General features: G+C 48.8%; 1 protein-coding gene across 1 annotated transcript; it reads left to right on the top strand.

Annotated features, from left to right (window-relative positions):
- The first annotated feature begins 2586 nt into the window (after window positions 1-2586).
- NUAK1 (NUAK family kinase 1) lies at window positions 2587-75169 on the top strand. The gene is made up of 7 exons (XM_036253155.1): window positions 2587-3038; window positions 35321-35441; window positions 52843-52994; window positions 56056-56121; window positions 65960-66079; window positions 68064-68196; window positions 71105-75169. The coding sequence occupies exons 1-7, from the start codon at window positions 2784-2786 to the stop codon at window positions 72256-72258; spliced, it is 2001 nt and encodes a 666-aa protein (XP_036109048.1). The 5' UTR covers window positions 2587-2783; the 3' UTR covers window positions 72259-75169.
- Window positions 75170-143733: the final 68564 nt, after the last annotated feature.

Below are 143733 nucleotides of genomic sequence, written 5' to 3' on the forward strand. Positions count from 1 at the left end.
TTACAACCTGTGTAACCTCAGGCAAACCACTTAACTTTTCTGGTATGGATTCCTCAACTGAAAAGAGGGATTACAACAACCACCATAAAAGGTTTACTGTCATGAACTGGTACTAGCCTACGATAGGTGCTATTCACTCAACAAATACTGATGAAATCCCAGGCACTTGTGAGCAATACTATCAGCCAGCACAAGCTGGGTTATGCTGCTGTAACAAACAACCACCAAAATCTCACTCACTCTACTTTTTCAATGCAGGTTAGCTGGGACTGCTCTGACATCTTTACAGAGACCCAGGCTGGCTGGGGGAGACCCTATCTCTGTACTTCCATGGTTGTCAAGATAGGAGTGCCAAGGCTGTAGTACTTTCAGAATTGTCAAGACATGGGGATTTGCCCAATGGATCTTAAAAGTCTCTACTTGAAAGCAATGCTCTCAAGGCATATGGCCACATCTAATGTCAAGAGGGTGGGATAATAGAGTCCTATCACATCCCCAGAAAGAGAAAAAACCAGAGAATATCTGGTGAGCAGTTTTAGTTACCACTATAGACATAACCTGTTTACCTGTAAAACAGATTGGTAATCCATATTTTAAGAAGAGGAAACTGAAGCTCTGGGAGGTTAAGTCATTTGACCAAGGTCACACAGCCTATTCTCTGGGGAGCCAGGCTTGACCCTTATGTTACCCACTCAGACTCTTTATTCTACACGTACAATGTCTACAGACTTTGTATCAAAGCAGAATACAGTTTCAGGGTGGGGGCAGGGAGGCACTGCAAGTGTGGAGGACAGAATAGGACTTGAATAAACATGGCCTTTGTGTTTGAATTATGCAATAACTAGTGTGCTCATGAGGGAGGCAGGAGGGGGCAAAGGGGTTCATGTGAAGCCTCAGTAGAAAAGTGTGGACAGATAATACCAAGCACTGACCGGTGGCAGAGGGGCAGGCATGGAGGATGGGAAGACTGCCTTGTTTTAGGCCATTGCTCTGGAAGTCGGGAGGGGGCCTATGGAGAGGACATGCCGTCGCAGGAGTCCGGGGTAAGGTGATAGGGACAGACAGGAGTGAAGACAGCAGGAATGCAGAAGGGATGAACCTGAGCGCTGCAGAGGAAGGTCGAGCTGCGCTCACTGGGGAAAAAAGTCAAGAACCACCAGGCGATCTGCAGAGCGCACCAGACAGTCTTCATACCTCACTCTCCTATCCCCGTCTGGTATACTGCACAATGTATAAAAAAAGTTCCCTAAGGTCTCATTTTCTCTTGCCTTCTTCCTTATTTTTCCATGCCTATTCAAGAAGGGGGGGGGGGGGGTCAGCTTTGCAGCGGTCAGAGGCCGTGCCTGCCTGACCTTCAGCTTGGGGGTACGGTCGCTGTTGTCATCCATCTCCAGGATCTGGCCCTTCCAGTTAAAGGAAAAGTCCCAGGGCACTAGGGGCCAAGAGGCCTGCAAGTGGCCTCCTGCTCAGCAGGCTCCGGGCCCTGCTCCATCCGAGGTCCTGGCGTGCCCACCTCTGAAGGCAGCCTTGGCCGGCAGGGTGGGCGTCCAGCTCGGTCCTGGCGTCCCTAGCGCCCCATCTCTTCCACATCCCCAACTCTCCTCCTCTCCCAGGCGGCTGCCCGTGCAGGAGCCCTGGATGGTGGAGGACCGGCAGTCCGGCGGCGGGAGCCAGGTTCAGCCTCCGAGTCTCCCTTCCTCCTTTCTTCGGGGAGGGCGCCGGCCCGGGTCAAAGCGCTCCTTTCGGGGGTTCTCGGGTCGCACAGCTGCCCCAGGCGGCCAGCCATCCCCCAGGCCTGTGCGGCGGGAGGGGTGCGCATGCGGCGGGAGGGGGGCCGTGACTCACCGCCTGTAACCCAACACCCGCCCTGCCTCCCCTCCTCCAGCCTCTCCCCCAGCTCCGGCTTGGCGGCCGCGGCGACACCTAAAAGAATGAAGGGGCGCCCGGGCCCGTGGCGCCCCCGGCCGGATCGCGAGCGGGCCCCAGGGGCCCCCGGCTCGGAGCTCTCTCGGTTGCACGGGCCCCGGGCTCGGCGAGCAGCCGCCGCCGCCCGGGCGCGAGCCAGAAGGGAGGCCGAGCGGCCGGAGCAGGAGGCGGCGGCGGCGGCGGCGGCGGCGGAGGTGGTGGAGGGCCCGCGGTAGCTGCGGCGGGCGAGCCCGGGGAGGGGGCGCCCGGGCTTGGAACCCCCCAGTCCCCGTCCCGGCCGAGCGAGGACAAAGCCCTCTGGCCACTGCCTGCGGCCTACACCGCGCGGCACAAAGGGCGAGTCGCGACACGCACCCATCCCCCTCCCAGCTCGGGGTGGCCCCGGGCCGGGGGTGGCGGCAGGGAGGTGGGGGAAGCCCCGGCCGCCCCGCCCCTCGCTCCCCCTCCCCCGGGACCGGCGAGCGCGCCGCCCAGCCCCCGCCCCGTCTGCCCGGCCTCCGGGGGAGGGGTCGGGGGGCGCGGCGCCCACATAACACTCCCCCTCCTGCTCTCGGAGCCACCCCTCTCCCCTCCCTCCTGCAAACACCACCGCCTCTCCTGCCACCGCCGCCACCTCGCCGACGCTCCTCAGTTCGCCGCGGCCGGTGGGCGGTGCGCGGGCTGTGCGCGCCGGGGGCGCCAGATGTGCAGTCCCGGCCCCAGCCAGTGACCCAGCGCAGCCCTAGCGGATCCGGCCGCCTCCCCAATGCTGCGGGGGCGACCTTGAGCGCCCCGCGACGTACCTCGGCGGGGACCCCGACACCCCGAGCACTGTGCCGGGTCCCGTCCTTTCCATCCCACTCGCCCTGACTTTGGACATGGAGGGGGCCGCTGCGCCCGCGGTCCGGGACGGCCCTGACTCGGGGCCGGGGGCGCCGGGCTCTCCCCTGGAGGCGGGGGCGGGGGCGACCGCAGCCCCCGCAGCGGCGGCCCCGGAGCCCAGGAAGCCGCACGGCGTGAAGCGGCATCACCACAAACACAACTTGAAGCACCGCTACGAGTTGCAGGAGACCCTAGGCAAAGGCACCTACGGCAAAGTCAAGAGGGCCACCGAGAGGTTTTCGGGCCGAGTGGTGAGTGGGGGAAGTCCCGGGGGGCGCGGGCTGGACGCGGCTGGAGACCGAGGGCGTCACGGGCGGGGGTAGGGGGCTTCTTGGGTGCTCAGTCTCTCTTGTCCTTGATGGGGCTCTCCGGGACCCCTAGACAGCTCCACTCGCTCAGTTCCCCGTGACTCAGGCGTGTTTCTCTCCTGAAACACTTGTTACATCCTGTCTACGCATATTTTGGGTTTTTTTTTTTTTTATCCCAGCAGCAAAGTAGTGTTTATGATTTGCAAACACTTTGCAATGTTGGGACCGTCGGGGTCTCCCTCTCGGGCACGCATTCAGACCATGCCCTGGAATGCCTTATTGCTCTAACTCCAAACCAGACCCACGGCCTCAGCTCAGAGCTGGTCCCCCTACTCCTGTGTCCAGATGAATGGGACCCCTCCATCCTCCCACTCCTACTTCCTATCACCTTGGTGCTGTCGCTGCTAGGGAGGGTGGACTCCTGCCTCTTTTTCAGAGAGAAGCTTAGGGAGCAGAAGTAAAGGCTGCAGCAGGCAGGAGGCTTGTGACAGTTTGGCCTGGCTTCTGGGAGGACTGAAATGCCCTGGGCATGAGTAGCCACACACATGCTGAGGTGCAGCAGACTCAATTACATTTCAGGTCCTGGCTGCAGGGCTACTAAATTGCTTCAGGGGTCTGGCCAGCCGCCCCACTCTTTGTGACAGCTGAACCGTTCCCAGGGTCCCAGCCCCATTTGCACAGCCCCAAAGAGCACCTTGAGTGACTTGGGGTCTCTAGATTGTCACCAACTTGGTTTGTTGTTATTTTCCTTTCTGCAGAACAGGCCCCAGAAATCCACACTGCTTGTGGCTAGAGGATTGGGTTCAAAGTGACTGACTGTTGCAGAAAGATTTTGTGTGGTATGTGGCAGAAAATTAACAGGGTTCTTTGATTTGAAGCATATCGGATGTATTTTAATTGATTTAGCGCCAAAGTCAGGAACTAATTTTGGGACTCCTTGTGTGCACTTTTGGGGGTGTTTTGTGGCCCAGGTTTGGTTACAGATTTAACAAATGACCAGAGGGGAAAAGGCAAAATGCACCATTGAATGAATCGGTAGGTTGATGTTGGTATTTTTCTTTTGCACATGTGCAGAAACAGTTCTGTGAAAAAACAAAAAACAAAACAAAAAACGGGGCACCAATCCAAAAGTTCAGCCCCCCAATTCTCAAATATTTGGATACCTGGATAACTCCCTCATTCTAAGCTTTACTGTTTGGGTGGATATAACTTGATCCTATGCTTTTCTTTTTGTAAAGTCTGTTGTAGGTTAATTGGAAATTTGAGACATTGTACATTATATGTATTTTAAGCTGTCTCCAACTGAAAATTTCTATAGCAGCAAGTAGTTGAGAATTCACTCTGGGCAGGTGCCATTTTTTAAGGTTGAAAAAATTAAAGAGGAGGTAAAGCTGTCATTCGAGGGACACACTTCCAGGTTTGTGGAAGAAGAGGCAGAGAAACGTGCACTTCATTCATGCTTTTCTTCTGAGGTGATATTCCCCAGGCTGGATGTTGAATAAGCAAAAACTAAGCTTAGCTCCTTGCTCGTGTTGTCTTAATAGCTGTTGAAGAATCGCGCTGGGAAGTTGGAAAGTGGAATAATGAAAAACAGACGCGGTTGGAGCTGCAGGTTGAGGATGTGAGCTTGTGAGGGGTTGAGTGGTAAGGGTGTGTCTGGGGAATCTGTGCGGGGACACAGAAGCCTGAATGCTGGGAGCTGCTGCAAATTGAAAGAATGAAACCTCGTATTATGCCAGACACCTTTCTGAGCTTTACTGGAGCTTCCTGTCAGGCATTCGTCTGGCAGTCTGATCCACAGAGTAAGTTAGAGTGAAAGGATTGCATCAGTAGAGGGGAGTCTGCCCTTCTCCTTCAGTGGGTGTCTGCCTTTATTTGTAGAAACGTTGAACATTCCGCCCGGGTTTAGTCGAATGCCCACTAGGGGGCGCCCTGAGAACGGAAGAGGCTCATTTCTCAGCAGCAAGACTTCAGTCCTGCTGTTATTGTCCAGCCCTAGTTCAGTTTCCCATTGTGCTATTTATTTCAGCTCAATCTCCTGGTTTACTAAAAAATTAATGTATCGATATTGAATCTGGTAGTAGATCCAGACCCAGAATCTCCAAACTGCTTTCAACCGGATAGGCAAGCTTACAATGTTAGCCAAATCACCTGGTGAGAACTTTGCATTAAATAGGTGGGAAAACTGTCGGGTGAGGTTGGGTGAATGGAAGGCCTCCTTGGCCTTGAGTCCTCCCCCTGCTGAGCACACTGCTCACAGATGGTGTAGGAACTTAAGTGAGAAGCAGGAATTGTCAGGTGGAAAATTCCCTGTGTCTGGCTGAACAGAAAATAAAACAAACATAAAAAAAAATTGGTCAGCAAGTTGTTCTTGCCATACAGTGCTTGGTGACTCAGAATCTGTCAGGAGCAGCAAGAAATTTTCATTTAAACTGGCAGTTTTCTTCTGGTTCCAAGGATGCACTAAACAGCCACAACTTGCTTTTAAGGTACAACTGAGGAAAATGGACGCGCGCTATGTCAATTCTGCCTTTTCGATCTTCAGGGGGAATTCTGCAGTGATTTATTTTCATCCGTAGCTTCGCCGCTTAGAGCACTTCTCAGGTACAGTGGCTTTATTAAGCCACTTTGCCAGTGCCAGTGGCTGAAGTCAGGTGCTGGCTGCCAGGCTGCATGAGAGGCTGTGAAATCAGTGCTCTTGACACGGAGCAGTGTTTGAAAACAAGAATGCTGTGGCTTTTAACTGCATGTTTGGAGCGCCTTCTGAATCAAAACACCACGCAGCATTATCTCCTATGTTCTGTGAAAGGCAGTTCCAAAAACAGTTGCAGAATCAGAAACTTGGATCAGCTGGCAGCCCTCCGCAGGGTACAGGCATCCTCCCCTCTTCAATCCCAAATTGAAGTGCCCGAGCCTGTCCACAACGTAGGGACTCAAAGTGGCTTCTTCCAGAGAGACTAGCAAGCCCACCAATGAGGCAGTCTTGCAGGAGGGCTAAGGGCCCTGGCTGACATTCAAATCCTGACCCACCCCTTGCTAGCATTGTGACCTGTGCAAGCTATGTAGCTCTTTGAAACCTCAGCTTTCTCGTCTGTAAAATGGGCAACTAATGGTACCAAGTTCATGGGCTTGTTGTGAGAATTGAGTAAAATGATCTATAGAAAGCTTCAAAAGGGGAAATAAGCCAATTTTAGTTTCCTTTTCTAGCAGATATTTTTTTTTCCCCTCATCTCACTTGGACTTTTAAGACCATCAGGAAAACATGGTGCTTTTGACAGTTAGCCTTGTATCATTCAGAGAGAGGTAGAAGAAATGATCAACTTACCATCTAGGGAATGCTAGAAAAGCGTGCCCATAGGAAGCTAAGGCAGCCAGATCCCAGTAGGCTCTGAACGCATTTCTAAAGCCTTGAATTTAGCCTTTATTTATTGCAGAACTCTTGCTTTGTTACAATCTTGGGCAGGATTCTTAAGCAGGCCCCCGTGTCCTAACATGGCATGCATTTTCTTTGAGCCAAACTCCCTGGACCTTCAGGCTGCACAAAATATTGACAAAAATACCAAAACCAAAAACAACATTTTGGGGAGAGGTGTCATGTGATTGCTTCCCTGCCAAGGGCCAAATTCATCTTCCCTGCGCACCTGGTTATCACTTGTTTGTGGTGTTGTCTAAGCAGAAGGGAAGGTCTCTGGGAAGGGTCTGGCAAGGGAGTGACAGGACTGGGGGGCAGAGGGCACCCCAGGTCCCAGAGCTCTAGCTTGAGTGACGGGCCATCCTCACATGGCAAAGCTACTGATTTGACCCAAGATGGGTGTTTTAAACATTGGCCCTGTTGTTCATAACCTGGCCCTTGACTATTGCAGATCATGGGAGCGAATTAGCAGGCTGACCTGCTGAGCCAGAGTTGTGTGTGGCTGTCATGTGCACGGTGGCGGAGGTGCCACGTTACAGCTAAGACCCAACCCCAGCTTCAGGGAGCGAGGGACCTTGGCAAACATGTCCAGTCTTCTTATCCTGGAGGTGGGAAAAGTAAGGCACAGAAGTGTTAGGTGACTTTTCTGAGGTGGCACAGCTCGTAAGTGACTGAGCTGGGTCTAAGAAACCTGACTCTTGATTTGGTATTTTTCCATCACCCATCTTATAAATCTTTCCCAGAGCAAGACATGATCCTCACTCTTAAAGAATATACTCTAGTAGCAAAGATGAAATGTACTTACAAATATTGAACTAATTCTGCTCAGTTCAACAAAGATTTATTACCATCTGCCATATGCTTCTCCCCATGTTAAATGCTGAGACCTAGACAAAGAACTTACCGTCTGGTGGAAGAGACAGAATTAAGCAACTGCTAGGCCATAGTTCCCTCTTCTATTCGGGACTTAATTATTTCAGGTGATTTTCAAGTCGAACTGTAGTTCATTGAAGCTTAGCTCATTACATTGAGTTCAACCCTGGATAGGAACACCCCTTCCCCTTATTAGCTCTGCTGCTATTATTACTACCAGCTGATATTTGGGAGAGGCTGGGATGTGTCTACTTTACAGACATTTTCTCTGCTCCTCTCAGCAATGCTAAGAGGTATGCACTGTAGTTAGACCCGTTTAACAGACAGGGAAAGTGACGCTTTAGGGAGGTGGAGTAGCTTGCCCAGGGTCATCCAGCTAAACAGTGTCAAACTCGTCTACCTGTATGAAACACGTTGCTGCTAGAGAAATGGAGAACCTTCCTTGTGTTGTCCAACTGGTCAGCTCTGGATTTGGGCATGGAGCTCTCTGCTCATGGAGCCAGAGGACCAGCCCTGGGGTGACTCTTTTCCTGGGGGGTTTCTTGTTATTCAGCTGGGGATCTAGAGAAGGGGCCATGGAATACTGTAGGTTTAGGGACGACAAATACTGTTGAAGATGACCTTTGATTTGGGTTTCAGAAGACTGAAATATGGGCCATTTCAGCCAGAGGGCAAATTCTAGGGTGAGCTGACCAGGCTGCCTGTAATGCGGGGTTTGTGCTGGGACCCAGTGGGAGGCAAGATGGGTAAAATAGGATGGGGGGTAAAAATAATATATAACAACAACAGCTAATACTTCTTGAGTGATTATGACATGCCAGGTACATATAAACGGATTTAATTCTCCTAACAATTCTGGAATGATCTCATTTTCCAGATGAAGAAACTGAGTCACAGAGAGGTTCACTAGCCTGCCCAAGGTTACATGCAGCAGCAGAGCTAGGGTTCGGATCCAGGTATCGTGAATGCAGAGACCTTGACCATCTCGCCTCCTCCAGGCGGTGGGCTGGGTCCTGATCACAGTGGGGCCCTGAGCCCATCAGACTGGTGGGCTGGCTGGGAGCAGGGCGGCCAGCCTGGAGGTTTTCGCAAGAGTTGAGGTATGAGAAGATAAGAATCGGACTGTGTTGGGGGAGATAGTTTCTGGCAAACTATCTGCTTGTTGAGCCACAAGTATGTTTTAATGAATCAGGTCAGGGAGCTTTCCACCTGGACACACACTGAGTTTTTTGTTGCTTGAGTATCCTCAGGTTCTAGAAGCCCTAGGGGGCCTCCGGAGGTCAGCCAGTTCTCTTTGCTTGTAGACGGAAAGACGGAAGTGCACGCACACCATGGTATCATTTCCGCCAGGGACACAGCAGGAGATGAGGGTTGAGTGAGAAATCTCGTGTGTTCTGTTGGTAAGCCCCATCTAATTGTCTTAAACCTACTGTCAATGCCTCGCATAGTGCTAAGCACATAGTAGGTCCTCAAAAAAGGCTTGCAGGATGGAACTGAAATGAATACATTGAGCCGGGAATATTTTAGGAGGTGTAGAGGTTGTAGGTCCCCACCTCTGACCTCAAGGAGCTTTTTGATTTGTTGGGAAGAAAAGACAATGGCTGGAAATGAATGGCGGATTGCGGAGCAAAGTTTGCAAAGCCAGGCAGACCCTCCCCTGCACAAATCTCTTTCTGTTACATGTGCTTATGCACGAGAGAGAGAGAGACAGAGAGAGAGAGAGAGAGAGAGAGACGTCTATCCAGGGCTTGTCAGCTTCCTGGCCATGGCTTCCTGTCCTCAGTGGCTTCGGAGTCAGACAGTGTAAGTCTCATTTGTCTTTCCCACATGAAAGTCCTGGAGCATCTGTAAGTTATGATTTGTGAAGTATCTGCTTTAAAGCACAATGCATTTATCATCGTGCTGGCCCAGACGACACTGTGCAGTGCAGGAATGAGAAGATCCCAGGCCCCAGCAGAGGAGGGGCTGGGCCAGATGACCCACCCGTGAGTGGCGTCTGGCTGTATTGATAACATTCTCTGGAAACGGCCCAGGAGCAGCCAGATGTTGACTTCACAGCGAGGCTCTTCGGTGAATTTTCATGTTAAACCGGGGCTGGGCAGTTCCACTCCTCGGTCTGCCCAGGAGAAACGCAAACCCATGTCCATGTACAAACTTGCACACAGATGTTACAGCAGCATTATTCATAAAAGCCCCAAAGTAGAAGCAACCCAAATACCCATCAGCTGATGAATGGATAAAATGTGGTGTGTTCACTTTATTTATGACTGTTATTGATGATCAGTTGCATACGTTTACTGATAGAATATTTCTGGACTCTTATTCAGGAATAAAACGAAGTATTGATGATGAACCTTGAAAACATTATGCTAAGTGAAAGAAGCCAGTCACAAAGGATCATGTATAATGTATGATTCTGTTTCTTTGAAATATCTGAAATAGGCGAATCCGTAGGGACAGAAAGGGGATTAGTGGCTGCCTAGGCCTCGGGAAGTAAATGGGAGCGGCTGCTAATGGGTATGGGGTTTCTTTTTGGGAATTGAAGTGTTGGAAAGTTGGCCGAGACGATGATCGCACCACTTTGAATACACTAGAAGCTCGGACTTATACATTTTACGTATTTATTTTTTAAACTGAAATGTCTAGACAGGTATCTGACTTTAATCTCACTAGATCCAGGCATTCAAATTATGCCTCTGGTTTTTTCTCATTTATTTAGCTATCCTGGTTGCTAATTGGGTTTATTTATTTATTTATTTTGCAATTTTTATGAATTTTTGTTACAGATGTTTCTCCTTTTTCCCTCATTGACACCCTCCTCCTGACCCCCCCCCCCCCCACCGCATTGTCATCTCTGTCCATTGGTTACGCATCCATGCATGTAAGTTCTGTGATTTAATGGGCGAATTGATGATATGTGAATTAGATCTCAATAAACTTATCATCAGAAACAACGGCAGCTCAGGGAGGTGTTTGGGAAGTGTGGATGGGGGTAGAAGCCCAGGCCCCCAAGATTCCAACCCGCGGGCCCAGGGAAGGTGCGTGTGCACTTTGTGTGAGGAGCCGAAAGCGTCGCTCTGTGTGCCGTGGTCAGGGAAGCGTGCCCCAGAGCAGACTGCCTGGGTCTGCTGCATCCCGCCCCTGACAGTGTGACCTTGGGGTGGTCACCAGTCTCCTTGAAACCTGCTTTTCACCTGGGGCTCATAATAGTTCTTATTTTATGGAGTGTTGAGAGGACTCAAGCGCTGTAGCTAACAGCCGTCATGCCTGGCACATAGTAGGTGGACAATAAATGCAGCCAGGGCCGCTGCTAGTGTAAAAGGCACATTTGTACAAATTACAAAAAGGCCTTTCTCTGGGTGGATGGATTTGAAAAAGGTCCTCTCCTGGCCTGAAGGAGCCTCCCACACTGGTGGCCGGGTGAGGACACTGTGGGCTGGATGCCGGTCACTTGCTCCTCCAAGTGGTGGCTTTCATCATTGTTCTTATGAGCTCCTATGTGTCACTGCTCTGTGGCTGAAGGTTCCCCATCATGAAGACACTGCATAATTTGGGGGTTGGCACACCTTCTTTTTCTGTCACTCTGGTAATAAACCCTATGCATTATAATGAGCACTTACTGAAGTTCAGGACTGTGGGAAATTTCAGAGAATGTGACGAGCCCCGCCGTCAAGATACCGCGGAGGTAGTTGAGGTGTGTAATGAACACATCTGGAGTAATCGGAGACAATGGTGGGTCGAGTATACATGCAGGGCTGAGAAGAAATCACAGCTGTGGAATCAGACTTGAGTTCAGATTGTTTCCTGCTACTTGGCAGCGAGATGATCGGGCACGTGGCACGTTTCCTCGGAGCTTCTGCATTCTCATCGAGAAAAGTGCAGCTGCCACGTGGGATTGCCCCGAGAAACGGGGTTAGGAAGCTTCCACACGGGTTTGGAGCTTGGTGCACAGGAGGCTCTCGAAAACTAGGGCCAGCACGATTACTTTGGTGACAAGTGCTAGCATCCAGTACCTGGTGACCTTCTCATCTTAGATCATGGCTCTCCCCGCTTAAAATCCTCTCATGGGTTGCAAGGGGTCTAAACTCTGAATTTTCCATGTCCTTTGAGGCTTTTCCCTGGGTGTCTGAAATCGCACCTCCTGGATCCTCTGTCTTGGACCTGTGTCTGTTCTCTTCAGAGCATGTAAACCGTGTGGGTTTGATGACTTGTACATATATACACAAGGGCATATATACACTCTGCCCTTGTTGCCCATGAGAAGGGAAATGGGCACTGTCTTACCACTGCATCCTGGCGCCAGGCATATAGTAGGTGCTCAGTAAGTATGAATGAATGAATGAACAAATGAACAACTGCATGAAGAATATACTGGCAATCCTGAGATGGGGGCAGGGGGAGGGTTCTGTGAAGGTGTGAGGCAGAACCCTTTCCTGGGTCACCCCTTTTCTCACCACCATGAGGTCATCTGTGGAGAGCCCAGAATTGCCAGGTGCCTCTTGATTGTGCCGTGGTCACTTGCCCCTCCAAGTGGTGGCTTCCTCCCAGGGAGAGGAAGAGGGAACCTGTTCCTCACTCTTGGGGGCTGCTCCGCAAGGCTCTGCATTCTTGGGTTGCTTTCATACTTCTCCAAGACTCCAGCCTCCCATCTGAGAAGCCCTGGTGATCAGCTCTGCAGAGTAGGCAAGCTTTAGATGCAAAATGCATTTGCAAGATTTTCAAAACATTTTATTCCGGGGTTGTAAATCAAGTACTTAAAGAAGTATAAACTGGATGGAGTGCAGAGGTAATGTATGTCTGCAAGAAACACCATCATGATCTGCCCTTGAAACTTGAGAGAAGAATTCCACTTGTTTACTTTCATTAGAGATATTGAGAGGCAGCATGAGGTTTCCCCGGGGGGGGGGGGGGGTTGCTAAGAGGCCTCTGCAGTAGGTTCCCCTCCTTCCCTGGAAGGGGAGGGGACTGATGGTGGTCAGGTGGCTTGGGGTGTGCAGTTTGAATCTATTTGGCCCAAGAACAATTTCCCAGTAAAAAATGGGGGCTGTGTCCTGGCCGGTTTGGCTCAGCGGTTAGAGCGTCGGCCCGTGGACCAGAGAGTCCCGAGTTCGGTTCCTGCTAAGGGCATGTACTTTGGTTGCAGTTTGTTCCTGGCCCTGGTTGGGGTCGTGTGGGTGGCAACCCGTCGATGTTTCTCTCTCTCTCTTCCCCCCTCTCTCCCTCCCACTCTGTCTGAAGATAAATGCAGGAAGTGTCCTTGGGTGAGGATTAAAAAAAAAAGGGGGCTGCTTCTCTCCCAGAGTAGTTCCCAATGGCCAGTCCCTCCTCATTCCTTCCAGCTGACTCAGAAGCCACCAAGGCATCCGATTGCAGCGGGTTAGAAGGCCTCCTTGCCTGCTGTGGCCATTCCAAGTGCCTGAGGACACTCAGATCCCCTCTTGTACAGGGCGGGGAGGGAAGTGGACCATCCGGTCTAGCAATCTGAAAGGGTGCCTGGGGTGGCCTGGAGCCAGGCTGCCTGGGGTCGAGAGTCCCTCTCAAACCTCCTGTGTAACCTTGAGATGGTCAGCCTGACTCAGTTTCCTCATCTGTGCAATGGGAGTGGCTGTGAGGATAAATGTGTCGTGGGTCCAGTTCTCAGAAAAGTGTGTGGCCCACAGTGAATGTTTTCTACGTGTTCTTCTTGGAAGGCGCTGTGTTGGGAAGCAGGTCGGGGTCTCAGCCGTCTGCACCTCGGCAGCCTGGGCACAGTGCATCGCACACAGTAGGTGCCCTGGTGTTGAACCCCTTCTCTTCACCTGTAAGTTGAGGGGCTGGGACAGAGTGTTCTCCAGTCCCTGCCAGGTCCTAGGAGGAGAGTCCTGGGTGCACCGAAAGGAATAGGTGAGGTGTAGACTCCTTTTCTGCAGCCTGCTCTATGGCAGAAGGACTCCTTGCGGCGGCGGAGAAGTACGCTCAGCTCCCAGAACCTGAGATTGTTCGGTGCAGGCTCTGTCCCGTGTAAGGAAAGTCTCCCACGTGGAGTGTCAGCCTGCACTGGAGAGGACTTCTCATCTTACCTGCTCTCTGGTCCTGTAGGGTCCCGTTCAGCTCTAGGCAGGCACTACTTTTAAAAAAAACATTTTTTATTGATTTTTCGAGAGAGAAGAAGGGAGAGGGAGAAAGAGGTAGAAACATCAATGTGAGAGAGAACCATCCATCAGCTGCCTCCTGCACACCACCCACTGGGGATTGAGCCTACAACCTGGGCATGTGCCCTGACTGGGAATCGAACCAGCTACCTCTTGGTGCGTGGGTCAACTCTCAGCCACTGAGCCACACTGGCTAGTCAGTCACTACTTTTTTTTTTTTATTCTCACCCGAGGACATTTTTCCACTTTTTGTTCAGATAGAGTGGGAGGGAGAGAGGGAGAGAGAGAGTAACATCGACGTGAAAGGGACACATCGAGTGGCTGCCACCCACACGACCCAACCAGGGCCGGGGACAAACTGCAACTGAGGTACGTGCCCTTAGCGGGAACCGAACCCGGGTCTCTCTGGACCACAGGCTGATGCTCTAACCGCTGAGCCAAACCGGCCAGGGCAGTCACTACTTTTTTAAGCACACCTGTGAGGTAGGTTCTGAATGAGGCTCTTTGAGAGTTAGAACTTCTCGCTTTCAGAGAACCTGTCCATCCTCGCATTTGCACAGTGGGGTGATAATAGCGGAACCTGCCCCCTAGGTGGTTGCAAGAATTCAGGGAGGGCGCTGGGAACAGTGCCTGACAGGTAGCCAGGTCTCAGTCCACGTTAACTGTTGTTATTTGGGGTGGAGAGGAGGGCGAGCTCACGTTGGCCTGGTGGCCTGGAAAGATCTTTGCTCATTCCTTAGAAACCTAGAATTTCTAACCCAGTTGCCGCCTCTGCTCTCAATCGTGCCTGGGGGTCTTCCCGGGACACCGTTTTCTCCCAGTGACTTTAGCAGTGAGGGGCACATTCAGCAGCCACTCAGCCTGGGTCCTTCAACCTGGTGACAGGTGGGTTGGAGGCAAGACTCAGAGGATGAGGAGAAGACTAAGGAGGGGTCCTGTCCCCAAGGCAAGAGATGTTTTTATAGCAGCCTCAGTTAAAAGGAAGAATTGACTTATTAATATATTTAAGTCTGTTGCATCCTTAATGATGAAATCAATCAATTGATCAATTTATTGCTTAATCGATTAATTAAACAATCAAGTTCACCTTTCGGGAGCACATGGGGGTGATCGCATCGCCTGCATCATCTCACTGACTTTCTTGTTGGCCTTAGACCCAGCCTGTGAGAGAGATGCTATTGCCATCCCGCCTTTGCCACAGGGGCCACCTGTGGCACTGTTTGTCACCTGGGGCTGTTGGCAGGGACAAGCTCGTATCTACCCAAGCTCTCTGCTGTGCCCCTAGACAGCTTCCCAAGAAAAAGTACAAATATCCGTCATGTTTTTCTTGTGGCAGGTGTTTCTTCTGTTTCTCCCAGGTAGCGCACGTGAAAATATGAATCCAGGTATTTGTTGAGCTCCTCCTCAGTGCCAGGCACTGTGTAGGCTCTCGGGAGAACAACAAGGAACAAGATAGGACCTGTCCCAAGCGACCTCAACCACATCTTGGTTCTAGAACATCTTCCTACTCCTGTCATTTCTAGATCCCCATCTTTGTGGTCCACACTTACCCCTCCTTGCTGGTCCATTTAAGGAGAATGATTCCCCGGTGTGTGTGTGTGTGTGTGTGCGTGCGTGCGTGCATGTGTGTTTAATCTCCCAGAATTCATCGCTTTGCATCAAGTACAGCCATTATGCAGCCTTGACTTTCAATGTATCAATTTAAAAAGATGCCAACAGACTTTGAGAAACTCTCAGCAGTCCTTGATGCAACATAATTACTTTGTATGGGTCTTCATAGATTTGAAAGTGAACCCTTTTTGTAAGCAGCAGACGCAGTGGGAGGGGAGAAGCTGACGGTCTGTCCATCTGCTGAGCTCAGAGCCCAGCAGGAGAATGCGGATGGAAAGGCAGGGCAGCGATGCGCTCACTCCAGGGAGAATTCCCCTTTGCATCTTCGTCAAGGTTAATTGATATCTTTTCCCGGGCAGAATCAAATGGAATGCTCGGGGAGGGACCCAGTCTGTGCTTGGGAAGGCAGCTGGTAGCAGAAATCCTGGAGAGGGGAGGAAGTAAGTGGAAATCTCCACTAACCGTACGCACCGTCTTGGATGTGTAGGAAGCTTCAGAGGGGAGGAGCCTTTCCCTAACAGTCCTAATAGCAGGAAAGATTCGGTGAGTGACGAGTGTGTGCCAGGCACGGTTCTACAATTTTACATGCCGTCCCTCCTTTGAGCCTGTGTTACTAGTGCATTGATTTTGTAGACCAGGAAGGAGAGACAGAGAGATCAAGTGACTTACCTAAGTCACAGAGCCGGATTTAGGGCTGGACTGTCTAATGTCAGGGTCATGGTTGTCACTGCTGGGCACCAGGGCCTCTCCTGGGTAAGGAGCCCTGTAAACCTCTGCAGCTTCCTGCTTTGGTTCATTGAACCCAGGCGTCAAGCTCAGAGAAAGTTGTCTCCAGGCTTGTGAAATAGCAGTGTGAGGAACTTTGTTCCATAATCTTGGTTTTTCTGTGTCTTACTCATTTTTGTCCTCCCAGTGTAAGCCCGGTGCCTGGCACACAGTGGCAACGCAGTAACATTTTGTTGAATGGCCCTGGAGTGTTATGAGTCTGGGGCTGTTGTCAGGAGACTTGGGAGCTGGTCCGAGCATTGCTAGGACTTCAGCTGTGTGACCTTGGGCACGATATGTCCTGTGGCTCCAGTTAACTTATCTGTGAGATGAGCGCTCCGGGCCTCATTTTTGTTTTAGGGTTCATTATTCACTCAACAAATATTTGTTGAATGCCTGCTATGTGTCAGATGCCAGTCTGCTCTGGGACACAGGTCAAGAGTGATGATGACAATGAGACAGATGAGGTTCCTGCTCTCTCTGAGCTTACGTGCCAGCCCTGTCCAGATTCTGCATGTGATGAGTTCCCACAAACTGCTTCAAAGCGGCAGACGCTGAATCCTTCCTGTTTGCCTCCCCCCCAGGCAGGACGTCCATCGTTTCTGCGTACCGATACATCCCTAGTGCCGAGCACAGAGCCTGGCGAGTAAATACTGGTGCATTCCGGAATGAATGATTGCAATGTATGTTTCTCTTGCTAACAAAATCTCAGATTTAAAAAATTCTGGGGTTAAAGCGCAAGAAGAAAACTGAGGCTCCAAAGTACCATTTTCCAGGAGAAGCAGTGTGTTGTTAAAGGCAAGATGCAGCCGAGATGGGGAAGGTTTGTTATCTCTGCTAGTTGAGGAATTAGCAAGTCAGGCAGGGTTCCTCGATTTTTTCATCTGGTGGTGCTTTTTGCAAACCAGAGGAAAAACAAAAACTCTCTCGTTCCCCCCACCTTCTCTGCTTCAAGCAGAAAAGGCACTTAACTTCTTAAAACAGCTCATGAAGGGAAAAATTATAACAAATATTTTGCATTTCTCTGGTGGCGGCACAGTCTGAATTCCTTTCAGCCCCACAATGAGTTCTAATTTTATGAAATGTTTGGATTAGCCCCCAATTTTCCGGTGGAATTTGGGAGGCTTGTATTTGTACTTATGCTTGAAGTGAAGAAATCTCATAAAATCCGTGCAGTGTCTCGGGCCCAGTGGGACGTTCTAGCCAAGGACAAAATGACCATCAGCGGAATGACGGGGAAGAGAGATCTCTCTGGAAGCTGTGGGCAGGCTTTTCGGATGGCGGTGTGTTCTTGAACCAGTCTCCGGCTGCATACCACTTCCAACTGATCATGGGCTATAAACATTCCAGCCCAAGTACAATGCCTTGTACCTGACCTTGTTTCTTCAATTCCTGGAGCCTGAGAACATTAGGGCATCTGGTAATTGAGTGAGAGGCATTTGATAGCACATGGTGCTCTATTCCTGCCCCTCCCCCACTTCGCCCACAGCACACACTGCCTTGTGTTATAATTTCCAGTTGACGTATCTGTTTCTGCCTCTAGACCTGCACTGTCTTATATGGACACGTGTGGCTGTTAATATGGCCCTGGCTGGTTGCTCAGTGGTTAGAATGTCAGCCCGTGGACCAAAGAGTTGTGGGTTCGATTCCAGCCAGGGGCATGTACCTCGCTTGCAGTTCTTCCCCAGCCCTGGTTGGGGTCGTGTGGGAGGCAACCAAGTGATGTGTCTCTCTCACATCAATGTTTCTCTCTCTCTCTCTCCCTCACACTCAATCTGAAGATAAATAGAAAAATATTCTCAGGTGAGGATTGAGAAAAACTATATGAAAACTCAGTCCTTTGGTCATACTAGCCACTTTTTAAGTACTTAACCCTTTGCGGCTAGTGGTTACCATGGGACAGTGCAGAAAACGTCATTTCTGTCATCATAGACAGTTCTGAAGGGCAGCACTGCTCTGGGTGCTGAGTTTAAACACTGCAGTGACACAGTCCACCCCTTGCTTTGCTGTATTAGCTCCGCACGTAACCCTTGCCATCTGTAATTATCTCTAAGCAACCCTCTCATCCTCTTTTCTGAATCTTCAGTGTCTAGGACAGTGCCTGGTATGTAGTAAGTTCCCAGCAAAGACTTTGGATGAATGAGTGAAGTTGTCTGATTCAGCATTGCTTTGTGTGTGCCTGACACAGTGGGCCTTCAAAAACAATGAGCGAATTCTTCCGGAGTTGTAAGCACTGAGTGGGTTCATCTGCTGTTGGTTGAGCACATACTATGTGGCAGGCATTGTACCAGGCTCTGTACCAGGCATTGTACCAGGTGATGAGCAAACAGACATGCTCCTCCAGTTAAGGAGCTTATCTAATCCAGTGGTTTTTATATTTGCAGCGACATGCGAATCTCCTGGGTGTGCCTGTTAATACGCACCATCCTTGGCACCCACCCCAGAGAATCTGATCCAGCAGGTCCAGGGTGGGACTCAGGGTGACTTGAGAGTTTTAAGTGTTTTAACCAGGCAACTCAAGTGTGAGGGGTTGGCCCATGATCTGTGCTTGGAGAAACACAGCCCTGGGAAGCTGGTTGTATTTATCTGGGGATGTACCACCCCACCTTCTTCAGTCCACACCTTCTCTTGTGATAACCAGAGGGCCCTAAGACCCTGGGTCATTATTTTGGACCTGAAGCTTGATGTTACCCTTCGGTGGAGTAATAATAATAGTAGCAAACAGTTGCATAGCAGTAATGGTGCCAGGCGAGAGTCCAAGCATGTTAAATCACTGACCTAAAGGCATCCTCATGGTAATCTTAAAAGATGCACACCATCATTATCCCCATTTTACAGTGGATAAACTGAGGCACAGAAAATTAAGTCACTTGCCCACGTTGGCACAACTCAAACCCCGAAGCGCTGCTCACCGTCACTGGGCCTTGAGCAGCTGCCTCCCAAATGCCAATGGGCCTTTGTCTCCTTCTCTGCCAGTTGCTCAGAATCAAGTTCAAGTACATTTATGAAATGCCTGCTTAGGGGATTAACACATTTGGGCATTATGAACTCTGTTGACCTACCAATGCCCATCCCTGGCCTCAAGGAGAATAATTCCTTCAACTCAGCAGACATCCCCTTGGTCCTACTACTCACCAGGCCTGGGTGGCGCTCCCAGGTGTGAGAGCCTGGCACCTGGGCTGATGGGGGGACAGAGACATAGGCAGGGACTTCCCAAGAACGTATCACACCCAAGATGGGTCTATCATCTAGAAAAGCAAAGCAAATCTTAAAAACTAGGCGTTCCCTCATTTTACTGCTTGTGACTCAGTTTGTACATAGTTTTGCCGTAGAATACACCTGTTCCACCCAGTAGGAGTTCAGTGTGTGTGTGTTTTGTATGTTTGGTGGGGAGACCAACGTAAGGAAGGATGTGTCTGCCTTCCGCCCTTTTTTAACCACGTAGCGGGGCAGGGCCCCGTGTCGAGTTGGGAGTGCCCAGACGTCTGCCCCATGGAGGGGGTGGGGGAGAACCTCGACTGGAGGAGGTGAGAGGGAGAGGGGTGAACATTTACGGAGCACGTGGTGTGCCCTCTGCAAGGCTCCGAAGGGGGCCGCTTGCGTGGTCCTCTCATTTCCGCAGCCCGTGTCTCTGAGCGACTCTGAAGCTGATGTTCAGAAAGAGGACTCCACCTGCTTCAGTAATCACCAAAGCACCTGAGTTAAAAACCCAGGTCCGTCGGCCCCACTGTGGCTCTTCCTGGTAGCCCGCTGGTTCTCAGTCCCCACGGAGCAGAAGAACCTGGGGACCTTTGAAAAGCTCTCTGGGGATGAGGCCCGGCATCAGTATGTTTCAACTGTCCCTGAGGTGGCGGTAATGCACTGTCGGGGTTGAGAGCCACCGGCTGAATGCAGCACGCTGACTGCGGAGGTCCAGGGGTCTGTGCTCCCAAAGGTGTCCCCATCCCCGATTGGTCATGCTGGGCCTTGCCCGCAGGAAAGTGAACCCCCTTCCCCACTCTTGGCCCCAGCATGCATTGTTCAGGGAGGACTGGTGTCCAGAGCCATCCCCCTGGACCTGGGCCGGGACCTTTGGCTCTGTTACATCAGAGGCTGCCTATAAATCGGCAGCGGCTCATTTTCTTTTTAGGTCCCAGTTGTACCGACCTTTGTGTGTCTGTTTATTTCAGGGAAATAATTTCATCCTGCAAACTTGATTCCCTGGGGGCTACAGAAGTACATTCGGAGGGACTGCTTTTAGTGGGGTGACCTGAAATGTCCTCTTAAAAGAGGCTACAGCTGTTCCCTTTCTCCAAACCCCTGGTCACTTTGCCGGGGACACCGTCCTCTCGACCTCGTATTTTGAGGATCTCACTGTAGTGTTCCTTACACACATCTCTGCATAAGGTCTATTTGTTGATAATGCTAATTTAAAACGACGTTTTGGAGCATATACTGTGAGTTGGGCACACTACTGGGCGTTTTCTGTGTGGGATCTCATTGCTTTTTGCCTCTTCTTGGCAGTGATGAGAGTAAGCACGAGTCTGAACCCCGGGGACTTTTATCCTTAGAAGGGGGAGGTCACGGTCGTGCCATGATTTGCTGGCCTTGTTGGAGAATGAGATGTCCATGGACTGTAGAGACTGCCATATCGGAGCAGTTGGCTTGGCTGGGATGGTGGTGGGTATTTGGCTGATTGAACAGAAGGGTCTGGGAGAAGCAGAGCGGAGCCCAAGAACCACTACTGTCCAACTTGGCAGGAGCCTCAGTCAGGGAAATGGAGACCACTGGTTAGTCTGATGCCTGGGTTAAGTGGAAATAATAAGTTATAATATAGAGCTCTAAATATATTTTTCAAGGTACCTGAAGCTCACTCATTTAAGAGCCAGTCTTTAAAAAAAAAAATGGTATCCATTTATTATGGAAATCTTTCTAAGTAGGTGCACCCTTTCATGCCTTCTCAAAACACAGTACCTTAAAGGCGGTTAAACCGTGTCTAGACGTCTTTGGGGAACTTCTCAATAGTCTTCCGAACTGTGTTTTGGAGTTCTCATGTCTGCTGTTTATAGTTTGTCTATCTTCTCCCTCATCAACTTTCATTCCTTTTTGTGACCATTTTGAACAGTAAAATTCTTCTTTTCCCTGCAGCAAAGATAATGCATGCTCCAGACTGCACTCACAGGGTACGGGTGAAGGTGAAGTGGGTTGTCCTGCCTCGCGTCGGTCCGTGGGGCTGTCCCTAGTGGCTTTCTGGCTCCCTCCACTTCCCCACAGAGCGGCCGTGACCGCGCTCGTTAGAATTGTGAGCAGGACAACTGTGGGTGACTGTCTGGGGCTCAGTGGATGGATCTGATGACAGGTCTTAGCTTTTCTAAGGGCTAATCGCCCTTATTCGTCCAGTCTTCACAGCTGAACTGTCCCTGACAGTGAATCTTGTAAAGTGTTTTTATTATTATTATTTCTTCATTGATTTTTTTAGAGAGAGAAGAAACATCGATGAGAGAGAACATCGACTGGCCGCCTCCTGCATGCCCCCCTCTGGGGATCAGACCCACAACCTGGGCATGTGCCCTGACCGGGAATCGAACTCTTGGCGCATGGGTCGATGCTCAGCCACTGAGCCACACCGGCCGGGCTAAAGTTTTGTTTTCTCGTGTGACAGGATGAGCCACTTTGGGGGAGTAGGACGGCCAGGGCACCCAGTTAGTATATGGCCAAACTTGGGCTCTTGCTCCAGGTACAATGCATTTCCCATTTTGCCACCTCTTTTTTTTATTATTATATTTATCGGGGTTACATTGGTTAATACAATTATGTAGGTGTCAAGGGTAGAATTCTGTAACACATCATCTGTATGTTCACCATCCAAAATCTAGTCTCCTTTCCTCACCGTTCACCCCTGTTCTCCCTCCTCTACTTCCCCCACTCCCCTTTTCCTCTGGCAGTCACCACACTGTCGACTGTGTCTATGAGATTTTTTTTTTAATTTATTTTTTTATCCTCACCTGAGGACACTTTTTCCATTTTTTTGTTCAAATAGAGTGGGAGGGAGGGCGAGGAAGAGAGAGAGAGAGAAACGTTGATGTGAAAGGGACACATTGAAGGTTGCCTCCCACATGACCCAACCAGGGCCGGGGACAAACTGCAACCGAGGTACGTGCCCTTAGCGGGAACCGAACCCGGGTCTCTCCAGACCGCAGGCCGATGCTCTAACCGCTGAGCCAGACCGGCCGGGGCTCTATGAGATTTTTTTTCTTAATCCCTTCACCTTTCTCACCCAGCCCTCCAGCCTCCCTCCCCTGACAGCTGTCAGTCTGGTCTCTGTGTCTGTGAGCCTGTTTCTATTTTGTTTGTTTATTTTGTTCATTAGATTCCACAGATAAGTGAAATCATATGATAGTTGTCCTTGTCTGACTGGCTTACTTCACTTAGCATAATCCCCTCTAGATCGGTCCATGCTGTTGTAAGATTTCCTTCTTTCTCAGCTGAGTAGTATTCCATTGTGTAAATGGACCCCCGTTGTTTTTTTTTATCCACTTTACTGATGGACACTTGGGTCGCTCCCAAATCTTTCGCCACCTCTCACGTGTGTTCGCGGTTGTGGGTGAAGAGATGAGGGGCTTTAGCAGAAAGGAACTATTGCTCTATTTGGATAACCAAATCCAGGAAACACCGACCTGCCTCTCCATCATCTACATTGCTTGAGCGACAGATTTCTTAACTCCTTTCTGAGGGAGCAGAAAGAGAATCTGGCCTCCCCTTCGGCATGCCAGACCCACTCGCTGTTTGCACGTCAGCCTTAGATTAACAAGGAGATGGGCTCAGAAACACACTGGAAAGCAACATGCGTTGCTCTCCACACATAGCTTACATTTTATGACCTGCTTAAAAGATGCAGGGAGCATAAATCTTCGGGAGGGTTGTCTTATTTACTTGTTTGTCTTTTCTGCAGATGGGATGCTTGCATCAGAGCCGGGCTGGCTTCAGATGTCTGCTCCAGGATATTTTAGCCGAACTGTATGAGTCCATTAAACAAATGTAAGAGTTTTTGGGAAAGAGGGGCTGTGTCTCAAACCAAATGTTTTACATGGAGAACATCTGGGGAATATTGGTATTTGTGTGTACAGTACATCAGAAAGCAGCTTGGCGGGGTTCAGCTGGGATGTTTCTGGCCTGTGGTTGCTGGATTTGACAGTTTTGTTGTAAGAGAATGGTTCTTATGAAGTGTTGCCATAAAGACAGTGCTTGATCCAGGAAGGGTGTCCTTGTTTCTCCGCACTCCCAAATTGTTCTGATTAGCTCCCTGGCCAGGTCGCCCACGACATCTGAACAGTCTGCTCTCTGAGCTGGTTCCCCCAAGGCTTAAGCTCTAGGGAGAGGAAGTATGACAAAGCCAGGGCTCAGGGTTTCTTCTTCACCCCATGTTTCCACAGACTGGATGAAATGTGTTGGTCACAGAATCCAAGTACCTGGGTTGAAACTTGGGTGTTGACTTTATGACCTATGGGGACTTGGGGAGTTTTTTTCCTCCATCCCAGTTTCCCTCTCCTGCCCGTCTCACGGGGCGGTGGGGGGAGTAAAATAAAGTGGGGTGGCATTGTATACACAGGAGTCGGCCATTCACACCGTGGTGTTGCGCCCATGGGTCTGTGGTCTCACCCACAAGTACAGGAGCAGCGTGGGCCAGTGTGGAATTCGGGATACCATCGGCGTAGGGTGTCTGACTTCAGCAACTTGTAGACACGGGGTCAGGTTGGTGGCAGTGGGCGGAGGGGTGAGAAGGGAATCATTCTTATAAAAATTGAGACTTTTGATATTTATCATGTTTGATTCAATTCAACTCAGCAGATATTTATGGAATGGCTGCGATGGCCCCAGACTCTTTCCCAGGTCCTGGGACACGGGTGCACCGCGCAGCCGGGGCTCCAGTTCCGCGTGCTCTGCTCACCGCGCCTGGTGTCGACCGCGAGTGGCTGGCGCATTTGGTCTGCTCAGGCTGCCGTAACATAGACTGAGTGGCTTAAACAACAGAAATGTGTTTTTTATGTTTCCGGAGGCTGGAAGTCCAGTATCAGGGTGCCAGCAGGACTGGTTTGTGGTGAGGCCTCTCTCCACGGCTTGTAGACCGCTGCCCGCTCCGTGTCCTCGCGTGGCCTTTGCTTGGTGTGCATGTGCTCCTGGTATCTCTTCCCCTTCTTTTAAGGACACCAGCCCTACTGGATCAGGACCCCATCCTTATGACCTCACTTAACCCTAATGACCTTCTTAGAGGTCCTGTCTCCAAATACAGTCGGGTTAGGGCTTCAATACATGAACTTGTGGTGGTGGTGGTGGTTTGGGGGCACACAATTCGGTCAGTAACAACTGGTAAATTTTTTATTGGTGTGAACATGTTCGGCAGGAAATATGGCTAGACTTCCTACACCTTTCTGCAAGATGGGTCAAAATGATCCTGACGGAATCCCCAGTGAACATATCCCCTGGGTCCCAACTTGGGAAAAGAAAGAGAAGAACTAGCGGGGAAGCCCTGAGGAACTAGGTGGGAGAAAGTACTAACAGATGATCTCTTCTGAGGTGGTTGTTGGGACGAATGCCCAGCCCCTTTTCTGGCCACTGAACATTCAGTTCTGGGGAAAGAGCATCTCCTTGGTCAGACTCTAAGATCATGGATCTACCCACGGCCATGAATGATCTTGACCGACAGTCTCTTTAAAACTGCGTCCAGTGGGGTAGGGCTGGTCCCAAGAGTGAAGTCAGGGGCTTTCTCCTAGTAGAAGGGAGAGTGGGGACAGCAGGACAGGGAGGACCCATGTCCACTGACCTTTCCAATTGGATTGTGAACAACTTAAAAGTAGGTCTGAGTCACATTTTACGGCACCTGGATCAATGCCTTATTCAGAGTAGATTTCCCAAAATTGTTTCTGGGAGAATCGACTCATTATTGCATCATTTTAGGGACACGCCTCCCAGATCCTGTGGTCCGATTCTGCCAAGTGCACTGGCTGGACTCACAGAGGGCAGCAAGGAACACCAGCGAGTGTGCTCTGGAAGATGGAAGTGGTTTACATGTTAGCCTAAAAAAAGACTTAGGCCCTGGCCGGTTTGGCTCAGCGGTTAGAGCGTCGGCCTGCGGTCCGGAGAGACCCGGGTTCGGTTCCCGCTAAGGGCGCGTACCTCGGTTGCAGTTTGTCCCCGGCCCTGGTTGGTCGTGCGGGTGGCAGCCACTCGATGTGTCCCTTCACATTGATGTTTCTCTCTCTCTCTCGTCCTCTCTCTCCCTCCCACTCTATCTGAACAAAAAATGGAAAAATGTCCTCGGGTGAGGATAAAAAAAAAAAAAAAAGACTTAGGGTGCGGACAAAGCAGTGTGGCTTTGGTGGGGCCTCATCCAGAGACTGCTGGAGCTCCTATTCATCAGGCGCGGACTGTGTGCCAGGCGCGGTGTGCTGCGCTTTAAGAGTCGGGTCTTTGGGTTTTTTTGTCTTTTTGTTTTCAGTGAGACCCAGCTCTCCTACTTACGAGTTGTGTGCCCCAGGGAAAGTTACTTAACCTCCCTCAGACTCAGTTTACATCCGTTGAGCAAGCAGAAACAATAATGTTTCTGCAAGAATTTAATGAGAGGTTGAGGTGTTTAACGGGATGGTGCCCAGTGCCTGGCACACACTAAGGGCTTGATGACTGGGGCTTATTATGGTTGCTGCTGTTATTGTTGTGAATTATCTCCCAGTCCGGCTCCATTTTGAAGAGGAGCAAGTTCAGGCTAAGCAATTTCGGGACGAGGACGGATTGGATTCAGTACTAGAGAGATTAGTAAGTAAAAGAACACTCAGTGACAGGTGCCTGTGGAATGATAAGATATCCTGCTGTGGTTTGATGGATTTTAAGGGTCCTTTTCCCCCAGCTTTGTTGACATGTAACTTATATAAGTTTAAGGTGTACAGAGTGATGATTTGATACACTTGTGGCAAAATGATTATCAACAATACGCTTAGTGAATACCTCCATCCCATCACATAACTATCATTTTTGTAATTTGTGTGTGTGTGATAACATTGAAGAACTACTATCTTAAAACTTTCCAGTATATAATACAATATTGTTAACTATACTCACCATACTGTACATGAGATCCCCAGAACTTATTCATCTTATAGCTGAAAGTTTGTTCCCTTTGACCAGCACCTCCCATTTCCCCCAAACCCCAAGCCCCTGGCAACCACCCACCCATCTACTCTTTATTTCTAAGAGTTTGGCTCTTTTGTATTCCACATGTAAGTGAAATCGGACAGTATTTGTCTTTCTCTGTCTGACTTACTTCACTTAGCATAATGCTGAGGGTCCTGTTTAAGATTTGGGGTCCGTTTCAGCGACAGCTTTTTGGCATTTACTACACACCAGGCACCTGCTAGGCACTGGAGTTATACTGAAGAGAACAGAAGTGGTCTCTGTGAGAATGAAACCTACAAGTCACTGGTGAGCGAGGTTATGAAAGGCGACCTTTATGAGCTTCATGGAGTTCATTGCAGGGGATGGATGTGGAGGAGGTGGTCAGCTGAAGAAGTTAGTTGCAGATGATAGGGATCCTGGCAGAGATCCTGAAATGCCTGCCTGGAACTGAGCATGCTCCTTGGGGGTCGGGCTGTCATCGCTGGGGGGCTGTGCTTTGTTGCCGGAGGTGCTGCTGCCGTGACAAGCATCCTGGGCAGGTTTGTGAGGCAGTAATTAGCGGGCTGATAAGCATCCAGATGGATTTGGCAGTGGGGCTGTGGAGCAGGACCCAGCCTGTTAACCCTCTGGGTAATGGACACCGAGAGCTGCCTTTGGAAGGAAAAGAAGCTTCTGCTCGTGGGGGTATGATGAATGAGGCCTGCATGGGACAGACCGCGGTCCGGGCTATTGTTCCTTGCTCGTCTGATAAGTCTGTGCACACTCTAATTGCCATAAATCAGTGTTCCGAGTAAGAGGGAGTCTGTCAGGATAAAAATAACGTCTAAGGAATCTTCTCTTTCACTTAGCTAGAAAATCACCCACGGTTAAAATATAAAATAAAACATAAAACGCTGCCATTTGTTTTGCTTTTTGTTCTGCAAATTATACGTATTTTACCATCTTGAGAAATGACAAACTTTTTCTTCTTTGTTTCTGCTCACCTGGATCAGCTAAATTCAACTGACTAATTTTTCCCCCCTCTTTGGAAAACGAATTCAGTTTCTTAGGTCTTTTGTGTTTCTTGTCCATTGCTCCCAAGGTTAGTGATTCCGTAGCAGCTTGAAGTTAATATTTAAAAGCAGTGTTTTTGGTGAATTAAGAAACAATGGGATGAAAACCTCCCAAGTATGCCTATTCATGTGTGATATCAAATCAGCCTTAAGAAGCTGGAACAAGGTTTGGACTGAAAACAGTGTCCCCGGTCTATCTGTGTGGGGACAGCCCCCTCGCATTAGATGGAGCTGAAATAATGCATCGTGCCGTGAAACGGGTCACGCTCGGAATGTCTGTCACTCCTCACCTCGGGGCATTCACGATGTAGCACTTCTGGGGACATGGCCGTGCAGGAGCCTCTTGGCCGGTCAACGCCGAACCTCTGTGGTAGTTTCTGTCCTGCTGCTGGCTGTGCCTCGGAGGTTAGGCCTCCTTGCCCGGGGTGATCATCCAGGGCTGGAGTGAGACTCAGGACTCTGGCTGCAGTTCCAGGGCTGCTGTTAACTTGGGGCCTGTGCTCCAGCTGCGCTGGGACTCAGTCTCCTCATCTGTAAAACGAGGGGCGCGGAGGCGGCATGGAACCCTTGGAGGTCCTTGCTGCGCTAGCGTGCTGACGAGAGTGGTGCTCACGCTGCCTCAGCCGTGGAGACTCTTGGCCTTCTCTGCCCTCCATCGTGTGCACGGAAGCCACGCGAATCCCACGGGGATGGACTTGTGGGGCTGTGCGCTTGTCGTCCTCGCTGCAGATGAGGAAACCGAGCCTGTGATGTGCTTTCCTGAGACCCTCTCTGTGCAGGGGGCACCTGGGCCAAGTCGCTGTGACGGATGACGAGGTTGAGGTGCTGATGCTGTGTTTCTTAGCATTTCTGGCTGGGGCTGGGCTTGGCAGCTGATAGGTAAAGTTGTACAATCTTAAGCTTCTCCAAGCCGTGTTGTAAACAGAAGCAGAGTGATCGGACACTGCCAGTTGAGGCTGTCCAACTCGTGAGTAACCCTAGCCCTCTGGTCCGGCCTGGCCCCCCCTCCCCTGGGCAGTCGTAACCTGGAAGAAGAGCAGTGGCACTTGAGAATTTGAGGTTGGTGTTGCATTTGGCTTTTCGTGACGTGAAAATCCACAAACAGCTGCTTGGCCACTCGAGTCCCAGCTAAACAGTCTTGCATTTGCAGTCCTTCTGCGACTCCAGTTGCCTGTGTAGCATCTCTTTTCATGCAGGTGGCTTGGGGTGTTCATCAGAGCGGAGCCTGGAGAGACTTCCAGAGGATGCTGGGAGGAGAAGGCCCCTCCGGCTGCAGCCGGAGCGCACAGGACCTGAGGCTCCGGGCTCACTTTCTCCTCCTTCAGACACATTCACTTTTACCAGGCGTGGAAGCCCCAGGTTGTGTGCTGAGCATGAAACCATCCATCAGCAGCCAGCTTCCTGCCGTGACAGCGGCCACAGGCCCGCCTTGGGCTAGGACCAGAGGAAGAAGCCTTCCGTTTGCCTTGGGGTAAATTAATTCAGGCCACCGAGTCCCCTCCAGGAAGCAACTTGTTTATAATCGCCCTCTATATAATGGGCAGCTCATCAGTTTTCACTAATCACCTAATGCTGGCTATTTAAGGTACAGAATAATAAGGGCCCTCTAGGCCACATTTACTCTGGCTTAGGATGCATTTCTTAAACTGGAAACTTCAGAGTGCAGTAGAACTACCAGGGGAGCTTATAAAAAATGCTAACACAGGCTGGCCCCCACCCTCATAATGCAGTAGATCCAGGGTGGGTCCTGGAATCTGCCTTTTGACAGTGTCTCCTGCCCCCAACCAGGGGATTCGAGGCAGGGGGTGTGCTCACCACCCTTTTGCAAGTTGCTCCCTCTGAGAATCCAACTGTGCGTCCGAGCTGGTTTGCTGCTTGCTTTTGGCTTTGCTACCAGTGTTAACTTTCCCTTGGCCTTCTTTTTGCTGCTCGGTCAGCCATGGCCACTATCTCGTGTTTACAAACCCCAGCGCCCGCCGTACAGGGAGTGTAAATCTGCCCGAGATTTCTTAGTCATTAATTCAGCTTCCCTGCAGCATCACCATGTGCAATAAAGACAGTCTTAGCTCAGTCTTTGGAGGGGTGGGTGATGGAGATCAAGGACTGACTGTGCATGTAGGAAAAAAGCCCCAGGACTCTCTGAGGTCCACTTAAGCAGGCCCTGGCACCGTCAAATAAAAATCTGACTGGCTGCTTACATTCTGGAAATAGAGCACATTTTTCATAGCAGAGAAAAATCAGTATCATCTGAGGAAACAGCACCTCTGATGGAGTTTTAGGAAGTAGAGGATTGAGAACTGAGTTACGGAGGATTATACTTTTAGAACCTCTTACAAGATTAAAGGGTTGTTGGTGGTGAACGGTGGGGTGTCAGACTTTGAAGAAGCTCTTTTTTATACACGCCACGCTCCCTGGCATCAGGGTGCCTCTTCTCAGAGGCCTCTTGATACAGCTCTTGGCTTCTAACCTGCTTCTGTCTGAAAAAACATCCATGTAACGACATGAATCAACAGGCCGGAGAGGAGGAAGCCTGTGAGCCCCACGGCAGAGCTGGCTTGGGTCCCTGTGGGGCCAGTTGCATCATTGCAATTTGCTGGAGTGTTTGCCTGAGTCGGCCAGGCTGCTCACGAAGAGCTGGGGGTCATTTCGTTAATTAGGGGCTTTGGCAGCAAGATGGTCTTCTGGGTGGTATCACTGGGGTGATGGCTGGGCACAGGATTTCTGAGTGAAAGCCACTGGGTGATCCTGTGGCGCTTGGGACCTGTGTGACCAATGCGGGGCTCTGCCTTGCCCGAACCCTGACCATCAACCAGACCAGAACATGAACCTGTGCATGGCTTCCAGCCTGGCTGCCTGGAGGCCGCTGCATTGGGCCCCTTGGTAAGAAAAGGCCCTGAGCTGCCTCTGACACAGTGCCCTGCAGCTCCCGTGGAACGTGGAACGTGGCTGGGTGTGAGATCACACCTTGTGAATGGTGGGGAAGCTGCCAGCTCCTGTTGCCAGATAACTGCAAACTTGTTTTCACTAAGTGATGCTAATGCGGTGTTTATGGCATGTGTCTTCCGTGCTGCTCAGTCCCCATTCCTGCCTCCCAGCACCTGACACAGGACCCCGTGAGACTCGTCTGCTTGGAGGGGCCCCGTCATGCTGGGCTCGGGAGACTGTTGGGGACCTTAGGAGAGAGTCTGTCACCTGCCACATTTGCTGTCCATCCCAACTTTATCCACAGCCTCAAGAATCAGCAGCCTATGGGCTCAGCCTGCCGGGGTTCGAGCCTTAGCTCCATTGTTTGCAAGCTGTACGACTCTGGGTAATACTTTTATCTTCTGTGCCTCAGTTTCTTCCCCTCTGACATGAGGTTGTAATTAGGATTAAATGAGAAGGCTCACTGGCATGTGGTTCACACATAATGACTGCTAGTCACTGCTGATGTTGGGAATATTGTCACGGAGTTACGTGATGTGTTAGGGCCAAAGGCAGAGTGCCGAGGTCTACTCAGAGTGGGTCCTTGCACCGGCATTGCTGGCATCGCCTGGGAACTTGCTAAAAATGCAGAATCCCAGGCCCCTCCTTAGACCTTTGGCTTCAGAATCTGCATTTTAACAAGATGCCCCTGATCCCTGTAAGAGCGCACTGCTCTGGAACCCCCTGCCGGCCGACAGGGCACTGAATGAGCGTCCGCGGGAGGCGACTGTGGAGAGACGAAGGCAGTGGTTCTCTTGGCTCGAGCCCCGGATACACAGCCTGCCCAGAGCACCCCCGCGCCCCAAAGCAGGCTGGGAAGACAGCTGGCTGCCTGGATACGAATCTCCACCTGCTCCTCCATCAGTATAAATGTGGGGAGAAGCGGTGTGGGGGAAATGGAGCAGGGAGAGGTCTGTGAGATGATTTGCTGCTGGCTCCTTACCCCAGAAACATGGACCAAAAACCGGTATCTGATGGGCCTCATTTACAGTCACCACCATTCCGTGAGCACCTACTGTGTGCCAGGCACTGTACTCACGTTATTTTCACTCCCTGCCGCAGCCCCAGGAGATACGCCTTGCTAACCCCATTTTACAGATAAGGAAACTGAGGCCCGTGAGGTTCAGGCTTGCCCGAGGTCGGCCAGCCAGGAAAAGCTTTTCCCGTCTGCTCTGCTTCCCCATCACCCTGCCGAGATCCCAAGCTCTCTGCGCTCACGGAGGCCGCGGCGGCAGGCTGCAGAGCAGGTGGTTCGGGTGATTATCCACAGGAAGGCAAACCCACCGCCGCACAAGTGGGCCCGTTGCGTTTAACAAGGGATGGGAATTGGCTGGGCTGAGCTTGCTTCTCCAACAGGCAGGCACCGCAGGGCAGCGCCGGCAGGTCCTCGGCCAGACCTGCGGCTGTGAACGGTTTAAACATTAAACTGTGGGGTGGCCTGATTTAAAAGCAGACCGTTTTATAAGGCACACGGTGCCGTCTAGACGTGGGGACATTTATGAAAGTTCTGTGCCGCGTGTTCAGCTCAGACACCTGACTTCCCGGCTCCAGTCATTTCGAAGGCGGAGTGAAATCTGACTCGTGCAAGAACAAATTGGATTTTTTTTTTTTTTGGAGGGTGTATGGTTTCAGACATTTGGTAATCTCTTCCTTTACTTATCTCGGTCTTTCTTTGTAGATGTGGTGAGGGCAAGGAAAACTGGAGGGAGTTTTTTTCCGTAATGCTGGCCTCTCCGTGCATCTTTGGTAGCCTTTGATCGTGAGGGGAATTATGTAATTATTTGTGCAGTGTTTCCGTCTTGTCCTTGTTCTCCCCTCCCCCTGAGGGCTGGGGCAGAGGCCTGCTGGCTGCCTCCTGTGCTTGGTACCTGGTCGGCGCTCAGAGGAGTCATGGATGAACACATCCAGAGAAGCTGAGCTGGGTCGCCTGAGTCAGACTTCGGATTCTAAGGAGGAAGAGTTTATTCCCTTGTTCACCTGCATGGGCAACCACAAGAAGGAGATGGGGAAGACGGTCCCAGGTTCGGGCGGTTCATCTGCCTGGTCTCAGATTCAGGAGCCACGGTGATCATGGTGGGCCCCAGCCGCTCTGAGCTACTGCCGCTTCAGATGAGGGTACAGTGAGAGACCCAGAGAGATGCTCCAGTCCTTTGTCTTTGGAGTGAATGTGTTTTCCATTCCCAAGGCCTTCCCTCCCTGCACCATGAGGAACCAGGAGGAATTCAAGTTCTGAGGATGAAGGGAAGAGGCCCTATTTCTCGGGCACTCTCTTCGGGTTAAGCATGATTGACATTTATTGAACCCCTACCCTGGGCCAGGCACATTCTAAGCACCTGACACGTTTGAAGCTGGTACTGTAATCTCTGTACTTACAGATGAGGAAACTGGAGCACAGAGAGGTTATGTAACCTGCCCAAGGTCACACAGCTATTGTGGGATTTTAGCTAGGACTCAAACCATGTCGCTAACCATTGTGATATTGCTTTACTGTGCCCTGGCTCGGTTTATCCTTCAACTTCGTGAAGCAGGCACTACACTCCCTTACGGAAGCTACATTTATAGATATCCTTCTTCTTTTTAAACAACTGTTTAAAAATGTGACAGCCATTCTTCACTCCCTGGGTCCCACAGAAACAGTCCTACAGAAACAAGCCTCGAGCTGGACTCGGCCCACAGGCTGAATGGCTATGCAACAAAGAAACAAGACAATTTTAGACTGTGCAAATTGCCCCCAAAGAGAGAAAACGGAGAAAGGTGTAGAGGAGGTGGCCGGGGGGGCCTTATCCACCAGGGAGGTCAGAGAGGGCCTCCCGCAGGGGGTGGCGCGAAGCTGAAGCTTGAGCGATGAGAAGGATGGGAAGCTCTGAGGGGTAAAGCTCTCAGCATGGTGTCTGGACCGGACAGTAAGTGTTCCACGGACACCTGCATGGTTACTATCGTCGTTTCGGTGGTTTGCTTCACTGCCCCCGTGACCTCGGGTCATCTCCGTGCTCCGGGCGCTGCGCGGAAGGCCTTCCCTGTGGCCTTGGAGGTTGCACGGTTCTGATTGATTTCTAGCATCTGGCTTCCCCTGGCTTCCCACCGCCCCTTTGATGTAGGGGACAGAAGAGCCCTCTTTCACATTTTCAATGGAAGATTCATCGTTGGAAGAGGGACGCTTTGTGGAGGGACCAGCGCCGTGCTTATTAACATTTTGGTGCCCTTTTGGTTTCCTCAGTGCTGAGTGGGGTTTATTAGAATGCGGGTACACCCCTTTTCACACTGGGCTGGCAGCACCCCCCTGGCAAATGCACCGTGGGACCCTCGGCCTCTGGCTCCCGTCTGGGGGGAATTGACAAGTGGACTTATTTTCTTACCCCCCAGAATGTCACCACCCTCCCCTGACCCTGGATGGTGAAAGAATATATTTCTATTGTCATTCGACAACAGGGCCTTCTCAAGGCCAAGTTCAGCTTGCTGCAAAATCAAAGGGGTGGTTTCTCCCCTCCTCCCATCTTTAGTTCATGGAGGAATGCAGGAGTCGGTCCAACAGCCACCCACATCCTCCAGGCCTGTGTGTGTTCACTGTCTGCTTCCCCTAAGAACCCGCTCTCAGGATCACCAGCCCTGCTCAGATAAAATAAAGCCTTCCAGTCATATCCTCACTTCTGACGTAAGCACACGGAGGCTTTTCTTGCCGTAGACTCAATGGGGCTGTCGTGAAGACCGGGGGTCGCTCTGAGCCTGGCACCGTGGTGAAAGGGGCCTTGTAGCTGGAAGCTCATTCATGTCTGTGCAGCCGCCTTTTATCCAGCAGGATGCCGCGTGTTTCCCATCTGCTTGCTTTATTCCTCGACTGCCGTGTAGGTAGGATGTCCAGGAACTCCCAGGTCATCCTCGCATCGTGCCTGTCTCGGCGGTGTCCCTTTTCTCTTGCTCCAATTCCACTCTCACGTCTGAGTCCGCGCCCCCATCACCTCGGAGCATCAACCCCTGTCTCCCCTTCTCCTCCTTCCTGCTCTCCTCCCCTTCCCGTTCTGTCTACCTGCCTGCCTGCTCACACCAAGTGTTTTCTCAGGCCTGCCGTGTGCCAGGCATGGTCTAAGCACTGAGATACAACAGTGAGTGAGTCTCCACTAGCGGAGAGTCAAGTGATGACACAAATACTGATCGAATCACAACTGGGGAAGTTTCTGCAAAGGGGATGTACAGGGAGCTGCTGACTTAACCTGTTTTGGGGAGGTCAGTAAATAGCAAAACAGTAATAAATGAAAATAGCTTCCCAGTTCTTGTTGCGTTAGCAAGAAAGTGCTGGACAGGTAAGTTGAGGCACAGACGCACCGGGATGGAGGTGTCTAAGCAGGCTTTCAGAGCCGGCAGTACATAGGCTGGCAGGCTTCCTTGTTACCCATGGATACCTCCCCCACCTAAGTAGCTTTTGTCCCCATTAGAGCCACGGAGAATTCAATCACCAACCAACTTGTTCTTGGGCCAAGAGAATCCATTGGCAAACATATTTTTCCTCTTTAGATTCCCACTGTCATGTCATGCCTTTTTATGTATGCATTTCCTTTGAGTAATTGCTCTGTGTCTTGGCCTTGGCACTGCTCAATGGTTTGGATTTGCAGGCAACATCGGTAGGGAGCTTTGGAAATCAACCGGGGCTGGGCAGGGAGTCTAGCTGTCACTCCCTTGGTTTTACCCCGATTTTCCTCCAGAAGAGCCTTGTCACGGGCATGCTGCTGACGGTGCCCTGGGCAAGAGGAAGGATGTAAGAAGGACTTGGCTCCTGAGCAAGTGCGTAAACAGGGCATAACCCGGAGTCTGCAAACCCGAGGTTTGAGCAGAAGTGGCCCCCGGACAGGACGTGCACCGTGTAGCTGTGCCGTGGCAGCTGCCGGAGGAGCTGAGTGATGCTAATTTCACCTCTCCACGTTTAATCATCGATACCCTGTAAACCGAGCTCTCCGATTTTCTTTCTCCAACGGGTCGGGATTCCTAGAGTAAATGAATCTGGCCACGTGAAGCGAGCCTCCGCTTTATGAAAACAAAACAAAACAAAAAAATCCACCATCCCAAACCCCAGGCTGTTAAAACCTGATGTTTTCTGTTGTCGGGAGAAGGGTGTTTCTGCTCTAAATGAAAGACATGACGGGGTCTTTCGAAGCTTTGTTTTGGTTATTGTGGATTCTGCCAACTAGTAACATCTGTATTTATTTTCCAAACTCCCCCAAATGGCTGATTTGCATCTGTTTAGTTCTCTGAGTAACATTTCATTTCCTGACTTTGCAGGTTGCTATAAAATCCATTCGTAAGGACAAAATTAAGGATGAACAAGACATGGTTCACATCAGACGAGAGATTGAGATTATGTCATCCCTCAACCATCCTCATATCATCAGTATTTATGAAGGTCAGTGATTTTTTTCCCCCCTTCATCCTCGTATCAGTTACCATTTCTCATTCCTTGGGGCCTGCCAAGATTTTTAGGTAATTGCCCTCCTGGGCGGGAGCCAAGTATTTTTCCTCATGATGCAAAAATAGCCGGGTGTTATCTCTTATTTGGTTACCTTGAATGCAACCAGACACATGTAGCGCAGCTCACTTTGGTCATAAAATATCTCTGGCCAGTGCCTTCTTCCGGCTTCCCAGTTCCTTGGTGGTTGCCAAGCAACCCACCTTGCTGAAAGCCAGTATGTGAGACAGCCTTGGTTTCTGAAAAATGACAGTTGGTTGGGTGACCAGGTAAAGATGGATCCCATTGTGAACATCATTCTCCAAAGCTGATGCTCAGGGAGTGGTGTCATGAGTCACTCAAAGTTAGGCTTCTTTGAGTTAGGAATCACCTTTGAACAGGTCCAGGAAACTTAGAAAAAGGAGAGGAATCTGTTGATACAGATGGAGTCCAAGTTGTAACTGGTGTTTATAGAAGGGAGGGGTGGAGCAAAGCTTATAAAAATGCTCATGCTTCAACCTCTGTGCTCCCTCAAGGGAAGAAATGGAGACTATAAATTTCCCAAATCTTATCATGTTTTTAATATCCTGGAAAAATATTACACAAGCAATATGTGTTTATTGCAGAAATGATTAAAATACTAATGTTAAAATTAAATAATAATTTGTTCTAACTCCCAGTTGGATAAAAAGCTCTCTATCCGTATTTATATTTTTATCTACTTCTCTATATCTAAAGTAGATAAAAATATAAACTGTAGATCACACAGTTTATACTGTTTTTTAGCTTGATTGTTTTTCAGTTTTAATATTATGTATCTCTTCCTATGTCAATAAATATTCCCCTACAAGGACATTTAAAAATGCTTAAATGCTTTATAGTATTCCATTTATGGAAATATCATAATTTATTGACTCTAATTCTTTTTGTCAAACATTTAAGTTGTTTCAAGTTTCTGGTTATTATAAATAGGGCTTTAGTGACTCTCCTTGGACATCATTTTTACATTCATTAAAAAAACAATTTTTTTTTCTTTATTGATTTTAGAGAGAGAGGAAGGGAGAGGGAGAGAGAGATAGAAACATTGATGAGAGAGAACATTGATTGGCCGCCTCCTGCATGCCACCTGGGGATTGGGCCCAGAACCTGGGCATGTGCCCTGACCGGGAATCTAACCGGTGACCTCTTGGTACATTTTACATTCCTTTTTGATTATTTTCTTATGAAAAATTTTTAGTCTTGGACTTTCTGAGTCAAAGTGTTTCTTGATAATGTGTGTGTGTGTGTGTGTGTGTGTGTGTGTGTATTACTTTCTACATTATTTATTACATAGCTTTATTTTTATAAAACTGATATATGATTACAGTAAAAATAAGTTCACATGTTCTACAAAGGTGCAAAATTGTAAAGCTTAGATGAAGTCTCAATATCCCCAAATAAGCATTATTAGTGAACATATTTTCTGCATCTACACTCATACAGAGAATGTGTTTTAGTATGTGGTTGAGTCAGAAAAATGAACCTATTTTGTTTATTTCTGGTCTGATCATGAGATGTTATACAGTAAGAGCTAAGAGAACACAAAATAGTAACCCTGAAGTTTTTCTGATACTTAAAATTCTTTTTTTTCTGGTTCCCTGCCGTTTTTTGCTCCTCACCTAGAAGTCAATGTTGGTAATATTGTTTATCTTGACTTTAAAGGAAATTTTCATTTATTCAGCCATTTATTCATTCCGTAGACATCTCTTGCAGTGATTCTCAAAGTGGGGTCTCTGAACCAGCAGCATCAGGATAAACGGGGATTGTTAGAAATGCAGGTTCCTGGGCCTCACCCGGGCCTTGCTGGGGGTGAAGCCCAGCTATCTGTATTTATTTTATTTATTTTTATTTAAAATTGTTTTCTTTTGCCCTGGCCAGTTTGGCTCAGCGGTCCAGAGAGACCCGGGTTCGGTTCCCACTAAGGGCACATACCTCGGTTGCAGTTTGTCCCTGGCCCTGGTTGGGTTGTGCAGGTGGCAGCCACTCGATGTGTCCTTTTCATGTTGATGTTTCTCTCTCTCCCTCTCCCTCCCTCCCTCTCACTCTATCTGAACAAAAAATGGGAAAATGTCCTCAGGTGAGGATTAAAAATAAATAAATAAATAAAATTGTCTTTATTGATTTTAGAAAGAGAGGAAGGGAGAAGGAGAGATAGAAACATCGATGAGAGAGAACATCAACTGGCCGCCTCCTGCATGCCCCCCACTGGGGATCAGGCCCACAGCCTGGGCATGTGCCCTGACCGGGAATCGGACTGTCAACCTCTTGGTGCGTGGGTCAGCGCTCAACCACTGAGCCACACCGGCCGGACTATCTGTATTTTAGCAGCTTGGGAACCATGGGTCTGCTGAGTGTCTACTTCCCATGACGCTGTGTGAAACGTGGTTAGAAATTTAAAGAGGAACATGGTATAGCTCTCATGTTCAAGGAGTGAGGCAAGGCATGATAGAAAAAGTGTTCTGGAGGTGTGTAAGTGGCATACTCTGGGACTGGGGGGCCTGTGGGTTAGAAGTTTTCATGGAGACGTGTGGCATCGGGCTGGGCCTCGGGGGAGATTTTTGAGGAAGAGTTGGCGAGAGTAGAATTTCAGGCTACTGAGTCTGCCTGGTGAATGAGGGGACTTTCTAGAAGTTAGAAGTGAGTAGTGAGTGGAGATACGAAACGCAGGACGAGAGTGAGTTTTATTGAATTTGGAGTGTTCTTGTTCCGTGTGGCTCATTTCCTATGGAAACCTGGAGGCAGAGTGAAGGATGACTGGGTGGTGGGACCGGGGCGGGTCACGTGCTCTGTGAGCACGCACTTGCCTGGGATTTCATGAGCTGGAGCAGGAGCCTGCTTTATCAGGAAGACAGACAGAGTGTTCTCCCAGCATGAAGTTGACGTTGGGGATCCTGCAGGCCGATTGGGGAACAGGCATCTCTGTCTGCCTCCTAAGGGCGAAGGCCAGAGATGAACCTCAATGGAAGAACATTCCATGATCAAGGCCAAGCTGGTTTCAATGCTGTTCTTGCTGGGGGCGTCAAGAAGAGAAGCCCTCGCTTAGAGGGGTACCAGTGTGAGTTCAGGTTCTTTGGATGACTCGAAAGAAGTTGCCTCAATTCATATCAGTTCATCTCAACTCATAACACCCTCTGAAGTGGTTTCAGGGAGTCAGTTCTCACGTCACAGTCCGTGGTGGCATGAATGCCGGGATGAGTGTCCCGCCTCTGTCACCCGGGTGCTGGCAGGACTAAACGAGATGACGCGTGTGCTGGTGAGCTCAAAAAGGATGCTTAGTTTGAAGACAGTGCGATCATCCCAAGTGGTTCTTAGCCTGGGGTCCACTGACAAGGGCATTTCGTGGGTGAGCTGCAGGGGTTCTGCAAAGTCTCCGGAATCATCTGTCAATCACTACATTGTCCAATACAAAAGTCACGAGCCACAGATGGACATTTAATTAAAAATAATTGGAATGAAAAGATTTAAAGTCTCGCTAGCCACCTGTGTCTAGCGGCTGCCCTATTGGACAGTGTCGGCATGGAACATTCTCACTGTTGCCGGATAGGACCACGCTGGTATGTACTGTTCTCTGTGGTAAGTGCGTTCATCAGATTCTCACAGGGATTCCTGACTTCAGATAGGTTAAAAACACCCCACGGCATGAAGTGTTTTGTGACCTGCAGAGTACAGTACAAATAAAGGTATAGTTTTTATCCAGAAAACTCCCAGGGACTTAACTGTGGTCCTTTTTTCTTTGTAATTTCTTGGAACTCTCCAGGTTCTGTTCTGTTCTCGTTCCCTCCTCCCATGCAAGTCCTGTTTCTCCCGCAGCCACTGAAGAGCTGGAGAGGCGGCTCCCCTCCCTTCCCTGGGGTTCGGGCCGGAGAGGACCAGGGCCCTGTCCCAGCTCTCACACCTCCAGCTGTGACCCGCAGTCTTCAGGTCTTATGTCTTCGTCGGCCGTGCGGCCCAGAACCCCAGGACCCGATCCTGAGACTGAAGTTAGACATCCTGTCAGCAGGCTAGGAGTTCCCATTTAGCAGTTGTGGAAACTGAGGCTCTGGATGGTCCATGACTTGCTAGTGTATGAGTTTGCCGGGGCTGCCACAACTAAGGACCACAGGCTGGGTGGCTGAACCCACAGAAATTTATTGTCGCACAATTCTGGAGGCTAGAATACAAGATCAAGGTGTCAGCAGGGTTGGTTCCTTCTGAGGCCTCTCTCCTTGGCTTATAGACAACCGTCTCCTCCCTGTGTCTTCACATCATCTTCCCTCTGTGTGTGTCTGTCCAAATGTCCCCTTTTTATAAGGGTACCTGTTACATTGCATTAACATCCACCCTAATGACCTCATTTAACCTCAGTTACCTCTTTAAAGACCCTGCATCCATAGAGTAGCACAGTCTGGGGGACTGGGAGTTAGGACTTAGATATGTGAATTTCGGAGGACCCGAATCGGTTCCTAACACTGGAACTGGCTGGTTGGTGGCCCGTGTTTTTTCCCTCTGCCAGGCCTCAGCCCTGTGTTTTTGACCTTGTGTCTTGTTTTGCTGGCCCTGCAGCTGACCTCTCTGCCCTAGGCAGCCCCCTCAGGCTGGCCTTTTCTATCCTTTTCAACCCTGGGACGTGGAGGGACAGTGAGGTGGCAGCAATGGTGGTGGGACCCGAGTCTGTGAGTTCATAGGCTGGTCTCCGCCCTTCACAGAGTGAAAGCAAACCTTCTCTCTGAAAGCTGATTGGTTGTTTGACAGCCAGTCAAGAGCCTTAGCTGAGTGCAGTGATGCATTACTTTTCTTAATGAAAAATCAATGCCAGGGCATCTAAGTAGTTGTTTGGACACTAGCCAAGGGAATAGAAGCTGTTAAAGAATTTAGTAATTTATTTTTCAACAAGGACTTTTATGATTAAACACACACGAAGCAGCAGCAGCAGCAGCAACGTCAACAACGGCAACATGACCAAGCAATGGTGCTCCTCCCTGTATGTTTAGCAACTTCAGGCTTTCGTGAGGGGGAGGCACCACCTTGGACTGTATTATCTGGTGACATTGAAATACTAGTTCTAGAGAAAAAGTAATTCATTCATAGAAGAATCAAGTCGGTGCTTAATATGTACCAGGCCCTGTTCTAGGCACCAGGAACACGAGTGAACAAGACAAGCTCTGGCCTCGTGAAGCTGACATTCAGTGAGCAGGCAAGTGAACAGATAAATGACCCTTGAGCTGAGCCCTGAAGGGAGTGAGCCCTTTGAAGACCTTGGCATTCCAGACAAATGGAACAGCGTGTGTGGATGCTCGGAGGAGGGTAGGAGCTTGCAGAAGTGACAGAGGACTGTGAGGCTGTGAGGCAGAGGTGGGGAGGGAGTCGGATGGTGGCAGGAGAGAGAAGGTTGGAGAGGGCCAGCTCTTGGTCACGTTGGCTCAAGGAGGGAGCGTGGATTTACACCGGCAATGAGGGCAAGCCATTGATTTGGATGAGGGAAATAGCATTTTTCAACTTATACTTTAAAATAATACTAATAGCCCAGCTGGTGTGGCTCAGTAGTTGAGCATCGACCCATGGATCTAGAGGTCGCCGGTACGATTCCTGGTCAGGGCACATACCCAGGTTGTGGGCCAAATCCCCAGTGGGGGTCATGCAGGAGGCAGCCAGTCGATGTTCTCTCTCATCGATGTTTCTGTCTCTCTCCCTCTCCCTTCCTCCCTCTCTAAAATCAATAAAGAAAAGAAAAGTAATACTAATGATAGCTAGGAGTTGTTGAGTGTTTACCGTGTGCTGGGATGTGTACATGTATTATCTATTTAATCCTTCCATCCATGACATATGAACTGTTAACATCCCTACTTTATGGTAAGGAAAATTTAGTTTTTCCCCAAGTTTTCAACTAATAAACGGAGGGTCTGAGAGTCACATCCACTCAGGGACTTTGTGAAGCTGGTGCCCATACAACTAAGTTATTTGGAGGTCTGCGGTGACCCCGCTTGGGGGCATTGTCCTAGACCCTGTGATGAGAATTTCTGGCCTTCACAGAGACCACTGTCTTAAAGATGTGAGCATTGCATCTCGGCTTTGTGGGTATTTTAGAAAATATCTCTGCATACGTCTCGTATAGAAGCTTGGGGCCCAAATCCAGTCCACCCCTAGAGCAAGTGTTCTCTGCGCAGTAGTCCATGGAAATGCAAGTTATTTATGTGTTATTCATAATACCTGCAGACTCATACAATCTGTGGGCTCATAAAATTGGTTCCCGTCTCACCGAATCATCGCCGCAGTTCACCAGACCTCAAAAACAATTCCTTTCACGTGCTTCTATCTTGAACCAGCCCCTGGGGTTCCTCTCCTGTTGACCCGTGGGGGAAGGTGACTAACCCACAAATCTGTCAGCTGCCAGCAGGACCCCTGACTGGCTCTCATGCTCGAGTAGAAGGGGAGGGAAGTACACCTTCCGGTGTGGGGTAGGAAGGGTAACCCAATCCAGAGAGAAAAAGAGCAAATCTCTGGCACCATCTCTGAGCCGGACCCCTGTTCCCAGTGGAAGGAATTCATTCTCTCGGCGGGAGGTGACTGTCAACGGGGAAAGAGCAGCTGAAAGGGAAGTGCCCGCCAGAGCTTTCAATCTGGTTGCCGGGGATGGAAGAGATAAAAACACTTTTTGCCCGAGGTTCTGATTTCAGGATCCAGTTCGAACATCAAAGGCCCGTTGTCTCACCCCTGTTGCCCCTTTGAAAGCCCAGGAGACCCAGTCTGCTCGCCACGAGAATGAGCATCGCCCCTGCCCCCCATGCTAGGGAACCTTAGCACCCCATCTGGTAACAGCGCCGCAGGTGATGGGGGAGGCCGAGGGAGTGGGGAAGATGGGGCTGTGCCTTCCCTTTTATGCCCTGGGTTTCTGTTCCTGGCATCTCTCTTCCAGGCCCTGCAGGATTAGACCTCCTCATTGGCCCTTGGCGTTGGGATATGCTGGGACCGGCCAGCCCTTCCGTCAGGGTCCCCGGCGTAGGTGAGGGTGACCGGGACGGAGGCGGACGCCTACGCGGCCTTGGTTAGCTGTGCTCTTTCACCTTCAGAAAAGTTCCTCAATCATAAAACAACAAAACAAAATAGACAAACGAGCTGCCCTCTTTGGTGAGCATGTGCGTCTCGTGCCCTTGCCCGCGAGCCTCAGACCTGCTGTCTGTGAGAAGACGGCAGACGACTGTGTTCTAGAAAGTTCTCCAAACTCTTACCGTGAAGACACTTCAGATGAGTTTACTATCAGTTAAATACTCCTTTGGTCTTCTTCCTAAAAGTACGAATTACAATGTGCTTTTTCAAGCTCCCTGTGCCCCCTGAGATTCTGGTCGGTCTTTCTGGAAGGGGATATTGTTCTTGCCTTCTGGTCAAAATCACTGCTCCAGACATCCAGCCAGAGATGCGGAGGAGAAACCGAGAGACAGGACGGACCTGTGGACCAGCCCACGGCTTTTGTCCTGTGTTGTGTACTGCAGGCTCCCATGACAGGGCGCTGCACCTCCTGCCTTCTCCTCCCCTACTCCGTGGCCAGGGGCAGGGGGGCTGATGTTTCCACAGGACCCAGCAGAGGTCCTGGAGTCAGAAACCATTGCTGCCCCAGAAAACACCCCCCTGAGAATAGCAGGACGCTGATAAACTGCCTAACAATGCATTTGAGCAGCTGTTCTCGGAGGGTGGTCCAGGAGCAGCTGCATCAGCATCACCTGGCCCCACCCAGATCTACTGAATCCAAAACCCCGGAGGTGGGGCCCTGGGTTCCCACAAACTCTTGTGTTTGAGGACCACTGTATTAGCGAAACCCCTGCTCAGGGGGTCACAGACAAAAGCAGGGCTGCGTTGCTAGCACCGCTTATTTGGAAGTATGTACAGTGAAAACCGTTTACATTTTTCTTCTCAGGCTCGAGTGTTCTAATGCAGGTTTCTCAGGCAGCAAGCAAATCCTGATTTAGGCCCCTTAAAAAGCAGCCATCAGCGGAACTGATCTAACAAGGTCTGTTCTCATTCACTCATTCACCTGTTTAGTCATTTATTCATTCAGTCATTCATTCCTTTTACAAAAATGTATCGAGCACTTATGTCCCAGGTACTGTTCTAGCAGGGTGAGTGTATATGTATTGTCTAAATAGACTTATATTTGAATGAACCAATTTTCTCTACCAGGTGTTACTGTGTGATCTTAGGCTAGTGACTTAACCTCTCTGAGGCTCAGTTCTTTTATCTATAAGATGCGGCCAATAGCTGACTACTTTGTAGATAAGGTGTATGAAGATTAACTCAGGTAATACATAAAATTGCTAAGCACAGTGCTCGGCGCATGCAAAATAAATGCTAATTGCTTTCTCCCAAGGCGATTGATCTTTGGGGCTCTGAGAGGTCCTTCCTGGCTGGAGTAGAAACTTCTGTTGGGAGGTGCTGCTGGAAGAGAAGCTTGAGGCCAGATCGCCTGGATCCGTGATTCTGAGCGCTGGGCACACGTTAGAATCTCATGGGGTGTTCATCAAAGTGCCGACGCCTCTGCCTCACCCCTGGGGATTTAGATTTAATTGACCAGGCTGAGAAATATGGGCGTAATCCTGCAACTAAGGGGAAATGAGAGCCCTGTGCTAGAAACTGGTCTTGGTCTGATCATTTGTCATCAGTGAATTCCAGAGAAGAACGTGTGTCTGGCAGCAGTGAGCAGTGAGCAGTGAGCGATACCTTTGGGCTTGGGTTTACTGACAGCCATTTGGTTGCTGCCCCCATCAGGGACTCGGAGCCCCATGAAACAGTTTGTTGAACTTGGCAAAGTGGTGTATTATGCGTGTGTTTACTCTTTGAACCCATGGCGAATTGCTGAGCCTTTTAACACACTGCCTTCGCTGCCAGATCCCCAAGTTCCACATGAAGTCTCTGCGGACTGGATCCAAATGCAGGACTCACCCCTGTTAATAACAGCACCAGAGAGTTGTCCTCACTGTTAATCATGCAAACCAGCTCTTCAGCTGTGAGTCTGTCCAGCCACGCTGCTAATGCGTTTCCTATTAAGTTAGCTATTTGACCTTCAAGTGTATTATTTCCATTGTTTTCTTTTGATTACACCCAAGTCATTTTTCTGAAGACTGGAGATTAGAAATAAAGCAACTAAAAAACGAATGCTACTCCCTAGTTGTCCTGCCTCACCCTCTTGGGTTTCCTGGAATTCAGTATTTTCTGGTGCCTCAAATAATACCACTTGTAGTTGAAGCTAAATTTTAAGCAAAAGATTGGAACCAGGTTGTCATTGAATATGGGGTCTTTGGGGATCAACTGGGATGGCTCTGCTCGTTTGCCCTGGGGGGGGGCAGAGAGCGTAGAAGAGGTCCCACTGGCCGCCGTGATGTCTGCCAGTAGGTTCCTCTGGTTGGTATGGCCCTGTGATTGAGATCCATGCTTTGGAACACCACTGGGGACTGAGAAATGGACCCGAGTTAAGAGACTGGGCTTGCCTCCACCTCAGCCGTTGTGTATCAGTTTATCTCCTCCATCCTCCCACACCCCCAGCCTCGACGGCACATGTATCATCTCAGGTGTGGCTTCTGCCAATACACATCCTTAATCATCTTGGATTTAATCCAGGCATGTCTCCATTTGTTCTTTTTTAGACTAATACTTGCCGCTTCGTAATAGCAGGCTAACACGTAGACGTATGCTTACTGTTGCGTGCTGTGGTCATCTTTACAATAAGGATAGTCTTCATGTCAACGGATGAAGAAACTGAGGCAAAGAAAGGTCAAATAACTTGCTAAGGTCTCTCAGCTGATAAACGGCAGAGCCTGGATTTGAACCCAGATAGCCTGGCTCCGGGGGTCAGGCTCTTGACCACTGCACTGTCTTGCCCAAGGAGGTGGACTGGAATTTAGAGTTGAGAAGATGAGCCGTCCATGGTGGCTCAAGCAGAGGCTAGAAGCAGAGGTGTGAGAAGCCTAGGCCTGGCTTTCCCGTTCCGCCTGGTAGTAAGGATGGGACGAGCCCTGCAGCAGAGCCCTCTGCGGGGAGGGCAAGACTACAGCTGTTTTCCCAGAGGGAAGGCTTTCCACCCCCTTCATTGCCCGAATTACGGAAGCGCGCTTTTTTCAGAAGTTCACTGCTTAAGTAAAAGAGCCTTAGCTTTCGTCTGGGGTGATTCTAAGATTTTCTGATCAATTGTCACTGCTCTCTCAGATTCAGGATTGTGTGAGTGAGTGTATGCATGTGTGTGTGTGTGTGTGTGAGAGAGAGAGAGAGATGGAGAGACAGAGAGAGAGAGAAGAGGCTGAGATAGAGCAGTAGAGAAAGTAATCCGGGAGAGACTGTAGGTGTGGCTGATACGCATGTGATGATGGTTGACAGAGCCCATCCCATCAAAGCCCTGCTGGTTTCTATGGAAACACCACCACAGATAGTTGTAGAAGGAGGGTGGAGCCCAATGGCTGGTCCACCATGGTGCCTTTGACCTCCTCTCCCATGCAACCCCTCTCTCTGTCCTATCCAAGTCTGTCCCCTGCCCCCAAATAGCCCTGATGATCTTAGCAGGCGTGAATGATTCTTGGCAAGTCTTCTGCATCCCTGTCTTCTGCAGGTCACTTCTGTACTTCCTTCCGCTTTCTGTGCAGTCCACTGCTGGCAGTGGGTGGCCTGGTTGGCTGCGGTTCTCCTTGGACATGCCAGCCAACATCTAGAAAGAGTTTTGGTTTCAGAACAGACAATTAGTGAACTAAAGAGCCTTTCATTGTCCAAACCGGGAAACACATTGACTCAACTCTGACCACCTCATTGACCAGGGGGAGCTGCCAGTCGAGTTTAATGGTCTCGCTCTCACTGCCCTGGGCTGTTGGACTTCAGCGATCAGAAGATGGCGAAGCCCTGAGAGTGAGTCGTGTGTCCACTAAACGATGCAATTAGGCTGCAGACAACTCTCGCAAAGGAAAGATCGCCCCGTTTCTGAAAGGAAAAGAAGCAACGTTCCGTGAGGATTCCGCTGACCTTTACGGAAAGAGCACCCCTGAGGAATGGAATGGCACTTCTGTCTGAGGTTTTAAGAAAGTAATAAAATGCTGCCATGTGGGGAGGTGACGCCATGGAAGGAATGGCAGTTTCCTGGCACCAAGTTGGGCTATGAAGTTGATTGAAGACAATGGCAGGTGGAGAAGGCAGACTGGCCCCCTCTAGGCCCTTGGCCTTTTTGCTTAAAACCAACAAACTGATCTTCCGTGAGGTTGCGTGTCAACCAGAAAGAGAGCCTCCATTTTTTACAACCTACTCTTCATGGCGTGTCCTATAAATCACTTCCCACCCCCTCCCTTCCCGAGCCCATTATCTTCCTAAATGGCCTCCCGAATTTGGCTCTGAAATGGCTGGTGGATGGTTAAAATCCCAAGATCTCCTCACTCATCAGCATTTCTCCAAGGCCAGAGCATTGTTTTTATAATACGCATATTCTCGAGTTATACAGTTGTGTTATTAACCCCGAGGGCAACAGGAGGGAATGGTTAGGAGTTGGGTAATTAGTGTGGTTGTGAAAGCCAGACAAATCAGGAGGCAGAACTGGACTGTCAAACTGAACATCTGATGAAATTCAGAATTAATTTGGAGAAGTAGCTGTTGCTATAGCGACCAATCCCCACTCGCCTTTGAAATGGAAAATAAACAGCAAACAAGAAGAAGAATTCATGTTGGTGTCTGGGAAGAAGGCCCTTCTGTGGAACAGTAGAAGAACACGGAGAGAGTTGGGCTATTTTAGGATGAGCTGAAACAATGCTAACACGCTCTCGTGCAAACAAAGCCCAAGTCATTTGTCATGAGTCTGTTCCACGCCTGCTTTCTCTAGGAATCTTTTCACGTGCATTCTAGTTACCTCACTCATCTTTCTGATCATCTAGGTGCTTAAAGTCTGCACAGTACAGGAGAGCACTTGATTTAATTTTTAAGTACTAGTTTTATTCAACGGGGCAGCAACTCTGGAGGACAAGGGCTGTGTCTTTGCTACGTTTGCATCTTTTTAACACACAGCAACGTGCTCAGATACACGCTTCAGATAGGCTAATAAAAGAGCATTTTTAGAAAAGATAGTCATGCTGGTTCTCCTTAGTGAAGGAGACTCTTTATTGAGTATTATGTAAGGAGAGTCAGTGGGTGCTGCAGGAAGGTGGTGTGGAGTTGTGGCAAGAACATAAGCATTTGAGTCACAGATTTGGGATCAGCTCCAGTAAGGATCTGTCCAGTAGAAATGCATCCAGATGAGCATCGAAGTCGTGCATGAGAATGTTTGCAGCAACTCGGCTCATGTTGACCCTCACCAGGAAACAGCACGGATGTCTGTCAACAGTAGAATGGATAACTAAACCCTGATACATTCACAACGTGGAGAACTCTGCAGCAATGGATGCGAACAGTCTCTGACTACATGGAACAACATGGATTGTTCTTACAAACACAAAGTTGAGCTAATGAAGGCAGACACAAAAGAATAACGTACTGCATGATTTCATTTTTAGAAAACTTGACATGCCAAACTGATCTGTGTGATATTGGCTTCTGTTTACGATTCTCATGATATTGGTAGATATATGTGTACGCATACAAGCACACACACACACTTGGGGAGATGGGTAGTGACAGAAAGAGGACCTGGGGTTGCTTGCAGGATGCTGGCCACGTTGCTTCTTGATTTGAATGCTGGTTCTCTATTTATGACGTAGGGATAATATTACTACCTGTCTCATGGGGGTGTCAGCATTAAATGTGAGGATCCAGGGCATGTAGTAATTGGTCGATACATGTTAACTACTATTATTATGAATAAGCCTTCCATGGAAGGAGCAGCCGCTGTCTGGAGGCTCCTGGGGAGAAGACAGCCCTGGACTACTTCATAGGTGCAGGACCCTGGATGCTGCCCTGTCCTTTGTTCTATGTACTTGTTGTTCTTGGCCATGTCTGGTCACGTGCCTGACTCCTCCTCCACAGAGCTTCCCGTGGGCATCGAAGGCCTCGGTGTTACATTCGAGGCTTGCTGCTCCTTTCTCTTCCCTTAATCCCTGGCACCTGCCAACTGCCGGTCGTTCTGCTTATGGTGCTCCTGTCTCTGCCCTCGCCCACGTTCCCTTCTCCCGGGCCAGCCTTTCCTCCCCTTCTTAACCTCGTAAAGACTTCCTTTAGTATCCCCAGTGCCTTCGACATAGTGGGTGCTGCATAAAAACTCACTGATACGAAAACCCCAGCCTGCCGCCCAGAGACGTGGCCCCAGCGCCGCGGGCTCACTCTGGCTGAGCTAAGTTTCTATTCAGGGCTTGCGTTCTCCTGGTGGGCCTGGCATGTTAAGGGCCATAGTTTTCCTTACCACTCTGGAGCCACCGGGCTTCTGGGTAACACTGTCTGGCCAAGAGACACAGGCTTTCATTTTTCAGAAAGGAAACCCTTCCCAACTGGTGGAAAATAAGCTTTTGCTTAGTGACTAATAACATAAACACAGACAAGATTTCTGGGCTTATAAATAACCAGTTGTAAAAGTGCCCAGGGGAAGCAGCCCTTTCTGCCCTAAGAATGGCCCAGAGCGTTCCTGTCACCTTACTGACAGTGGCCGGACCGTGGCAAGGAGCCTTGGGCCCAGGGTGCGGAAGGTGGTCATTCTTTAGAACAGACCCCTAAGGCCTTGCTCTCCTACGATGTAAAGCCTGGGCTACTCTGGAGAAATAAAAGTTGATCTGTAAGGTTCTTTCTGCTTGAAAATCCTGTGGTTCTGCGATGCCGGCGGGGAGAGGCAGGCCTTAGGGTTTTGTTGTGCCAGAGGCGGATGGAGGAATTGTGAGAATAACTTCCATTTATTGAGCACCGGCCGTGGGACCGTGCTGAGGAGGCTGGAGCTCACGGCCTCCCCCGACTGACGAGGGGCCCGAGGGTCGGGGGTAAATTCATGTGACTAATAGTACGAAGAGCGTGGAGTGTGCAGTCAGACCATGGGCTCGGGCCTGGCTCTGCGTCGTGTGAGCTCGGTGGCCATGGCAGCTGGTAATCTCGCTGTCCGCAGGCTCGCATCTGTTGGATGGGGAGACTCATGGGACCAAAGCCATAGGACATAATTCATGCAAAATGCTATGAGCACAGTGCTTGCGCATCGCAGACCTTCACTAAATGCTGCTTTTGCTAGGAAGGGTTCTCGAAGCCTCACGTATGGAACAACGCGGCCTTCTTGTGGAATCATTGATGCGTCAAGTCTAGAACTGTTGTTTGCCTTTAGCTAATCTAGAGTTACAATCAGGGCCTTGACCACGAGGCTCCGGCGGCTTCCTATGGGAGGGGTGAGGGTGGGGTCCCTACCCACTTGGACACTTCTCGCCTGCAACAGTAAGGGGCCGCGGGGATCACTTGGATATCGCTCATCCGGTGTTTGCCACACTGGCTCCTGGCTAGTTCCTCTGAGTTTCTTTTTTTTTTTTTTTTTATCCTCACCCGAGGACATTTTTCCATTTTTTTGTTCAGATAGAGCGGGAGGGAGAGAGAGGAAGAGAGAGAGAGAGAAACATCGACGTGAAGGGACACATCGAGTGGCTGCCACCCGCACGACCAACCAGGGCCGGGGACAAACTGCAACCGAGGTACGTGCCTCTAGCGGGAACCGAACCCGGGTCTCTCTGTACTGCAGGCCGACGCTCCAACCGCTGAGTTCCTCTGAGTTTCAGTAGAAATATTGAAATGACCAAATCAACCTACAAAACTTGAATTAAAGAAACCAGACTATCCAAGGGCCATCAAGGATTAGCATTTTCCAAACGTTACCTCGGTTTGACCGTGGAACCCTGTTTTCCTCCAGAATAGCTTGCAGGCTACTGCTTCTTGGAACAGCCCCCCTTTAAATGCAGCCAGCAGAGGGGCGAGAGCAAAAGACGGGAAATCAGAGATGAGTATTTGAAGCAAGGGGTGGCTGGGGACGTGACACAGGTGGACACGATCGGGATATACTGTAGAAGTAGGACCAGCAGGACTTACTGAGGGAAGCTGCTTAGTAAAATAATTGACGTAGTGAAGTGTGTTGAACTGGATGTCTTCCTGGTACCACGTCAGCCGGCGGGGAGGGGAAGGAGCCCGTCGCTGAAGCAGACCTTTGGTTTGCCGGAGCCGCTGACCCACACCTTCCATAGTCACTAAAGGGACCTCTGGCTTTGACCTTTACTCTTTGGCATCAGGCTTTCTGGGGCGTGAAGCTCCTGGTTTTTCTCTGTCGAAGTCCTTTCCATCTCTCTTCCTCCTTCTGCCCCCTTTAAAATGAGAAAACCCTCTGCCTTCTTTAGGGGCTCGCACTCTGTCATTGTGGGAGCCTGCACCCTGCATCCTGAGGCAGCTTTTTCAGTTTCCAGAGTTTATTGTTAATGAAAAGTGCACACCAGGCTGAAATCCCTGGCAGGAGCCGGAGCCACAGGGCACACCGGGGCCAGCAGACGCAGGAGCAGCCAATTTCATCTGGCTGTTCTCTCTCGTCTCCTCCTCCTGCCCTCCTCCTCCCCCCTTCATTTTATCAGAGAGGTTTGGCCGGACTTGAAGGAGCCAAAAAGGAACTGGAGGGGCCTGAGCTTCTAGCAGCCAGTGACAAGGTGTGGGAGGACAGTGGACCAGGCCTGGGGCACATTCCAGTTCAACGCGTTCTCCTGTGTGTGTGTGTGTGTGTGTGTGTGTGTGTGCGTGCGTGCGCACGCATGTGTTTCAGTAGTAGGCCCTGGGGTCCAATAATATTGATACCAATAATAATAGCTGACATTGAGTGCATGCCGTAAGTGCAAGCCCTGTTCGAAGCATTGAACATACCTAATGTCAATACATTCCCCTGGCAGTTCTAAAAAGTACTTACTAATATTATGCACATTTTACAGTTGACTAAACTGAGGCACAGAGAGGGCAAGCAACTTCCCCAGAGTCACACAGCAAGTAAGAGGCGGATCCAGAAATCCTACTTAGGTAGTGTCTGGTTTCCAAACTACCGTTCTTACCTCTCAAAGCCCAGGCAGAGGAACTGGATATGTAAACCAGCAGATAATAGTCATGTAGTTTGAAAGTCCTGTGAGGCAAGTGTGGGTTAGTACAGGGAGAGGCAGAAGGAGGGCAACATAGAAGTCATGTTTGAGTCCATTCTTAATTGATGAGTTCAGTTTTCCCTGGCCGGAAAAACAGCAGTGTGTGTGTGTGTGTGTGTGTGAGAGAGAGAGAGAGAGAGAGAGGGGCAGCAAGCAAACAGTCCTGCATTAGTGGGCATAGCGGGCCTGGCCGTGATTGGTGGAAGCTGACGAGATGGAGGAAGGTAGGCGGGGGTCCTTCAGGGAGGGTCTTAGGTAGCCTACAAAGGTTTTTGTTTGTTTGTTTGTATAGTGCTTGGGAGTGTTAGATTTCAACAGCAATTATTACTCATTTTGTCTTTGCTCAAAGGACATTTTAGGTGAAAGCCCAAAATTTGAGACGTAGCGATGGAGTCCCTGTGGCTGAGGCAGTGCTGAGGACCAGGAGCCTGTCCTTCGAGGCCTCCCCTGGCCCGGCCCCCGGGCGTCTGCCTGGGACTCCAGGAACTCAGATGAGCAGAGTTTTGAATGTCACTGCTTGAGAATATCCGGGTTGGGAGAGAAGCATTTAGTGATGTGTAGTTATTTACTGTGGTTGTGCAGCATGCACTCAGGAAGTTTTGAGTTCACTCATTTAATAACTATTAATTGAGCCCCTATGCCAACATGCTGAGTGCTGGAGAGACCTCCGTGAGTGAAATAGAACAACCCTCGTTTACTAACGGAGGAGACAAAATAAACAAATACGCAGAAGACAAGTGCAGTAGGGCTAAGAAGGGTCCACAGGATCATATAGGACCTGGTGGGCCACCTTTGGAACTTTGGGTTTTATTTTGAGAGAGATGGGAAGTCTGGATGATTTTGAGTAAAGAGGTGACAAGATCAGCCAGCCACTTTGGGTCAGAGTAGCTTATGAAGTCCAGGTAGCTGGTCCCTATCAAATGGTTAATAAATGGTAGTTGTGTTTGTTATTACCCATTATGCCTTTTATAGGGGTACTGTTCTGGTGGAAGGGGCTGGTGAGAATGATCCTGGTAAAGGGAGTGGGGTCCTCAGAAAAGAGAGGCATGTTCCCTTAATGTGACAACGGGGTGTCTAGTAACAGTGGTGATGATGCCCTTGTCCACCTGGTTGGAAAAATTGCCCAACTCCTCATGATGCTGAATGGCCCACTTTTGTCCTGGTCGGTAGCTGTTTGCCCCAACCCTCGCTCAGTGACATCTCTGCTGTCCCAGTCATAATGAGATGGTTGGATAAACAGTGTTTGTGTATTGCTGTCCCCCCCCACACAGTGTTTGAGAACAAAGATAAGATTGTGATCATCATGGAATACGCCAGCAAAGGGGAGCTGTATGATTACATCAGCGAGCGCAGACGCCTCAGCGAGAGGGAGACCAGACACTTCTTCCGGCAGATCGTCTCGGCCGTCCACTATTGTCACAAGGTACCGCGCGGCCGGAGCGCTGCCCACGGATGGCTTTTATGCAGCACGTTGTTTTTTTTTCGCATGATAAGGGTGATGTCTGTTCATTGTGGTACTTATGGAGAATTTATCAAATGGAAAGAAGAAAATTACCATCACTCAATTCCAGAATCCAGCGATAACCCATTGTTGACATTTTTTTTTTTTTTAAATCCTCACCCGAGGATATTTTTCCATTTTTTGTACAGATAGAGTGGGAGGGAGAGAGCGAGAGAAACATCGATGTGAAAGGGACACATCGAGTGGCTGCCACCCGCATGACCAACCAGGGCCGGGGACAAACTGCAACCGAAATACGTGCCCTTAGCGGGAACCGAACCCGGGTCTCTCCGGACCGCAGGCCGATGCTCTAACCGCTGAGCCAAACCGGCCAGGGCCATTGTTGACATTTTTATTTGTTTCTTTCCAATCTCATTCCTCCCACTCTTACCATTTGCTTTTATTTTAACTTTTTATTTTGAATAATTTTAGATTTACAGCAGATTTTCACGATAGTACAGAGAGTTCCCATGTATCCCTGATTCAGCTAACCCTATGGTAATGTCTTACCACCATAAATTACTGTAGTATGAATGTACCATTACGTTCATTACGTTGCCATTAACAAAACTTCAGATTTTACTTGGATTTCACCAGTTGTCCACCAGTGGTCTTTTCTCTGGTCCAGGAGTAACACATTGTATGATTTTAGCATAGTTTGTATCTTGCTTTTTCACTTGGTATTTTTTTTTAATCCTCACCCGAGGATATTTTTCCATTTATCTTCAGATAGAGTGGGAGGGGGAGAGAGGAAGAGAAAAGGGGAGAGAAAGAGAGAGAGACAGAGAGACAGACAGACATCAATGCGAGAGGGACACATCGACTAGTTGCCTTCTGCAGGACCTCTGCCAGAGCCAGGGACAAACTGCAACTGAGGTACATGCCCTTGACTGGAATCGAACCCACAACTCTTTGGTCCTTGGGCTGACATTCTAACCGCTGAGCCAAACCGGCCAGGACTTACTCAGTATTTTAAGCTAAACATTTTCCTATGTTACTAAAAATTCTCTGTAATTATTGTGATGATTGGACATTTGGGCTGGTTCTAATTTCTGGTTATTATAAATAGTGATCAACATCTTTACACATGAACCTTTTCCTCTCTTTTGAATAGTTTCCTTACAAGATGTTCCAGAATTGGAATTACTCCACCATAGTTTTTGAACCTTTTGTTGCATCGATCACATCCACATGGGTCACCTATACATACTCATAGACATCCTGTCACAACATACCTGATGGGATGTGCTCCTGATACAGCCATACTTTAGCCCATGGGTCTCCGGAGAACGAAATGAAGTCCCCAGATAACTCCAAGACAAATTTCAGCCATTGTTGTTATTAATCCTCTTATTTATACTTTCCCCCAGAACTGTCATGCCTTAAACAGTCATTCACTTTGAGGACAACAGTGACTTGAATCCAACATAGTGTTCAGAACAGCCAGCTTCTTCATACAGATGATCGCAGTACAGGGTCTCCTGGTTTGCCAAGCATTTTGGCTAATTGATAGTGGTTCTGGGAGTAATTAGAAAATGATTATTCAGATCAAAAGCCCGTAACCCATGTGAACATTATTTGACTTCTTGCTGACTCAAGGCCCCGATGATTCAGATCATACAACATTTTGTGTTTTATCAGCGGGCATCATCAAAAAACACTGCAGACGGTGTTTTTATTGTTTGAAGTGTCTGAATACTTGGATTTCCTATGTATGGGACTTGATTAGACTAATTCCATCTTCTTGTGAAAACCAGGAATGCGACATGTAAACCACTCTACTCCCTGTATTTAAAAATAAAGCAGAATTAGGCACCTTGTATTTTGTATCTTTCCTCCAGGAGCCTGGGTTTGTGCATTTCTGAATTCACAGCACACCCTGGACGGTTTGGATTCGAAAGAGTCACAGAAATACATGTTATTTTCCTCTCTCCGATCAGTGCTTTTGGAAATGTTAGGAACTGTCAACTGGAAAGGAGAATAAGAAAAAACCAACTAGAAACAGGCAGATTCTGAACGAAGGAGATTTTGACTGGAAGACAAAGAATTCCTAGCCAGTTTGCTTAAAAGAGCAGCTTAGATTGTAAATGTCCTTTATAGTGAATCATGTTAAAAACGTCCTGCTAATTATCTGCCCAGCCCCAAAGAGCTGGTTCTTTCAGTTCCACTCATCCTCCCCACCCCCCACCCCCACCCCCGAAAGAGACTGGGCTTTGAGAGAGGCTGGAGCACACCAGTTGTTACTGCTGATGACTCCTTTTCACCTCGTAGCCGGCTGGCTGCTTGTCCCTGCACTCGGCTTCCGGCCTTGCCAGAGTTTGCCTGAATGGAAAGGTCAGCCAGGATGGCAGCCACCTGCTCTGGTCAGCCCAGTGGCTGTGGTCTCACCGACCCCTCCCACCTTCACCCTTCACCTACATGAGTCCTGCCGAGCACAGATGGACTTGTAAAATCTTCCCTCCCAGCCGCTTGGGAAACACCCTTGGTAGCATCTCTGTTATCCTCAGACAGAGTGAACCAGGCTTCTTGCCAGCATCGAGGAGGCAGGCAGACTCACAGACAGACAGACAGACAGACAAGCGAGGTCTGGGAGCCCTGCATCCTTAGTCCCCAGCAGAGAAATCTGCTGCTTCCCTGGGAATCACATCACAGACCGAGATCGTTTGCCGCCACCTGGGACTGGATTGCTTTCACACGGTGGACTGGCTTTCCGACAAAGGGTCCCCCTGCTGTTCTGCAGGCTCTGGGGGAGAATGGATTCCAGTCATTTTTCCCTTAACCACACAGCTAGTGACTAATGCTCTGCTGTCCCGGTCTCTGGCGGGAGCTTCATGACAGTCAGAGCAGCCCTGAAGGATGGAGGCAAAGACCACCGGGCTGGCGCATCTTTCATCTGTCAGACTTCCCTTTGCTCTGCCTCCGCCTTCTCTCCCTCTCATCCCATCCGCTGCCATTCAGTTCCCTGTCCGCCTGCTCGTTTCAGAATGGCGTGGTCCACCGGGACTTGAAGCTGGAAAATATACTGCTCGATGACAACTGCAATATTAAGGTAAACCTCTTGCCTCGGTGATGGATATGCAGGGCCTGGGACGGCATCCGGTGGGGGTCTAAGCTGCTGCAGACTGCAGCCTAGGAATAAGGTGGCCGCTTCCTTCCCTGCCAGGCGGGTGGGGAGCGTCCCTGGGCTTGAGTCCTCGGTCCAGTTCAAACAGTTCCATTCAGTAAGCCGTGTGCCCACGTTCAGCGACGTGCCAGACATTCTTCTTCATGCTGGGGTAATTAGGTGAGGAGAATACAACCCCTGTCCTCAGCCAGTTCATGGTCTACAATCACTGCCATCATTGCCGTGAAAATACGTGTAACAGTAACACTTTACGTATGTATTTCAAATCCTATGTGTCTGACATCACTTAAAGTGGGTCTTCACCAAGAACCCTGTGAGATAGGTACTGCTATTGACGTGATTTCACAGACGGGAAACTGCAGCACAGAGAAGTTCAGTAACTTACCCAAGGTCACACGGTGGTAGGTAGTGGAGCTGGGGTTTGAACCCAGGTCTGTCTGACTCATGTGCCCGTGTTTGGACCACTCTGCTCGATTTGCCAGCCGGGCCCCAAGTTATTTTAGAGATGTGACTCTTTCCCTGCCCTTTCTGTCACTCTCACCCGTGTCTCCTGCTTCTCCCTCCCGACTGTCTCACCCCTGAGACCTGCCGTGAACCTGGGAAGCTGACTGAAATGATGGTGGCGTTCGCTGTCGGGAAAGAGCCTCCCGTCAAGTGATGGAGTTTACTTTTGTGGGGAGTATTATTGCTGGCTGCTGCTGGAGCCAGAGAAAGTCCTCCGGGCCAGTAGGGTCCAGGTGCCTCCTGCAGAGCACTCGGAACGCCCCTTTGATCACATCTGCAAAACAAGCAAACACGGTTTCAACATAAACGGAGTTCGCCGCGTGGGTTTCATCATGAAACGGCCTTAGTGCCCCCAGCACCTGGGGATCCCTCTAGCCGCTGGTGACATTAGTGCCTCACCCTTGGTCCCCGGACGAAGCCTGGGAATGACCTTGCATCGTCCTCTTTGTGGCTGTTGTTGCTCTAAGTCAAGGAGGTGCATCACGGGGCGACCGTGTCCTTGCTTGGAAGGATCCACGTGCGGATCTCGGTGACCGTCATTACTCACCACCATCCTTCGAGAGGCCCCTGGAAGCCATGTCTGGTCACATCTTGTTCTTGCGAGGAGTTGACTGTGGTCACATAATTCTGTGTGGTCCTTAGAATAAGGCGGAAACAGTGGGTTAAAGCAGTTTCTCTAGGAACAGGAAGGGAAATCTCAGGCCCCTCTAATTCTGGCAAAGCAGCTGGAGTGTTTGAGGAGGAGCCCTGATGCAGTTTGAAAATTCCATCCTGTGTGACTTACTAGTTCCTTGACACTGGGCAGTTGACTTCACCCCGTTTCCTCAGCTATAAAATGGGGGAACAGTAATGCCCACAGGCTTGTTTCGAGGAGTTAGTGGGATACTCTGTGCTTAGCTTTATGAACTGCTGAGCACGGTGCAGCGAGTCCAGGTCAAGAGCAGTTTGCTTTGGAGTTGGACAGCCTGGGTTTGAATCACAGTCCTGCCCGTTGCTGATGGTGTGTTTCGGTCAAATTACTTGCCTGTCTGAGTCTCAGTCTCCTCATTTGTCCAGTAGGGTTACCAGTCCCTGTCTCTGATGATTGTTGTTGTTTTGTTAATTTTTTTCTATGAGTATTTCCTGAGCAGTTACTGTGTGACATGCCCTGTTCCAGTCCTGCGGAGTCAATGACGAACATGAGGATTTTAGACAATATATAGTCAAAGCACTTAGCACTTAACTCTTTTTTTAAAAATTATTTTTCTTTTATTGATTTGAGAGAGAGGAAGGGAGAGGGAGAGAAAAATAGAAACATCGATGAGAGAGAACATCGACTGGCCGCCTCCTGTATGCCCCCCACTGGGGATTGGGCCCACAACCTGGGCATGTGCCCTGACTGGGAATTGAACTGGCGACCTCTTGGTGCAGGGTCGACGCTCAACCACTGAGCCACACCAGCCGGGCAGCAGTTAACTCGTAATGTCCAAGGTGCTTGCTTAAGAGAGGAAATTGAACAGGAAGTCAGTTGCTCTGAAGGTACCTGGTGGTCAGGCCATTGGTAGAGAATTGGGTTCTGGTTTAGGGACACATTCTGAGAGTTTGTGTCATCCACTCTGGTAACTTTCTCTGCAGATTCTTCCTTCCACCTGCCCCCAGGGCTCTCAAAACTAAATGTGGTCTTACAAGGCCTGGAATGTGAGCCTGTCACTTGGGGATTGGCTTCTGTAGCACAGAGTAACCTCTTGCTCCCATGATGTAGTCCCAGAAGCGATAAGGCGCATAGCTTCCTCGGGAGTCAGAACTGCCCAGAGGAAAGAGTGGTTAGAATTCTGAAAGCCATTGTGCTGGGGACAATAGGCAGGAGCCCAGGAGAAGGCTCGCTGTGTAAGCAATAGCGCCGTGATGGTGGGCTTCCCAGCTCCCAGCTCCGAGTCCTTCAACTAGGAGCCTGTCCTTTACGTAGGAAAATAGCAGACACATAGCACATTATAGAAATTAAGCTTTTGGTCATATCTGTTTCTTTGGGACTCTTAATTCTTAAGGCTTTCTATTTCTGGCACTTAGCAAGGAAAAACACACACCTCCCACACAGAAACTAGACCTTCCCATCTCTGACACAAATCCTTCCTTCTGCTTATTCAAGGCATCCTGCTAGGATCTGAGACTCCTACAGCTTGAAAGAACCTTGAGGGTCATTTCCAAACCCATTGTCTTAATGATTATGGTCCAGAAGGGCTCAGGGATGTGGCCAGGATCACACACAGTGAATCAGCCTAGACTTGGTTATTGTGTCTTTGTTTCCCCAGAGCGTGGCACAGTGCTCGTCACACAGTAGGTGCTCTGAAGCTGTTTGATTTGGAGTGAAGGGATGACAACCAGGATTAGGACTCACATGTTTGACTTCCCAGACAAATTCTCTTTTCATCGTCTCCCACCCACTTCCAAGGTTTTTAAAAATGTGTTTCAGCTGGTGTTGATTTGTCTTCCGGCTGGATATGCTCAGCTCTTCCCGAGTCAGCATTTTGCTGAAAACATATTTATAAAGGACACTTGTGATAAAGGTAGGCAGGCACAGACACATGGCCACAAGCTGGCCTCTGAGTCCAAGAGGGACCATGTCAGCAGTGTCTGGACCGGGAGACCATTGACGTTAACAACCTATGACCAAACAGTGGGATATGAGCAGCGAGGTGCCTCTTGGAGCCCCCTCTTGCATCTCTCGAACTGTGGGTGCATCTTCTGTATTTCAGGGGTAGGGGCTGCCACCCAGGAAGCCTATACAAATGCTCCTGGTTTAAACTTGTCCCATGTCGCTGCAGTTGCGGTGTGAGCCGGGCAGCTGCTTCTCATCCCTTCCCTGCCTGATGTTGATTTGCAAAGAGCACATCTGGCACTGGGAATTACTGATCTGGCCACTGCGAGAGGGTGTGGCTTCTAAAAATATTCACCCAGTCGGTCAGCAGAAAGAATGAGAGCGATGTGCTGCTTTGGGTTGCATTCCGTACTCCGAGGAGAAGCATGTCTACCAAAATAGACACCCAGCATAGCATTAATTTGCAATGAATAAAAACGGGCCAGATTCACATCCCATTCTCTGGGAGAACGGCATGCCGACAATTCCCATGGGAGGCTCCTGAACAATGCCTTGCAATGAGGAGCGGTCCAGGCACCAGGGTCAGGGGACCTCCTCGAAGGGGGCTGGGAATTTGGTGAGCTCCCAGGACTCAGAGTCGAGGGGCGTCGGGGAAAGGGCCTGTTGCCCCTGATGACAATGGAAACTCAGCTGCTGGGGATAAGAAAAGAAGCTTTGAATGGCGAGGGCTCAGGCGAGGTAGAAGCCTCTGAGGCTTAACAAGACCAAGCGAGGCAGTTGGGCTGTGCGCCTCCGGGCTGAGCAGACACATGCGAGATGTATATTCATGCATTAATCAATGCATCCGTTTGTTTGATCGTCTGCCCCTTGATGTGAGTGTATACACATATATCCATGCGGGCTTGCACTCACTCATCCATTCATTCAGCAAATCGAGTCTCTTCTGTGGGCAGTATTTACTCAACCACAGATATTTACTAAGTTCCTACTGGGGATGCGGCCCTGGGCTGGATGCTGGGAATTTCACTAGTGAACCTGATGGCCAGATTCCTGTCTTCTTGGAGCTCAGAACCTAGCACTTGTTAAACCATTAGTCGTGATGAGTCATGAGAAGGATGAGGACAATCAGGTACCTGCCCTAATGGATTTAGACTTTCAGTTCCCGACAGAAGCAGTATATATATACTGTAACTGTCCGGCAGTGAAGAAAATTCCTGCAGGGGTACATTGGAGGATGGCAGGTAGGGTGGCCAGAGAGGGCCTCTGGCATAGGACTCGAACTCCTTGCATCCACTGAGCTTTCTCTGGATTCTTGGCCTCTGCACACGTGGTTCCCTCTGCCTAGAATGCTGTTTGCCTGTCTGTCCTTCGAGCCTCAGCTTGAACGCCTCTTCCTCCAGGAGGCCCTTTCTGATCCTTGTCCCTGGGCAGGACCAGGGGCCCTGCCGTGTGTCTATAGCGCCTGTGTAGCACTGGCGGTGCTGGGCAGAACTGGAGGGTCTCTTAGCCGGACGGACCAGAAAGCCTTTGCTGAGGAAGTGTTGGCTGAAATGGATTTGGAAGCACAGAAGTTCAACAGGGAGGCATGTGGTAGACTTTCAAGGGGAAGGGAGCAGAAGCACAGGAACGGGGCATGGAGGCTAGGGGAAAAAAGCAACCTTTATTGAGCCCTTGCTAGAAGCCAGAGCCAGAGCCAGAGCCAGACCTTCCCTGTGCCTTCTTTCACCGGGGGAGAGTCTGATTACTCCATTTTGCAGACGAGGAGGCTCCCATGGCCAGTAAGCGTGGGGCTGGGTACAGCTACGGCTGTTGGACTCTGAAGACCGGGCACCTGATAAAGTCTATCCGTGACTGTTCCCACCCAGATGGGCCCCAAGTCCACCAAGGCGTCCCATGAGGACACGGTTTGGTCCTTGCCTCTGTTGGCCTCACCTTGTGTGTAGCAGCTTGTGTCCAGCTGCCCTGGGGGACTCCAGGCACAGGGACGCTGGAGCCGAATGTGTAGTGAGCCGAGGGGGTTGCTCATTCACCTCCGAGGCACCCTCGGCTGAGAGCGTCCCCAGGTCGCGTGGAGTCGGTCGTTTCCCGGCTCTCTTGAGGGGCGGGGTGAGCTCAGATCTTTTGAAGATGAAAGCCGACCTCCTTCCCTTCTGCTCACCGTTCCTCCCTGCCTCCCCCTCCTGACAATGTGGGAGGGAGGCTGTCGTGGGTAAAGCCACAGCCATTACCTCCATGGCCAGAAAGGAGCTGTGGCGTGTCCTCTTTAAGGGGCTGCCATCTTCCTGAAGAGTTCTGCCGAAAGCTGTTTCCCCCTCGGCCACCTGAGAGCAGAAACCCCCCTCTGTGGAGCTTTAAGCCAAGGCAGCTCTTCCTGCATGTCTCAGGCCATCTCCATGTCCGCTCTGGGCCTCAGTTTCCTCATCTACGAAACGGGGATGATGATGGCACCCTCGTCATAGTGTTGTGAGGATATAACACATCCATATATGCAGTGCTCACAGACTAGTGACTGGCCTGTAGCAATGCGGCTATTGTTATGATTCGTCATTGTTGCTCTTATCTCATGTCATCTGATTTTGGTTTTCACAGCATCACGTGGTGCTGTTGTGCTCCAGTGTCCAGCAGGAAACAGACTCAGAGGTTCAAGCAGCAGTTGCCAACATTGACTGAGGGCCATGCAAGGCATGCTTTCCATCTGTCTGTCATTCATTCGATTTTACATCAGCCCTGCACAATAGGTTACGTTGTCATCATTCCCTGGTGGATAGATGAAGAAACCCAGGTTCAGAGTGGCTAATGTTGGTCGAATCCCCTGAGGATCTTGTTAAAATACAACCTGACTCCGTAGGCCCGGGGTGACGGGGCTCCTGCAGTTCCCTTACTGACCCCCAGCCGTTGCCCATGCTCCTGGTCCTCAGAGCTCGCGGGAGGAGGGCGGAGTTGACGAATGCACCTAAGGTTAGAGTTGGGAAGAGTTGAAGCTGGGATTGGAACTCAAACACTCAAGCTCGACATCCCTTACTTTTCCCCTCATGCCTGCCGCCTCTCACTCTTCTTTCAGAAATGAAGGGTGACTTCAGCTCTTTGGTGGGCCGTGTGGCACAGTGTTTTCAGCTCTGTGTCTTGCCTGGCAAACAGTGCTCAGTAAACCGAATCACCAGCATCATTGTAACCGCTGTGACTCATGGAGTTGGCTGGGACCAAGATCATTTCAGGGCTTTACATGCATGTTCTCTGATCCTCACAACACCTTTATGGAGTGGGGTCTATTATTATCCCCATTTTGCAGATGAGGGAGTTGGGTAACTTGGCAGGTCCCAGCAATCACGTAGCAGTGCTAAGCCCGCGGTTGGCCCCAGGTTCTCCTGGCTCCTGAACCTCTGATCTGTTCAGCCGACTGCATTTCCTCTTAGACACTGCAAGTGACTGTCAGACCATTGCCTGTATTGTCATTGTCACCAGCATCCTTTCCTAGCAGTTAATCATCAGCAAGCTGACACTTCCTTTTTCATCGGGGGAGCTCACAGTGACTATTCATGTGATCTGAGGTTAATCCTTTTACTAAATGGTAAAATATATGTAACAGAAAGTGTACCATTTTTTAGGTGTACGCTTTAAGTACATTCCGTGGCTTTAAGTACATTCGCATCACCACTGTCCATCTCGAGAACATTTGTGTCTTTCCCAACTGAAACTCTGTACCCTTTAAAAAAAAATTCCCCATTGCTGCCTCCCCCCAGCCCCTGGAAACCATCATTTCACTCTCTGTCTCTATGACTTTGACTACTTGGTACCACATGTGAGTGGAATCATAGCATTTATCCTTTGGTGTGTGGCTTGTTTCACTTAGCCTGGTGTCTTCCAGGTCCATCCATGTTGCAGTGAGGTTAATTCTTCTGAACTGTGAATGATCATTCCCTAGTTTATCTTTCTAACTCCGATGTTGTCTGGCAGGGTGCACTTCCAGAAAGGCTGGGGAACAGCACAAACTCCCAGAGTTAAAGACATGAGTGCTGACATCCCCGTTTCCTTGAGTCCAGGCTGAACTGAACCCAGTGCGGGGACAGAGCGTGGTTCCGAACCAGTAGGGGCCGGGGGAACAGTCCATCACCAGAGGTGACCAGTGTGTCAGCAAAATGTGACTTTTAAAGGGAAGCCCAGATGCCTCTTTGTACACCGCTGGTGCTCTGATACAGAGAAAACACGGATTGGGGGGAATCTGACGCCCGTGGGGTTGTCTGTCTCTGTGACTTCAGCAAAGCTTTTACGCCCTCTGACTCCACACGCTTCCCTCACAGAATGAGGGGTAGGATTAGCGTGGCCCTTAGGGCTCTGTCAGGTTGAAACCTTTTTTGGAGATTTTGGTTATTTTTGTTTTATTATGTTCAAAATCATTATTTTCCCATGCTTTAGCTTTCCCCAAATTTCTTTTCTTTCACTTTCTTCTTGGATTTTGCCTTTCCCTAGTATCTCCCGTGCTGTTTTACTTAATATTTTTAGTTCAATTCACTTTTAAAAACTGTATCTATTTGAAATAGGAGCCTTTTGTAATCCCCTTATATGGAAAACCAGTATCATGAAGTTACTAAAGTTACCTATATGGATTTAAAGGTGGGAAGCAAATATTTATTGAGCTACAATTCTGTGCCAGTTACTGTTCTAAGCATTTTACACACGTTATGTTAATTTTTACCATGACCCTGTGGGGGCAGATTCTATCCCTACCTCCATTTTACAGATGAGAAAACTGAGGCTTTGAGAAGTTGCATAACCAGCAGCCACTTCATGGAAGCTCCATAGGGCATGAAACCTAGAGCCACAGCCCATGTTTAAGTGGCTCAAGGTTGGAAAACTGTGTGTGCGTGTGTGTGTTGATTAATACTGCTTTTCCGCCGGAGTGCCAAGAACATGGACTAATCTAGATTTCTATTCGTCTTCTGTCAGCGGCCCTGACAGTTTTACTGGGAGAGGCTGATAAACATCAGTCTGTGAGGATGGGGGTGGGTACAACATAAACACACTTCTCAGAAGGGCTGCAAAGAAAGCAAGGATGCGCGGACTCAGAGAACTCCTGGTGTGGGTGCGTTCGCGCAGGGATTTGCACGAGGAGCTGGCAGGTGCCTTGCACACGCGTGTGCATCTGGAAGCTCCTAGGCGCCCCGGATGCTGCCGACATTGCGGGGGGCAGGAACATGTCTTCCTCGGGGTGTGCACTTGCTGTGATACAGTTCCTGCCTTAGCGGCAGTTGGAGAGGATGAAGCCTGCGCCTTCTCGGTCTGTCCCAGGACTGTAGCCATTTCATTGTCCTCTGATTGACAGGGCACACTTCACAGAGCTTCCCAGCAACTTCCTGAGAGCAAGCCAGGCAGGGGCCTTGATAAGAAAGTGGAATTCGGGGCAATTAAGTGCAATCTGACCCTGAGAATGCGCTTTCTGAGGGCGGTTTTTCACCAGCTACTTTCAATGACATTCCATTCATTCAGGGCCGACTTTCACAAAATAGGCTTATTCTGGGGGCTACGTTCACAACAGAGCCCCACGCGTTCACAGGCGGGCTGGGCTGCGCTCTGGGCATGTGACTCGCTCCGCCCGAATGGAAATCAGCCTGGGGAATGGCAGAAGCCCTGGGCTCCGCTTGCAGGGCGGAGGGAAGGCTGAGTGGGGTGGAGTAGCTGTCCCTGGCGGAGGGGCTCCGTGTGGGAAACGTTAGAGACACAGGTTTGCATGGACGCTTGCTAGTTAGCTCGCCTGAGATGAACCACCTCGGCTCCCTAACCCTCAGTTTCCTCATCGGCTAAATGTTTTTTTTTTTGTTTTTTTTTTTAAAGTGATAAAATATCGGCAACATAAAATTGACCACTTTAACTATTTTTAGATGTACAGTTCGTGGCCTGAAGCACATTCACATTGTGTGAATGGGGTTTGGGATCGGATTAGATCAGAGTGTGTCACAGTGCCTGATACTTGGAGGTTGTTCAGTAAGCGGCAACTAAGTTTATTTTTGTTATTTCATATTGTCAACTAATTATCTTATACTTTCCGAAATATAATGCCTATTCTAGTGACATTGGGTGAGGGAAGGTGCTAAGAAGTGGGTGATACAAAGGTGAGGGGAAGATGTGGAACCTGCTACCTGCCTCAAGGGACTCAGAGTCTAATACACAGGGTGAAAAAAAAAAAACATATATAGATAGATAGATAGATATAGATATAGAGATATAGATACATATATATTTATAGATACATATATATACACACATATGTATACACACATACGGACACTTTATATGTACACACACACACATTATATGTGTATGTTAATATATATGTGGGAAAAATATATACACAAATACATATAGATACTGGGAAGTGTGCGGCCACAGAATAATAGATAAAACACTTGAAGCAAGTAAACAAAGGAGAATGACTTCCATCCGTGTGCAGTACAAGAGCAGCAGGCGAGGTGGAACGTTTGCATGGGGCTTGAAGACTCGAAGGTTATAAAGCACTTTTGCATTCATGGTCTCATTTGGATGGATTTAAAGAAAAAAATCATTCTCAATGATCTTGTGAGCTGGAACAGAATAGGGATCATGGATTCCCATCTTCTGGTGGGGAAACGGAGTCTTAAGAGTAGCTAAGGGACGCTAACAAGCCGCCCTGGATCTCGCTTGTCTCTGTAGATCGCGGACTTTGGGCTCTCCAACCTGTACCAGAAGGACAAGTTCTTGCAAACGTTTTGTGGGAGCCCACTCTATGCGTCTCCTGAAATTGTCAATGGGAGGCCCTACCGCGGGCCAGAGGTGAGCTGGTTGCCCGTTGTGGGTGGGGCTTGGGGGGAGAAAAGGCCAGAGGGCAAGAGCTGGATCCAGGAAATACTTTAAAAACAACCCCCTAAAAACAAGCAAAGAAAACTTTCCCATATATAATTACAAAAGCCATAACATACACCCTTGGGAGAAAATTTGAAAAATCCAGAAAAGCCTAAAAGAAAAAATAAAGTTACCTGCAATCTACCCACAAAAGATAACCAGTTAATATTTTTGTGACTTTTTTAAAGACTTTTTTTCCCCAGTGTAAATCTCTGTATTTCAAAAATAATTGAGCCCAGGCCCATGTGACTCAGTTGGTTGGGGTGTCGTTCCATGCACCTAAAGGTTGCTGGTTCGATTCCCGGCCAGGGCACATGCCGGATTTCTTGGTTTCTCTGTCTGTCTGTCTGTCTGTCTGTCTGTCTGTCTGTCTGTCTCTCTTCCTCTCTGTAAAAATCAATAAAAATGATTTGAGGTCCTTGTATATGTGTATGTGTATATATACCTTGCCTTTTTTAAACATTATTTTGTGACATTTTCTGAATTTTTTTTTAAAAACTTAGTTTTTAATGGTGACAAAGTTTTATTGTATGAATAACTATACCATAATTTAATCACTTCCCAAGATTTAGGCAAATCATTTTTACTTTTTCCTCATTATACCAAAACTGATAAAACAAACATCAAACCAAAACCCTCCTAACTCTGGGAGTTGACTGTCTTTTTGCAAAGAATTTTGACAGCCTGTATTTTCTGATGAAGGAATACATTTTAATTGTATTTCCTAATTCACGAGAAATGCACTTTTCTACATGCCTGAAGCCTTCAGGGCCGCTGCAAAAAATGTGTTATGTGGAAATGTTATTTTAAAAGCGGGTGAGTCGTGAGTGACTATTTTCTTTGAAAAAAAGATGGTTCTCTTTACAGAGAGATTTCAGCCACTTAGTATTCTTTAAATAGCAGCTGTTCACTGGGTTGAAATGTTTCCTTCCAAATATTTATCTGTTCGAGAGTGTTTGGGGGCAGGGCTGGAGGCTGAAGAGAGGGGTGCCAAGAGCCTCTGCCAATTACAGTGAAGAGAAAGTCTTTCTGAAGTAAGAATGTAAGGGCGGAGCATAGGATTCCATCTACAAAACTGTAGAAACTCGACACTGGAAATTTATCATCGATAACGAATGCCTCTTTGATCTTCGAGGATCTGTTTCCGAGGTTACAAGCCGGCAGCCTGAAAACTGGCTGGCGAGCATGCTGCATTTGGCCACATTCGTTTCTCTAAGAAAATGGAACGAACATTTAATAACCGGGAGATTTCACATAAAGTCTGGTTTCTGACTTCTCTTGAAAAACAAAAGGATCCAGCAGTTCCGGGTCTGTGTCACTTTGAGGCAGCAGTTAGCCAAGCGGGGGCTGCCTGCTTAAGATGGGTGAATGGGGTCTATAGTTTGTCTCTGTCCCCAACACTCCGCGTTGTACCCCAGATTCTCTCCGGCTTTGTTCATGTTTGTTGTCTGCCTGGTTCCGGTAAGCACTAGGGTTTGCTGCCCGATCCATTGGAAGATACAAGAAGAAACTGATTCCTGGATTAGCCTTGCGTCCCAGTCTTAACCTCTGTCACTGGGGTGAGGCCTCTGGAGAAGCCCCTTAGGGCCTTGTGCCTCAGTATTCTCGTCTGTCAAGTCGGGGCTGACAGCCATCCAGACCCTCCCTATTTCACAAAATTATAATGAGTATCAAGAAGGTCATCTGTTCGAGAACGTTCTTATGTAGTTGGGACCGTGTGGGTCTCGGTTTGAATTGGAAATGACCAGGTGCACCACATATCAGTTGTCAGGCAGCCATGGGAACCTGTCTGCCAGGTGCTAAATTCAGTTCCTGGGGTCGCTGGGGGTGGCTGCTCACACACTGTGATGTTAATGGTTTGGAAGGCATCTGGCTCTGCTTCCCAGCTCTTGTATGTCCTCTCTCTCCGCTGCAGGTGGACAGCTGGGCCCTGGGCGTTTTGCTTTACACTCTCGTGTATGGAACAATGCCCTTCGATGGTTTTGATCACAAAAACCTCATTCGGCAGATCAGCAGCGGCGAGTACCGGGAGCCCACGCAGCCCTCAGGTGCGTCTCGGAGGGTCAGAGGCTGAGGGGGAGCGGTGGGCTTACCTGCCTTAGCTCGCGCTTTCTGCTTCTGTTAGTGTCTGTGAGGCGTCTCCTGCCTTTCCCTCCTCCCCCCAGGTCTCTGCTTTCTGGCAAGTCTGGCTTGTTAGGCTGCTTTACCCAAATGTTCCCGAAGGAACATTTCACAGTGAACATTCTACACGGCAGGCAGGCTCGGAGCCCCGTTCCCTGGCTGTGTGACCTTAGGCAAATCCCTGACCCAGTTTGGGTTCAGTTTCTCCCCTAAAAATTAAGCATCTGGAAAAGGTATTACATGAAGTCTCTTCCGGTCCATGTAGAATGCAAACCACCCTCACCAGACTGTCAGTGCCATGAGGTGACCACTGCCCTTTTGCACCACTGTGCCCAGCTGAGGGCATGGCACATGGGCGCTGTTTCCTTACCTGTTGCTGTGTAACAGCTCTGTCCCAACCCCCCAAATAACCAGGTAACCCACCCCTCAGTTCCCCAGGTTGGCTAGAGCTCTTCCGGCCGTGCTTGGGTTGCTCCTGCAGCTGTAATCGGATGGCAGCTGGGGCGGGGGCTGATTTTTAGACACCCCTGTGAGGGTTCTTTCTCCATGAGGTGCCTCCCCAGGCCTCTTAGTGCAGGAGGGAGCCTGGACCTCTTACCTGGCAGCTCAGGGCTCCAAGGCGGGGAAGAAGAAGCTGCCAGGCCTTCTCCGTGCCCGTGTGCGGAGGCCAGGTAATGCCGTTTCTGCCACTTCCCATTGGTCAAGGCAGCCGAGCCATAGCTCCACCTCTTGAGGGGAGGGCGCCACAGCGAATGGAAAGGTGTGACAAGGGGCCGTTTTTGGAATCCAGTTAACACAGACACTTCATGTATCTACATACACGTGTACACACACACACACAGGCGATTCTCACTGTTCATGTGGTTACGTCCTGTGAGGTTGCCGTGAACACCGCGCTGTGAGTGCCGAGGCATTGCTCCTCAGGGAGACCCAGGGCTCCGTTCCTCTGCTCCCAGTGCCTTTGTCCACTGAACAGTAGAGAACCCTGTTTCATGGCTGTTTCTGTTTAAAGACGCCTCACTTAAAATACACTGTTGATTCACTGACATCGGACCCGCGGCCACCAGCACCGGGCCTCACGCCTGCACGAACTTGCCTCCCACCCACAGCCTCTTGTCCTGAGGAACTCGAGGCACCTGGGGGCATTTTAAACTGCAAAACCGCCAACATAAGGTTCAAAAATGTGAAAAACATGGACCGAATAGACTGGAAAGGGCACTTGGTAAGACACAAGAACAGAGACAACAGGGCAGAGTGTTGTCCCCTCGCTGGGCCTCAGCTGGGAACACACACACATGTCGGGGCAGTCCACGCTGTCATTGTTCTCCAACGACCAGTTACTGAGGTTTAGGTCCCACATAAATTTTAGCGAGCAGGCGAATTTACAAGTGCAGACGAAATCTGTGAATAATGAGGATTGACTATTGCATATGTATAGATAGATTCATATCTCTGTATATATTTTTTTCAATAAGCCAATCTGGTTTGGGTGGTTTTTTTTTTGAGACATTTCAGGGTACCTCTAGGGCGGTCTTATTTGTTTCACCAGCTAACTGGGGTTCCTGGCACGTACTTGTTGAAACTATTTTGTTGAATGTCCGAATGAACGTCGTCCTGTCATTTTTCAGGGGTGTGGCTTACCCTGGATCCCCTTGCCAGGCCCTTGCCAGCTACTCGTCGGCTCACAGAAGTGGCTGGGGGGAGGTGGCGCCTTCCCAGGATGTAATTCAACCCGCACGGGGGAAGCGCAGTTGGATCTTTAAAGTCAGTTTGTAAGCTGTGAGAGTCATTGGGTTCCTGTGGCCTCCTGGACATCCCTCTGGGGCATTCCTCTAACTCTCTGGCAGCAGAAATTTGCAAATGGAGTTTGTCAGACGGGCGGTAAGCTGATAGCAGACAGATCAGCTCTCTGATCTGACAGTGCAGCACACTACGGCTTATGTCAGAGAGGGAGCGGAGGTGAGCTCATCGGGCGTGGGTCTCAGAACCTGGCCAGGGCCAACCTGGGCATGGCCCCTTTCACTGCCCAGGTGTGCCAGGTCTGAGCTCTTCGCCAGCCTTCTCTGTCTTCTCCTCTCTGATGAGGAGTCTTTTTCTCGCCGTCTCCGCCCCAAATGTCCTTGGCGTTCCTACACACTTTCCCGATGACCCTGAGCACTGCATGTTTATACAAGCCTACCTTTGGAGGACTAAAGAGAACCCTAGTAACCTAGACTTGTTTTCCCTTTTGGTGAAATGATATCCACCAAAGGAATAGGAGGGCCCTGCTGGGGTTGGGTCTGGATTCTTTCCCAGGTACCCGGCCTGGACCATTTTATAAAGACTGGAGTTGACAGAGAACTCAGTAGTTCACAATATTCCTTCCCAAATATACAAAAACATGCCAGGGTGTGAGGGTGCACTGGCCTGTGGTTGTAAGTTTGTTTTTTTATCCTCATCCGAGGACATTTTTGCATTTATCTTCAGATAGAGCAGGAGGGAGAGAGGGGGGAAGAGAGAGAGAGAGAAACATCGATGTGAGAGAGACACATCAACTGGTTGCCACCCACACGACCCTGACCGGGGCGGGGGACAAACTGTAACCGAGGTACGTGCCCTTAGCGGGAACCGAACCTGGGACTCTCTGGTCCGCGGGCCGATGCTGCAAACTGGCCAGGGCAGTGTGGTTCTAAGTTTTGATGAGGCTTTTGAGATACAGTCTGGAAGACATTGGCTGGACCGAGACTCTGATTGGAGTTTTCTGAAAGTGAGCATGTGTCCTTAGCCATCCTGGACTGTCATCCTTGTCACAAAGCCAAGAGCTCCCATTAAGGCATCTTCCGTCTTGTCCCACAGATGCTCGAGGACTCATTAGATGGATGCTAATGGTGAACCCTGACCGCCGGGCCACCATCGAGGACATCGCCAACCACTGGTGGGTGAACTGGGGCTACAAGAGCAGCGTCTGTGACTGTGATGCCCTTCACAGCTCCGAGTCCCCGCTCCTGGCTCGGATTATCGACTGGCACCACCGTTCCACGGGGCTGCAGGCCGAGGCCGAAGCCAAAATTAAGAACTTGGCGAAACCCGGGGCCTCTGAGGTCATGCTGGAGCGGCAGCGGTCACTGAAGAAGTCCAAGAAAGAGAATGACTTTGCCCAGTCTGGCCAGGACTCGGTGCCCGAAAGCCCATCCAAGCTGAGTTCCAAGAGACCCAAAGGGATCCTGAAGAAGCGAAGCAACAGCGAGCATCGCTCTCACAGCACCGGCTTCATTGAAGGTGTCGTCAGTCCCGCCTTACCCTCTGCTTTCAAGATGGAACAGGACCTGTGCCGGACTGGCGGGCCCCTCCCAAGCTCCCCTGAGGCAGAGGTGCCAGGAAAACTTAGCTCCAAACAGTCGGCCACCATGCCCAAGAAAGGCATCTTGAAAAAGACGCAGCAGAGAGAATCCGGTTACTACTCCTCCCCGGAGCGCAGCGAGTCCTCGGAGCTGCTGGACAGTAATGATGGGATGGGCAGCAGCGTCCCATCCCCTAGCCCTCCGGACCCCACCAGGGTGACTGCCCACAGCCTCTCCTGCCGCAGGAAGGGCATCTTGAAACACAGCAGCAAGTACTCCGCAGCCACCCTGGACCCGGCCCTCGCCAGCCCCGAAATGCCCACACTGGAATCCTTGCTGGAGCCCAGCATCCCTGCCGAGGGCCTCTCCCGCAGCTACAGCCGGCCTTCCAGCATCATCAGCGATGACAGTGTCCTGTCCAGTGACTCCTTTGACCTGCTGGATTTGCAGGAGAATCATCCTGCCCGCCAGCGCATCCGCAGCTGTGTCTCTGCCGAAAACTTCCTCCAGATCCAGGACTTTGAGGGACTCCAGAACCGGCCTCGGCCCCAGTACCTGAAGCGGTACCGGAACCGGCTGGGAGACAGCAGCTTCTCCCTCCTCACGGACATGGATGACGTGACTCAGGTCTACAAGAAAGCGCTGGAGATCTGCAACAAACTCAACTAGCTCCCCGGGGTGCAGGGGTGGGCTGGGGGTGGGTACGAGGGAGGAAGGGAAGCAATGACTTGTGCTAACAAACTGGTTACCTCTTTGCTGGCTATGACAATAGACTGATGAGGATTGGTGCCATCTCTCTTGGCCAAGGTTGCAGCCTTGAGCCAGCACCTAAAAGGGAGAAGCGGGCTCTCTGCCAGTCCTGTTGACTGCCACTCAGAATTTGGGTCCTAAATTGGCATTGGCATTGGCTTATGGCACCTCCTAGAGGAGCAGCTATCCAGGGGAGGTGGTATTGGCCAGCACTTAGAGGGTGGGGAGGAAGCATATGGGAGAGGGAGCATTTCTCTAGAAGTCGTCTAAATGCTTCTGGAGGAGGGCGAGAGAGACAGGGCCACCTGCTTAGGGTGAGCTCAGAGCTTTCTCCCTCTCTCCTCCCACGAGCGAGCTTGGCCTGACTGCATGGGGCTGGCAAGTAGATTTCAGCAACCCGAGCTTGAATCGGTGATCGATTGATCGTGGCTGCTGGCTGTGCTGGTGTGCGTAGCCCAGGTACAAGGGAAGGAGTGCTATGATTGAAGAGTCCTGGCTGCCATGGGGACGGGAGGGGGCAGTGGCACTCGTGGCGTGTAGCTGCCGTCCTTGACCTGCCTAAGCCTTGGGAAATAGGTTAAGGCATCCTGTGGGATCTACGCTATCTCTTAACGCTACTGGTGTGGCATTTGTCAATTTGCTACTCTACCTTGAATGGAAGACAGGGCCTGGATCAGAGAGAGAATGCTCTGAGCGAGGCAAAGGACTTAGAGTCAGCCCATGGTGATTTTTTGGCTTCTTTCCTGATGTCTGCCTTGCTATTCAGCTCGGCTTCCCAAGGGTGGATGGGAAAAGGATGGTGGTGTCAGAGGTCAAAACTGGTGTGTAACAGAGCTTGGGACTCTCTGTGGTCCTTGCGCGGATGAGTGGAAATTGACCCACACCAGCAAGGGGACAGCTTGTCAATCTCTTTACTATCTCAATATTAACTGGAATGCCGCCTCCTGGGTTCATTCTCACCTGCGCGAATGCTCTGAACTGGGTGTGATAGTGTCCAGTCTCCAGAGGAGTAACCGACTCACCCGCTGACCCTGCTTAGTAGTCCCCGACGGTTTCCCCATCCACCACGTGTGGGTCCTCAGAGGTCGGCATGTTTGCTTCTAGGAGTTAGCGTGTAGGTGGGATATTTGGATGAGGAAAGGCAAGTCAGGCAGAAGGTGCTTCCCCCCCAAATCTAGGTATTCTGAGTCATGGGTGTGAATGCCTAGGCTCTGGGGGAAAAGAAAGTTTCGCCCATTCAAATGAAGAAGGTGTTGAGAGAGCAGAGTGGGTGGGAGGTCGCATACTGAAGAGGAGACATTTCCCTAGAAGTCAACCCCATGGTTCTGGAGGAGGCAGAGACGAGGGCGATAGGACGCTTATCTTCAAAAGGAACCTACATAGGTTTGGGACGTCGAGGTGCCCAGATTGCAGGTGACAAGATGTCACTCTCACAATGAGATGTCTTCAGACACTGGGTTTGGAATTCATGGTCTTATTTGTGACTTTGGGATGACTTCAGACTGCTGGGCTGGGAAATGATTTCGAGTTGACCAACTCTGGTAGCCACCTAGAGACAGAAGGAGGACTAGTCTTGGAGGTATATTTGGGAAAACCAACAGGCAACCGCCCTCTCCTAAGGAGATGGCTGCATGTCTCCCCTTTGCCACCAGCCCTGGGATCCGTCTTGCACATTCCGTCAGGTTGAGCCGAGGAATGTATTGTGGGAAGCTTCTTAATTTCCTTTCATTCAATCCCACCTCCTTCCTGAGCTCCAGCACAGGTTCAGAGGAGAAGAAATCTGTAGGTGGCAAACTGCGTGGGTGTGTGGAGGGCGTTCTGCAGCCTCGAGCTCCGGCGCCTGATCTTGTTTTACGAACCCTTTTCGGGGCGCTGCTCTCCTCGCGTGGCAGCGGGCCCAGTGGGTGGCTGTCAGTGGGACTTAGGTCTAGCACCTACTTGCTGGTTGGCATTTTTCCCTTTTGCCAAGGGATTGCCTCTGTGTAGCATTTTCCAGCCGTCTAATCTTTAAATAAAAATGACACTATTAAGAAAATCCATTCTCCCTCCCCGCTACCCTCCAAAAAGAAACACACATATACGTTCTCTTTGGTCAATAAACCCAGACTGGATCATGGCAAAGACAGTGCTCCGCCCAGAGGCAGGGATTCCAAGTACAGTCCTCCTGGTGTGCTGCTAACTGGCTGCTGGCCTCAGGCACCTGCAGAGTTTGGGGATGAGTTTTCCCTTAGGTGAGACTGGAGGGGTGGGTTAGCTGGTCTCTCAGGCCCTGCCTAGTTGTAACATTCTGCGAAGTCCTCTGATTCTAGATGTGATGTTGACTCTGTCTTTTCAAGGAAAACCTCGGAATAGAGGGGAAAACCCAGAAAAGCAACTTCCCTGCTTCCTGATTAAGTCCTAGCGTCCCCACCTGCCGGTCCCCAGCCAAGGAGGTGGTGCTGGATTCATGTCCATGGAATCATAAGGGAGAGACACTGACGACCTGGTGGACCTGGCAGGAGGTTCGGCATCATCTCTCTTGGGCCTTTCCTTGCCTCTTGGGCCTTTCTGTGTCTTAGTTTACACGTCTGCCAAAGGAGTAGAAGGATACTTCTTTTTACAGGTAAATTTCAAGGCATGATCAGTTTTCAGGAAGTGCTGCAAGACCCCAGGCAGAATGAAAAATGCTAAGAACTCACTGAATTTCCATCCCTGTTGTAAGGTGCTGCTGCTTCAGATGACAGGGAGCACTTTTCAGGGTGGAGCTCAGGTGAGGGTTGCCCAGGCCTGCTGTCTTGAGTACAAATGTGAATGATCGACTGACTGCTTATTGCCAAACTGGAAATGTTCTGTAGGGATTAACTGGCACGGTATCATTCCTAGAAGAAAAAAAAAAAGAGAGAGAGAAACTTGACTGCACATTTTTTAAAAAAAAAATCCAAGTTGTGACTTTTATTTAATTTCTATTTTTTTTTTTTTTGGTAATAAAAAGTTGACTTTTTTTTTTTTTATTTGAATTTGTCTTTTCTTATTTATTGGTCTGAAAGGCATTTCAAAGGTATTATAATAATATATTGGTGTATAATTTAATTGGTGCAACATATTCTATGGCTCCAGTCAAAATTGGTTTTCACTCATTTGATTGGTTTGAGCCCAGAACAGCCTACAGGGAAAAGAAAAAAGGAAAAAAGCTGGATAACCACCCAAAGTGTTTGTATTTTCATTGAAAACTGATTTCTGTTTTGTTTTCTGTTTTTGTTTCTGTTTTTATTTTTAAATTAAATAAATTGCAATGAACTGAACTGGGACCCTGCTTCCTCATTTGGTTGCTTTTCTTTTAGTTAAGCAAGTGGCAGGATGGGTATACCAGAAGCCCGCTCAAGCTAGCTTAAAGCCCAAATGGGGAATTTATTCAGAGTTCTCAGAAGATGGACAGCAGTTGGCTTTGCAGCTGGAATCAGGAGCTGGCGATGTGGGATCCTGGAGAATGACGCCCTCTTTTCTGTTCCTCTTTCCATATCAGCTTTATTCTTCTCTTTTCCTCCGTGGAATTAGGCATAGAACAGACTGCGTGGTACCAAGGCTGCACAGCAGAGCCATGGCTCTCAGCCAAGGTCACCTCCGATTCCACTCAGCCATCACCTCAAGACAGAAGCTCAGTGCCCTCATTCTGGTTGGGACGGTCACAGGCACTTGAGACGGCTGTGTGTGCAGACCTTCCTGCCCTCCCCGCAGTCCAGCCTAAAGCCGACCACCCCTGCAGCTGGAGTAGGGAGCTGGAGATGTGGGATCCTGGAGAATGACAGGCCCTCTTTGCTGTTCTTCTTTCTGTGTTAGCTTTATTCTTCTCTTTTCATCACCTGGCTTTCTCCTCCCTGATTCTATGACCCACCTTGGCTTGGTAGATAACTTTCAAATTCACATGTTCTCAGTTCTGGTTTTCAAAGGAGACTGCTGACCCGGTTCCTTCATCCTGGACTAGAGACAGCATCAGAGGTTAACACAGCTACGCTCTGTGCCCAGCTCAGCTTCCTCTGCCTGCCCCCTCCCCGGCCCCATCCTGGCACCTCCTTCTAGCCTACGGGCAGATAAACCCCTAATCTGATTGCTCAGAGTCGACCCATGGCCATGTCACCTGGTGGGGAAGGCCACTGCTCTGCTAATAAAGTGGCATCCTGAGTCCCATCTTACCATTGTTCCTTCTGCACACACCCCCTCCAGGAAGCCCGTGGAAGGGGGATAAAGGATGGGAGAGACTGAAGAGTTTGGGATCCCACTCGCAATACCCATGACATCAAACCCTACCCTGGAATCAAACCTTAGAGACTCATACTCTGTACTAAAGAGCATGTTAGGGGATCCATGTAAGAAATCCAGGTACGAAATCCTTTGAAATTCTTTGACTTTCCAAAGAAATGGCAACTTTCACTCCTTATTTGGTTTACCGGGTGACTATCTGATGCAACATTGTCACACTTAGCAAATAAAACTACAGGACACCTAGCTAAACAATGGATTTATTTTTTATTTATGTTTTTTAGTACAGTATCTCCCATGCAATATTTGGGTTAGGCTTATACTGGAAAAAAAAAAGATTATCTGAAGTTAAAATTTAACTGGCATTCTATATTTTGTCTGGCAACCTAATCTGATGGGGCTTAATTGGGTAATTTGACTGGGAGATGGTAGAGGGTTGGGGAATGGATACTTATAACTGTGGCCTGCCAAATTAGGACATGTCTTTGCCTCAGGCTGGGCCGAGGTGGGAAGAATTCCAGTTCCAGTTTGAACTCCCATGATTGCTATTAGGTCAAATTGCTTTGCATCTTCGGCCTCAGGTTTCTCGTCTGTCTGGTGGCTATATTAATTGCTGCCTTATATGACAGTTGACAGGCTGTGAAGGATTGGGAGACATTCCATGAAGCTTCCTTGAGCATAAAACTCAACATGAATGGAAAACCATAATCCTTTCTTTACAGGGCAATATTCATTCACTTGGGACATTTTAAAGACAATCTGCCTGGCTTGGAGGCTCTTCTTTTTTTTTTTAATTATCCTCACCCGAGGACATTTTTGCATTTATCTTCAGATAGAGCAGGAGGGAGAGAGGATGGAAGAGAGAGAGAGATACATTGATATGAGAGAGACACATTGAGTAGTCACCACCCACACAACCCCAACTGAGGCCGGGGACAAACTGCAACCGAGGTACATGCCCTTAGTGGGAATCAAACCCAGGACTCTCTGGTCCATGCACCAATGCTCCAACCGCTGAGCCAAACCGTCCAGGTCGAGGCTCTTAATGCTTGATATGGCCCCTGCCAGTATTAGCAAGTGGGCTTGTCAGTCGTGTTCAGGGTAAGGGACGGGAAGTCTACTTAAAAGGGAGTCCCTTTGGAAAGGTGTAATTCTGTAGCCAGATAGAGGGAGTAGCATGTGCATGGCCTAGGGGCTGACCAATCGGCCATCTAGGGGTAGTGAGGAACATCAGGGGCACTGGAGTAGCACAGATGGCATGTTGTCACCTGATAGATTGGTGAAGTTAATGGGGGAGCGGTCACTCTAAGGAGGAAAATTGAGAGACTTGTATTCATTGAGCTTCTACATGGTGCTCACATCATCCTTATTCCTGTGGCATGTGGCAGAAACCCAACTCAGACCCTGTTAGGTAACAAGATGAATGTACTGCTTCATGCAACTGAGAAGTCAAAGGAGTGTGTCTCAGGCACAGCTGGATTCAGGGCTCAAGTGATGCTATTCGCCTCTTTTTCACTCACTCTCACTAAATGTAGATTTCATTCTTAGCTCTTCCTGCGTGGCAGCCAGATAGCGCCCGGTAGGAACAGGATGACAGGTCCTAGAGTGATCCTGGAGTCGAGAGAGAGTCTTACTATTCTACCATTTATATGCCAAGGAAGCATCATGATTGGGTTTGCTCTGGCCCAGTCACAGAGTCCAGGTGGAGAGATGCCCTGATTGGCCAGCCTGAATCACGTGCCCACCATCGTGGTACACTTGAATGACAGCTCCTTTAGAATTGCACAGTCCAGGAGGGTAGCTCTTTCAGTAGAAGGGATGCAAAGCCAACAAAAAAGTGATACCTTCTGGGCCTCATCTATAAAATAGCATGAAATCATCCCTAACTTTTAGAGTTGTTGTGAAAATTAAATGTAACAAAGTACCTAATACAGGGCCTGACACGTAGAAGATTTTAAATTTATACAGCTAGTGTCAGGAAGACATCAATATAATGCTATAGAGAGGAACTATATTTGTAAAATCAGCTATAATATGAGAAAACCCAGCTGAAACTTGTTTAAATACTATAAGGGCTTTGTTAGCTCATATATCTGGAATTCTAATTCTAGAGATAGGGTGGATTTCATGGTTACTTAGGTCTAGTGGGAGAAACAGAGAATAAACAAGTATCCCCACCCCCCCCATCCCAGTTACAGATAGTAATATGTGCTATGAAGGAAAGAAAATGGATAGGGTACAGAGATAAAGAATTAAGGGAGATGGGTACCGCTTGTAGAAAGAGTGGTCCAGAAACACATCTCTGAAGAGGTGACTTTAGGGCGGTGGGCTGAAGATGAAGAAGAGTCAGCTCTACGAAGAGTGAGCATTTCAGGCAGCAGGAACAGTATATGCAAAGGCCTTTGAGCTTTACAGGGTTAATTTCTGGCCCATTGGCATAGGACAGCTACGGTCCAGGGAGCGTGGTGTTTTGCTAAACAGATGTGGCTGCATTCTAATGTGGACTGGCTGTAATCATTTATGACTTAGTGTACCCTTAATTACGAATGGCTGCTTCCTTCGACAGGTGGTCCCCAGACGAGATACATGCCATGACGTGCATTTTAAATGAGAATATGTTCCCACTGCAGCAATTCACTGCCAATTTATTGAAATTTATGGAGAGGATGTTTTTAATCCACAGACTCACGCAAAGTTTGGGACGTGGAGGTGGAGCCGCGGGGAGGCTCTATAGATCAGAACATGCAGACGAAGGCTTCCGTGTCACAAAACCTGCCCCCTGCGATCACAACTGTCTGGTTCCAGGAGGGAATTGTGTGCAAAGTTTGCAATCAATTTTGTTTTTAAATTGTGATAATTATTTTCCACTGTTGAAAAATCGACACTGCCCATTTCTACCTGGCTGGGAATATCCACTATTTTTTTTTTTCATCAGCTAGTTCCCCATCTAATCCCTGCACTCGTTTTCATTTGTGATTCGTCTGGATAGACTGTGTTATGCTACAGTAACAAACGAGCTCTGAAATGTCAGTGGCTCAATATGATAAACAATTATTTCTTATTCTCACCAAGTTCAATGAAGTTTGGGCAGCTCTCCTTATCATGTTGTCTCCATACAGACACTTGGGGATCTGAGCTTCTTCCGTCCTGTGGTTCATCACTGGGCCATCATAGGGTCCTTCATCTCCAGCTGTGCGGATGATGGAGAGAGAAAGCACACGTGAAGATCTTTTAGGAATCAGGCCTGGATGTGATGTACATCATTTATGCCCACATCCCATTGGCCAGAACTCAGTCACCTGACCCTAAGCTAACTTCCTGGATAGACTTCAAGTCTATAGTACTTAAAAAATGGAAAATAATATGGAATCAGATGGACACATTACAGTGGCTCTGTCACAGCTTATGTCTGTTTCCCATGGGAAGGACAGAGCATAAATTAAAATCATTATCGCTAACATCAACTGAGTTCTTACTGAGCTGCAGTAGTGTGTATACTCTTTATATACATCTCGCTTTTAATGCTCCTCCGGTTCCCTTACCTCCATTTCTATAGACGAGGAAACTGAGGGTTAGGAAGATACAGTAACTTGCCCAAGTTGCCCAGCTGTTAAATGTGGGGCTGGATTCAGTTGCAGGCCTGGTTGACCACCTCCTCAGCCCAAGCTCTTAACTGCTCTGTTGTGCCTCTGAGATGGTCCTTTGATCATAAGCCCTATCCTGTCACCATCCCTGTTCATGCAAATGGTATTTTTCTGCAGCAGCGAAACAGATACCATTAAGAATGAAGGCACCGGCCCAAGTCAATGCACTCTCCAAACAAATATGAAAGAGCAACTGTCCCTCAGTATCTCATTGGTTTTATGTTCTAGAAGATCCAGGCTCAGCAGATGGAATTAATGGAGTTTATTCGGGTTTCTTAGTTCCTCTAGAGTGGAATGGGATGGAGGAGTGAGTCTTTCTCCATTCTGAGCACCTGCTGTGGCTCAGAACTCAGTAGAGGGCCAGTAGGTTTTCAGTGACTGGATTCCTCCTGTCCAAAGCGGTGTATTCACATTCATCCCCCAACAGGGCTCCACATGCTATTTCCTGTGCTGGTGTGCCTCAGGGGACCCTGCTTCTAGAGGGCTAATTGCTCAAAGCCACTGCTTGGAGCCACATGGAAACACACGATGCCAGGCTGGGCTGCATGAACCTGCCTGGGGTCAGGCATTGCAATAACTGTGATCACACACCAAAAAGGAAAGGATTGCCACATCTTCAAAGCCCAGAGCAGGGCGATGACACCGTCATGGTCCCAGACTGGGTTTCCAGAGGAACATCTCACAGTCGAGAGAAACTGAGGATGGGGAATAGTTCATTTTGGAGGCAGATGGAGAAACGGGACTCCAAAGACATAGCTATTCTGAGAAAGTTCTGCAAATTGGAACTGGTGAATCACTGAAGCTGAAAAACATCAGATTCAGCAGTGCCTAGGGCATTCCAGAAACTGCAGCCATCAGGCTTTGGAGCCCAGACAAAAGGATGTGTGTAAAGCGGAAAGCCAGATGCAGACCTCAGAACCAGGCCTGCTGGTCAGCTCCAAAGAGGCCATGGTGTGGGTCCAGTCCCTATGAAGTACAGATGGTCCCTGGCAGTAGGGCTTAGGCTGACTTCTCATAAACAGAATATCTGGGCATCAGGATGAAGTAAAGAGACGAGGGGGGCTTGGGCAAAACTGCCTCCCCTTTTAGAGAAACAACTCATCACATACTCAGGTCCTTTGGGGATCTAGAATAGTGGGATAATGATGCCCCTGAGGTTAAGTTGGAGAAGAGGATTTCAAAGTGAAGGAACAGATTAAAAGAGACAAGTCATCCTACAAGGTTCCAGGGCAGTCGCACGTTGGTGCTTTGACTGGTGTTATGCCTGAGGTCTTTCCTGTCCTTGCACCTTGCAGTCTGGTTGATCTACTCATGAGTCTGCCATTATAGCCAGTGCCAACCACATTGCTCACAGCTAATGTCCTTTGTTTTTCCCTCCACTTGCTGAACCATGTCTGCCTTTTCCTGCCCTTAGAATCTTTTTTTTTAAAATTTTATTTTTTATCTTTATTGTTGAATGTATTACAGATGTTCCTCATTTTCCCCCATTGACCCCCTCCTCCCCACTCCTGCCCCCCTCCTGCCTTTCCCCACACTTTTGTCTGTGTCCATTGGTTATGCATATAAGTTCTTTGGTTTATTTCTTCCCACCCCCCAACCCCCTTCCCTTTGAGGTTTGTCAGTCTAGCAACCAATTTGTACTTCTTAATCCCTTCACCTTTTTCACCCATTCCCCCAACCCCCCTCCCATCTGGCAGCCAACAAAATGTTCTCTGTATCTATGAGAATGTTTCTGTTCTGCCTGTTCATTTTGTTTGTAGATTCAATTGTTGATAGCTATGTATTCATTGCCATTTTGTTTGTTCATATCTTTTAACTTTTTCTTCAAAAAGACCCTTGAACCTTTCATATAATATGGTTTGGTGGTGATGAACTCCTTTAGCTTTTTCTTGTCTGGGAAACTCTTTAGACGGCCATTGATTCTAAATGACAGCTTTGCAGGATAGAGGAATCTTGGTTGTAGGTTCTTGCTTTTCATCACTCTGAATATTTCTTGCCACTCCCTTCTGGCCTACAAAGTTTCTTTTGAGAAATCAGCTGACAGCCTTATGGGAACTCCCTTGTAGGTTACTAACTGCTTTTCTCTTGCTGCTTTTAAGATTCTCTCTTTGTCTTGAATCTTTTGCATTTTGATGGTGATGTGTTTTGGAGTGGGTCTCTTGGGGTTCATCTTGTTTGGGACTCTCTGTGCTTCCTGGACGTGTATGTCTGTTTCCTTCACCAAGTTAGGGAAGTTTTCTGCCATTATTGTTTCAAATAGTTTTATATTTCTTGTTCTCTCTCTTCTCCTTCTGGCACCCCCAAGATGTGAATGTTGGCACGCTTGAAGTTGTCCCAGAGGCTCCTTACACTATCCTCATTTTTTTGGATTCTTTCTTCCTTTTGCTGTTCTGATTGGGTGTTTTTTGCTTCCTTATATTCCAAATCGATGGTTTGCTTCTTGGCTTTACCTACTCTACTATTGAATCTGTGTAAATTATTCTTTATTTCAGTTAGTGCCTCCTTCATTTCTGACTGTGCATCCTTCATTTCTGATTGGTCCTTTTTTATGCTCTTGAGGCCCTCACTGAGTTTATTGAACATCCTTATAAGCAGTATTTTGAACTCAGCATCTGTTAGGTTGCTTATCCCCATTTCGCTTAGTTCTTTTCCTGGAGTTTTGTTCTGTTCTTTCATTTGGACCTGTTTCTTTGTCTCCTCATTTTGGCTGCCTCCCTGTGTTTGTTTCTGTGTATTACTTAACGAGTGGTATGAAGCTATCTGAGACCAGATGCTGCTCGTTTGAAATAATTTAGGAAAACCTGAAGCAGGATCCAAGACAGGCCAATCCTATGGTTAAGCAAGTGGCAACAGCTTGGGTGGGCCTGAAAGTTGGGTGTGGCGGGGCCTCAGGGAGTCACCAGGGCAGGGCTACCAGTGTGAGCCAGGTTGCTGGAGTCCCAGATATGGTGGCTGTCTGCCACCCCAGGGAAGGGCTCACCAAAGGAACAAAGGCTTCTGACAACAATCTGTCCTGGAGAAAGCCCCCTCTCCAGCCCTCGCTCCAGCCCAGCCCTCGAGCTGCCTCCCCGCCAAGCTTAGAGGGAGAGTGTCCAATAAGTCCGTGCGCGGGCCCTTTAAGGAGCTGCCTGGGGCTCCAGCAGCCTCAGCCTCCCTGAGCCTCAGTTCCCGCTGGTTTTTCCAGCCAGAAGTGATGGGGATTCTCTTCCTGGCACTGGAACCCTGAGCGGGGCACCTGGTGTGGGACGGGGACCCCTCAGTCCTTAGGAAGGACCTTCCCAACCGAGGTATCCTCCTGATTTTTATCCGCCACACGTGGGTGTGGGACCAGCCCGTCCCCTCTGCCCCTCCTACCAGTCTCGATGTGGCTGCTGCTTTAATTCCGTAGTTGTAGGACTTCATTCAGCGCGATTTCAGGCAGTTCTGAATGATGGTTGTTCTGTAGTTTAGTTGTAACTTTGATGTGGTTGTGGGAGGACGCGAGACCGCGTTTACCTACCCGCCGTCGTGGCTGGAAGTCTGCCCTCAGCATCTTGCTTGCCTTTGTTTCTTATGTTCACACTCATTCCTTAAATGTGAGCACTGCTGTGACACCCTAGCATGGACCCCTGGATCAGCCTGTGCCCTTTACCTGCTCTAAGTGAATTTGTTGTCTGACACAGTGCCTATTAAATAATTGGGAACTATCCTTTCAAGCAAAGAAAGTCAAGGGTCTTCGTCCAACATAGATGCTGATGCCAAGTTGGGAGACCTTAGTCTTGGTGTTTAGGATCACCACCCAGCTGTATTCTCGTCTGGACTTCATTTTTCTCATCTGTAAAGGAAGGTATTGGATTGGAGCAGTGATTATCAAATTGTATTCTTGGAATCACCTCAAAGTATACTAACCTGGGTCAAGGATAGTGGCAAGAAAGAAATCTGAGCTGCTGGGATTTAGAAAAGCAACCCATGTGTCAACCTAAACTGTTCCACTTTATCCGTGTATTGTGTCTTTTGAAAGGTTTTTGTTTGAAGACTGAAATCCATGGCTAGACAATTTTATTAAAAAGCAATGGGCTGTATAGCTTAAGTCAATGGTGTGATGGTGAATACGTAGCAACTGATTATCTTGGGTCAGGTAGTGGGGGAGGAGGAGATGTGAGGAGATGCATTGATTTGTAGAGTGTGCTCATTACCATAGTATAAATTCTCCCACTATGGTCAATTTCAAGATACTGATGTGATATCAATGAGCTGGCAAAATTCCTGGAAATTTAACAATTGGCTCTTGTGAGCCAGTATGTATCTCCTCTAGCTCCCTGCTGGTTTTAGTGGTCCCCTTAATGTCACACAAATGGAAATATCTACTCCAAAGCACTTCACTCAGTTTTTTCACTGCATGAACTGGATCTATATTGGTTATTTTTACAGCATTGCTTCCTATTTCTTATTAGGATATGCCTCTTGCCTCACTTTTAAAGTGGATTCAATCAACACAGATTGATTGCATACACTGTTGTAGGTGCTGGAGATTCAGCAGTAAACAGACAGAGATGGTTTTTAACTTTATGGAGATAACCTCCAGTTGGGGGAGGAGACAGACAACACACAAACAGACTTTATCTGTATTATTAGCTGGATTCTCATATCTGCGTCTGCACCCAAGAAAATCTGATTTGTAGTTGCAGAAGGTCTTGGGGATTTCAGCAAGGAAAAAGAAATTATAAGCAAAAAGAAAAACAACTCTCTGTGTGTTCCACAAAGGGATGTTGTGGCTTGGGATCTCCCTGGCTGCTCCTTTGACATCATCTCCAGCCAGTCTTCCTATTACTCCCTAGTCCCGCCACCCTGTGCTTCGTTGTTTCTTGAACCCCTCAAGTGCGTTCCTTACTCAAGGACTTTACACTTGCTGCTGCTTCTGTCTGAAGACTTTCTACACCGTGTAGGGCTAACTAGTTAAGTGTCTCCTAATCAATGACGCTTTCCCTGAGCATTCTTCAAAACTACTACTCCGCCCTCCCATTTCCCTGTCGTACTTTATTTCTTCCATTGTCTTATCACCATCTGATATTGTTATTTTTGTAACAATGAGGCTTTGCTGATGTATATATATTTTCCTCTGTGCTTCTTGATTTTTAAATGTCTTCAACTTTACTGATCTTGTTTTGTTAGTGTTTAATCTGTTCTAAATTTCACCTAGTAAAATTTTATTGTGTCTGTTTTACATTCCTAAAAAGGCCCATTTGATATGTGTGTGTGTTATATACATGTACACACACACACACACACACACACACTACACACACACACACACACACACACACACACACGTATCAATGTTGCTATACTCTGGCTGGTGGAAACTTGACATTTCCAGTTCCTCGTTAAGTCTGAAAATTTTTTGGCTTGCAGCTCTCCATGGATTGTTTTTTGTTTGTTTGGTCTTTTTTTGTTTGATTATTTTTCTTTGCCCAGCTTCATAGACTTTCCTCCTCTATTAGCCGACTAATATTTAGTTAAAGGCTCAGAGTGTCCCTATGCAGATTTCTGGAATGCTTTCTTTTTATAGTGGCCTTCTCTCCAGTACTTTGCGCCCCGAATCTAGCTGCATTGGCCTCCCTAACCTCCCTGATATCTGTCATTTACTCTGTTTGGATTCCCCTCCTGGTGATTCTCTCCAGAAACTTCCCCCAGGTTAAGTGGGGACAATTATAGGGTTCCCCTTATTTTTACCTTTTGATTGGGATCATAGTCCTATGTTGCTTACTGTCTAATGTTCGAAAATAATTGTTTAATATATTCTGTTCTGTCTTGTAGTTATTTTTTTTTAATGCAATGGGGCAAGGGATATCCCATAGGAGTTTCTGCATGATTAGACGTAAAAGCTGAAGTTAATTCATTTGCTCAACAGAAATCGTTGAGGGCAACACCGGGTGGTGAACTCAGATATGACTGACTTTGAGGCCTGCGCTTTCACCATTATCAGGTCCTGCTCTTCTCTCCCACACCACCCCCTTTAGACAAACCACGTTCCAGAAAGAAGGCAGGTGAAATCCAAGGCAGATAACAAGCAAATCGGTTATTCTGCTTGCTGGCGATTTCAGTAAAAAGGATTAGCCGGGGGGTGTGCTGTTGTCATTGGTTACTTCTCAGAGGAGCCCTGATGAAGTGACTTCATTTATTTTCTTCCTTCGGAGCGAGTGGAGAATGTATGGGACCGCTCTTCATTGATCTGTTCACTCATTGCCTTAATCTTATCATTAATTCATTCACTCATGATCCTTTATGGAACACCTATCCTGTTCCCGCCTCTTCTCTGTGCCGGGAAGTGAGCAGGACTCCCGACGAGTTCTCTTTGCTTTCTGCCTGCTCCCCTCGCTCGCTCTCCCAGACCTCCGTGTTAGTGATCGTGTGGAAGCAGCCCAGAGAGGCCCGTCTTCAGGACGCCTCCCTGGACCCTGTGGAGCGTTGGAGAGGTAGGAGAGAGGTTAGGGTCTCCTTCGCTATGAAACAAATGCCAATACTCCTGGGAGGAATCACACATTCAGCGTTATCAGCTCGGTCTCAGCTAGCCGTGAACGGTCCAGGAGAGATGCATTAAGCGCTAGCTGAGCGTGAGAAGGACGACAGGCCCCTTGGAGACCGGGCGGGGCGGGGAAGCAGGGGGACATGCACCGCAAGGTGGCGAGGACAGACTCTGAAATTTGGTCTCAAGCTGAGCCACTTAAGAATGTCTCTTGCCTTCTCCGGTCTGAATGTCATAATCATAACAAAGTGGAGTGATGTCCTGTGGGTTACAGCCCCTCCCCCAGCTCACATTTTCCTTGCAGCTGCCTCTCAACAGGCCCCGGAGGTGGGCACTGATACTGCTGAGGAGCTGGAAGCTTGGAGAAGGGATGTCGCGGGCTCAAGCCATCCAGCTGGGAAGCGCGTGGTCCGAATCTGAACTCAGGCCATCTGACCCCGGGGCTTCCGATTCCAATTCTGCGCTGTCACCCCAGCCTGCGCGGTGGATTGCTGTGACTGAATGATCTCCGGCCGCGTCATTCACCGCATCCATTCAGCAGTTGCACGCACTGCCCCTCCACTGAGCACCCAGTCTTTGTGCCAAAGGTCAACGGGGCTCTTGCATGTCATCCAGATGTTTGTCGCCAACCTTGGAGATGAGCCCTTCTTTGTGGAGGGTTGAATGGAATGAAAGTGAAATGCGAGTCTGGCCAACTACTGCCTGGAAGACCAAGAAATGACAACTAAAAGGACGCAGATGTTCTCATCTTACCGTTCTGCACTACATCTGGGCAGCTGAAGTGAAAAGGAAGACCTTTTTTAGGAGAAGCAGGAATTAAATGACATCCCATTGTCAGGTTTGCTGCTCTGGCAAACAAAATGCAATGTATTCGCAGGGTGAGGGAGCCGGCTGCCCCCCTAAGAGAGGCACCCGCAGGCCTTACACGAAGGCTAGATGGGTTAATGAAATAAACGCATTTCCTGCTTCTCCATGATTTATATTTCTAAGGCTGTACTACATAGTAATTCAATAAAGCTGAAATGGCAGGAATGTCTGGCAGATTTGGGGGGGAATATGATACTTGGCTCATTGTGGTGGTTCAATTTTAGTATCTGGGTAAGAGTGAGATACAAAGGGACATCAGAAACAACCCCCCCACCCCCACCCCGCATTTTAGTCTCTGTTCCCTCAGCACGTCCTGCTCCTCCTTAACTTATTCATGTCTGTGTAGTAGGTTATTTAATGAAGGCTGATGAAGCTGCAGTGTATTCGGGAACGTTGAGGTATTTACTGCCTCCAATTATGGTTCTCACAATTGGGACGTTTATGCTTCAGTTTATGGTTCTGCTTTTTCTCTTGATGTAACAAGAGACGTTAGCTCTGTCCCCCTAGTAATCCTGGGATAGATACTCAAGAGCATGTCCCTCTGTTAGGGCCCTAGGGACTGTCTGAAACCTTGTGTGTGAGCATGAGACAGAGACAGAAGAGGGAGGAAGGAAGGAGGGAGGGAGACAGAGAAATGGATTAATCTTTATAGGAGAACTCCTTGCCCTTGCTTTCGTTTCCATCCTGGGAGCTCTTATTGACTATATATCCTGTGACCCCTGGGAATCTCTTCTTGCCTGTTGGCATCACTTTCTTTGGGGCAGTGTCCCGCCCAGTGGGATGGGAGTCAGTAGGCATCACCCAGCTGGAGTTACCTCCGCACTGCAGGGTGAGGTCTCCACCCACTCTAACTAGTTGGATCTCTCTTTCTCCTGGACCCAGTGATTGGTCCCAGGGTCACTCCAAAACCCAAACACGGCCAGTCAGACCCATCTGGATGGTCGCATGTGGATGTTGGGGGAGAGGAGTTTGTGTCCTTCTTCTTTCTTTTCTTCCCGGAATGACCAGGAGGAGGATGTAAGCCTAGCGATACTGATGGTGGCCTGCTGCAGCACCAAGTGATTAGAAAGATGGCCTGAGAAGGAGGCCAGGAGGGAGGAAGCAGAAGGAAGGAGGAAAGTGAACTGTGGGTCCAGCCGTCCCTAAAGCAAACACTAGCCCAAGATGTCACCGTTCATGAGAGTTAGTGCATTTGTGGGGCTTTGGATGGTTGGTTTTGGGTTTCTGTGACTTGCAACTGAAGGATTCTTGATGGACAGAGTTTCTGAGAATCACATGGGATAAAGAGCCAACAGAAGCTCTTCGTAGTTATAGGGGGATCAAGACAAACTTGCACTCTGTCCTCACGTGGTTCATGGTCCCGGCTGTCATTTCAGGGGCTACATCAGTTAAGAGTCCTTAGCTTCCAACACTAGAAACAAATTCTGGCTGTTTTATGCAGAAATAGAAATTGCTGAAGGCTACTGGGTGAACACAGAACCTCCAGGGGGGCCAGACTTTGAGACGGCAGGTGCAGAAACAGGATTCTGTTGTAGGACTTACTAGCTGGAGGCATGACCAGGCCAGCCCCAGGGGCCACAGACATCGCCTGTGGACCGCCGACATTTGTCAGGGTGACACTGGGGACAGGCCGCTAATGACACTTTTTTTTTTGTCAGAGCCACCAAGAAAATAGTGGGAGGTATCTGCCACCACATTTCCTAGCGTAGACTCCATGTGGGGTCTGCATCTAGGTCAAAGCCAAGCTTGAGTTTATCTAATTTGTGGGAACTGGGTCACATGCCTGGGCCCTAGAGGCGAGGGAAGTGACTATCCAGTTTCTATAGCAACCTCTACCTTGCACTAAGCCTCATAGGATGGGGACTTTTGTGGACGTTGACGGGCCTTCAGAGATGTCAGACATCCAGATAGGATGATGGATGTCCACAGCATTGACCGTATTCTGGAAGGATGAGTCTGAACGTGCAGCATCTTGGGGCCCCAATAACAAGAACTGTGGGGCACGTTGCAGCCCAGGTTGGACAGGCCTGTTTCCCCATGAGGCCACACCATGAATGCTGTTTCTCTTTGGCTTGTAAGTCACCTTTTAGTAGAAGAAGAATGATAAAAATGATACAAAATCAACTTCTCATTTAGGATTCATAGGGTAACAAATAATTTTACTTTTTCTGCTCCAGGTTTTGGCTCTATTGAGAAACCAACCCAGGTGTTAGCTTTATTACTAGCTTTATACCTGATAAAGGCAAATCAGAGACTACGGCTTGGACCCCAGGCCATCGAGGGCTTTTGCTCCTTCTCTCTTCAAGTGAGGTTGTCCAGCAGGGGATGGCAGAGAAGGGGGACAAACAGAGCTTCCCACACACGGCGACTCACCTGGGACCAAGGGGAGCCCCTGGGACTCCTGAGGGCAGGGGTTGACCAGACGGCCCAGGGTCAGCTTGCCCAGACTCCTTTTTGGTTTTCCCAGCTAGATATCCACTCTGTGCCAAGGGGAGAGGGATGCAGAGAAGGAGGCCATGTGTCCCTCTAACCAATGTTCCCTGCTGGGCAGTGGGAAGGGAGTTTTCCTCCCTTGGTTAATAATAAGGGAGAATAAACACTTCGAATATTATCATCAACCGGGTCTTCCTCTGTGACACACAGTAGTGAGCACTTTAGAAACATGATCTCATTAAATGTTCCTCAAAGCCCTACGAAACAGCAGAAGAGCTAACCTGTCCTTAGTGAGCATGCCAGGACACTTTCGGAGCTCTTGGCATACATGAATTTGTTCGCTCCTCACCAGTGTAAGGCAGGGTCCTAGCATGAAACAGGGCAACATGCAAGTTCCATAAAAGGACCGTTTCCCAAGGCGTGGGCAGGGATTGCGGCGGCGCAGGGCAGCTGGGAGCTGGCGCAGCTCCTGGGCTCTGGGAGGACCCGGGTGTGGAGAGGCCCCCTTGCCCAGAGCGTCATCGGGGCAGTGGCCACTGCAGGTGGCTGTCGGGAACGGCTGTCTCCTGTGACGGCGTAAGAACAGGTCCCCTGGGGCCTGGAACATGTCCTTACCAAGAGATAGAGCTTGTCGGCTTGTCCCCTTGTGTGGGGATACCTTTCCCTGTTTCACACAATGAGTGTGCTCTTTTTTCTAAAGTATGTGTGTCGTATGGCACCTCTGCGTATCTGTCCTCTGCGTGGAAGGGACAGGTTCCTTCCTCTGCGGGCACAAGATGGGGTGTGTAGGCCAACTGCCCAGCCTTGGCTGCGGTGGGAGAGGCCGGCTGGCCCCGAGGGACCCGACCCACGGCTGCGGCCGACCTTCCTCTGTCTCTTCTCTGTGGCCGCGAAGCCTTGCTCCATCCAGTACAAGTGATACCTCGGTTCTCGAACACCTCGAATTTCGACCAAATCGGTATTCGACCAGGAGATTCGAGAAACTTTTGTCTCGGAATCCGAACAAATATTTGGAACTCGAACTTCCGAGATGAGCCGAGTTGAGCCGAGTGGCGTTCATTCGGCCCAGCGCGCCTTGCTTGCGTCATCAGTGTGAGTGCAGAGAGAGAGTCACGCTTTGTGGAGAGAGTCACACTTTACACTGAATTTAACCCTTAGACATACTGTACACTTTTATTTCTTGTTGAGACTTATGTTTTTCTACATATTATATACAAATTAGGCCAGTAAATAGGCATTTTCTGGGGCTTGGAACGAATTAATCCAGTTTCCATTATTTCCTATTGGGTTTCATTGCTTCGGTTCTTGAACAATTCGGTTCTCGACCGTCCTCCTGGAACGAATTATGTTCGAGAACCGAGGTATCACTGTACTTGACTTCGGTGTGTTCTTCTTGGCGACTCTGATACCAAAATGCAGAAGTGTTTAGAGTCCTCCCTTGGGACTGGCAACTGATGTACAGGTTCCAGTTGACAGTGACCCTGCCAGGGAGGGAACTCAGAAATGGGGACCTTGGGCTCCCTCTTCTCCCAGTGCACCCCCTCTGCTGAACTTCAATTGTAGCCAGAGGGCAGGGATATCCACCCATTGATGTAGTTGACACCGGTCACTGTCCAAGGGCCCAGAGCAGGTGGAGAGTACCCCTGGGGGTCCATGGGGATCCTCGGCGGAGGCGCATGCTTTACTGTCCCTATTTTCTAGACGAGGAAACCGAGGCTTGGAGAGGTTACATAGGGGCCCAAGGTGATACCCATAAGAAGTGTCCAAAACAGATTCCATCTCAGCCCCCTCCCCATAAACCTGGGGCTCACCATAGTCATTCTGGCCCCGAGTCTTTGGCTGTACCTTCTTGCCTCTGAAACTGACCCGCAGGCTTGTGTGCCAGCCTGGAAGATGGGGACCCACATTGATTGACTTTCTATTTTATGTCGGGCACCGTATTAGGCCATTGACTCACAGCAGATCCACTGAGACAGGTCTACTGATTCCATTCTACGTGTGAATAATCTGAGGTGCAGAGAGATCACACGATGTGCTTGAGGCCACAAGCTGGTTAAGGTGCTAATACAGGTCTGTCGGATTCCAGGGCCTGGCTTTCCCACTGGATCTTGGGGCTCGGGCACGAGGAAGGGGGGCAGGGGAATGCGAGGGAGAGAAGGGAGAGGCTGCTGTGTAGGATGTGTGGACACGGTAGGCAGGAACGGAGGAGAATTCAGGTTCAGCGACGCTCTGGGAAGCATAAGGCACGTGGGCAGCAGTCCCAGCGTGCCATCTGGAGTTCCAGCAAGTCCCAGAGCAACTTATCTCTGCAACATCAGGCCTGTAGGCCTGTGCTGGCTGCAGCTTCTCAGGGAAGCAGAGAGCCCGGTGCCTCGGAAGGAGAGGCCAACAGGTCTGGTTATGCAGCAGATGGGAAGGTAGAATCACATGTCGCCGTGGGCGCAGCCGGCACACTCTGTCCCCTCACAGTGCTGTCAGGATGTCTGAGCAGCTTCTCCCTCGCCTGCCTGCATGTCCACTCCCTCTGAGTTCCTCCCCCCCCCTCTCCTTGGCTTTCACTGTTTTATTTTTTTGCTGTAGCTTTAGTTTTCTTAATTCTCTTTGCTTCCTGCTAGGGCCCAGGGATGCCTTTTCACTTGGACAATCTTCAGGCCCCTCAAATGCAGTATCTTCAAATCAAAATCACTTTCTTCCCACCCAGCAAACCTGATTCCCATGTTGCTTAAGGGCACCAGATGGGCAGGATGGAAACCCAGGGAGGGTGGCCTTGCTTTCTCCCTCATCTCCCTCGCCTCTCCCTGGCCCCCTCTGCCTGCAGCTGGTTTCTCTGTTGGGTCTGCTTCCAAGGTCATGGCCCTGGTTTTCACCCTCATCATCTCTCCCGTGAGCTGATCTACCTGACTGCTTTGTTTCTTCTCCCCCTCTCCCCCCACTGACACCTGAGTCTTTCTAAAATGCAGATCGGACCGCCCTTCAAAACATTGTCTAGGTGATATCGACAATTTTAACAAGGAGAGAAATTTGAGGCATTGCAGGGTGGCTTTGAGAAGGAGGGTGGACACACGCATGGTCCCACAAGATTCCAGCCCTGGTGGCAAAAAGGACTTTGCAGATGTAATTTCAAATCAGTTCACCTCAAGAAAGGGGACTCATCCCGGTAAATTTCCCAGGTGGGCTCAGCGTAATCACAGGAACCCTTAACAGCAGCAGAAGAGGCAGAAGGAAAGTCAGAGGCTTGAAGTACCAGAAGGATCCGTGGCCTTGGCTGGCTTGAAGGCAGAGGGGCCACAGGTGAAGGAAGCGGGAACCGCAGTCCTACAGCCGCAAGGAACTGAATTCTGCCGACACTGTGTGTGAGCTCGGAAGCGATTCCCCCCCAGGGCGTCCAGAAATGAATGCAGCTCTGTGGGTACCTCAATTTCGGCCTCGTGAGCCCCTGACTGAGCCAGACATCTGAACTACAGAGTTGTGAAATAACAAGTGGGTATTGTTTTTTAAGCCCCTAAACTTGTGGTTGCACATCATCATCATTAGTCCCTGCAAAGTCTCTCATTTTATTTTTCTCCCTTTTTCCTAATACCCATGTCCATTCTTTCTCCCTACAATAGGTAGGTGCTCATCCTAATGTGAGGTATATGTCCTTAAATATGGGTGTCTTTGTAAAATATCGCCGTGTGTGTGTGTTTCTAATTTTTACAAATAGTATTGTGCCATAAATCTTATTCTTTGCTTTAGTTTCTCACTCAATACTATGTTTTGCATGTGTGTTTTAAGAAAACACAAATATTACCAACAATAAAGCTACTGAGTGAAGTTTGAGACTTCTCTGTAAAAATCTTGTGTTCTTGTTGTGGTTCTCAGACTATATCCCACGAAGGGTAAATAGTTAGGATATTGTGTTCAAAAGTTTGTTTTCAATTTTGAGGTTTGTCTTTTCTGCCCTCTTTTTGGTTTAATTTATTTTTTTCAGTATGTAACACACGTAGTTCAAACGACAAAATCAAATTAAGAATTTCACTCGGAGATATTGCCCTTCCAGCCCCATTTCTGGTCCCCTTGCCCATAAGAGTAACCATTACTATTCATTTCTGGTTTTCCTCTGTAGTGACTTTTTTTGCAAGGAGCAGAAATAAACACATATACATATATTCATGTACATATATTCTTCTTTAGCTTTATTAGTATGTGAAACATAGTACACATACACACACATATACATATATATATTCTTTCTATATATTGATTTGAGAGAAAGAGGAAGTGAGAGGGAGAGATAGAAACATCAATGAGAGAGAACATCAATTGGCCGCCTCTTGTATGCCCCCCACTGGGGATCGGGCCCCAACCTGGGCATGTGCACTGACGGGGAATTGAACCGGCGACCTCTTGGTGCATGGGTTGATGCTCAACCACTGAGCCACACCGGCCAAAGGAAATGTAGTACACATATAAACAGCATTCTATGCCTTGTTTTTCTTTCATTTAACAATACGTCCTGGAGTTACTCCCAATCAGTATATAGAGATCTTCTTCATTGTTCCATAGTTGCAGAGTACAGTCCTTCGTTTATTGCGGTTAACCCATTCCAGACTTGGTGTTGAAGGATCCCTGGGGTGCTGGAATACATAGGCCCACAGTCCATACTACAGTAATTTTAATTGTAATTGTAATACAGGGGTGTATAATTGACTCAGACAACCGAGCGTGCGCTGTATCATTTTCACTGTCTTGAGCAACTTTTTAATGAATATATTTGAAAAAACCGCAATAGAGTGAAGCCGCAAAAGTCGAAGCATGAAGTGGTGAGGGACGACTGTACTCCATTGTGACAGTGTACAGTCGTGTCCTCAACCACTGTCTTACTCTTGGAAATTTAGGGGCTTCTGTTCTTTTATTTCAGAAAATGCCACATTGAATCACCTGCACCTGTGTTGTACTTACAGAGGTGCATTTTCAGTGTCGATTCCTCGCAATGGACTCGCAGGATCAAAGGACCAATGCCACATCCCTTTGTGGGAAATTTTCAAGCTCCCCTCCACACTGATGTGATACAACGTATGAGATGCCAGTTAGTCTTCAGTTTTGCTGAGAGCGAAGTCAAACTTTTATATTTAGAACAGTCTAATAGATGAGAAATGATATCTCAGTATCGATGTCATTCGCATTGTTCCTTATTACGAGTTAGGTTTTGGGTCTTTTCATGTGTTTCTGGCTGCTTGCTTATTCTGTGTGTTCACACTGCACCTTCGGAATCGACCCCCAATGCTCTAAGGATGTCCAGTGTGTAGCTGCTGCTGCTTTGCATTCCAGACACTTCCTTCGTCCCGGGGAGCTTCGTTACTCCCCTGGCGTCACCATGATGCCGTCACCGTGAACCTGACCCTGGGAGGCGTGTACCCAGGAGGACGCATGCACATTGAATTTCACTCGGGGCTGGCAGATTGCTTCTGAAACTCATCGTTCACCTTTCCACCGCCGTGGCATAGAGTTTTTACTCTCGAATTTACTCATTTTACGCATAAAGCAAGGAAGCCCAGATGGGGTCACAAAGTTTGCCAGTAAGAGCCAGAATTTGAACCCCTGTCCTTTAAATCCATATTAATCATTGTTGACTAATGCCTTAGCCCATAAAAATGAATGAATTCAACAACCATATATGGAGTGCTCAGTGCCTGGCAAGAAAGACACTGGTCAGTGGAGATACAGAGAGGAGGTTACCGTCTTGGGAGAGATCAATAAATAAGCACGTGGCCATGGTCAGGATGCGGGTATTTCCATCTGCAGTGTGCATGGGTCATGTGGGTGGTCTGCACGGTCTGGCCGAGCCAGACCTTCCACTCTTGCCCAAGTCTGAGCAGGACGAGCGAGTCTGGCGGCTTTTGTTCTGCTTTCTCCACATCGCCCTGCGGGTCACAGGCTCGTTGCAGGAGGCGCTATGTGAATATTTCCATGTCTAGAGAGGTTGGCCAACTAGGCTGCCACCGGAAGACGTTCTTTAGCAAGTTCCACCCACACACAGTGAGGAGAAAAACAAACAAAAACATATGTGCGGGCACACCTTCCTCTGACAACGCCCCCAGGACTATGCCGTTTGGAGAGCTGAGTGTTTTCTTCCGTGGCTTGCCCCGCTGGGCTGCCATTATTTCCCACTTTCGCGAAGAGCTACAGACGGATGGCCCTGGAGCAGGTCTCACACTCTTCAACGTCTAGGGACTTTTTAAAAAATTTCTTTTCTTCCCACGTTTTGAAAGACATTGTCTTCTCAGCAAACTATTTGTTAAATAATAACCAATATTCTTTTCCTGCTACATATGATTCAGACATATATTTCTGATTATGTAATAAAATCGCCTTTTAGGAATTCTACTGACAGCCAGTTATGGATTCTGATCAGCATCTGGTGAGCAGTGTTGGTGGACGTGGTCTCCAGGATGGGGCCCACAGACCTCAATATATCTTAACCTTTGCTGGTTCCATATTTCTGATTCTGTCTATCTATCTATCTATCTATCTATCTATCTATCTATCTATCTATCTATCATCTATCTATCTTCTAACCATTTATCTATCTATCTATCTATCTATCTATCATCTATCTATCTTCTAACCATTTATCTATCTATCTATCTATCTATCTATCTATCTATCATCTATCTTTCTATCACCTGTCTATTTCAGGAATTCCTTTGATGTCACCTATGACTATTACTAAATAAATTCAGCACTGAGTTGATGGGATCTCATACAAAATCAGTATGACATCATGGTTAAAAGTCTGGGCTGTGATGTCAAACTACCCATGTTTGAATCCCAGACATTCCCCTTGTTGGCTGTGACCTTGGGCAGGTCACTTAACTTCTCTAGATCTCTCTTTATCTACCTGTCATTTATCTCTGATACTGGTCCCTCTTATGGAGCTGTTGTGAGGCTTAAGAGAGATACTACATGAAAAGTGCCTGGTAACACACAATATACGTGCTACCTTGTGATGGTGACGACGATGATGATGGTGCCTTTAGATGCGGTTTATTTTTTACCTATGTTGCTTCTCTCACCACGATCATGTAATTTGCATTTCCAAGTATCCATTAAATTTTCCAAATTTTGTACTGCTTGTGTCCTTGAAAAATTTTTTTTTTTTTACATTTTGCATTCTACCACCAAGATTACTCAGTGGATTGGACATTCATGGCTTTGGACTAGATCAGCGGTTTACAGCTGGGGTGTCCCCTCCACCCGGGGGACATTTGTCAAGGTCTGGAGCCATTCTTGGTTGAGAGTTTCAGTAAAGGTCTCAGAGTGAGAACAGACTCGTTTCTAAACGGCCCACTGTGGCTATGGGTGTCTCGTGCTGCACCATCCAGGTCTCTGTCTCTTGCCCACCTTGAACTTGGGGATGAGGTCAGCTCCACAGCCTGGCCTGAGGGTGGGGCAGGTGACTCCACACAGAAACCCGGAGGCTATCTATCGCCAGAGGGGGGTGTGATCTGGGTGTGCAGAGTGGCTGCCTCGCCCATCTCACAGGTGAGGAAACGAGGGGCGTAGACCAGGGCGGGTGGTCACAGCTGGTAACCGGAGCTTCCACGCTTGCGCCGAGGCCTGTCTTCCTCCAAAGGCCCTGCTTCTTCCGCTGCGCTCTGCTGAGGGCGCGCTGCCCCTGGGCCCTCTCACGCTCTGTCTACGCCTGGTGCCGCGGTCCCCTGTGTGCCCGGGAGTCTTCATCTTCGTATTTCTCATGTTTTCTCCCTCGACCCGTATGAGCAGGGCTCATGGGCGATGGGACACCTTGCCATTCAGTGTCTTGTTTCAGCTGCTTCTCACGACAACGGGAGCCAAGAGGAGCTCAGCTGGAGCCAAGGTGCAAGCACAGCTCAGGGGCCCCGAGCAGAGGCCCGCTGATGGTGGCACGCAGTGGGGGCCTCCCAATGGCATCACATCCTGAAACACTAATTGTCCCCTTACAATGTGTTCCCCCACTGTTTGTTCCTCAAAAAGCAGCAGGGGGTGAGTCAGCTGTGGATCAGATGGCAGTCTTGGGGTGTCCTAACACTAACCTGGCATAGACAGCGTTACCCACCATTCCCAGCGAGGTCAGAACCTGCCAGGAGCGGGGGAGCATGATGGGTGTTGCACATGGGCAACATGGTCCCAAGAGGAAGGGAAGGAAAAGAGAGGGGAGGGGAGGGGAGGGGAGGGGAGGGGAAGGAAGGGGTTAAGTCACCCCCCCCCCCCGCCCCGGGCAGGAGAGAAAGTGTCAGAGAAGCCGAGAGCGTACAGTGGGGGAGCGCCTGCCACATCGTGGAAAGCAGCATCAGGAGGGGAAGAAAGGTACCCCAACATTCAGGGTTGATTGTTGATAGAGTCCTGGGCTCTGAGATTCACGCGAAGGTCTAGGGTGCTGTCTTGCCCTGGCCCTCAAGGGGTCCACGCACCACTGATGTTGGAGGGAAAGAGCAGGAGAAATGAGGAGGGACAAGCAGCTGGGAGGGCGGCGTGTGCGGAGGAAGGAGGAACACCCAGAGGCACTGGGCCCGCGAACACCCTCTTCTGTTACCAAGCGTGATGCAGCGGTTGGCTACACGGGCTTTGCAGTCTGACAGATCTGGATTTCAGTTCCAGCTCTGCCATTTACTATGGGATCAAAAACATACCCCATGGCCTCTCTACGTCTTTGTTTTCATCTATCATGTGGTGGTCATGACATCGACTTTGTGTGGTGACTGTGAGGATTTAGAGATGGTCTGTAAAATGTCCAGCGCAGAATAGGTGCTCAATGAAGCTATGAGCAAATCCATGTCCTCGTCATGAAGCTCCATGTGCTCTGGCCCCTCGCATGTCTGCCATCCTGCCTCCTGTCCTGTCCCCGTGGTTTACTGCACATGGTGCACACACAGCAGATCTTCTCCAACATGCCAGCTAGTCCCCAGCTCAGAGCCTCTGTGCGCTGGCCCTCTGTGTGGGGAGCTGTCCTCATGAATCTTCAGCCTCCTGACTTCTTCTTATCACTAAGTTCTCTCCTCCGAGGGTGCTTCTTCTCATCACCTTATCTAAGCTTCTCTCCCTCATCCAAACACCTCTTGACCACATCAAGCTGTTTTATGATATTTATTGTTGCCTGGAATTTTCCGAAACATTTTTATTGCCTCTTTCCCAAGGGGATGAAAATGCCACACGGGCAGAAATGTCTTCTGTGTTGCTCACGTTGCGGCCCTGGTAGTGTTGAGCATGTAGCTGGTGCTCAGTAAAATCCCTTAAGGAGAATGACCAGGGTGGTGGGGATGAGGACTCATTAATCTCCTCCTTCCAGGCTTCAGAAATTGGTTTCTTTCGGACTTGCCTCAGCTTCAGAGCCTGTCCCTGTGTCCCGTGGGCATCTTGAGGACAAAGGCAGAGTGTAGGTTTTAGAAGGAGCGACTCAGCCTTGGGGAGGAAGCAGGACCCTTGGAAATATTGACAGGAAGCAGTGCAGTTTTCTTGGCCTGAGGCCTGAGGCCTGAGGTTCTGGAGTGAGTTTCTAGAATGCTGTCCAGGTATTATTGCTTGTATTGCACATGTACATATCTCTCAGCGTTGGCCAGGATCTGTCCCGAGGCCTCTTATCGAGTGTGCAAAGAGCTTCTCAAATGTTTTTTATTAGCGATTATGAACCTGGCAGGTTCACCTGCATGAAAAATGGAACACATGCGTTTTGTGGGACTGGAATGCTTTCGTTCTCAGATGTCTGGGTTTATCTCCTCCACTGGTTGTATAAACGTCAGAGAACACAATTGCAAGGGCAGTGTTTGACTCTCTTGGACTGGGGTCCCAGGGCTTAGGTATGAGGTTGAAATCTCAGAATCAACCCAGCAGACACTGAAGGAGTTCTCGAGAGGATTCTGCCCACAGCTTCTGACCTTCCTGAGGTCTTCCTGCGTGTGTCATTGCTTGAGCTCTAGGTATTGTCACTGCTCAGGATGTAGCATCTGTCATCCATCTTCAGCATTGGACTGTGAGCTTTTTGAGGACAGAGACTACCTCTGAATCATCTTTTTATCCTTAACACAGGACCTGTTGTGTGTAAGTACTTAATCAATGTTTCTTTTTTTTTTTTTTGGTACATGCCCCTAGCGGAAACTGAACCCGGGACTCTCTGGTCCGCAGGCCGACGCTCCAGCCGCTGAGCCAAACCGGCCAGGGCTAATCAATGTTTCCTGAGGGCATAAATGGAAGGAGTATAAGTGAATAAGTGAGACCTTCCTAGTGTGGGCACACATTCATAAGTCAGATCACTTATTGACAGAGGGTTGGTTCTTCCCTCTGTTCAAGGGCTGTGGTCTACATAAATCCTTCCCCTTTATATCCGTTCCCTCCTCCCCATGCTAGCCTGGCCACGAACAGGAGGAAGAGCTCAACCTGCCAGTGGCAAACTTGTGGGTCCCTTCCTGGCACCCAAAACCCCAGCCGAGGTCACAGGGATGAAGATGTTCTTGTGTCAACTGGCTGTCAGTCAACTCCTTTGTATGTTACCACGTTGCAGGACAATTCTAGGAATGTCAAAAGACATATTTCTCAAATAATAGAAACATCTGTAAAGATGTGTTATGGTGCATAACACATGCCTCTTGTAGAATAGTTAATAAATATGAACAAAACGAAGATGGAAATCACCTGTAATTCTACCATCCAGCACTAGTCACTGTTATTTATCTAGGATTTGACAATATTTGTAGATACAGATATATAGATGTAAATCACATATAAGCTTTTAAGTGATTTTTACAAACATGGAATCGAACTACACTACGAAATGTAATAGCTAACATTCATAGAGAAACTTCTATGTGCAGGTATTATTCTAACGGCTTGTACATTCTCACTTAATCCTCATAATAACGCTATGAGGTAGGTATTCATATGGTCACGCCCAATTTAGAGATGAGGAAACTGAGTCACAGAGAGAGTAAATAAGGTAGCCCAGCCGTGAGTGATGAAGCAGTGAGTGTTTGAACTAGGAGGTTTGACTCCAAACTTTTTTTTTTTTTTTATCCTCACCTGAGGACATTTTTTGTTCAGGTAGAGTGGGAGGGAGAGAGAGGAAGAGAGAGAGAGAGAAACATTGATGTGAAAGGGACACATTGAGTGGCTGCCACCCGCACAACCCAACCAGGCCGGGGACAAACTGCAACCGAGGTACATGCCCTTAGCAGGAACCGAACCCAGGTCTCTCTGGACCGCAGGCCGACGCTCCAACTGCTGAGCCAAACTGGCCAGGGCCAAACATTTTTTCACTTAACAATAGATGGGAGTAACTGGCCATCCTAATATTTTTCTATTGCTTTAGCTGCAAAGTTTTCTTTCTTTTTTTTTTTTATCCTCACTCAAGGACATTTTTGCATTTATCCTCAGCTAGAGCGGGAGGGAAAGAGGGGGGAAGAGAGACAGAGAGAAACATTGATGTGAGAGAGACACACCAACTAGTTGCTGCCCACACAACCCCAACAGGGGGCCGGGACAACCTGCAACCAAGGTACATGCCCTTAGTGGGAACTGAACCCAGGACTCTCTGGTCCATGGGCCAACGCTCTAACCGCTGAGCCAAACCGGCCAGGGCCAAAGTTTTCTATTGTACTACAATTCATTTAACCCAGGGTAGTAGACAGATTTCAAACCATATGCCAAATATAAAAACATAAAAGAAAGAAAAGGAAAAGGAGGGGCATCTGTAATAAAAATTAATAAATTAAGTATTAAAAAAGAAAGAAAAGGAAACTAGTGATCAGTTTCATTCCAAACTGTGAAAATGAGCTAAGGTGCTCCTGGATTAGTTGGCTAGGCTGCTATAATAAGACACCACAAACTGTCTCACAGTTCTGGAAGCTGGAAGTCCAAAGCTGAGGTGTCCTCAGTTGGGTTGGTTTCTTCTGAGGACTGTGAACCAAGGATCTGTCCCAGGCCTCTCTCCTGGGCTTCTTCATGTCTTCTTCATGTCCCTTCACATCATCTCTCTCTGCGTGTCTGTCTCTGTGTCCAAATTTCCCTGTTTTATAAAGACATCGGTCATATTGAGTTAGGGCCTACCCTGACGACCTCATTTGAATCTGAGTGCCTCTATAAAGACTATTGCCAGCCCTGACACGTTTGGCTCAGCGGTTAGAGCATCAGCTCGCAGACCAGAGAGTCCCGGGTTCGGTTCCCGCTATGGGCACGTACTTTGGTTGCAGTTTGTCCCCGGCCCCGGTTGGGGTCGTGTGGGTGGCAGCCACTCAATGTGTCTCTCTCATGTCGATGTTTCTCTCTCTCTCTCTCTTTCCCCCTCTCTCTCTCCCGCTCTATCTGAAGATAAAAGCAAAGATGTCCTCGGGTGAGGATTAAAAAGAAAAACACCACTATCTCCAAATAACATCACGTTCTGAGGTACTGGATGTTAAGCCTCCAACATATTTTGGGGGGAGGGGCACGAGTCATTCCATAACAATTCCTAATCACCACCATAAGGATGTTAGTCCATGAAATTTCTTATTTATTTGTCTTGATGGAAGTACTGATGTTTTGCAATTGTAGCCTGCTGTGCAAAAAATTATGAAATATGTTCAAGACTTAGAAAATTAGCTAATATATCCAAAAGTCATATGGATTTCTAGGTCAAAGAATTAGAATATGTCTAAGGCCTTTGATATTCATTGCCAAATTTCCTCCTGAAGGACTGACCCCTGGCCCAGAATGCTCTCAATTAGGGGAACGGTACTCGTCAAGGGCTGGGATTCTGTTTTATTGCTTTTGTTTACGGGGCCATGCCTGGCATCTATTAGACGCATAATACACATTTCATTGTAAAGCACAGTTACTTCATTGTACTTCATTTTTTTTTAAAGCATGAGTATGTCTCAAATTTTGCACAAGACACGTTTATACTAAAAAATTATTCAATGTTTGTCTGAAATTCAACTTTAGCTAAGCATCCTGTGTTTTGATTTGCTAAATTGGACAACTCTGTCCATTTGCCCAGGGGGAATCAGCGATCCCTTCGTCCTGATCGTGCTGTGGTCACCATGACCGCTCAGGACGGGTGTCCTCAGTCCAGCGGCTGGCCTGGAATAGGGCCTTTCCAAAAGGTAATTAAAACAGCAGTTGAGCTCTCTCCATGCTTGCCTTTGCGGGCAGCTACCATTTACTTGAGCATCTGTGAAATCTTACACTTCTTAGAGATGTTATTTCTAATCTTCATGACAACCAAACCTGAGGACCCCTGGGACTCACTGCGGGGAATCGGATGGGAGCTGGAGCTTCCTCAGTGTGGCGACGGAGCCAGAGAAACTCTGTTCATTACTGGCATTGGGCAGAGGGCAAAACTGTGGTGAAAATGACAAATCTTCTCCTTTAATGGAAGTGAGGTATGGTTCACTGGACTAACGCAGAGAGCTGTCAGAAATGCTGATTTCACTCAGTTCTCCTCAGTGGGGAAAAGGCCAGCCCCACAGGACATTTTTGTGGGCCAGATGTAAAGGGTAATCTTATTGGCAAGGGACTTTTGATCTTATCATTCTCCGGCTGCGTCAGTCCCGGGAGCATCTGAGGTGGGGAGGTGTTGGGTATGCATTGTGGTGTGGGGAGGAGTCTTTATCCAGACTTGACCTTCAGCTCCTTCATTAAGCTCAATCCTGCCAAGTGTTTGAGAGGAAGTGTGGAGTGGTGGTTAAGGGCGTGGACTCTGAAGTCACACTGCCCAGGGCCTGTGACTTACTAGCTTTTGGGAACTTGGATGACTTACCTAACTTATTCGTGCCTTAGTTTTCTCATCTGGAAAGTGGGGATAATCCTTGAGTTGTTGTGGGGAGTAGATGGGTTAATTTAATCCATTTAATTAAATGTACCTAGCACATAATGAGTCCTTAAAAGCAGTTAGTTAATATTTGTAGGTATATTAGACTCCTCTGAACATTTGGGACTCACAGAGAGAAATCAGATTGTATACCCTGCTGTAAACCATTCAAATATCCAATTAGCTATTCCTGCTCTTAAACGTCTGTGCAGTTTCTGCCACTGGAAGTTCTAATGAGCCCCCTACTGTCTGCGGTACCTGTCCCCAGTCCTCCCTTCTGCTGCTGTCTTTGGCTGGGGTCGCCACAGTGGGGGATCCCAGCCGGCTGTGGCAGGGTGGGGGGCCCCGATTGCTCTTTCACAAGGAGTGGTTTTTTTTTTTTTTTGGTTCAGATTTATGACTCTTTGTGTGTTTGTGGCAGTGACATTTCAGGCTAGCATAGCTGTTGTTATCTATTTCAGAGGAAGTGGGGGATGGGCACTCCCAGGTACTGCGTGGGAGCAACCCGCTGTGGCCCGAGTCAGGGATTCCTGGTCCCCTTTCTGCAAGGCCCGGGCTGGGGCCAGTGCTGGAGCTGGTCTGACGTTTATTCTGGGCTGTTGTCTAAGCCCAGTGTAAGCACCACCTCTCCGAGAGAGGACACCGAAGGGCCTCGGGTGGCAAACATGGGAGGGGCCAGCAGAGACCTCAGAGTGAAAAGGTCCAGGTTTCCCCCCAGCTCTGCTTCCTACCACCTCTCTGGGCCTCGGTTTCTTTACATGCAAAACACAATAATAAGTACTTTATGAGGCTGCTACTGCAGTTCAGCACAGTAGTGTATGTAAAAGACAGCAGTGTGTTTGAACAGCCTGGCATATGGCAGGGGCTCCATAAACAGTCGCTGTAACAATCTTGTTCAGTGCTCATAACTCGGTGCTCATAACTATGCAGGGGTCATTGCCCCATTATGACTGAGCAAATTGCCACAGGTCACAAAGGTCATAGACATTGGAGCCAAGGCGACAGTCTACCTGATTCCGAATGTGGCGATTTTCTTTCTCATGTATTATACAAATCAATGCACCAATGCATTCTTTTTGTTAGAAAGACAATAATTCAGAAGCTTATAGAGCAAAAAGTGAAATTCATCTCTTATCTACTGACCTCATTGTCCTTCGCAGAGATAAGCACCACTAACAGTTCATCATGGAGGAGTGTGGTCCATTTCTATGAAGTTTCATCACAATTTTCACACACTTTCAAGAAGAGGGCTAGGATTTATCTATCAGCCAGTTCTTTTTTTTTTTTATCCTCATCTGAGGACATTTTTGCATTTATCTTCAGATAGAGCAGGAGGGAGAAAGGGAGGAAGAGAGAGAGAGCGAAACATCGATGTGAGAGAGACACATCAAGTGGCTGCCACCCACACAACACCAATCAGGGCCGGGGACAAACTGCAACTGAGGTACGTGCCCTTAGCGGGAACCGAACCGAGCTCTCTCTGGACCGCAGGCCGATGCTCTAACTGCTGAGCCAAACCGGCCAGGGCTATCAGCCAGTTCTATGACTCGTTCTTGACATTGAGCTCTATGTCTTGAATGTTTTTTTACACCGGTGTATATATATATATATATATAGAACTTTGCATCATATTTGGTAACCACTGCTTAAGATTCCATAAAATGACTGTATAATAAATTATGTAATCAAATTTGTAAATGATTTATCTATTGAAAAATGTCTGAGTTGTTTGGAGAGCTTTGTCTTTTTTTTTTATTAATATGTTTTTATTGATTTTTTTAGAGAGAGGAAGGGAGAGAGAGAGAAACATCGATGTGAGAGAGAAATATTGATCAGCTACCAGCACGCCCCCTACTGGGGATCGAGCCTGCAACCTGGGCATGTGCCTTGATGGGGAATCGAACCGGGATCTCTCAGTCCATGGGAGGACACTCAATCCACTGAGTCACACTGGCCAGGCCTGAGAGCTTTGTCTTTGAACTTCACTTGTTGGTGTTAATTTAACAGGGCTTTGAATTCTGATGTAGTCACACCTGTCAGTCTTTTTCTTTTCTTCTTTTTTTTTTACAGCTTCTGAGTTTTGTGTGTTGCTTAGGAAGGCCTTTCCCCCATCTCAAAGTTGTAAAAATATTCTCCTATGCTCTCTTCTGGTCTAACCCCAGCATAACGCTAGAAGTGAGGCCCAAAATATCATCACTTAAAATATGGGGGCGGTGTTACTGCGCTGATGATAAGAGCTAACTGCCTATCACTGGTCGTTTTGCATCTGAATTTGTTTGTTACGGGGCATACTTTGCAGTTCCGGTTTTTGCGTGCAAGTCGAATGCATCTGGCTCTATTATTTTGAATGGCATTGAGCAGGACCAGTTTGATCTTTTCCCTTGTGAGTAGTCATGTCAAGGCCATGTATTGGATGGTCTTTCCTTTCCCCTTCTGATTTAAATCACCACCTTTATCATTAGAGTATGTCCTCTGCATGGATCTATCTGTGGACTCTCCTATTCCATTAATATATTTGTAGACAAAATTACCCATCTATTTTGTTCTATTGCTCCATCCTTGAACCAATACTACATTGGCAAAGAGTAAGCGTTCAAATAATACAGTAAATATTTTTGAATGAGTTAATGTAAGTGGATTAAAATAATAGATGTCTTACTTCATGGTTTCTGTGTTTCTTTTATCATAGTGCTAAATCTGATCTGCGAATATTTATTTGGGATTTATCCTCAATCTTGGTGAATAAACTATGGCTTTTTATTTGTACTCTCTGCCTCTCCTATGTTGCTGCAAATCAATGAGGCCCGGTCTTTCCCCTGGATCCCACCTCCTCCCGGCTGCATGTCCACGTATGTTCGTGGCAGATTTTATTCCGGCTGTCATGACAGAACAGCCTTGGAGCATCAGTGAGAGGCTGTAATTAAAACAAAACCCTTAGATCTTGATCCTGGATGAAATCGCTGGATAAGGAGGGTGTGGGGGATGAATTTGCAGGTTGGATGACTCGGCTCAATGGAGGAAGGCAGGCCTCAGTTCTAGGGGGTTACAGTTTTGTGAACTTGCCCAAGGAGACTGCTGGGGTACCAAACTCCACACAGGTGAATGTGTGTGTCTTTCTGTCACGTATCTGTGTGGGTCTTTGCATGTGTATTTGGGATAAGCCTATAAGCATGAATGTATAGTATACACGTCCATGCATGTGAACATGTGAATGAGAATATACCTGTGTGTATATGTATAGATGTCGCAATGTGTGTGTGGAAGGGGGATGTTTGTGTGTGAACTACAGACATTTCTGCCTCAGTCCAGGGCTAATCACTCGGGACACCACAGGGATTCCTGGGTTTTGGTGGACGGATGCGTGGACCAAGATGAGGTGGCACGGGACAGAGTGTGCTTTTGAAAGAACTATTTCCTCTCACTGAACCTCAGTCTCCCCACATCAAACACGGAGGAGACTCACCGCTGGCCTGTCCCCTCCTCCTGTCTTCAAGCCTGGTGTGAGACTCCCACGAGCTGACACGTGTGGACGTGCTCGCAGGCCACGAGGGAAGGAAATGCCACCTGCTCCGGTTTCTTGTTTCCCAACCGCGTGTCACTGACAAGGCTGGGGCAGCGACGTGGGGCCCCGGCGTGGCTCTGCAGCGGCTGCTCTCCGGTCCTGGGTCACGGGGCGTGGACACTTTTCAAATGGAGTGGACCTCACTTCTCTGAGTCCTGTGAATGGAGGTCCTCACACCCCTCCCCTCAGCGCACAGACGCGCTCAGACAGACAGACAGACTGCCTCTCTCCAGGGCAAATGCTGGACACATGGTACAGCTTTGCAAGCACCTGTCAGAGCAACAAGGAAGCTTCAACCACATTCTTTTAAAAATATTTTTCTTTATTAATTTTAGAGAGGAAGGGAGAGAGAGAGAGAGAAACATCGATGAATTGACTGGCCGCCTCCTGCATGCCCTCCTGGGGATCAGGCCCACAACCTGGGCATGTACCCTGATTGGGAATCGAACTGGTGACCTTTTGGTGCATGGGTCGATGCTCAGCCACTGAGCCACACTTGTTGGGCAATCATGCTCTTGTTGAAACTGCTCCACTGGCTGCCTCCACTCCCTTTCCCTCAGACAACTATTCGCAGGCTTAAAGGTGCCCGGAATAGACTTCAGCAGAGTAGCCCCAACTCGGCTTCTCCTGCTTTAAATGCCACCCATGCCCCTGGGCAGCTGAGGACTGGACAGCCAGGAGATGAGGTAGCAGGGGGCCTGGCCACTTCTGAGTATGCTGTGATATGGGAGGGTGCTGTCTAGCAGAGACACACTTGACCAAACAGTGCTAAAGATGTCCAGTCAGGTCATCCAGTGTGGGAAGGGTATTAGGACTCTTTGATATAAGTGACAGGAAAAAAAAAAAGAAAAGAAAAAGAAACAGACGTCAAATTATCTTAAAGCAAAAGTAAAATTTGTTGGCTCACATAACTGGGAAGTCCAGATAGGTTTCAGGCATAGCTGGATCCAGGCCTCAACCACCTTCAGTGTGTACTCTGGTTCTTCAACTCTTTGTTCTTTCTCCCCTCTCCACATTGGCTTCATACTCACCCTCTACAGACAGGTTAACTCCCTGGGATGGAGGAAGATGACCCCTAGAAATCATGACTCACACCCTCCCAAGAACCCCCATAACAGAAAATCATCTTCCCAGATTGCTTTAGCAGAAAAGTCTCAGTGAAGACTGATTTGCTCTGCTCAGGCCGCGTGTCCACTTCTTGTCCAATTACCATGGCTGGATAGATAAAGCATTCTGATTGGCCATCTGGATCACTGGCCCACTCTTGTAGCTGGAGTGGGAGGGGGGTTGAGAAGTTCCCAGATAGCACTGGGCGGGGGGGTGGGGGGGGGATGCATCCCCAAACAGAAGGGATCCTGGACAATCAAAGTCTGTGTCCACTATAGGAAAAACAAATGGTGACTCAATTTAGAGAAAATGTGTCCCTTGACGTAGGTTGCTTTCTGAGTCTTGCCAGGCAACCTTTTTCATTGCTTTAAAGCCATTTCAGAATAGAGGGAATAAGATGAGGTTATCGTACTGTTGAGTGGCTGGTTTTGCTGTCCACCTCACCTTTCCCAGGATCCTTACAATAAGGCCATCACTGGAAGTTCTTTACGCATGCCTGCTTACTCCTTGAAACCCTGAGAACCCAGCCTAGGGGAACCAAAGTGTCCCTGGATGTTGTCTTTCTTCTGGCCTGATCGTATTTGGAAAGAGGAAGCTCAGTGTTGGTTGCAAATGTTTGGGAAGACCATTGATGAATTTTAGCAGTCCAGTAAATCCGGTCCATTAGATTGGACTCTCAAGAGACTCACCTAGCTGGTAAAGGTCCTGGACATTGTATTCTTATGAAGAATCAATAAGGAAACTGGGGATTTATCTACACTGGAAAACAGAAGACATACAGGACCTACTGGCCAGTAACTTTATCGGGGAAGACCTATCCATGGGAGTATATTAGTCTCATGGCTGCCGTTAGAAAATACCACAGACGGAGTGGCTTAAACAACAGACATTTATTTTCTCACAGTTCTGGAGGCTGGAAGCTCTAGATCAAGACCGGCTTCTGGTGCGAGCCATCTTCCTAGCTCACAGACAACTGCCTTCTCCCTGCGTCCTCACGTGGTGGAGCGTTCTCTGGTGTCTCTTTTTATTTTTTACTTTATTTATTTATTGATTGATTTTTTTGTGGTACGTGCCCCTAGAGGGAATGGAACCCGGGACTCTCTGGCCCGCAGCCCAATGCTCAACCGCTAAGCCAAACTGGCCAGGGCTCTGATGTCTCTTTTCATAAGGACACTAATCCCATTGGATCGGGGCCCCATCCTTATGACTTTCCTTAAACTTAACTACCTCCATAACAGCTTTATCTCCAAATACACTTACATTGGAAGCTGGGGCCTCAACATATGAACTTGGGAGGCAGAAACAAACATTCATTCCATAGCAGGAAGGGACAGATTGATTCTTAATCCCAGTGAATTTCCATCTCCTATGATTATGCGTTAGAAACTGAGCTAAGTGCTTATGTGAATTATCTTAATTGACCTTTTCCACCTCTATGAAACAGATATTATCATTACCTCAATTTTACATAAGAGGCAACCAAGATTGAAGGCAGTGAAGGAACTTACCTAAGGTTAAAGAGCTAGTAAATGGCACAGCCAGAACCCAAATCTAATTTAAAAAACTTCTACCCTTAACCATAATGCTTTAAGCCGCTGACCGCCTGCCCCAGTGAGGGTCCAAACCACAATTCTCTTTGACTTTCAGGTTCCTTGGAGGAATCTGGACTTCAAGGTCTGCCTGTATCACGGAGCGTGTGGTTTTTAAGCACCCAGTTTCTTGTGGATAGCAGAGAGGACTGAAGCCAGGGTACTCAAAGAGTCCTTGGTGTTTGGTTTTGGAAATGGACTCAGGTGCCCTCAGACCTCCGCCCTTGAAAGTACTCTGCTCACTGTGCCTGGGGAGACTGTGCTCTGAGTGGTAGCCCAGCTCCAAGTTCGGTAGTTCCAGGGTTCTTAGTTTGATGGAATAACAGGGGGAAGCAAAATATGGAAAACTCAGAAGTGCGTGGTCTTTGTTCCTCATTAGAGGTGGGCTTACTGCGAAGCCAATGAAGCTGCAGGGCCTCTCACTGGCTTGGGAGCATCCCCAGGTGTGTGTTCCCAGGCCACATGTTTTTGTACCATATTTTAACTGCAGTGGCTGAGACGCTGTCTCTTCCCATTTCCCCTCCCCTCCCTCACACTTCTCCTTCGGTTGGGTAGCACTGGGGTGACTACTCTTTCGAGCAAGGTGGTGTCACATGGCTGAGCATATTTTATATGCATTTTCTCAAAGAGGGCCCCTTGTATAAGCTTCAGGACCCCCCAAACTGGTCTGCCTCTCCTTCCTTATCATTATTGCTTCTATGACTCAGGATCCGCTTGGTAAGTAGCTGTGTGCCTGAGAGTGATCAGCAGGACGGAGATCATCGCCTCTGCCTTCATGTCACCCCGGGGGATCCCTTTCAGCTCGAAGAGCAGAGTCAACCCCCAGCAGGCCCCTAGCGAACGCCTGACCTAGGTGCCTCTCAGGAATGGGCCTATTATTCATTAACAAGCCTGGTTATTTTATGGGCCAATTAACTTGGGAGGCTGTGGAAGGGAAATTCCAGCATTGTACAAGGCTCTATCTCTCCCTCCTCGTCTCGGTTTTCTCCCCACTGCAGTTTGGGTCTTTGCCACTGTTTAAATTTAAGCCGATTTGCTATCCCAGCATCTGCAGTTTGATTATTTGACTATTGCCTGGCTCTTGGTCAAACCACTGGGGAGCCCACTAGCCAGTGATTAAATCTGGGCCATGATTATAATGGTTTTATTTTAGTTGGGCCTCTGTTTATGGGCCCACTGGTATTAGAGTGCAGTGTTATTGTAATGAGGTATTAGCCTCATAGAAATAATCATGTGAAGCAAGTGGGCTGAGAAATGGCAGACAAAAGGAGTTGAGCATTTGGCTGATACATCTTTACGTGGTCTAGAGAGTGTGAAGGGAGAAGAGACCAGCCATTCCTGAGCACCTACTGTGTGTCAGGGGTGCCCTAGGCACCGTTTTATTTTGCAATGATCCAGCGAGGTAGCATTATGAGCATACCCATACTTACAGAGGAGGCCCAGAGAAGTTAAGACATTTGCCCTTAGTCACACAGCTAGCAAATGGGGGAGGCACATGCTAAGCAGAATCTGTTTGACTTTAAGCGCTCTGTTTCTCCCCCTGTAAGCTGACTGATGTCAGGTGCTGCTTGGTGGGAAGAAGCTGCGAAAGCAAACATTCAGGTGAGGTCGTTTGTAGGGAGAATCGCCCAGACTGTTTGGAGGCCTCTGTAAATTTGAGATTTTGTTTCTTGACTTCTCAGTGAGTGCAATGCAACCTAGTGAGAAGGGCTGATCTGTTATCCCAGGAGCAGGGTCTAATTCCAACTGTGACTCCTGTGTGTTCTTAGGCAAGTTCCCACCTCTCTGCCTCTGGTCTCTGCCTGCTTCCCCAGCGTATCACTTACCGTTCTCCGTCTTGCATAGGCTGCTTTGACTTCACGAAGTGCAGGCAGTTTATTTGGTAACAGGAAACGCTGATAAGGGAGAGGGGCACGAGACAAGGACGGGAAGGAAGGCAGCGAAGGGTGAGTTCTTGAATATGACCTTTTGGGCACCTGGAGCTTAATCGTGCTGGGCCTCCGGGAGCCGGTGCAGAGCACACTCTTCAGGTATCCTGGTCGGGGCAGAGTGACCGTCTGTGACTTTGGAGAAAACCCCCAAGAGGTGCCAGTCATACAGCTGGAAGACTGGCTCTGGTGCCCAGTGCCCAGTGCCAAGTGTCACGGACAAGATTCTGACACAGTGAGAAAAACAAAGCACGATTGGTTGGAGCCACTGAGGTAGGGGTTTTCTGTTACTTGCAGTTGAAAGGATTCCCAAACTAAGTGCGCCTTGCCTTCCTTCAGTCCCGTGAACACGTCACGCATTTTACTGCGTTAGAGACCCCGCGTCCACCGCCTCTGCCTGGCCCGCCGGCCCATGGCCCTTTGTTCTTTCAACGCAATGCGGTTCCCGAGACAGGGCTGCCTGACCGACCCGTCCAACGTGGCTTCCCCTCCGCTCTTTGAACCCAGGTCTGCCCAAATCCACACACAACACCAGTTCACTTTTTAAATGACTGGATTCAATGAACAAAAGAGTCACCCTGTCAAAAGCTTCTTTATAAAAATTTTTTTATCCCCACCCGAGGACATTTTTGCATTCATCTTCAGATACAGCGGGACGGAGAGAGGGGGGACGAGAGAGAAACATCAATGTGAGAGAGACACATCGACTGCTTGCCACCCACACGACCCCAACCGGGGCCGGGGACAAACTGCAACCAAGGTACATGCCCTTAGCGGGAATCGAACCCAGGACTCTCTGGTCCGCGGGCCGACGCTCCAACTGCTGAGCCGAACCGGCCAGGGCAGAAGCTTCTTAGCACTTACCCTCAGAATCTACATTGCCTGGTAACCGCTTGCTGTCCGGCCCTAGGCTGGGGCCACACTTTGAGTAGCGCCGCTCGAGACAGTTCTGGCCCGTGTGCCACTCAATGGGGCTCCTGTCAGCTATTGCTGCAGCCAACTTCATAGCTTAGAACACCAACCGCGCTATTAGCTCTCAGCATTTCCTTGGGTCAGGAACTTGGGAAGGGCTGGGCGGGTGGATTCTGGTTTGGGGTCTCACGTGGGTGCAGCCAGATGGTGGTAGAGATGGAACAGCCAGGGCTGCAGCAGTTGGGGGCTGGCCCGGCGTCTCTGGGCTGTAGCACCAGGGCCGTTCCCGTGCTCTCTGAGTGAGTGGTTTGGGCTTCCTCCCAGCACGGCGGGCTCAGGCAGGTGACCACGGGCACGGGGGCATAGCTGGAGACCGAAGGTGTAAAGAGAGAATATCATAGAGGGCAAAGAGGCACGTGAACCACTTTTTAGGAATGAGCCTTAGACGTCACGTAGCATCATTTCTACATACTCTACTGATTGAAGTAGTCACCAAAATGCACCCATATTCAAGAAAAAGGGAATGAGACCCCACTGCTTGATGGAAGAATGACAAGGTTCCCGAAGAACACGCGAGGTGGGAGATGTTACTGTCATCATCATCGGAACACGCAGTCTGCCTCCTGTAGGGTGGCAGACGTGGATGGAGGCGGAAAGCCCTCTTCGTAAGCTGGTCTGGCTGAAGAGGGAAACGGATGTCATGTAGGAAGGGCCGGTTGTGTTGTGTAGGAGGGAGAAATCTCCAGGAAAGGGTGATCAGGAAACGAAGATGGAGAGTGATGGAGAAAGTGGAGTGAGAACGTGCCCAGGATTTGGGCGCTGCTGTTTGGGTGGATGGCAGGTCACTTGCTGAGTCTGAGGACGCAGGGGGCTGAGCAGGAAGCAGGAGGGGGACTGTTGACGGGTCTGCCTTTAGCCATGCTGAGGCGGATTCATGGTGCCCGGTTCATAAAAATTCTTCCAAACGTAAGACTCGGCGATGGTGCAGAGCTTGGAAAAGACTATGCCCAGCTCTTAGAATCCCTGTGTAGGATGCGCCAGGTACCCAGGCAAAAGCTGGGCAACAGAAGGGCGGGGTACGTGGCAGATGGGCAGACCTGAGCCAGGAGGTTGGTAAATGCAGCCCTTTGCAATGTTTGCTAAACTTGCCTGATTGTCAGAATCGCCTGGGGAGCTTGTTAAAAATAAAAATTCCCAGGCCCCACCCCAAACGTACTGAAGCAGAGTCTTTAGGGGTGGAGTGTGGGAATCCCTATTTTTGATAAATGCCCCAGGTGATTCTGATGATTAGGTGAATTTGGCCAACCCGAGGGTGCGGTGGCACAAGGGCAGGAGCATACGCGATGTAAACGGTGCCCCTGGCGTTGTGCTCAGCTGTGACGCCGGATGTAGCGCTCAGGCTCTGGAGATGCACAAACCTGAGTGTCGACTGGGCTCTCTCGCTTCCTACTGGAGCCGTTGTCATGCCGTGTGGATGCCCTGCAATTCATTTCAGTTCGGATACGACCTCGCGTTAGCATCAGGCCCCACAAGCTACGGGGTGAGTCCCCAACGAGACTGCCCTTCCTTCCCATGCCAGATGCCAGTGAGGGCCCCGGGGTATCCACACAGTGTCCGACTGGGCCACAGATCCAGGGTTTCCCGTGATCCCTACCCCCATGTTTGATAATTCACTAGAAGGACCTAACAGAACTCAGGAAAGCGCTGTGCGTAGGCTGCATTTTCTGATACAGGATGCACACGAACAGCCAGACGAAGTGGTACTTGGGGCAAAGTCTGCAAAAGCTTCCACGTGCAGAGCTTTGGCACCAGCTACCAGGGCGCCTGTCTGAGTTCCAGGTGCCCTGCCCGAGCCTCTGTGACAGGGGCTGTCTGCGCTGTGAGCCCGAGGGCCAGGAGGTGGCACACAGCTCGGCCTCTGACCCAGCGGGCACCCTCCCCGCTGTACTCCTTACCAGGACAATTTGGTTTGAGGTCCCGGGTGACTGTGCTCTCTGGGGAGCCCGGGATGAGTCATGGTCGGTGAAAGCCAGTCAAGGCTTTTCTTCCACGTGCCTTGCAGGTCTGGGTGCAGCCAGGTAGGCCTGCTGGCCAGGGTGTGGGCATCGCTCCTTCTGGAGCCTCCATAGTTCTCCATAGCGGTTGTACCATTCGACGATCCCATCCACAGTGCTGTTTGTTTTGCTGTAAAGAGTATGGGTGTTTATTTTTATGAGTGGAAAGAATTTTTTTTTTTGTTTTTTTTTTTACTCTCTCTCTCTCTCTTTCCCCCACCCAACTCCCTCTGATTTAACTAATCTTATATCAGATCATGCTTCAGCTGTAAGATTTTCCTTAATCTGGGCAAAGTTGGCTCCCCGTCTCCATGCTCCTCGCCCCAACACCCTGCACCTCCTGTAACCCCCTCTGAGCTTTGGTTAGACCTCCCACTTCAGATCAGGGCAGGTCAGGATCGCCTCCTTCCCTGCTGGGCCCCAGGCCTGGGAGGCAGCACACAGTAGGTGCTCACTTAATGAACGCTTGGTGCCGAAATGCGCTGCAGCCTCCCCCGCGGCCCTTGCCATTCCTCGCCACACTCTCCGCTTGGGTTTTGAAGTGGCCTGTTGCAGGCAAGGGATGATGCAAGTGGGGATGGGAAAGGGGGTTGAGGAATTCTGCGCAAACGAGCCACATTCAGCAACAGCCTATTCACCGCATTCTTTAGCAGCCTGTGAAAATCTGGCAGACAAGAAAGGGCTCTGTGGGTGGGTGTCAGGGGATGAGTGCAGCCATGGACAATTTTAGCCGCGGGGGCAGGGGTGAAGAATTGCTATGTCCTCTTGGAAAAGAGAGAAAGATGTCTTCTAATTTAAAAATGTCTTGCTTTTTATATAAAGGACCCACATGGATGGCTCAGGAGTATTTTCTCTCTTGGGAAAGCAATCGTACCGGGTTAACATCAGGAAGGAGGCATTCTCTGGGGTGAAGCTGTGCCTGTAGGTGAGACTGTAAGAAATTCTGCTCCACACTTGTTTAATCAGAGGCAGTCACTGAAAGCAGAAAGATCAAGTCTTTGTGTGTTTCTTATTTTTTATTAAAAATTTTTTTTTCTTTTCCTTTATTGATTTTAGAGGAAGAGAGGAAGTGAGAGGGAGAGAGAGATGGAAACATCGATGAGAGAGAACATTGATTGGCCGCCTCCTGCATGCCCCCTACTGGGGATTGGGCCCACCACCTGGGCATGTGTCCTGGCTGGGAATCGAACCGGCGACCTCTTGGTGCATGGGTCAATGCTCAACCTCTGAGCCACACCGGCCGGACCTTTGTGTGTTTCTTTAAACATTTTTATTTGAAGTAATTCCAGGTCTATAGAGTAGTTGAAAAAATAGTACAAAGAGTTCTCTAATATTCTTGACCTAGGTTTCTCCAAAGTGAACATTTTACCACGTCTATTGTATCATTTTCTGTCTCTCGCTCTATACATATCATCATTACTTTTTCTGAACTACTTGAGAGGAAGTTGCAGACATGATGTCCCTTTACTTCTAAATACTTCAGTGTGTATTTCCCCAAGAAACAAGGACATTCTCCCACAATGATCAAAAGCAGGCAATTTACATTGATGTAATTGTATGTCTAACCCACAGATCTTATTCATATTCTGCCAGTTGACCTAATAATGTCTTTTACAGCAAAAGAGAAAAAAAAACATTTTTCTGATTCTGGATTCAATCCAGGATCATGTGTTGAATTTAATTAAGTCTCTTTAGTTTCCCTCAATATGAAACAGTCTTCAGACTTTGTCTTTCGCAACCTTGACATTTTTCAAGGGTATGGGCCAGTGATTTTTCTTTCCTTTTTTTCAGAATGGCCATCAGTTTGTGTTTATCTAATGTTTCTCTGTAGCACGGTGCTGCAGGTTTGCCACTTTAGCAGGAATAGCACAGAAGTGATACTGTGTTATAAAGACTGACTTTAAAAGGCAGCTGTGTCAAAGGGATTGGCATTCAAGGAAGAGTGGAAGCGTCTAGTAGTTATGATCCCAGGCCTTAGACTCACTCGCCAGAGATGCATTTTAGGAGTGTGACCTTGAGAGAGTCACTTCACCTCTCTGAGCATCAGTTTCCTCACCTTTGGTGGCAGCTTACATTTATCGGGTGCCGACTATGGCCAGAGGTTGCCCCAGATGTCTTCCATGTAGAGGCTCATTTAATCCTCACGATGACTTTATAACCGACGTATTTTAAAACATAATTATTCGCCTTTTACATATGAGGAAACCAAGACACAGAGAGGTTACATAACTTGTCCAAAGCCACACAGCTGATACGTGGTGGAGATGGGATTCCACCAGGTTACCCTGACTCTAGGCAGAGCTGGGAAACCTTTTTTTTTTTCCAGCCAAGGGCCATTTAGATATGTATAACATCATTCACAGGCTATATAAAATTATCAACTTAAAAATTAACCTGCTGTATTTGGTCAGGCTGATTTGGTGAGGCGTGTGATATGAGCTGGTATTGACTTCCTGGGCCTTCTATGGCCCGTGGGCCGGAGGTTCCCCACCCCTGCTCTCAAGCTGCCTGTTTATTCCTTCTACCAAAGAGACGCCTTGAAATAGTGTTTTAGAAGGTTGTTCATGAGGACACTGGAAGGCTATGCAGGGCAAGCATCTGACGCAAGGCCTGGCACATAGTAAACACTGCATGATAACCGTCGCTGTCTTCCTTTATTCCGTGTGTTTATTATTTTGTAAAGAAGTGGATCAAGGAAACGTTCCAATTTGATGACATGAAAGTGATCAGGAACCTCAGGTTACTCTGAGTCCAGCTGACATTTATGAGACCCGTGGGCCGCAGGAAGCAATGAAGTCAGCTGTGGGCTGCGCGAGGGGAGGGAGAGGGCGGCTGCACCTGCCCTTGGCCGTGGCTGTCGAGGGGAGGGAGAGAGGGCGGCTGCACCTGCCCTTGGCCGTGGCTGTCGAGGGGAGGGGGAGAGGGCGGCCCCGCACCTGCCCTTGGCCGTGGCTGTCGAGGGGAGGGGGAGAGGGCGGCCCCGCCCCTGCCCTTGGCCGTGGCTGTCGGCGTTCACGGGCGGGCCGCGCTCAGTGCTGGCTGCGCCTGGGGAAAGAAGCCTGGCAAGGAGACCACCGGTGCCATTTGCACTGGGCTCTGGAAGGCTTTCAAGTTGCCTTATCTTAATGGCATTTTTCTCAGTTGTTGTATAGTGCTGCGCTCCCTGAGTGCTGGCCGGCTGGGGGAAGGCTGAGAGGCCGGAGCACCATCCGACCCTGCTGGGCAGGAGCACCATCCGACCCTGCCAGGCAGGAGCACCATCCGACCCTGCCGGGCACAGCACCATCCGACCCTGCTGGGCAGGGGCACCGTCCAACCCTGCCGGGCAGGGGCACCGTCCAACCCTGCCGGGCACAGCACCTCCAACCCTGCCGGGCACAGCACCTCCAACCCTGCCGGGCACAGCACCATCCGACCCTGCCAGGCAGGGGCACCGTCCAACCCTGCCGGGCACAGCACCATCTCACCCTGCCAGGCAGGAGCACCATCCAACCCTGCTGGGCAGGAGCACCGTCTGACCCTGCCGGGCACAGCACCTCCGACCCTGCCGGGCACAGCACCAATGCTCTGGGATTAGACTGTGTAACGAGGGTGGAGGTGATAGTTTGAAGTGAGCTGAGTTCACTAGATTTCCCCATGGCCGTTTTCCCCCTTGCCTGGATAAGAGAGCTAGCACGCTAATGGTGTTACCTGCGTGCAGGACGGGATTATTCACTGGGTTCCACGGGAAGGTTTCAGGGTTCTATGACCTCCTTGAATTGGATAGACAGGATTGTGAGAGAGCCTGCGTTTGTGTACATTAATCTTCCTAGGGAGAGAGTCTCAGTTTTTATCAAACCCTCAATGTAGTTTGTTATTTAAAACAGAAAAATGAGTGTTGCTAATTAGGGAGAGAATATTGGAGAGAGAGAGAGAGAGAGAATATTATTTCACAATAATTATTACAAAAATCACTAGGAAACCTTTTATCAACTTTATGAATTATAAACATTTTTTTCTTAACCCAAAATAAACAGACCTCATATCAGCATTTCAATCATGAGAACGCAGCTGCTTGTATGTTGGGTAGAAGTGGGCGAGATGTCGTGTGTGTGTGTGTGTGTTTGTGTGCATGTGTGTATGCATGAGTGTGAGAATGTGTGTGTGCATGTGTGTATGCATGAGTGTGAGAATGTGTGTGTGCATGTGTGTACGCATGAGTGTGAGAATGTGTGTGTGCATGTGTGTATGCATGAGTGTGAGAATGTGTGTGTGTTTGTGTGCATGTGTGTATGCATGAGTGTGAGAGAGTGTGTGTGTGTGTGTGTGTGTAGGGTGGGATAGAGTGTGGGAGAAGGGGAGGAAGGGAGGGTGCGGGGAGCAGGGCTCTCTGGGGAATGCGGAGATGGGAGTGTGGGCTTCTTCCTGTCCTTGCGAAGGCGCACAGAGCTTCCTGCCATCTGTCCTCAGTCGATGCCCCAGGATGGTGATCCTGGATGGCAATGATGGTAGCCACATGGTGACAGAACTTGTCCTTATTGACTCAGTGGATGCCTGGGGTTTTCTGCTTCTCTTCACATTTGCAAATCTCACAAATGATTCATGTCCCCTGGAAGGAAAAATGAAAGCAAAATAAGCCGTTTAGCTCTTTAACCTCTGCTTCTCCAGCAGAGCCCTTCACACTTCGGGGTCTCATTCTGGGTGTGGCTCTGGTCTGCTGTTTCTTGGCTACTGATTCTTCAAGGCGTAACTCACATGTCATTTCCTTTCTGGAAGCTTTTTGTGGTCTTTCCAGTCAACATTTATCATCATTATGATTATTTTTAAAATCCTCACTTGAGGATATTTTTCCTTTTATCTTCAGATAGAGAAAGAGAAACATCGACATAAGAGAGACACATCGACTGGTTGCCTCCCGCACAGCCCTGCTCAGGGCTGGGGACTGAACAACAGCCGAGGTGCGTCCCTCAACCGGAATTGAACCTGCGAGTCATTGGTCTTCAGGCTGATGCTCCAACCGCTGAGTCAAACTGGCCACAGCTAATCATTATTTTTTTTCAACAAATATTTATTAGGTGCTTCCTATATGTCAAATTCTGTGATGAGAGCTGGAGAATAAAAGTGGGAGCAGAGCAGATCTGGTCCACGCCTGTGGTCTGGTGCTGGAAATAGAGATGAATAATGTCACAGCATTAGTTAAATGGGGTGGGGTAGAGTGGGAATTCTTCCCCATTTCTTTCCAGGTGGGAGAATCCTGGCCTTTCGAGTTCTGACTGGTGAATTTGGGATAAGGAATTGGGAATGAGTGTCTCAATCCTTCCTTCCCTCTTTCTCTGGTGTGTCATCCACTTTGCAGGACACATACATTCTCCTTGGCTTCTTTGAACGTGAGTTTGATGTGGCCAGGGCCCACTGTGGGTCCAGGTGGCTGTGTGCGATCAATATCCAACCCCTCCTGCAACTGACCAGGTGGGTAAATTGGTCTGATCCTGGGTTTGGTATGAAGAAGTCTACTTGCCCATCGACCTGAAGTCACATTCTCTAATAGCAGCTTATTTCTCAATTCTCGCTCTCATTGCTCAGGGGCAGGGAAAGGGGCACCATTTGTTGGGCTCTCTTAAACCTCAATAGCAGTATTGAAAGTAAAATTCTGAACTGAGCTAGTTTATCCCCTTATAGCACCTTTCTCAAATCTCTTTGTCAATATTTTTCCATCGCCGCAATGATCCATTACATACGCACTCTCCTCTAGTGTCCTTGCCTCTCTCTAGTTGTGCCATTTGGGCACTGGACAAAGGTCTGGCCTCGGGGACAAAGAGGAGCTAAACCAGCCAGTTCTGTGCTGGGCAGTCATGGTGTCTTCACCTGGGGTCACATCAGGTCTGAGGAGCTGATGTAATTGGCACAAACCTCCCAGCAAAGCCCTATGCCCTTATATTTTATGAATAAATAAATACATCCTCTTTAGGTGGGCAGCACTGTTGCCTTATCCAACTATAATCATCCAGAAGGGAGGAACCACATCCATTTGACTCATTTTCAATGATCTTTTGCAAAATACAAGAAACCAATACAACAGGTGCGGCCGAGGCAGAGTTGTGAAATTGGGGAGTCTATCGGCTTTCTAAACCATTCCCTTAATGTTCTATATTATTATTACTACTATACTTAAGAGTAATAGAAAAAACAGTGGATTTGAATCCAGGAAACCTAAGATCTGAACCTTAGTTTTCCTGTATGTAACTGGAAGTCCGGTGGATCTCGGTGGGTTGTGAAAAGGACAGAGCATACCGCGAATGTGAAAACAGTACTGCACATCATCAATGCATACAGGCGTGAGGGGTTTTACTGCTATTCTTTGATTATTTACATTGTACTCAGGAGCATTTTCTAGCTCAGTCCATGTGTAAGGCTCACTCTGACAATGTTGATTCTAATGATGACCACATAGCATGCTTCTTTCTGGAAAACACCTACAGCCATCTCACTGAATTATTCATTTTCCAGCAAGTTTTAATAGGTTTGCAATATAATTTGAAGGGGTTTAAACCTATAGGCAAAGGGAATTCCAGTTACCACCTGCACTTCTGACTCTACATGTTTACTTCTCTTTCTTTTGCCCAGCTGTTGGTTAAAGGGACGATTTCAAACAGATTCTACTGGAGGAAGCCATTCTGCTTGTTAATGAGCATGCGCCACATCTCACACTTTTTCTCACTACAGGTATTACAAGTGGGGCAGGAGCATCCTCCCAGTGTCCGCCCATTTTAAAGTCCTTGTGAGAGTATAACCCTGATGGTTTTGTAGAAAACCAAGGCTACCCCTGATAGGTGCAGTAGAAGGCAGAGGGTAGAGGCATCAACATGAATTCTTTGTATTTCTCTGTAATCTTCCTGGTGGTAGTTCCCAAGAAATATACAGGACAACACATGGACAGGAGAAGGGGTGTGTAGTACAATCTCAAAGGCAAAGCCAAGCCAACACGGGAACACCAGAAAGTTTCGTTGTTAAGGACATGGATGCTGGAAAGGGGTTGGAAGTATCCAAGTGTTGAAATTAGCCAGGCCTGGGTTCAAATCCCAGCTCAACCACTTCCTTGCATTAGCGTCAGTCTTCGTGCCAGTAGCATGTGGCTAACAGTGTTCAGCCTGTAGCATTGGCAGAAGGGCCAAATAAGAAACACACTCTTAAAGATACTCCGAAGAACTCACATGCATATATGCATGATCAATGGACACAGACAATAGTGTGGTGAAGGTGACGGGGGGTCTGGAGCGGGAACGAGGGAGTCAATGGGGGGGGGATAGGGGACATATGTAATACTTTTAACAATAAAGATAAATTAAAAGAAAAGAACCAAGTTCAAGAAAATATATACATATTCATAAAAAATGAAATACCCTTTTAAACCGATGCCTGGCAAACAGTAAGATCCCATTACATGGTTGCCACGATTATAACTATTATATCAATAGGATTTATTGACTGGTAGTTTCTGGAAAGTATAAAATATAAGGCAGTCATGATGGTTAAGTCATGAGCTCGGGCTGGAGTTCAAAACCAGCTCTGCCCCTTACCAGTTGTATGACTTGGACATATCACTCAACCTCCTTAAGCCTCAGTACCTTCCTCCATAAATAGTAATAAACCAGTATCTACTTCCCACGTTTCTGAGACCTAAATCACATAATGAAAGCAAAGAACTTGGATGTTGGATGTCGCATGTGAACCAAGAGCCCTCGACTCTCTTGAGTTCTTACCGAAGCCTCGAAGTTGTTACTGGAAAGGAGGGAGAACACGGGAGATTCTGGCTGTGGGCCGCTGGGGAAGTCAGACACCCAAGCCCTGTCTAAGGCACAGCCATGTTCCTGTCCTTTGCTGGCTCGTGCATGGAGAGGTTTCCCAGGAACATCCTGTCGTCAGGGCACAGTGCCTCTGCCCATCAGGAACTGACAGGGCAGGACCAAGCTTCTAACTGGAACCTTTGGAGTCAAACGAGTCAATTGCTATTTCTACCCCTTACATCTGTGGAATCCTGGGCAAATGACTTACGCTTTCAGAGCCTCGGTTTTTCTATCTGTACAATGCAGATAATAATACCTGCTCCACAGAGCTGACAGGAGGGTTAAACAAGATCCTAAGTGTGAGACGGTGCCCGGCTACATAACAGAAAACGAGGACTGATGTGAGTAGGAGATGAGAGGCTCATGTTTGCTCGGAGACCAGACACGCTCATGCTGATGACCAAAATCTTCCGAGTGTCCTGTAGACTCAGAGATTAAAATGTGCAAAGAAAGTGGTGCCTTGCTCTGCTGGTGTGGCCCCGTGGTTGAGCGTCGACCCATGCACCGAGAGGTCCCCGGTTTGCTTCCCAGTCAGGACACATGTCCAGGTTGTGGGCCCAGTGCCCATTGGGGGGCATGCGGGAGGCAGCCAACTGATGTTCTCTCTCGTCGATGTTTCTGTCTTTCTTCCTCTCCCTCTAAAATCAATAAACAAAAAACAAACCCTTAAAAAAAAAAGTGGTGACTTGAACAAATTGGTCAGTCGCTTACTGCTCTAGAAAGGGAGGGCGTACGTCCAGAAACACACAAGTGTCTTGGCACAGTGGAAACTGAGTTACGAGCAGAACCAGGCTTCAAGTCAGATCCACCTGCCTATAAAGTCCATGCTTTTTAACTGTAAGACTTCCTCAAAGTCATTGTTTCATCTGGGCACTTATTTTGTTCACCAAAACAATATTATGTTGTTGTTGTTATCGTTTAACTTCTCATGAGGTCCTTCTTTCCATCACTAAATGAGAACTTCCTAAAGTTAGCAACTATACCTCATTTCCTTATTATAGTCCAAGCAGAACCTAGTACTATGACCTGCACACAGCAAATACACAACATATGTCTGTTCAATTCATTAACTAATATAACCACAGACACATAAGAGAAATCAACCACAGGTAACGTTCAAATTAAGAAGATAGAGGTGTCAAAGGGCTCTACCTGGCTAGAAAGTTGTCCTTGGTAGGGCCAACTTTTATCCTTCTTTATATTTTTAATTGTGTCCAAAGTTCTTGGCATCATGCTTGTTGCAGCCCAGGTAAGTGCCCTTGACTGGAAATCAAACCCACCACCCTTCGGTGCAAGGGCCGATGCTCTAACCACTGAGCAACACCAGCCAGGGTGTATGATTTATTGAACTATTTAACACCCACTAGATATTCCATATTTTACCATTATTTACGACTTGCTGAGTCTTGGCAGTGAGCAGCGGATGAAATAAGGTGCAGGTGGAAGATGGCCTGGGGCTGAGAAGGTTTTACCGTGAGGAAGGGACAAATCAAGCCTCCCAGCTCCCATAAGCACATGCGCTGAGGAGGTGGCGACATCTCCTAGGTGTGAGTCTAGCTGGACCCTCATTCCCTGGATTCCTTCCTCACCTCCGACAAGCTCCCCGCTTCCCCTTGCTTCCCTCCGTCCCCTCAGGGGCATGTCTCCCCCGGCAGGTGAAGCACTTGTCAAACCCGCCCAGGTATCTCGGGTCTGCTTGGCGAGCCCTGGCCCCACATTTTATGTTTATGGAAGTTGGGCAGCAACAGGGGCTGAAGAGCAGAGGCTCGAGGAGGAAGCAGAGAAGCACACACCGAGGCCACTGGACTCCCATGAAGAGAAGCAGATGTTTCGCATGTTATATTTCTCACTTCTGCAGGGGCTGAGATGCGGGGGTATCATCCCGGGCTGCTCCCAGGGCTCGAGCTGGGGGGTCTGACCAGAAGCTGAGGTGGGCCAGCAGTCCTCCCCTTAGCTTTAGTCACGCTCGGGGCCGAGGAGACCGTGCTCTGTTTACATTCCCTGCTGGGATCCATTGGGAAGCAGCTCTGATTGCCAGACTGCCTCGTGTTGGCTCCAGAAACCTCTGCCTGGATGGCCGTCCTGGTTGACCCCAGCTGCTCCCTGAATGTGCTCCGTCCCTGGACAGACTCCTTCGGGCATGCTGGAAGCGTAGCTGGACCCTCCTGCGTCGTGTGCGCACGAAAGGCACAGACTAAGCACCGAGTCACCGCTCACTCGCTGCTCTGCCCAAGCTCTGGTTTCAGGGGGCGGACCCAAGGGCTTTACGGAGAGGAGCCCCCCTTTCTTGCTGGGTGGTTTTAAGGTGCGGCAGCAGCAAGATTGCTGGGAAAGTTGTGGGTGGGCCGAGGGCCAAGTACAACGAAGGTATCCCTGGGTCAGCATTTTGTCTGAGCATCAACCCGGCAGCTCCCCCAGCCCCACCCCTCAGACCCCCGGCCGCAGCCAGGAGCAGTGGTTCGTTGCGGGCCCTCCACCTTACGCTTCCAGAAGGGGAAGAGGCCGTCCTGCCACCGGACCTCTCCATAGCCCTGTGGGAAGGCAAGGAAGGGTGCTCCCATTTTGCCCATGGAGGAGCGAGCCCTAGAGCAGAGGGGTCTGCAGCTGCGCGAAGGCCCGAGCGCTGCACACAGGTCTGGAGCCAGGTCTCCCGGCCCCGTGCTCCCTCCCCAGCAGGCAGCTGCAGGAAACAGCTGGGCTGTGTAATGAGAAAAGGGGGCCGGGAAACTCGGCCTTGGATTCTTAGGGGAAAAGGCAACTGACCTCCCACAGTGAGAAGATCGAGACGTGGTACCCAGGTCAACTGGGCATTTATTCAGCGGCCTCTGCCGTGACCCAGATGCGATTTTCTGTGGGTGGGGAAGAGGATCTGTTGCCTCTTAGGATCTTGACCTCGTGGCTAGAACCTGGGAATTTGCTGAGTTTGCCGATCAGGGCCTGGCTCATACCCCAAGCAACCTGGTGAAGATACAGGTTGATGGTTCATGGATGGGAGGGAGGTCTGGTTGCTGTGTATCTTAGAGAGATTGTTCAAAGGTCAGGATCAGTCACTGTTAAGGCACCTCCAAGAACAGCCCGTCAGAAGGACCCACGTTGAGGGTGACGAGCAGCAGATGCTTGTCCTCTGCAGCACCTGTATTCACATCCGCCTGTGCTCTGTGCTGGCTGCTCCCCATGCCGAGGGACCCACTCATGCACGGAGGGAGGATAGGAGTGAAGAAGGAGCGGAAGGTAAAATCAGTGCTTTGTCATCTAGCATGACGCACATTTCTGGTGCTTCTTTAAAACACAAAAACCTGTCCGGCCAGTGTGGCTCAGTGGTTGAGCGTCGACCCATGCACCAAGAGGTCCCGATTCGATTCCCAGTCAAAACACATGCCCAGGTTGTGGGCCCAATCCTCAGCAAGGGGCGTGCAGGGGGCGGCCAATTGATCTTCTCTCTCGATGCTCCTATCTCTATCTCCCTCTCCTTTCCTCTTCCTCTCTCCAAAATCAATAAAGGAAAACATAAATAAATAAAACACAAAAACCAGCCCTGGCTGGTTTGGCTCAGTGATTAGAGCATCAGCCTGCAGACCAATGAGTCGCAGGTTCGATTCCGGTCGAGGGCATGTACCTTGTTTGCAGTTCGGTCCCCGGCTCTAGTTGGAGTCATGCGAGGGGCAACCAAGTGATGTGTCTCTATCACATCAATGTTTCTCTCTCTCTCCCTCCCATTCTATCTGATAAATAGAAAAAAAAAAAAAACCCCACTAAAACCAAAAGCTAGAGGTTTCTCTTCTGTGCACATTTCAACAGTTAGGGAAATATCCAGTTCCCACCGCTGACCTCCAGCTCACTCTCTTCCATAAAGCCATTTCCCTGGGAGTAAAAGTTAATAGAAGGACAGTCTGACTCAGGCAATGCCCTCATACATTTTTGACCATCACCCACACAATCATGTAAAGGTGACAGAAGCAAAAGTTTCACAAAGCTCTCTTTACCCTGCAGTGGAGACTGGTGTGCTCTGGTCTACAGTATTTTATATCACTACAAAAGTAACAATACTGGTTGACTCACTAATGCATTATCGAAAACTCTGTTATAGAATCTTTGTAAATAGTCTCAACAGCCTCTCATAAATGGCTTCCCTTATTAGTCAGTCCCTCAGCCTGGACCCTGCCAGTGGTTCTCAGCCCTCCTAATGCTGTGACCCTTTCATACAGCTCCTCATGTTGTGGTGACCCCCCAACCATAAAATTATTTTTGTTGCTACTTCATAACTGTAATTTTGCTACTGTTGTGTCTTAGGCGACCCCTGTGAAAGGGTCATTCGACGCCCAGAGGGGTCACGACCCACAGGTTGAGAACCACTGTAATATGATGCCAGCTGTGGCCAGGTGCCCGCATGGAGCAGGAGGATAATGAGGAGCAAGGTTTCAAATTCTCAAAAAGTTCATTACCAAAAACAAAACAAAACAAAACTTCACATTAAGGAACCATCGAGCTGAGTTGGGCGGGGGGGCGGGGGCGGGGGGAGAATTATAAAAACACAAGTGGGAATGAACAATTTGACTTCATTTACCCTGCCTTTTGGCCTTTGTTCATGTTATTTCCTTCTCCTGAAACATTTTCTCAGTTTCTCTGCCTTCATGCAGTCTTCCAATCTCTCAAGGATCACCTCTTCCAGGAAGTCTTCCCTGACTATTTTTCCCTGCTTGGATCTTTTGAGAAACATAAGACTCTTCCATTTATTTGATGCATCATCATGCCTTGTCAGCGGCGTCAGAACACCTTAATGCTACTGATGTACTTTGTGGTTGGTTTCTTCTAGGGTCTGCTCAGCTTCGTATACTGCCTAGAAGCCATGTGTGTGAAGCAGTGGTCTCCGTACAGTGAACTAGGGTTGACCCTTGACCAAAGCTAGGCCAATTAGAACTTTTCCTGGAACTTGGAACTGGAACATGACAGAAGAGGGGGATAGGGAGGAGGAGCAGAGAGACAAATGCTGCCTGTTTTCTAAGAGCTTTCTTATGACCAGTTCCAGAATGAGCTGCAGCCCCCTTGCACCCTTGCTCTGGGGCCCTGTGGCACAGCCCGAGGTCTTACGTCTTTATCTCTTCCCTAGGCTGACCGTGTATCCTGTTGCTGGCCAGTCCTGGCTTGTGCCTCTTATCCAAGCTAATTATTTCTAGCATGCCACTTCCCCTTACGGTGCACTGGTTTTGATGGTATGGTCACCTCAGTGCACATGAGCTAGAGTTGGTTCTACTGCACATTTATAATGTCTGTAGCTTATAAGGCGGTTTCACCTGTATCAGCTCATTCTTTTTACAAGTTAATTGTTTCCCCCTTAGGACTGCTCCTCCTCCTGTGAGCCACCACTCAGCTCCCTGTCATCTAAGCCAGAGACTGGAGTGTTCGCCTAGACCTTCCTTTTCCTTGACCTGATGAGTCTTTTATTCCTAAAAAAAAAAAAAAAGCCCAGCTAGTATGGCTCAGTGGTTGAGCATCGACCCATGCACCAAGAGGTCACCGGTTTCGATTCCTGCTCAGGGCACATGCCCAGGTTGTGGGCCCGATCCCCAGTGGGGGCCGTGCAAGAGGCGGCCAGTCGATGTTCTCTCTCATCGATGTTTCCATCTCTCTCTCCCTCTCCCTTCCTCTCTCTCTAAAAATCAATAAAGAAAATAAATAAATAAATAAATAAATTGTATGCCCACCAAGGACCAAGCACTGTGCTAGTTGCTGGGTACATAGTGTGGCAAAGAAACAGATAGTCTTTGCTTTCTTTGAATTTGTATGTAAGCTCAAGACACACCCACAAATACATAGTTTCAAGCTGTGGTAAGTGTGATGAAGGAAAAGAACAGGCTCTCTGCGTGAGAAAAATGGGGTGGGGATGGGGCTGGCCCATACTGGGTACCCCGGAAAGGCCTCTCCGAGGAGGTAACATTTGAGCTCAGATCTGAAGGGTCCGAAGGAGCCAGTTAATGAAGCGATTGCAGTAGCGAGGATTGAATGGAGTCTTTACATTTTAGGTTGATTGCTCTGAAAACTCTGTGGAGACTAGATTGTAAGGGGCAAAAATGGAAGCAAGGAGACCAATTAAGAGGCTGTTACTGTTGTCTAGACAACAGTTGATGGTGGCCCGGCTAGGGTGGCTCGGTTGACCATCACCCTGTGCACTGAAAGGTTGCCGGTTCGATTCACGGTCAGGCCCATTTCTGGGTGTGGGTTTGGTCACTGGTTGGGACACATATGGAAGGCAACCCACTGATGTTTCTCACATCAGTTTTTTCTCTCTCCCTCTCCTCCTTTCCTCTCTCTTTAAAAATCAATAAAAAATATATTTAAAAAAGAGAGAGTTGATGATGGCTTACACTAGGAATAGCAGAGATAAATAAACGTGGGCAGGTTGGGGAAATATTTTGGAGCTGGAAGTCCACAGGGTTTGGATGTGGTAGAGGGGAGCAGTTGTAGGTGGAGAAGAGAGAGGTGTCCAGCAGGTGTGTGGCTTCAGCAAGAAGGTGGAAAGTAGAACCTTGTATTGAGACGCGGAGGAGAAGATAAGGAGAATATTTAATGGTGGTGGCAGCGGGTTAGCCAAGACATCAGTTTACGACGTGTGTGGTTGGAGGTGCCTGTGAAGAGTCCAAACGGCCATTTCAGCTTCTTGGGCAAGTGCAGGGCCCTGCACTTGGTTTGAGGCTCTGCTATTGCCATCTTAACATTCTTTAGTATTTGCTCTTTGAACCTGCGTTTGTAAGTGACGTTTGATTGGACAATGGACCATGTATATGAGCAGAAGAAATATGCCTCATATGCATGTCTGCCATTCCTTGCCACCTTATGGTATCTGTGATGCCCCCTGAGCACAAATTTCAGTGGCCTCCGGATACGTAGGAATTCAATGAGATTCAAAGGAAGTACAAGGGAAGTATGTTATCAGTGCCTGGCTGGGGGGTGGGGGGTGGCACTGACGACCCCAAGAGGCCATGCAAGAGAGCTTTCCATTTGAATTTTTTTCTTTATTGATTTTAGAGAGAGGAAGGGAGAGGGAGAGATAGATAGAAACATCGATGAGAGAGAACATCGATGGGCCGCCTCCTGCATGCCCCCCACTGGGGATCGGGCCCACAGCCTGGGCATGTGCCCTGACCAGGAATCAAACCAGCGACCTCTTGGTGCGTGGGTCGATGAACAGAGCTTTCCATTTGAAACAGAACTTTCTTGGAACACAGAAAGAAGGCAGTGGTGTCCTAAGAAACGCACACAATCAAGATACCCTATGATATCCTTTCTTAGGCTGAAAGTGAAGGAATAGAAAGAGAGGAACACAGGGCAGCCCATTGTTTCTTTCCCTTTCGTTTCTTATGCATCATTCTTGGCCGAATGTGTGTGTGTAAGAAATGAGAACAATTCCGTTGGTTTTTTTTTTTTTTTTTTTTTTTTGTACAGTGTTTCTACTGTTCTGGCAAAAAAAAAAAAAAGAAAGAAAAGAAAGAAAGGCGAGCAAGAGAGAAATACATATGCATGCAAGAGTTATGAAACAAGAATGGTGTACTTATAGGAGTTAAATGCATTAAGACTGACATTGCACAATATAATGATGAATGGTAAAATTCATGCTGATAATTCAAATTTTTAATTTTTCTTTGCATAGAATGACATTACATAACAAATTAAAGGTACCATGAAGAGTTTCAGGAGGGACGGTGGAAAACTTAACACTCTAATACCATCGATGGCACTTGTGCAGTTTGGACAGGAGCCCCGCATTTCTGCTCTACACTGGGTCCTGCAAATCATGCAGCTGGCCTCGAGCAGTCTGTAGGCAATGGGCGGAGTCCCACACCACTACGTTTTATAGGTTCTACGGATTACCTTTCTTTTCTGTCTGTCCCCCGAGTCTCCTTAGCTGGTGGTGCCTTCATGGTCTTGTCTTCTTTTTGTTTTTTGTTTTTTTATCCTCACCAGAGGACATTTTTCCATTTTTTGTACAGATAGAGTGGGAGGGAGAGAGAGGAAGAGAGAGAGAGAGCGAAACATCGATGTGAAAGGGAAACATCGATGTGAAAGGGACACATCGATGTGAAAGGGACACATCGAGTGGCTGCCACCCGCACGACCAACCAGGGCCGGGGACAAACTGCAACCGAGGTACATGCCCTTAGCGGGAACCGAACCCGGGTCTCTCCGGACCGCAGGCGGATGCTCCAACCGCTGAGCCAAACTGGCCAGGGCTTGCCTTCTTTCATATGTTTCAATCCTTCCCTCTGTGAGATGCTACCCTCACCCCTCTGTTCCTCAATGAGGGTTGGCGTGTCTAGAAAAAAGCAGAGCAGAGATAACATACAAGAAAGGGCTTAAAGAAAGAGGACTGTAGGATCAAGGACAGACGTGAGGAGTAGGGGACAAGAGTAGAGGACACTCCATGGGACACTTCCCAAGGCCCAAGAAGTGAGGCCTTGTCCTTTGTGTGGTCAGAGGAGACAGTCTTGGTTGACTCCAGGCATTGAGGCAGAATAACCCATGAGATGCTACCTTGCTAGAAAAACAGTAAGACCAATTCTCTCCTTCCATTGTTTTCCCAGAAGGCAAGTAGAGACATACACTATAGGCTGTATCACCCCTTGTCCATTCGAGGGGCTCATGTCCAGGACCCTGAGATGGTGGTATAATGTCTGGATGTTCCTAAACCAGTCCTACTCTAGGCCTGGCCAGCAGTCCAGCCCACAGAGCCCATGATCTCCCCCCAGATGCTACACTGTCAGCCAAGTCGTGCTCAAAGGCTAAGGAGGATCTTACTGTGAGCTTTCCAGAGTGTGAGGGACCCTGTGGAGGCAGAAGTAACATCAGTGTAAGAGGGCTGAGCCAGTCCTCAGTTCTGGGACTTATAGGAAGACAACATTTCCCAGCCTCCTTTGCAGTCACATTGGGGCCATATGACTGGGTTCTGGCCAATGGGATCTGAATAACTAATCTAATGATGTGAGATGGAGATAACGATGCCTGACATTCTGGGTGGAAAGTTAGACCTAACGCAACATTGCACAAGCTAACCAGGCAGTTCTCCTCTGAGCACTTCCCCAAAGATACCAGGGAAGGTGGGCTGTAGAGAGCGAGTAATCTAGTGGGAGCAAGATGGACATTTTATGGCAGATTCCTTAAGAGAAGATAAGATATCTGTGGTAAATTGTTACAATAATAACCCCAAGTGAATTCTTCCTCCTGATGTCCGTGGCCTTGTGCGGTTGCCTTCCACACCGCTGCTGGTCTTGCTGTGGCCAGTGGCCACCAGCAATCATGACGCAAGCAGAGAACTATTCCCTGCGTGTGCCTGCTCTCATGGAGCCCAGCCCTTCCAGCTGTGCCAGCTGCACGCAGTCCACAGCCAAACCACCAGGCAACTGCAGCTGCACGAGTGGGCCCCGTGAAACCAGGGGAAGAAACACCTGTCCGCCCCACAGAGCTGTGGGCAACAACATTGTTGTTGTTTTAAATCACTAAGCTCTGGAGCACTAATACAATATCTTATTCATTTTGTTTCCCCAGAACCTACTATACTGCCTGGCTTATTTCTTATTTATTGACATACATTTTATCCTCCCAAGAACCGTGTCAGGTAGGTTTTACTATTATTTCCTATTTATTTGTAATTACTAGAGTCACAGCAACTGTTTTTCATCCCAACCCCAGATGCTGGGGGACCATCTGATGATCTTGTAGATGTGGAAATTGTCATGAAAGTCCAGGGAGATGCAGAGATTTATCTGTAGACTAAATGCAGTAATAGACATGTAGACATGTGTAATATATTTCAAGGCTGTTTATGTTTGAAAATATGGCTTTCAACATGAGAATCACAATGTGGCTGTTTGGCTGGATGCTCATAAATTCTATTTGTTTTCTTCTGGGGTTGGGATGAAAAAGAGTTTTCTTCTGGGACTCAGAGACAGATTCCATTTCCTAGCCTTTTGCAGTTAAAGTGGGGCCATGTGACTGTGTTCTGGCCAAGGGATTATGGACAGGAGTGGTCTATGTCAGTTCTGGGGTTGACTCCGAAATACTTCTGAAGTACTGACTCCAGGATTCAGCACAATACGGCTTATGAGCCAATCTGGCCCACTGCCTGCTTTTGTCAATAAAGTTTTATTGGAACACGCCGCACTCATTTGTTTACACATTGCCTCTGGCGGCTTTCACACTGCAACAACAGATATGAGCAGTCGTGACAGAGTCCACATGGCCTGCAAAACCTAAAATATTTACCCAAAGTTTGCCAACCCCTGCTCTGGTCCTTTTGTGGAGATGCTGTGATGCTCCACCCACTTCCCCCACTGGCAATGAAAATCGTAATTCCTTAGCTGCTAGGAGCGCTGCTGGAAGATAGCCCTCATCTGTATCAGTGGCCAGTAAACACAGATTCAACAGCATGACCATCTTGCCCCAACTCAGGACATTTCTGAGAGGCCACCCAGCTCCAGATTCTCCACGGGGCTGGTGGACCTTTGCAGGGGTTGTATTGCAGCTCGTATTCTCCCTCTGCCCAATCTTGCATCCTTGCCTCACTTCCACATGTGTTGATCCCAGAACACTCCCTAGTAAATACCCCCCACTCTGATCTCCATCTGAGTCTGAGCCTGGGGAAGCCAACACACATCAGCTTTTCTCCCCTTCCAGGGCGCTCGCATGGCTGTGGCCCAGAGGGGAGGCGCTGAGTTGTCGCCTCACTTCCGAGAGGACCGTCTCTAAAGAGCACCTCCAAACAAGCTTCACCCTGTGACAATGGGCACACAGTCAACCGCTACTGCGCTGTGCTTTTAGATTTGGTATTGTTTGTTACAGCGGCAAGCCCTGTTTATTTTGACAGATACACTCAGCAAGGCAAGATGTTTGTGCCATGAGAAGTCTGCGGGAACTGAGACATCCAGGGGGACCACAGATTCCACGCATCTTCCAGAGTCACGACAGAGCATCTTCCCTGTGAGCGGGAAGGAGCCAGGTCACTCACACCCATCGTGTGGTTCTCTTTTAGTCCCTTGTCGCCCTCTCTCACCAAGCACATATGTAGGCAGACATTGTTTTATTGAGCTTCGCTTTATTTTTTTTAAAGTGAAAGCCGCAGCTGAGGCACATTTCAGAAAGGAGAGGGAGAGAGAGAGAGATAGAACCATGGATGAGAGGGGACACTGATTGGTCACCCCCTGCATGCCCCCCACTGGGGATGGGGCCCACAACCTGGGCATGTGCCCTGACTGGGGATCGCACTGGTGACGTCTCGGTGCATGGGTTGACGCTCAACCACTGAGCCACACTGGCCGGGCGACCCTCGCTTTGTTGTGCTTCACTGATGTGTTTTTTGTTTGTTTTTTGTTTTGTTTTTCAACAAATTGAAGGCAAGGCCCTCTGCCAGCACGAAGATTACGACTCACTTTATTGTGTTGGTCTGGAAGTGCATCCGCAATGTTTCCGAGGGGTGCCCGTAGCTCAGTTCTAAGTTCAATGTGGGCACGATGTGACTACACCGCCACCCTGTTGGGGGCTCACCATCAAGGCAACTTCGAGCAGCTTGCATTCTGCAGTCGCTGGAGAAGGCGGTGTGCAGAGGCCTGAGAGCTGCATACTGGGGGACCAAATCAAGCCCAGACATCAGTCCGTCTCCCCGATCCAAGCGCTGTGGGTCGGGCCACGACTCAGAGGAACAACCCCCCGTGGGGGTTCCCTGGAGCCGAACACAAACAACCGCACTGCTGACTTCCCACCGGGCACGCTGCGCTTCGGTCCCCTCCACCGTGGGAGTGTCTGCCGAGGCAGCTGGAGCCCAGTGTGGTCTTCTGTCCTCTCCCTCTGAAGTCATCCTAGGACACAGGTGTGCATCCCCCACAGTCAGCCGACAGCGAAGATGAATCAGCTTCCCTGAGAGCCGTGCCCAGAGCAGTCTGGCAGCTGCGACGCATCTGAGGGAGCGTGGTCCCCCTCCTGACCACAGCTAATGAGCATGGGTGGCGTGCCCAGGGAGGAATCGGTGTTATTCTTTAGAGGAACAATACTAACAACAGATGTTAGCATCTGGCATGGTAGGGATTTCCCTGAATGAGATCAGTGACTGGACCAGCCAGTTCATGAGATACCTTTGGGTCCAGGCATGTACTTTCCTACCTTCGGCTCAGGATTTTGGTTCTCAGAAGTCCAAATGCCTCTTCCTATCACTTGGTATTTTTTAAAAAATGACCCCTTTATTTATCTTCTATTATTCCCAATAAATATGATTAGATACCCCTAAAGCTTGTATCCCTGCATCTGGGCCTTGGCTCACGCATCATCCATTCCTGTGCTGCCATCCTTTTCAAAAACCATGACTTCTAAATTATTAGGACTCTTTCCAGTTGGGCAATTAAAAGAAGCCCAATCCAACTTGCTTGAAGCAAAAAATACATTTATTAAATAATGTAACTTAAAATCCAGGACCATTTGATCCAAAGTCAGGTACAGCTGGATCCAGGGGCCCAAATGATCCTTCCAGGACCTGGTCTTAGGCCATTTCTCCATGTCTAGACTATGTTTCCTTCTATGCTGACTCCAGTTCCAGGCAAGCCCTGGATGGGCTGGTCCTGGCAGCCCCAGGCTTAGACTGTACCAGGTTAGCTTCTCTGCGGAAAGAGACGGCCTCTTGCTCAGTAATCCGGGGCTAGGCCTGGTTAGACCGTCTTGGGACATGTACATGTCCACCTATGACCTAATCACTATAACCAGCCGATGGAATTCCCATGATTGTCCAGGCCTGTGTCCCTTGCTCACCCTGAGCTCAGGGAGCAAAGGAAATAACAGATTCTATTATGAGAATAGCATTGAATGGATATAGAGCAGGGAAACCAACAGACAATCCACAGCCCGATTCTCAAGCTCAAGTTCATCCCAGTCCACATTCCCTCCTCTCATCACTGCAACACTTAACAGTTGAATATGGGGTTATATAGACCTCCTATGTCTCTTCCACTGGGTCTAGAGGGCTTTCCTGGGTAACATAGGCCATGGGGGGCAATGTGGGTCGGATATCGGGGGTAGAAATAACATTGTATTTCCTTTCCTCATTTGAAACCCAGTGAAATAACATGGAAACAGTCAGCTTCGAATCAGGGGTAATAGTTACAACAGTTAATAAACAGTCAGTTTGAAACAGGAAGCTGATGGGCTTTGGTAGAAAAGACTGGGGGCCGATTCTGCTTGTGTGTGTGAGCCCCTCCATCACATGCTCCCCACGAGCTGCCTCCAGGTTCAGGTAGGATGCCCAGATGTGCCATATGTGGGACCAGCTGAGCACTTGCTGAGTCTGTGTGAATAACGGAGCCCTTGGTGGTCAGTGTTGCATCCCTTATATTTCTTTTTTACTACCCTGTGTGGCGAACATTGCTGAGCACCTAATAATTACTCCACAGGTTTGGGGTTAAATTGTGATGCAGATACCAGTACTCAAGCCTGGGAGTCAAGAGGTCTGAGTTGTAATCAAGTCTCTTGACCTCAAGCAAGTGAAGTAGCCATACCAAGAGCACTGAGCAGGTAACAGCCATTTCTGTCTGATGCTTCTGGTTTGCAGCACTTCCATTGCTGGCTGACTCCCAGTGACCCTGTAAAATAATCCGAATGAAAAGGGTTACATTGAAGGCAAAAGCTAGGTATAATCAAAATTTCCCTGGACACTCCTATAAGTCATCTATAAAGTAGTTTATTTAATTTATTTTTTTATTGATTTATTTTTGTTACAAATGTTTCTCCTTTTTCCCCCATTGATCCCCTTCTCCCGATCCCACCCCCGGCCCCAGCCCCAGCATTGTTGTCTATGTCCATGGTCATGCGTACATGCATATAAGTTCTGTGGTTTATCTCTTCCCTCCCTCCAACCCCTCTTCTGAGGTTTGTCAGTCTGTACCCTACTACTATGTCTCTGAGTCTATTTTGTTCATCAGTTTGTTTTGTTCATTAAATCCTACAAATAAGTGAGAGCATGTGAAATTTGTCTTTCTCTGATTGGCTTGTTTCACTTAGCATAATACTCTCCAGGTCCCTCCATGTTGTCTGTATAAAGTAGTTTAAAATAGTTTGTGATTACGACCAAAATTGGTAATACTTGTGAATTACGTGAGATGGATATAGGAATGTATTTAGTGAGAGTACATATTCCAAAGTGCAATATGAAAGTACAGCCTTTTGTGCATTTAATGCAGCAAGATTTTCACAACCAGGAAGGGGGTAAAGGGCGGATCCATTTTTTGGGTTTTAGGATTATTCTGGGGCACATGTGCACTGAGTGAATTAGCAAGAAGAATCTGGACTATTTAAATTGTTGTTTTCATTTCTCTCTTGTCACTAAGTACAAAAGGGTGGGTTTGTGTCAATTAACTGTGTGATGCATTTCCCCAGTCTTATTCCATTAGACATGTTGATTATAGATTCAGACCGTGTCAGGCATTGGGCTGGGTGCAGGAAATTCAGTGGGCAGCCAGATAGATGTGATTTCTGGCCTCGGGGAATTTATAGTCTTCACAGATTGTTTGACAGATGAAGAAACTGAAGCTCAGATAGTTGTCAAAGATGGCTCAACCAATGAAGACTTGAACCCGGGTCTTTCGACTTTAACCCTAAGCTTTTCCCAGCTACTCCCCGCTGGCTTTCATGGTAACTGAAGTCTCTTCCAAAGCCAAAGTCAGAGTCCTGGAATTCATTACAGAAGAAAGAGGCCTCTGGAATGGCCAGTTGCCTTGGCAGTTGGGATCTGGAATTGAGTTCATGTTTGATGCTGAATAGCTCCTTCCAGAAATTGGCTGGGTTGGAATGGAATGGTAATGAGGGCTCTGTTTGCTCCAGAGGGCCCACTCCCTCTCCTGCCCACCAGCCATCATGGTTGACCACCCTCTGTAAGCCCCTTATTGATTACAAAGGGTTGCTTTCTTCTGATGCAACTGGCTGAGCCCGGGGCAGTTATAGCTGTGCCATGGCCCCCAAAATTACTGCCTTCCGGACAAAATATGTCAGGCAGCTTTCCCAGGAGCCCCTTTCAAGGACAAAGAAGCTGGCTCCAGGCTTGCCTCTCCCTTCTTTGACATCTGATGTGTATATGTTCCTTCCCCATGTCTATTCCATATGGCCTGAGAACTGGGTGCCCCGTCACCCGGAGCCTCTTGGGCCCCATCCTAGGACAAGCCTTGAGGATGCCACCAGCAAGACCCATCAGAAAGCTGTGGTTTGCCCTGGCACTCAGTGTGCTGACCCAGCCCACCACAGGGGTGGTGGCGCCAGACCTGGGGCTCCGCCTAAACTGGGCACGATCATTTGTGCACAATGAAGAATGATCTTCATATTGAAAACAGTGATGCCTCCCTTCCGCTCCCTAAGCCAGGGCTGGCTGTCTTAGTTTTATTAAGGCGACGTTTAAAATGAGCAGACACTCCGCTTAGAATTGATTTCTTTCTATTGCTCCTGTCGAAAAAGATAAAAATGAAGCGTTGAACCCAAGGAAAGTGGGCTTCTCACAGAGACCTGTGTATTTGCTCTTTGGAGAAATGTCACTAATGATGTTTTAATAATGCTGTATGTACCTAGAGACCAATAATAAGAAGAACTTATTATTTAGCAAAGCAACTGCTAGCTCCTTAATGATGGGCTAAGTATCAGCTACTGGCAGGATCTGTAGTGGGTAAGTGCTGTGTAATTACCAAGCAAATTCACCATTATTTCTGTCTTATAAACCAGAATATGTGTTAAATAATACTTTGGGGCCACTGAAAGTAATTACGGAGCCCCATCTCTGTAAGAACATGTAATTATCCTACGGTTGCCCTGTGTTTACTAAGCAAACCTATGCAATTATTATCTGAAGCCCAAAGCCTGTCCTCAGAGCCACAAAAGTGCACCCGAGGGCAGGTCTGTGCCTGGCGCAGAGCAGCTTGGATGCGGGGTCACGGAGGATTGGGGCCTGTGCTTTCCAGATTCCAGCTCCGCCCTCATTCCTGGCTTCTGAGGAGCCACACCAGGGCTCGTGAAACAAGTCCATTGTGTCTTCCCTTCTCCCACCACACCCCAGCCAGGCCCTGCCCTGGCCCCCTGCTGTTCCAACCTGCCGTTCCCTCCCGCAGAGCCTGCTGGGACCTACGCATCTGACTGCAGAGGGTTCAGCCCAGCAGTTCAAGGGGGCTCTTTTGAGGGCTCACCTTGTGTCAGGAATTGTGACAGGTGTAGAGGACATGAAGATCAATGAGATAGGACTCCTGCGTTTGAGGGCCCAGGTGGGAGAGGCAGACTGGTTCAGGGTTGATTGGGCTAGTGTAGACACTGCGTAGCTTCGAGGTCAAGAGCATGGGCTGTGAAACCTGCCTGCCTGCTTCAGACCTGCATTTGGACGTGGATAATCAAGGGTCTCCATGGAAGATCGCCGTGTGAGTTACAGGAGGAAAGTGCCAGGGAACAGTGCCCGACACACCCAGTGGATGTTCCGCACCGGCTTGCTATCATTCTAACATGGTAAACACATGGAGGAATGCATGCCTGAGCCCGTTAGCTCTCAAATGTCGCCATGAAATACAGCCTTCCTGGCTCCTGCCCAACGGAGCGTCCTCCTCCTCCTCGGAGCTCGTGGAGCATTCCCTCTGGATGCTTCTCATGGCAACTAGTGTTTTCCACCAGGCACTGTGTTAACTGGTGTTGATCTCCTGACCCCCCTCACTGAGTTTATTGAGTTCCGAGTTTAAGTTTTATTCATCTTTGTGTCCCTAACACCAAGTACAGGGCCAGTAGTGTTGTAGACACTTGTTACATGTTTGTTGAATGAATAGCGGTCACTCAATAAACACTTGTGTTTTTTTTTATTTTTAAAAAAGGAGCCCTTCAAAGATCTATTTGACCACATGGCCAAGGCAATGAGCCAAAACCACAGATTTTATTCTGTTTTCACTAATGTGGGTACATGTGGGGGAGATGGATTTTGAAAAGATTGCAGAATAGGTTTCTTTAGGACTCAGATGGGTGGACAAAAGACCAATTAATTAAAAACAAAACAAAACAAATGAAAAAAAACAAAGGCCCCAAGCATTAGGCTCCTTTCTGCTCACTTGGTATTGATGGGTTGACATTTGACTGGGAGCCTGGGTCTCCAGGCAGGACCCCAGCTCCTTTTCCCAACAGCCCCAGGCCCAGGCTGGCCAGGGTGAGCTGCAGAGCTGAAAGCAGTATTGTTAAAGGCTTTTGTTCAGGAGGTCCCCCAGCTGGTCCCGGGTCACCATGCTTCACTGTTTGCTTGCGTGTTCTTAAGCTGAGCCTTTGGTATTAGCAAAAGATTAGATTTTTCTCTCATCACCAGCTGTTCCTCTCCCACCCACACCCCCCACATCCTTCACCCCTTTCATGCCTTCAGTCTCAGAATTTCTCTGGATGAATGCTAATGAGGCGGAACACAAGCTGGACGTTCAATGGCCTATGCCTCCTCCATAAGGTACCCTCTCCCTGGTGGATTCTCAAATTTGATAATAGGAACAATAACTAAAAGTAAGACCCAGAAAGTGATCTGCCCATCTTCACAACCAGGAGATGTTTCAAGAGAACTCAAGATCACATGCTCTACCCCCTAATTCTATGCACTTTTTAATATACCACACTGTCTTTAAAAGACACAGAAAACTCTGCCCAATATCTGTTAAGCCTAGGACATTTAAGATGAAATCTAGTTACGGTTGTAAGCACATAACACTCATTGTGATTGCATTTTAGAACTTCCTGGGTGATGAAATCTGGTCATTTCCTGGGTTTGACAGTAGGGCAGATGAGGGTGAGCTGGAGGTCCATGGGACGCATATTAACGTAAAAGCTAAATATCACCCAACTCCTGTCTACTCCACTCAACCAAAGAACACTCTAAGCCCAGTATATGCTCATCTGAGTTTCATGAGGCTGGGGAGAAGAACCCTCAAAAGTGTGATTCTTGTGTCCTTGAAGGAGCTTTCAGTCTCCTTGCAGAAGCAAGATGAACAATACCCCACAGAAAAGATTATATCCCAAGATCAAATCCCAATGAATGGTTTCGACAATACTGGTAAGGCACTTAGAAGGCAATGAGGTTTGAATTAGGTCTCACAATGGTCAATATTGGCATAGGAGACAAAGTTGTGGCTTGACCAGTGAGCAAGAAATTCAAAAAAGTTGTAGGGCCCTGTGTTTATGGAGTCTGTAATGGGATCGTAATGACAACCATACACAAATAATAAAAACAAACAAACATTTATGAAGCGCTTACTATATACCAGGGCCTGCCTAAGAGCTTTGCGTGGATTAACTCATATAATCTGCATGTTAACCCTATCTAGTAGATACTGTTATTCCCTTAATAAATGATAACATGGGGCCTCAAAAAAGTTAAGCAACTTATTTGAATTACCCAGCTAGTAAGCACATGAACCCAGGAAACTCATCTTCAGAGCCTGACTTCTGAAACACTGCCTGACAGCTTGGAACAGCTTCAGTGGTTCATGTAAACGAAATCTTGCTGCACACTAGACAGACTGAACCTTTCTCATTCATGTACTGATTCTCTCAATGTATGTTTGTTACATAGAGACAAGCTGGAATCACCCATTGCCTAGTTTTTGCGTGGTATTCCAATCAATAAAGGATAGTTCAACAACCAACATTTCTTAGAGGCTATTTCAATCTCTTTTGGCATCTTGTTATTGAATAGAGAGAGTTCATCTACCTCTACTCGCGGAGCCCAACACTAGACACTGAGAATTGCAATGGCGAAAGGCTGGCTATTTTACTGATGAATGGTGCCACGCAGAAAGCTAGTGATCAAAAGCTCCAACTCCCCTGTGGTGTGTAGGTTTACAGATTATACAGCGCAAAATCACAAGACATCATGTGTTAGGGGGGTCAAGGTCGAGCTGGGAGCTGATTGGCCGGAGGTGAGGTAAGAGTAATAAATCATTTCTTCAGATCTTATGGACAGTTCTGAAGTCTGTTCTGGTGTCATGGGAAAGTAGCTAGAGGGTCGGTCTGCCTTAGGGATCAGGAACTGAAACATAACTTAGGTCAAGATGTTATCTATAGCCTGCCAGAGGTCCTGATGCTATGAGCTCTTGTCTTCTGCTGCCTTGGGGGTTGCTGATTATGGGGGAAAGGCCAAGTCTCTGAGGGGCGGGGGCGGTGGAGAGAGAGGGAGCTTGGATTTAAAGTTAAATTTAATCAAAGTCATAAGGACCCTTGGTTTCAATCTCCTGAATAACATTACAGGAGATCCAATTCCTAAATCTCAGCAACATTTCTTAAAATTCTCTTTTACCATTTCCATCACTTTCATTGTCTTCTAAACTTCTCAGATGGTCCAAAGATTCCTTTTTCTTTAATACTTGTTCTGACCTTTCTGGCCAACCCTCTGCTAAAACCCAAGCCAAGTGATGCCTCTTGGCTCTTTCCTCCGTCGTCCCACCTTTGGGGTCTTTCCTTGTCTTCCTAATAGCTCTTTCTTTAATGTGAACATTTATTTGCTCCTGTTTCCTCTATTCGTACCCCACTGATTATTCTGACCTGTGTAATCATTTCCAGGAACTTAACTAAAGGACTTAAAATAACTCTTAGAAAAGAAAGGGAAGATGATAAATGACCCAAGTTAGAATTTTCTTGATGAAAGAGGGCTTGTAGGATGAGGTAGACAGTGAGCATTTTCTTCATCCCCATCACAAGTGTGTTGACTCCCAAGCATATTGCTGGAGTATGGGGCTAAAGGGATGAATGAGCAACAGTCTCTGCCTTCAGAGAGATTCTCACTTAGCAGATGATTCCCAACAAATAGGCAGATGCGACATTAATGTCACACGAGGGGTAAACATGAGGGCTATGGGGGCCCACTGGAGGGGTCGGGAGGACTGGGCAGAAAGCAAGGCCAGGTTACTGAAGCTAATATTGTAACACAACAGGACTGAAACTGAGATTCCTTTCAAAAGAAACTGGGTATTTGTCCAGAAGACTGAGGGACAATCTGGACTTGTTCACTTTTCCAAGAAGGGGAGAGCGAGCAGGGGCTCCACATACATTTGTTAAATGAATGAAAATGGCTCGGTGGTTTGGAATTTGCCTCTGCCCTACTGTCCTGATCCTGGGCCCTCAACAGAGATCAGAATAGTCTCGGGGCCACTTCTTACTGGAGGCCCTTCCAGATTATCCTGCCACACAGTGATCTTCTCTGAACCCCAAGGTGACAGCTAGATTTTAAACCCCGCCCCCTCACTTTGCACGGAGCACATATTTCTTGTTCTGTGGCTTAATCTCACCATGTGTTTCCAGTTTCCCCCATCAGACTGTGAGCTCCCTGAGGACAGAGGTCATGGCTGAGCACTCTCTGCCCCCTGTGATGGGCATGGGTGGAGGGCACCCTATTAGTACTCCAAGAGTAAGAAAAGGCTACAGAGACTATCTCTTCTGACTTCCTCATTTACAGATGAGGACACCGAAGCCCAGAGGGTGGGTGACCCTGAATTACATCTCTAATCCTCTTCTCTCAGTTGGGCAAGATGACCAGGTCGGAGGGACTTCCGGCCTCAGCCACATGCTCAACGGGGGTAGGCCATTCTCCTTGAGGTCTTAGATCAGACCCCTAGTTATCGATAACAAGATCTTGGTATTTCATATAAAAATCATATTTCTGTTTTCTCTGAAAAAAAGATGTGAAGATCTGGCCCTCTTCGGCCCACACTGTCCCCCGGTCACAATCAGCTGATGCTGGGCAGGGACCCACCAGTGTACCCACTGCCCATTTTTGCCATTTTCTTGGTCACTGCCTGCCCAACCCCTACACGCCTTTGAGCTTTCAATGGGTGCCTTAGGCTCCCACACTGGGCTTGGCTCCTGGGCATATTCATTAACTAAAATTTATCAAGTGCCTGCTATTTACCAGGCACTGCCCGCTGAGAATA

This window comes from Molossus molossus, unplaced genomic scaffold (assembly GCF_014108415.1).
Source record: "Molossus molossus isolate mMolMol1 unplaced genomic scaffold, mMolMol1.p scaffold_m16_p_10, whole genome shotgun sequence".
NCBI lineage: Eukaryota > Metazoa > Chordata > Mammalia > Chiroptera > Molossidae > Molossus > Molossus molossus.

Coding starts and splice junctions, on each gene's coding strand:
- NUAK1 (XM_036253155.1), top strand. CDS start 2,784: ATGGAGGGGGCCGCTGCGCCCGCGGTCCGGGACGGCCCTGACTCGGGG. Junction 3,039..35,320: donor AGAGGTTTTCGGGCCGAGTG/GTGAGTGGGGGA, acceptor CTGACTTTGCAG/GTTGCTATAAAATCCATTCG. Junction 35,442..52,842: donor TATCATCAGTATTTATGAAG/GTCAGTGATTTT, acceptor CCCCCCACACAG/TGTTTGAGAACAAAGATAAG.